Genomic DNA, 112,374 nt, shown 5'->3' on the forward strand with positions numbered 1-112,374 from the left:
TCAGAGGATAGTCCCCGCCGCCATATAGCTGGAATGTTGCTGAACTCAACCCGCTCACTCACTCGCTCATTCCTGCGGATCCTACATGTAAGTCCCCATGGTCCCTAGTATGGTGATCTACCTTCGGTTGTTGGCGATCTATAGAGCCTGTTTTTATGGTATTGTGTGAATAGTGATGTTAGTTTTAACTTTCCAAGCTAGTTTTATTTATTATTGTGATACTCTAGTTGTTTTACTGTCCTTCGTTGACAGGTTGTTTACTATATATATAAATTCCTCTTTTCAAGACTGTTCTCGTCACGATATGGCTGCAAGATTGCCGATGTGACGTTAAATATTAACTCACTCACTCACTCGTTTCTTCGTAGGATCCAACACAATAAATTCTCTTCATATGGAACTCTCTTGTGATTTCCACTGAAAGGCGACCTACAGTAACAATAAGTCCTCCGGCTTCACGAGTCGATGAAGAGGCGCCAGTCGTAATAACGTCGTCGTCCTTCATCCACGTTATGTTTGACGGCGGTTTGGTCGGGTTTGTTTCACACACCAACAACATCGGGTCGTCCTCAGTCAGATTTAGAACACGTGTTGTCGAAGTCCGCAAGTTGGTCGTTTTCGGTGGCACTGTGATAGAATATAACATAAAATACCTTTACACGATCCTGAATGAAAGTTTTCGTTCGTCACAATGTAGGTGAATTCACCTACCAAACCTTTAAATGGGCATTGGCCTATCTGTAAGGATTGAGAACACAAACTTTGTGACAGTGTGTATTATAATACGTACAGATGCATGCTAGAGGGTGTCTGTCAATATGGCTCTCATGCCTGAACAAGCTTACAGAAATCACTCTGGATCACATTATCCGTTAACTGGATGACATTATTTGGAAATATCTCTGACGGTACCAGGCACATGACGTTTATGTGTCAGCTTACCACTGACGCCTGGGAATACTGTTGCTGCTCTTATGGAGCGATCCGTTGAAACATGCCCAGTTGAAGTTCTGATGTGTGCGGTAATCGCCGTCAAGAATTGTTATGGTGAATGGGCCGTCTCGTGGACAGGTGAAGTTGTAAATTTCCGACCGCTTGAAATATATTCTACATTCTTCCACACGGTATGATCCCACTACAAATGGGGACGTTTCGTCTGTTAATTACTCAATCCAGCATACGCAAGTATACCGTCCGTCATCATTATTGCAGGTGAAGGCGAAAGGCTGGACAGCAACTGTTGCAGGGGAGGGCTCTGTCAAGCTCACACGTCCTGTGAGAGAAAGTGTGTGTGTGTGATTGAAATCGTCGAGATAAGGCTGAACTACATGTGTCGATTGTTAAATAAATGCATTCATGGCTACCCAAACACAAAACAATACATATCACATCCGTAATCGCCCAGGTCCAGGTCTGTTGTGACTCATGTAACTCCTGTGGAGAATGTAATGAAACATGATAACTATGAAACAGTTACCGTCACACGTAACTGGGCGGGTTGCCAGCAGGAGAAGATATATCCCTGTCATGCTCTGCAGAGGAAATTATATGTAGCAATTATGATGTACGATATCAATATCAACATGTATTCTGGCTAAATGTGTGAAACAAGCCTGTCGTCATGAGGTGATTTGGTATGGTGGTGGTGGAATGGTGTTCAGGGTTATTGCACTCATACATCAAAGTGCACTTTTACAACAACAGCAAAAATCAATCAATAAATAAAAAGATCATTGTTAAAACTTCATTGTAATGGCACACCACACCCATGCTGATCATATGATATTTTGCAATAAAGGACTAATTTAGATTTGGATGGTTGGGTTGGCGTTCAACAGATATGGAAGATATTGGCGTCAGGAATACAAATCACACCATAAGCGAAACTAGCTGTGCATGATAAAGCGCTCTCATCAAACTGAACCAAGCTCCAGGTTGATAATCGCAAGAGAGATTTTAAGATTGCATTGAATTACCGATTTCATACAATTACATCGACATGCGCCTTCTAAGCTTACACACTGTCTCAGTTCGTGTAATGACAACCTAGAAACAGTTCCCATCTATGAATGTGAACTTCTAGAACTTACATACTCACCTACATGTGATATTCCCCGGTAATGTGCACTCGTACCCAGATAGCACGATCTGCTGAATCCAACAAGTACTATCCCTTGTACATGTGCTCCGACAGTTGATGTGCTCGCACACTCAGGTCATAATACGATACATATCTCGATATGGAGATCGCTGTGTGATATGTTCATCGATACTGGGGTCACGATGTGATATATATCTCGATACTGAGGTCTCGATACTTTTCGAGATGCTACATTTCTGACCTTTTGCGCATAACAAGCTTCCATTACTGGATAGCAGGCTCATACCTTTAGTTTGACAATCACCAAACATTTTGGTAGAGATTACTGGAGTAGGGATACTGAGTTATCCGCCAAGTCAACCACTCACGAAGTCTAGTCACTGAGGATGTAGACTTCACCAAGTTTCCCTCTGTGATCCAATTTTAGAAAGTAAAGTGCTTGTGGGCGAAACAAATAGGTGACGTTTTTCCTGTTTATCATTTTCAGAGAAATCAGCTATTGTTCTGTCACTTACAGAGAATCCAATGTGTACTCTTCCAAAAAAGTAGGGGAACTGTACTTTCAATGCACGATTGTCAAAACTGGGAGATATATGCGATTTAATCAATGTTGATACTATAATGATGGATGTTTTGAGAATGCTGTTAACCTTTGACTTGTGTCAGAGAAGGATGAATGACAATACTGACAATACCCAATACTGACTTTGGGGGGTATCTTAGTGGTATCATTTCTGGTGATTTTGTTTGTGTGAACTGTAAATATGATGAAGTGTTAGCCATAACTGTCAAGTATAAAAAAAATCAACCCTTCGTTTTGATTGGTAACTAGCATGATGTAGAGTGTGTGCTTTAAGAAACCGCTATCGGCGCGATATTTCTTTTGTGGTTCAGTATAAATGGCTGAACGGATGACATTAGCTAATTTCATGTTACAGACGCTGCTTTTCAAGATATGAGTGAGTAGCTTCATGTGGATGTTGGTTACGTTGCATCATACGCTTTGAGACTGAAACATTTTTCCAGTACCTCACATACGCTATTAAACAATGGAGTTATTCGCATATCATCATTTATACACACAGCTTCAACACTGAGATGAAATATATTAGAGGAGCTCATACAGGTTGTGGAATGCCGGCATGTCATTCAGGCCTGTTGCAAGACATGTTGGCTGTCAGTCATAGGCTATCGGGTGATTGGCCTGCAAACATGAGAAAATTAATGAAGAGTAACAAGGGACGATAAACAGTTCACACACTCACAAGACCTCTTCCGTTGAAGTGGGTTCCACATCGTCGTTTGTCCAACAGAATGGACCGGAACTGCTTAAATCACCGTCTATGAAGCAGGGCGGACTATCAGGCGTCCGTTGTTGTCCCGAACAGAAAGCAGCACAAGAATTTGACATCATGAGATGGGTCCACCGGTCTGTGGAAAGTTTATTTCATGGTCAAGCCCGTGTTTAGCGCCACAGTATCACTGCATATGTGCGCAGCGGAATATCTTGGAGCAAGTACTGTTTGGCGATGGTTCAGTGATGGTGTGAATGTTCTTCAAAAACGACTGTAACCTTGACCTAGTAACGACCAAATAATGTTTGAAAGGACAACGGTACTTCACAGACATGCGACACAGAGTTGTGTCACAATTCGATGACCATCCCCTGAACACAATGTTGCTGGAAAAGAGCTAAAACAAGGCCAGTCTTCATGGACAATACTGGTCCACATCGTGCATGTGGTGTTAGTGATGTCTTTAAACAAGGCATGATCAAGAGACGGACTCTACTTTCGCACGTCAGGGGGTGCAGATGTCAACACCACAGACCATGTTTGTGATATGACGGGTCGTAGAATTCGCCGGAAAGATATTCCAGTATGCATTTATGGCGTGCTGGAATATCCTCTTCGCCAAAAAAAACGGAATGAAGTACGGCAACGTCAATACGACGTCTGAAGGTCAGTGATGAGGAAGATCAAGGATGTTGTAGGTGGCGGTTATTACACCACATATTGGCATTGTCCTCATCTATTGATACTTGTCTGATTTCTTGAGGGCTGTGTGTCAGATGCTTGAAAATGAACACGCCTATTAAAATAGTCTAACTCACAGTCCCTAAAACATTTTATATTCCCTACTACTCGGTCTCACCGCACTGCTAAAACCCTTAATTTCCAGGTTCAGCAACCTTCCAGCTCAGTGGGGCTGCTTTTCTATAGTACTTGGCTTGTTTGTTACTATCAAAATTATATAATTTCATGGGATTGTTAAAATCTAAAATCACACGACCAAAGTTAAGAGCACAACAAAACAGGTCAAAATGGGGCTGCATGTTTATAGCTGTTAGATGTTGGCACGTGATTGTCACCTGGTGGCTTTGCAGGAGCAGCATGGGTAATTCTTCAAAACGTTTCCATTTCAAGAATGTTTTCCACAGACCAAGGAAGAACAATGGTAAAAAACGAGACAGAAAATATATGACAAAGTATTTTACTTTTCAAAGACTCTGGACATGCATGTAGCCCTCTTAGCATTCCAAGACAAGTTGTATGTAATCTGGCATAAAAAATGGAGAAAATATTGAACAGAAACCTCAGGAGTGAGTGCTACCACATCACAACATAGAAACCTGGGGCCTCAAATACACAGAAATGTAACTTGGAAACATTAATTAATGTCATCATCAATGTGGATGATGTTGCTTTGATTTGCAGTTACATATATTGAATGCTACCCAAGTACATCATTCACAGATTGTTGAACATTTGGTCCTAGTGCTGCATCAGCTGTGGCTTCATTACTGACAGAAGTCTGCAAGTATCAGACATTCTGTGCTGGGGGTGACTGTTATTTCATCTGATATTTTCACAAAATTGTAGATGAGCACTGTCAATATTTCATGACAAGCACTGATAAGTCACAACACACTACTATTTCTTCCTGAACAACTACTCTGCATCTGGCCAGTAATAACAAAATGTATACAAACATAACAACTAAATTTGAGATTGCAGGAAAATAAAATCAGAGAAAACTGCATGTTGTTCCCAGCATTTAAATTTCAGGTGCTCTCCTTTTGATGAAATGACTTCAGCAATTCTAACTGCCCATTATAATTTTGACCTTCTGCTGATTGGTGAATTCATTCCCACTGTTACTTCACCCTCATTACTGGACAAGAGGCCCGATGAGACAGAAAATATAAGATGATGTCACAGACTGTTCCTGATAAGTACCATTTAAAAAAGTAGGGGATATTCCAGTTTGCAAGCACACCACTAGCTAATGCCACTACATATGAGAAAAAGTAATAGATATCCATTCATATGAAATATTTCCAAAGGAATGGATTAAATTGTCACATTTCTCCTTAATTTCCCTTCATCTCCTTCCTCCTTGGCTTCATCATTTGCATTTTATTATTCTTGTAAATCCAATATCCCCTACTTTTTTTCAATGGTATATAAGTTAGCTATAGTCACATTGAGACATAATTCCTGTTGTGTCTCACCTTGTGATAACAGCACATTTTCTACATTTTCTAAAGATAAATACATTGCTTAATACAATTATTATTAATCTATTATCAAGTTGAAATCGCATACCATCAGATCTTCCAAAATATCAACTGAGACGATATTCTCTAATTGACATACACCTGTCCTGCATCTCAGAATACTAATCAACCTAAAGAAAGACAAATATAAAATCCATGCATGCATGGTTCTTAATACCATGAAGTTCACATAAGTCCTGCCACCATGTGGGTAAAAAAAACTGACAGTTAACTTTATGCATAACAAATACATATATTTTGTTGGTGTGATATTTGATACAAATTTTTGTACCTTTGCCAACTGCGAATGACAACAGGCCCACAACTGCATCGAAATATCTTAAAAAGTTGTTATCCATAAAATTTGACAGTTTTTGTCAAGGACATCTCCAAATGGTTAAATGTATTGGAATGTGTGAGTGACTAATTCTCTACTGAACCTAATCTCCTAAGCCTTTGGTTTGTTATCCCTCAAATGTATACCCTGGGCTCTTGAGGCCCTTACGTCCACCACACACAGTGCCCATATATTCACCACACACAATACACTTACAATCACCACACTGATCCACCACACACAATACACTTACAATCACCACACTGATCCACCACACACAATACACTTACAATCACCACACTGATCCACCACACACAATACACTTACAATCACCACACTGATCCACCACACACAATACACTTACAATCACCACACTGATCCACCACACACAATACACTTACAATCACCACACTGATCCACCACACACAATACACTTACAATCACCACACTGATCCACCACACACAATACACTTACAATCACCACACTGATCCACCACACACAATACACTTACAATCACCACACTGATCCACCACACACAATACACTTACAATCACACACACCACACATCCATCATACACATACTACACACTCCACCATACACAATAAACTTTGAACACGCACACACACAGTCACTTTTACAAAGTAAGCTAAGCTAAGTGTGAACATGACACTGAACCATGACAAATAATTTATCTTTTCATGGAATTGTTTTTGTTGCTTTTAAAAAATATCTGAAAAAAAACAAAAAATTTGCTAAACTTATGAATGAATGACTAACCTAAATTGAACACTGAATGGAAGCCCAAAATATAAAGCAAGAACCCAAAATATTTTACGAGTAATTTATATAGAACTAGCAACATTTTTCACAGTAAAATTTTCACCTTTCATGTATATCATTAAACATTAAGTTCTGAGAAACAAATTGACACAGATCCAGAAAAACACCAGACAACGGAATCCAGTTTCATAAAGTTGCATTTACTGTGAAAGCAGACAGATATATCTGACCCTACTCAGACACTAATATTAGTCTAGAGTCTGCAAAAAAGTCCAGTACAAATCCTAAATGAAATTTAATCACGTCCCCATAATAAAGTTATATCTGACATCTGAATGATTTGTTTTAATTTATTATTGAAAATGTAAGACATGCCTTTGATAAATAAACAAGAACATATAGATTTTGCAACTAAAAAACAATAACTGATCTGTTTACCTGCCAAAGCCAAATCTGAAGGTTTCTTGAAGTTTACAAAAAAAAGCTGAGCAAATTTGCACAAATCTAACACGGATATATACTCTTAAAAAAAGTAGGGGAACCTGAACTTTGAAGTCTGTCAGAAAGAAAACCCATTAAGGAACTTTACAATGACATTCAGTTTGTGCATGCAGCATCATTTCATATTATCACCACATGCAAACACAATGCATGGGAAGCATGTGCACAACGTGGGAGCCTCCTACACGTACATGGGGTGTCTTTATGAATCTTGACGCTTTTCAGGCAGGTTGATAACTCACTGAAGACCAATGTTTCCAATAATTTTCTTGCATCTGTGCATTGTCAGGGTTTTCAGGGTCAAATCACACACTACTGATTGAAAATTGTAAACCTAAAATTTTCATGTTCTACACCAGTCACCTAACAAGTACTGAATGAACAGCTTTGATCTGAATGAAATCCATGTGATAATACATTCTCAAAACATCCATTATTGCATCAACACTGATTAAATCGCATATATCTCCCAATTTTGACAATCGTACATTGAAAGTACAGTTCCCCTACTTTTTTTTAAGAGTATATATTGGATTCTCTGTGAGTGACTTAACAGTAGCTGACTTCTCTGAAAATGATAAACATGTAAAAACTCAACTATTTGTCTTGCCCACAACCACTTTATTTTCTAACATTGGATCACAGAGGGAAACTTGGTGAAGTCTACATCCTCAGTGACTAGACTTTGTGAGTGGTTGACTCGGCGGATAACTCATTCTCCCTTCTCTAGTAATCTCTACCAAAATGTTTGGTGATTGTCAAGCTAAGGTATGAGCCTGCTATCCAGTAATGGAAGCTTGTTATGCGCAAAAAGTCGGAAATGTAGCATCTCAAAAAGTATCATGACACCAGCATCGAGATACATATCACATAGCGACCTCCATATCAAGATATATATTGTATTATGACCTGAGTATCACTCTATATATATACCATGACCTCAGTATTGAGATATATATCGTATCATATCGTATCTGTATCATGACATCCCTATAAACAACTATCAACCATATTGTTACAAATGAACACTTCTTGAGTTAAATAAATGAGTATTACACACAGAAAAAAAGGACTTTAAACTGTTAAATAGTGACAATATTATGATAAAAGAATACATGAAAAAGTTGATGTAGTTAATCAATTCAAAGAAGATATATTTTCATCACAATATATACAGATTGTATACAAGACAATAATTATTTTCTTATTTGATCACACTGTTACAATGTTAACTTATCTGTTCTAAGCATGACTAGAAAACATGATATAAGTGTCTGAATTTGATTATACAGGATTTCAGAAAAAATCACCAGAAATTATTATAGAAGATGAAATGAAATGAAATCTTGGGGCATTGTTTCATCTAATGTCTAAATCAGGGCCATCTCAACACATGAGCACCATGGGAGTTGCTAGGGACCCCACACCACAGGGCTCCCATGCTATCAATGTGTGTTGTGACTTGCTGTCAAAAAATACATAGTCACTGCACTAAGTTACTGACCTAACTTTATCACCCATTTACAGTTTTGTCCAAGTGGTTGAGCATACGAAGTCCAAATGCATTTCTTTGCCCAGACTCAAGTAACGCTTCTGAGATGGCCTTTTGATGTTTTGCACAATGCCATTTTTGATATTATATATACAATGAGTTTTGTGAACAATATCATCAGCCAGCTGCATACAGTGTTGCTTCAATTCCAACACTTCTTGCAAATGTAGCAGGATTTCAGAGGTACAAAAGGGAAATGAATCATATCATATGTACATGTAAAAAAATAAATGAGATGGCATAACAAAATAAGCTTTCATGCATGTTTTAAATATAAAAACTATTCTTCTATGGGGAGTTTTTTTTAGCAAATGTGGATATATATTACAGCAATATGTACATTATTATCTTATCAGAGCATTGTCCAGTGATACACTTATTTGGCAACATACATTGCACATCGCTATTCCCAATAAAAGACCCATGAAGGTTTGGGGTAGAATAGGCCTTCAGCAATCCCTGCTTGCCACAAAAGGTGACTCTTGCTTGTCATAAGAGGCAGCTAACGGGATCAGGTGGTCAGGCTCGCGGACTCGGTTGACAAGTCATCAGTTCAGCGAGTGCAGATTGATGCTTATGCTGTTGATCACTGGATTGTCCGGTCCAGACTCAATTATTTACAGACTGCCTCCATATAGCTGGAATATTGCCGAGTGCAGCATTAAACTCACTCACTCACCCCTAACAAAAGTCCTAAATGGAAATAAATGGCAATTTAACTTTCGAGACTCTTTTCGACAATCAGCACCCCTGTGACCTGCATCCCATCCAGCCTCAGAGTCCATGCCTACAGTTTGAAAAACAAACAGCAAAAAATAGATTCCTAGAAAACAGGAAAGATATCATCTCTGACATCCTCCTTAGTCAGAAATAGTCAGAACAATGACAAACAGAATTCTAGTCATCTAAAGCCATGTGTCACAAAGGTCAAATGAAATTCCTGTCACATTGTGCTTCACTTCCTGTTGTGAACTTGTTGGTGTGAGCAGCCTGGAATAACAGTAAAATATAATTATCAAATGTCTGAATAACTGATATGGTTGTCAGTTATCACAGTCAGGGATGAACTACTCACTACATCATTCTAACTAAACCTAACCATGTCAAAAACTGTTACCATGGGAACTATTTTCAGTTTTCATTTCAGTGGAAAACAGTGGTTAGAAGAAGATAAGTTGTATAAATTTTGGTAAAAGAAATACCCTCAGGATCTAAACTACCAACTCTGTTATTTTGTAAAACATGACTTGATATCCTAATTCCTTGATTGACATCATTTACATAAAATGCCACTCTTTCTGCAGATCACTGGATTGTCTGGTTAATACTCAATTATTTACAGACTGCCACCATATACCTGAAATATTGTGTGGCGAAATACATCAACCAGTCATCCAGCTATAAAACTGAGCCCAAGTAACTAGGTAACATGGTAATTTAGTCATGTTGTGTCCTAAAGTATCATGTCATGCAGGACCGTTGATTTCCTGGAATAGTAAACGAAGTATATTCAGATGATGTAAGGATTTCAAACATTACCCTGCTTTAATCTGGTAGGACTACAAAATAATGGATACCTTCTGCCATCTTTGAAAGTACATGTTTACTTTGAGGTAAAGTGTGACGTTTAGGTTTAGGCTAAGGTTTAGTGTTAGGGTTAACATTGCGTGACACTAAATAATATGGCTGGTAGGTATCCAGTATTCTGTAGGTTTGACATTAATCTAAATAACAAAGAGCTTTTCATTTCCAGAAAAAGATAGGTTGACTACATATAATCATTAGACCAGATCAATTGTATTTCTTGTTTTACAGATCTGCCAGTCACATTTGTTTCAATAATAAGAAACAAGAGTCATCAGAAGATGACATATCCCCCCGGCCCCCACATATTTGAAAGGACAAATCATATGACAGTTACTTATTGTGTTTTTAGACAAAGTCTGAATTGCTTCCATGGAATTCATGAAAAATGTAAATGCTATCTATCTGAAATCAGAGAACGTCACCATTTCAAGATCTGTCTCCTATAGCTGCCAAAATCTTCTGAAAGATATGAAATGGTTTTCGAGTTGTGCTCCCAAAACAAAGTCTGAAATGTTTCCATGGAAACCGAGAAAATAATAAATCACAAAAACCTGTAAATAGCAAAAGGCACCACTTTGGGGTCTGTCACACATATCTACCAAGTTTTGCAGTAAAATATTGAATGGTTTTTGAGTTCTGCTCTGGAAACGAAGCCCACCCCACCATTAGACTAACACCAAAATGTTCCATGGAAAAACATAAAAAAATAAAAATGCCCAAACTCTGTAAATAGCAAAAGGCATAACTATAGGTTGAGATTATCATATCTATCATGTTTGGTCGAAAAATATTGAACGGTTTCTGGGTTATGCTCCGGAAACAAAATGATTACGGACAGATGAGGCGTCGACTATAACCCCCCGCATTACATGCCAGGGGGATAAAAAAAAGCAAAACTGATTTTCTCTGCTAAAAATTATAATCTTAACATTTTAATTAGCCAAAAATGTAAACTGTTTTGAAGATTCATTCCCTATAAATTTCAAATAGTTAACACTTTGAGTCTTTAAAAGGAAAATTAATTTGATTGGTGATTTCTATCTTTTTTTTTTCCTCCTGCCTTTAGGTCTTCTGAGGACAGAAATCCATAAAACAGGAAATAAAATTGGTCTGACTTTAGCATAATTCTTCTTTTCCAGATCTTAGAAACAAAACCAGCTGTTTCTACTCTGTTGTATGCAGTGTGTATATGTGTCACACCATGACACAAGGGTGTACCACCCAAGAATATTTAGTGGTCAATATCTAGAGATCAGAACACAGTCTTGAATCATAGGACCGTCCGGATTTGAGGGCGCACAGCAGATCTCTGCGACATTTGTCATCACATGTGTCAGTGGGATGAGATTTGTAGTACAGACTGAAACGAGAAAAATCATACCAGTGAATATTCTTCATTTTGACCATATCCATATTACTGATATGAAGGAGTTACTAAATCAGTAAGTGAGTGAGTGAGTGAGTGAGTGAGTGAGTGAGTGAGTGTGAGAATACTTTTTTCATTACATTTTTTAATTAGCTTGACCTATAAATATATGAGCTAATGAGATGTAGGTATTTATATTGAATGTGTCTCCAGTTCTACTATCATTATTGCTCGAGTGATGTACACACAGATGCCAGTTATCTCCCCTACCTGTAATAAGTCTGGAACAGTGTGGAGTTGTCTCTCATTCGGTAGATAAGATTACTCCAATCTTTGGGATACAGTGACTCCATGTTGTATGTGCTCTGCAAAATAGTAAACATGATACACTTGTGGAGCTCCTAATATCCAAATCAAAGATGCTCAGTAGCGCTGAGGACAGTAATATGCAAAACACAAACAGTTCTACCCTGTCTGACCCAAGCTGACTGTGAGTGAGTGAGTGAGTTTAGTTTTATGCTGCACTCAGCAATATTCCAGCTATATGGCGGCAGTCTGTAAATAATCAAGTCTGGACCAGACAATCCAGTTATCAACAACAGGAGCATCGATCTCTACAATTGGGAACTGATGACATGTGTCAGCCAAGTAGATGAGTTGGACCACCCGATCCTGCTAGTCGCCTCGTACGATAAACATAGTCACCTTTTACTGCAGCCATGGGGTGCTGAAGGCCTTTTCTATCCCGGATCTTCACAGGTCCAAGTTGACTGTGAGGTGTTAGAAGGTAAACAGTAATATGACCATCTTATCCCATTGGTTACCTATTCACTGCTGGGTGAACAGAGGTAATTATAAAGAAATCACATGTGTCTCTCATGTGCTTCCTTGTGGGGTAAAAGTCGAGCTGTCAACCAGTGTCCCTCTCTAGCGAATGTTGCCTCACTTCAACTGACTGACTTAAACTCACACCTGGCAAAAGCCCGGACCGCCCTATTATAAGTGGCAATACTCCCAGTAGCAGTCAGTAGCTTTGTGGACAAACACATAAGAGAGTTCGTCTCGCAATATCCCAGCTACGGCCGGGACACCACTCACTTTATACAAAGATTGGAGTCACTGTCTATTTCGGTTGACCAGGACGTCCTCCTAGTCACACTAGACGTCATATCTCTCTACACCAACATCCCTAACAAAGAGGGACTGTTAGCTGTCGCTAGAGCAATTCGTAGACACATGTCCAACTGGCAAATCAGTGCTGCCGGCATTCTGGGCCTTCTAAAAACTGTACTTCACAAAAACAATTTCGTTTTTAATGGCCAACACTACCTGCAGGCAAGAGGCACAGCTATGGGCACCAACCTAGTACCATCATATGCCGGTATATTTATGGGGTAAATAGAAACTAAACTCCTCTCACTACACGCTGACCAACCGCTCATCTACATGCGCTTCATTGTACTGCCTACAAGCCTTCATTGAATTCCTTAATGAAGCTCATCCCATTATAAAATTCACAGCTGAATTTTCACCTAATAAGGTAGCTTTTCTAGACACATGGGTTAGTCTAGACAAAGAGAACAACAGGTTATGCTTTTCTTTGTATTGCAAGCCAACTGACACACACTCTTACCTGTTGTAGACGTCATGTCACCCTAGACATGTCAAAACTAAGGGCCCATACAGTCAGTTCCTTAGACTAAAACATATCTGCTCTTCCACTGAGGAGTACGAAAAACACAGCCTCAACCTCATAAATGTCTACCTCAAGCAAGGATACCCCAAAAGATTGATACAACAGAACAAACATAAGGCTGACAGCAAGGACAGGAAGACCCTCCTGGCACCCCCTATAAGACCGTCTAAGACCAAACAAAAAGCCATGGTCTTTCTTTGCGATTTCAACCCTGTGAACATGGAGCTCAACGCCATCATCCAGAAGCGATGGCATCTAGTATCTGGATCAGAAATATACCAAAAAGTGTTAAACTCACTCCACATTGCAGCCTACAGGAGAAACAAAACCCTTAAGGATCTTCTGGTACAAGCCTCACTAGAATACCCAAAACTTTGCCACAGATCAGCAGCTGGGTAGTCTCATTCATCGACGACCTGTGTAATAAACACAACTGCAAAATCTGCATCATAATAAACCGATCAGAGACCTTCCACAGTACCGTGTCTGCTGTCTAATACCGCAAACGACAATATAGATGCTCCAACAAAAATGTGAGTTATCTGTTCACCTGCAAAAGGTGCAAAAAACAATATGTAGGGAAAACAAACGATGCTTCAAAACGAGGCTGAATGAACACTTCACTGACATCAAAAACAACAGAGACAAACCTGTTGCGATTCACTTCAATTCAGAAGAACATGGCAAATCAGATCTCATCTATGAGATCATCGCACAACTCAGACAAGACCCTGAGCTTGTTAGCACCACCCAAAAGAGGAGATCACTCGAACTCGAAGAGGTGGATATATAGACTCCACACGTTCGCCCCACAAGGCCTCAGTGATAAAATAGTTGGCTAAGTAAGGTATGCCCTAAGTAAGGTAGTTAATGGCTAATTCTAGGTGTTGCATGCAATATAGTGTAAAAAGACAAAACTTCAGTTGAGATAAAGCTTCATAACTATTAGAGGTACACTGAGCAAATTTCAAGCAACATGATAATCTGTAAATAATGATCTTGTTCAGATATTGCAGTGACTGACGTCATGAGCATCAATATTCCCAAGTAGGACATGATGACATGCACCAGCCAAGTCAGCTTGCCTGACCATCATATCCTTTTTTAACTTTGTACAACCAGCAGAGGCTGCTGAAGACCGATTCTAACAGAGATCATCAAGGGCCAGACATACATACCATGGAAACATGGTCAAATTCATACTCTGATCCAGGATTGCAAAGGTGGTGTTGCAAAATGTAGTAAGGCCTTAAAATGGCTGAAAGTACTTTGTGTACAAGGCTGATCTAGACAGAGTGCAGGTGGTATGGTATGTATAGCGTACCTTGGCTGTGTACTCCAGCTGCCACTGGGGAGGACTGCTTGCACTGTTGGCCTGGGTCAGGTTCAGGATATAGGTCTCATGATCCAACACACTCTGGAATAAGACGCAACTAAAACATGTAACAATCTTTAAAAACCAAAAATTCAAACATTATGCAAGTGTGTCAAACATTATGCTCTCGTGTCAAACATGATGCTATAGTGTCAAATGTGGGGGCTCAGTGGCCGAGCTGTCTAATGTGCCAGGCTAGTAATCCAGTGAGCTTGGAGGTGCTGGGATTGAGCCCACCAGTGACCAGGTGTAGAAAACCTTTGAGTCAACATTGTGTGCAGCTTCTTTCAGTGTTGTCACAACCCCTAGTGGGCAGTACACAACCCTGTGCACTTAAAAGAACCCACAAATTCATTGGTAGATGACCAGATGGAGGCCACATGAACATGTGCAAACACCTAGTTGTGGGTACAGCAACGTGCAGTAAACTTGGACAAAGTACTGTGACTATGTCTCCCAGTCCACCCAGCTGAGAATGGGTACCTCGTAAGGATGGGAGAGCCACATTAATTCGATGCACCTAGATGGCAGCAAGAGTTGTATACTCCCCAGGGAGTTGAGATTGAAATATGATGTGCCATTGTGATGGACATCCAATGATCATGGAAAAACAAAGCAGTTGAACTGGCAAACTGGATATTGGTGCTGTACAAATGTCTAGGATAATATAATTATGCTCTTGTTTAAAAGATTATGGCCATATGTTAAAGATTATTCACATATGTCAAAGATTATGCACTGGTGTCAAACAATAACATGTTTTCTGTGGGATCATCAAAAGGAACTATTCCCAGTATAACCTTGCTGCCCATACATAGTCATCATGTTTGGACCAGGCAAGTCAGTGACTCTATGAGCATAAGGAATGATTGTCACTGTTACAGGACGACCGACAAATCAGCCAGGTCAGATCCTAATCAACTGATCATCAACTATCAGGTATTTGAAAGGGTCAACACAAGATATGACTAGTAGGGTTTGCAGTAATAAATGTCAAAGATTTATGTGCCAACAAAAAACTATCGTTGTGAGGTATCTCAAGGGGCATGTGGTAAGATGTACATGTAAGCAAACCCACATACCCCATGTAGGGCACATAAAGTATCAATATTTTGACCTATATTATATATATTGAGGCATATGCACTCACTTTAGGTACCTACTGATGCATTAAAAGACTTATTATCTTTACAACTTGCCTGAAATCAATAACTGAAACTTATAGGCGGACAGCTTCCAAATAGAGAACACTCATTTGGTACTTACGTACAGTAATTCTTTATCTCAAATAACATTAAATCACATATGATGTACAGAAATTACAGATGTTTTCCAAATGCAAATCAATGGAAGGGAGATAACTCTAAATCTGGTTTTATTGTAGTCTGCAAAATCTACCAATGGCAACAAACAAATGTTGTACCCACGCTTAAATTACTCATAATTAACATTGAGGTGTTTTGTAAGATAAATACATTGTTCACTGGTCCCACAAGGCCCAAGGGTTGATGTACTTTGATGTTTGTTTACAGAACAAGAACATGAACAAATATCAAGGATACACCAAGGAAAGGTAACTCTTACCCAAGAACATCCAGAGCGGTTGGCATCCAGCTCATAGATCCTGTATCCAAGGTTCAAGTTTGGGTAAGGTGTGATGCTTGGCACAATGTACGCCATGCTTACTGGGCGGCTGAAGTTCACATTGTCATAAAACACTTCAAACTCATCTCGGTGAGTGTGTCCAAAAAACTGGGCGGCTATGGTACTTTCAAATCTGAAATGAAAAAGGCCATGAAATCGACAGTTAATCTATTTATTTCTAACAAACAAAATTTCACAAAAGCCTATTCAAAGTAGAAAGAATGAACACCTCTTCTCTGGAATATGAGACAAAAATGAAAATTAAACACATGATGAAATTCTTCAAAGGCATTTAGAAGTTTGTGTAGTAATACCTAACAAGTATCACAGATAACAAGTTCTGTACTTGTTTCTCACAGTGATTCTGGGCTAGGTCTTGAAGTAGGAGGAAGAGTGAGGAGTGACTATAGTTTTATGCCGCACTCAACAGTATTCCAGCTATATGGCGGTCGTCCGTAAATTATCAAGTCTGGACCACACAATCCAGTGATCAAAAGCATGAACATCGATCTGTGCAACTGGGAACCAATAACATGTGTTAACCAAGTCAGTAATGTTCCAGTCAGAAAGAAAATAAAGAAGTTGTTATCTGGAAGATCTGCCTTGTTTCATCAAGTGATATTTCACTGAAAATGTGTGCTAAGTATTTATACTGTGTACTTCTTATCATGCACTGAGATATCACTTATTGCACTACACTATCTAGATATAACAGTACTGATGCAGTAAAGGTGCTCTGCTTTACTTCTCCTCTGTTGACTGTAAAGTGTAGGTGAATAGCTGAAAAATTATTGAGTGCAGTTTTAAACAACAAAATACTGATGCTGAAATTTTTCCTTATATATCATGTGTTTCTTAAAGTGACAACCTGTGCCTCTTAATGTGAAGCTCATGTGTTTCATTATGTGGTATCATGTGTTTCTTAATGTGATGCTCAAGTGTGTCTTAATGTGATGCTTGAGTGCATCTTAATGTGTTGCTCAAGTGTTTCTGAATGTAATGCCCAAGCACTTCTTTACTTACATCATGTGATGCTCATGCACCTCTGAACATTGTATGTGTCTCTCAATATGATGCCCAGTGTTTTTTGATGTGATATCATGTGCTTCTCGATGATGTTCAAGTACTCAACATATGTGCTTTTCAATGTGATGCTGCATGTGTACTGATAGAAGGCAGTGAATCTAACAACCCTGTCAATGAACTTTGATTATCACCTGTTCACAATGTTATAGTAGTTCCAGCTCCACGCCTTCAGACAATCACTGATCCCAGGGGGCATATGACCCAGAATATGCACCTACAATCACACAATACAATCATACAATAATACAATCATACAACCATAGAGCAGAGTAACAACCATTAATATAATGTTTCCAGAAGGGATCCCCGAAGCTGCGAGTGCTCCATATCTGACATCCACTTTGACTCCTTCTTCCAACCTGGAGCCAAGGCAGAGTGTAACGAACCACTCTGTTGCCGTACCAATGATGAACAACCAGGTAAGTGACATATGGTATGATATACTAATTACTGTTGACAGAGTATGGAACTCTCAAAAATTTCAGTTAGATTTAAACCTTGCCAGCCCTGACAAAACAACTCACCTGCCCACAAAATATTTTTGATATATATATATGTGTCTAAATTTTAACCTGACCGTTGGGCAGATGAATTTGAGAATCTGTCTGTCTGTATTGAAACTGAGTTTGGAACTCCCAAAAATTTCAGCTAGACCACACAGCCATCCCTGACCAAAAATTTACACATATACTTTATATTTAAGAGCAAATTGATAATGATTTATTATCCTGAAATATGGTGAATATCATCATATATATGTTTAAAATTTAGCCCAACCTTTTGGGCAGGTGGATATCAGGATCTGGGAGTCCAGGTCGAAAATAACCCATCGCAGGTGGTGGAGTAGGCAAGTATCTCAAATGCTACATAGATTCTTACAGCAGTACCCATATCACAGTGAGTGAGTGAGTGAGTGAGTGGGTTTAGCTTTACACCACACACAGCAACATTCCAGTAATATGGGGGCAGTGTGTAAATAATCAAGTCTGGACCAAGAAACAGAGTGATCAACAGCATGAGCATAGGTCTGTGTAATTGGGAACCTGACCACTCGATCCCATTAGTCGCCTCTAAGACAAGCATAGTCGCCTTTCATGCCTATTATACCCTGGACCTTCATCGGCATAGGTCATATCACAATATAATCATACAGCAATAAAATCATAATCTGTATTCACATATCACAGCTAGGTACACCAGATTTGGGCTTCACGCATTGTACCCATGTGGGGATTTGAACCTGAGTCTTTTGCATGATGAACAAAAGCATCAACCACAAGGCCACTAAACAGTCCCTTTCCCTGAAGGGCTTGATTCCCAGTACTAACCTTCTCCTTCTTCATCTCAGCATCCTGGAGAACATCCACCAGCCACTGTAACTGGCCGGCCGGGTCAGTCGTGTTAAGCAGCAGCCACCTAGAGGTTGAAGGATCAGGTTTTATGTTAAGACTAGAGCGTGGGGGACCACGGCCTCCTTTCACAAAGCACTAACGTAATCTTTGTGCAGTGATAACGAATGGGAATTAAGGTTCATCTCAGTAATGGTCGCTAGGAAAGCAGTCCCTGATGTCTTCTCACAGCTATGGGAATACTTTCAAACTATTTTAACGATTAAACACTAGGATTCTCTGCATACAAGGGCAAGTATATCTCACATATGACCAACCACAGCATATTCATCGAGCGTATTCATCGAGCAACTGAACATCAATTGTGTTCTGTGTAATAACCCGTGATTAATGTAGATAATTACAAACACACATTAACTATTAATCATTTGGCTGTTATGTTAGTCAATATTTAATCAAACATTCAAAATCATTTATTATTATGTGTGACATATTTCCATCACATTTTTCCAAACTTTGTTCCAAATAAGAAAACAGAAGGTGTAGAATTGACAATTTGACAGGAATTACGAATTGTAAATACATGCGTTATGTCCTCATAGACCGGTTGATCCTTACCCAGGGGATTCAAAAATATGTTGAAAAGCCACTTGCCATGGGGCAAGTGACTTCGAGAAAGTAGCTTGTCCTGACTAATTATCCACTTGCCTTGATTTTCTGACACAATGCATGACGTTAATGTTTACTGGACTATTTATCAAAGAGTGACAATTTCACTCTCTACTAGCTCTACTTTATGATTACTGCAAACTTTAATAGCTTCATTATGACCAGATATGAAATTAAATCAAGGATTATTTGCAGTTTGAAACCATAAGTGGAAATTATCCAGTAGTCCACGGACAAGTAAGATACCATTATCTGACTGCCCAAAATGAAAACTGACTTATCCCGGGTGTTGGGCGATGAGATTTCTCAAACCCCTGCTTACCAGTTCTGGTTATTGCAGTAGTTGGTATTGATGGACACAAGACGTAAGCCTGGGTAAGGAGACACCTGATAAAAGCTGCCTCTGTGAAAAAAAAAATAAACATCAATCTCAGATAGTCGAGCCAGTTCAAAGTTTGTTTTCTTTCTTTGTTGTTTTACGCTGTGCTCAGCAATATTCCAACCATGTGGCACTGGTCTGTAAATAACCAAGTCTGGACAAGACAATCCGGTGATCAACAGCATGATCTATGTAATTAGGATATGATGACATATATCAACACGCCTGACCACCAGATACTGTTAGTCACCTCCTACAACAAGACTGGGTTGCTCAAGATCAATTCTAAACCCGATCTTCATCTTCAGCTCATAGAAACAGTGGGAGTATGTTCTGCATCACTTGAGCCATCACGTTCGCAACATTAGTGAAGAGGTCACAAGAAACAGAATTCACTTATTGTCCATACAAGTGGAATCAACCTAAGGTCTTTGGATGACTTGAGCATCTTGGACACAATCCTCCCTCAAGCCAGCATCCTTGTAAACAGGAGTGGCTATGTCTAATTTGCAGGACTAAACATAGTAATCATCTGAATTTTCCTTAAACATGTTGAAGATAAGCAGTTATGAACATTTATTGATGTGCATTATACACTTCCCAAAATAAGTAAAAGATCATTGAGTGGGTGAATGAGTGAGTAATGTATTACATCACACTTTCCACCTATATTACAGCATGGGACACATTGGGAATCAAACTCAAACCCTGACATAACAATAAAATGCTTTAACCACTTAGCTTCCCTAAAAGATCATTGAGTGGGTGAATGAGTGAGTAATGTATTACATCACACTTTCCAACTATATTACAACATGGGACACATCGGGAATCAAACTCAAACCCTGACATAACAATAAAACGCTTTAACCACTTAGCTTCCCTAAAAGATCATTGAGTGGGTGAATGAGTGAGTAATGTATTACATCACACTTTCCAACTATATTACAACATGGGACACATTGGGAATCAAACTCCGACCCTGACATAACAATAAAACGCTTTAACCACTTAGCTTCCCTAAAAGATCATTGAGTGGGTGAATGAGTGAGTAATGTATTACATCACACTTTCCAACTATATTACAGCATGGGACACACTGGGAATCAAACTCAAACCCTGACATAACAATAAAACGCTTTAACCACTTAGCTTCCCTAAAAGATCATTGAGTGGGTGAATGAGTGAGTAATGTATTACATCACACTTTCCACCTATATTACAACACGGGACACATTGGGAATCAAACTCCGACCCTGACATAACAATAAAACGCTTTAACCACTTAGCTTCCCTAAAAGATCATTGAGTGGGTGAATGAGTGAGTAATGTATTACATCACACTTTCCACCTATATTACAACATGGGACACATTGGGAATCAAACTCCAACCCTGACATAACAATAAAACGCTTTAACCACTTAGCTTCCCTAAAAGATCATTGAGTGGGTGAATGAGTGAGTAATGTATTACATCACACTTTCCACCTATATTACAACATGGGACACACTGGGAATCAAACTCCGACCCTGACATAACAATAAAACGCTTTAACCACTTAGCTTCCCTAAAAGATCATTGAGTGGGTGAATGAGTGAGTAATGTATTACATCACACTTTCCAACTATATTACAGCATGGGACACATTGGGAATCAAACTCAAACCCTGACATAACAATAAAACGCTTTAACCACTTAGCTTCCCTAAAAGATCATTGAGTGGGTGAATGAGTGAGTAATGTATTACATCACACTTTCCAACTATATTACAGCATGGGACACATCGGGAATCAAACTCAGACCCTGACATAACAATAAAACGCTTTAACCACTTAGCTTCCCTAAAAGATCATTGAGTGGGTGAATGAGTGAGTAATGTATTACATCACACTTTCCACCTATATTACAACATGGGACACATTGGGAATCAAACTCCGACCCTGACATAACAATAAAACGCTTTAACCACTTAGCTTCCCTAAAAGATCATTGAGTGGGTGAATGAGTGAGTAATGTATTACATCACACTTTCCACCTATATTACAACATGGGACACATTGGGAATCAAACTCCAACCCTGACATAACAATAAAACGCTTTAACCACTTAGCTTCCCTAAAAGATCATTGAGTGGGTGAATGAGTGAGTAATGTATTACATCACACTTTCCAACTATATTACAGCATGGGACACATTGGGAATCAAAATCAAACCCTGACATAACAATAAAACGCTTTAACCACTTAGCTTCCCTAAAAGATCATTGAGTGGGTGAATGAGTGAGTAATGTATTACATCACACTTTCCACCAATATTACAACATGGGACACACTGGGAATCAAACTCCGACCCTGACATAACAATAAAACGCTTTAACCACTTAGCTTCCCTAAAAGATCATTGAGTGGGTGAATGAGTGAGTAATGTATTACATCACACTTTCCAACTATATTACAGCATGGGACACACTGGGAATCAAACTCCGACCCTGACATAACAATAAAACGCTTTAACCACTCAGCTTCCCTAAAAGATCATTGAGTGGGTGAATGAGTGAGTAATGTATTACATCACACTTTCCAACTATATTACAACATGGGACACACTGGGAATCAAACTCCGACCCTGACATAACAATAAAACGCTTTAACCACTTAGCTTCCCTAAAAGATCATTGAGTGGGTGAATGAGTGAGTAATGTATTACATCACACTTTCCACCTATATTACAACATGGGACACACTGGGAATCAAACTCAAACCCTGACATAACAATAAAACGCTTTAACCACTTAGCTTCCCTAAAAGATCATTGAGTGGGTGAATGAGTGAGTAATGTATTACATCACACTTTCCACCTATATTACAGCATGGGACACATTGGGAATCAAACTCAAACCCTGACATAACAATAAAACGCTTTAACCACTTAGCTTCCCTAAAAGATCATTGAGTGGGTGAATGAGTGAGTAATGTATTACATCACACTTTCCACCTATATTACAACATGGGACACACTGGGAATCAAACTCAAACCCTGACATAACAATAAAACGCTTTAACCACTTAGCTTCCCTAAAAGATCATTGAGTGGGTGAATGAGTGAGTAATGTATTACATCACACTTTCCACCTATATTACAACATGGGACACACTGGGAATCAAACTCCAACCCTGACATAACAATAAAACGCTTTAACCACTTAGCTTCCCTAAAAGATCATTGAGTGGGTGAATGAGTGAGTAATGTATTACATCACACTTTCCAACTATATTACAGCATGGGACACACTGGGAATCAAACTCCGACCCTGACATAACAATAAAACGCTTTAACCACTTAGCTTCCCTAAAAGATCATTGAGTGGGTGAATGAGTGAGTAATGTATTACATCACACTTTCCAACTATATTACAACATGGGACACACTGGGAATCAAACTCCGACCCTGACATAACAATAAAACGCTTTAACCACTTAGCTTCCCTAAAAGATCATTGAGTGGGTGAATGAGTGAGTAATGTATTACATCACACTTTCCACCTATATTACAACATGAGACACACTGGGAATCAAACTCCGACCCTGACATAACAATAAAACGCTTTAACCACTTAGCTTCCCTAAAAGATCATTGAGTGGGTGAATGAGTGAGTAATGTATTACATCACACTTTCCAACTATATTACAGCATGGGACACATTGGGAGTCAAACTCAAACCCTGACATAACAATAAAACGCTTTAACCACTTAGCTTCCCTAAAAGATCATTGAGTGGGTGAATGAGTGAGTAATGTACTACATCACACTTTCCAACTATATTACAGCATGGGACACATCGGGAATCAAACTCCGACCCTGACATAACAATAAAACGCTTTAACCACTTAGCTTCCCTAAAAGATCATTGAGTGGGTGAATGAGTGAGTAATGTATTACATCACACTTTCCACCTATATTACAACATGGGACACATTGGGAATCAAACTCCGACCCTGACATAACAATAAAACGCTTTAACCACTTAGCTTCCCTAAAAGATCATTGAGTGGGTGAATGAGTGAGTAATGTATTACATCACACTTTCCAACTATATTACAACATGGGACACATTGGGAACCAAACTCAAACCCTGACATAACAATAAAACGCTTTAACCACTTAGCTTCCCTAAAAGATCATTGAGTGGGTGAATGAGTGAGTAATGTATTACATCACACTTTCCAACTATATTACAGCATGGGACACATGGGGAATCAAAATCAAACCCTGACATAACAATAAAACGCTTTAACCACTTAGCTTCCCTAAAAGATCACTGAGTGGGTGAATGAGTGAGTAATGTATTACATCACACTTTCCACCTATATTACAACATGGGACACACTGGGAATCAAACTCCGACCCTGACATAACAATAAAACGCTTTAACCACTTAGCTTCCCTAAAAGATCATTGAGTGGGTGAATGAGTGAGTAATGTATTACATCACACTTTCCAACTATATTACAGCATGGGACACACTGGGAATCAAACTCCGACCCTGACATAACAATAAAACGCTTTAACCACTTAGCTTCCCTAAAAGATCATTGAGTGGGTGAATGAGTGAGTAATGTATTACATCACACTTTCCAACTATATTACAACATGGGACACACTGGGAATCAAACTCCGACCCTGACATAACAATAAAACGCTTTAACCACTTAGCTTCCCTAAAAGATCATTGAGTGGGTGAATGAGTGAGTAATGTATTACATCACACTTTCCACCTATATTACAACATGGGACACACTGGGAATCAAACTCAAACCCTGACATAACAATAAAACGCTTTAACCACTTAGCTTCCCTAAAAGATCATTGAGTGGGTGAATGAGTGAGTAATGTATTACATCACACTTTCCACCTATATTACAGCATGGGACACATTGGGAATCAAACTCAAACCCTGACATAACAATAAAACGCTTTAACCACTTAGCTTCCCTAAAAGATCATTGAGTGGGTGAATGAGTGAGTAATGTATTACATCACACTTTCCACCTATATTACAACATGGGACACACTGGGAATCAAACTCCGACCCTGACATAACAATAAAACGCTTTAACCACTTAGCTTCCCTAAAAGATCATTGAGTGGGTGAATGAGTGAGTAATGTATTACATCACACTTTCCACCTATATTACAACATGGGACACACTGGGAATCAAACTCCAACCCTGACATAACAATAAAACGCTTTAACCACTTAGCTTCCCTAAAAGATCATTGAGTGGGTGAATGAGTGAGTAATGTATTACATCACACTTTCCAACTATATTACAACATGGGACACATTGGGAACCAAACTCAAACCCTGACATAACAATAAAACGCTTTAACCACTTAGCTTCCCTAAAAGATCATTGAGTGGGTGAATGAGTGAGTAATGTATTACATCACACTTTCCAACTATATTACAGCATGGGACACATGGGGAATCAAAATCAAACCCTGACATAACAATAAAACGCTTTAACCACTTAGCTTCCCTAAAAGATCATTGAGTGGGTGAATGAGTGAGTAATGTATTACATCACACTTTCCACCTATATTACAACATGGGACACACTGGGAATCAAACTCCGACCCTGACATAACAATAAAACGCTTTAACCACTTAGCTTCCCTAAAAGATCATTGAGTGGGTGAATGAGTGAGTAATGTATTACATCACACTTTCCACCTATATTACAACATGGGACACACTGGGAATCAAACTCAAACCCTGACATAACAATAAAACGCTTTAACCACTTAGCTTCCCTAAAAGATCATTGAGTGGGTGAATGAGTGAGTAATGTATTACATCACACTTTCCAACTATATTACAACATGGGACACACTGGGAATCAAACTCAAACCCTGACATAACAATAAAACGCTTTAACCACTTAGCTTCCCTAAAAGATCATTGAGTGGGTGAATGAGTGAGTAATGTATTACATCACACTTTCCAACTATATTACAACATGGGACACATTGGGAACCAAACTCAAACCCTGACATAACAATAAAACGCTTTAACCACTTAGCTTCCCTAAAAGATCATTGAGTGGGTGAATGAGTGAGTAATGTATTACATCACACTTTCCAACTATATTACAGCATGGGACACATGGGGAATCAAAATCAAACCCTGACATAACAATAAAACGCTTTAACCACTTAGCTTCCCTAAAAGATCATTGAGTGGGTGAATGAGTGAGTAATGTATTACATCACACTTTCCACCTATATTACAACATGGGACACACTGGGAATCAAACTCCGACCCTGACATAACAATAAAACGCTTTAACCACTTAGCTTCCCTAAAAGATCATTGAGTGGGTGAATGAGTGAGTAATGTATTACATCACACTTTCCACCTATATTACAACATGGGACACACTGGGAATCAAACTCAAACCCTGACATAACAATAAAACGCTTTAACCACTTAGCTTCCCTAAAAGATCATTGAGTGGGTGAATGAGTGAGTAATGTATTACATCACACTTTCCAACTATATTACAACATGGGACACACTGGGAATCAAACTCAAACCCTGACATAACAATAAAACGCTTTAACCACTTAGCTTCCCTAAAAGATCATTGAGTGGGTGAATGAGTGAGTAATGTATTACATCACACTTTCCAACTATATTACAGCATGGGACACATTGGGAATCAAAATCAAACCCTGACATAACAATAAAACGCTTTAACCACTTAGCTTCCCTAAAAGATCATTGAGTGGGTGAATGAGTGAGTAATGTATTACATCACACTTTCCACCTATATTACAACACGGGAAACATTGGGAATCAAACTCCGACCCTGACATAACAATAAAACGCTTTAACCACTTAGCTTCCCTAAAAGATCATTGAGTGGGTGAATGAGTGAGTAATGTATTACATCACACTTTCCACCTATATTACAACATGGGACACACTGGGAATCAAACTCCGACCCTGACATAACAATAAAACGCTTTAACCACTTAGCTTCCCTAAAAGATCATTGAGTGGGTGAATGAGTGAGTAATGTATTACATCACACTTTCCAACTATATTACAGCATGGGACACATTGGGAATCAAACTCCGACCCTGACATAACAATAAAACGCTTTAACCACTTAGCTTCCCTAAAAGATCATTGAGTGGGTGAATGAGTGAGTAATGTATTACATCACACTTTCCAACTATATTACAACATGGGACACACTGGGAATCAAACTCCGACCCTGACATAACAATAAAACGCTTTAACCACTTAGCTTCCCTAAAAGATCATTGAGTGGGTGAATGAGTGAGTAATGTATTACATCACACTTTCCACCTATATTACAACATGGGACACACTGGGAATCAAACTCAAACCCTGACATAACAATAAAACGCTTTAACCACTTAGCTTCCCTAAAAGATCATTGAGTGGGTGAATGAGTGAGTAATGTATTACATCACACTTTCCACCTATATTACAGCATGGGACACATTGGGAATCAAACTCAAACCCTGACATAACAATAAAACGCTTTAACCACTTAGCTTCCCTAAAAGATCATTGAGTGGGTGAATGAGTGAGTAATGTATTACATCACACTTTCCACCTATATTACAACATGGGACACACTGGGAATCAAACTCCGACCCTGACATAACAATAAAACGCTTTAACCACTTAGCTTCCCTAAAAGATCATTGAGTGGGTGAATGAGTGAGTAATGTATTACATCACACTTTCCACCTATATTACAACATGGGACACACTGGGAATCAAACTCCAACCCTGACATAACAATAAAACGCTTTAACCACTTAGCTTCCCTAAAAGATCATTGAGTGGGTGAATGAGTGAGTAATGTATTACATCACACTTTCCAACTATATTACAACATGGGACACATTGGGAACCAAACTCAAACCCTGACATAACAATAAAACGCTTTAACCACTTAGCTTCCCTAAAAGATCATTGAGTGGGTGAATGAGTGAGTAATGTATTACATCACACTTTCCAACTATATTACAGCATGGGACACATGGGGAATCAAAATCAAACCCTGACATAACAATAAAACGCTTTAACCACTTAGCTTCCCTAAAAGATCATTGAGTGGGTGAATGAGTGAGTAATGTATTACATCACACTTTCCACCTATATTACAACATGGGACACACTGGGAATCAAACTCCGACCCTGACATAACAATAAAACGCTTTAACCACTTAGCTTCCCTAAAAGATCATTGAGTGGGTGAATGAGTGAGTAATGTATTACATCACACTTTCCACCTATATTACAACATGGGACACACTGGGAATCAAACTCAAACCCTGACATAACAATAAAACGCTTTAACCACTTAGCTTCCCTAAAAGATCATTGAGTGGGTGAATGAGTGAGTAATGTATTACATCACACTTTCCAACTATATTACAACATGGGACACACTGGGAATCAAACTCAAACCCTGACATAACAATAAAACGCTTTAACCACTTAGCTTCCCTAAAAGATCATTGAGTGGGTGAATGAGTGAGTAATGTATTACATCACACTTTCCAACTATATTACAGCATGGGACACATTGGGAATCAAAATCAAACCCTGACATAACAATAAAACGCTTTAACCACTTAGCTTCCCTAAAAGATCATTGAGTGGGTGAATGAGTGAGTAATGTATTACATCACACTTTCCACCTATATTACAACACGGGAAACATTGGGAATCAAACTCCGACCCTGACATAACAATAAAACGCTTTAACCACTTAGCTTCCCTAAAAGATCATTGAGTGGGTGAATGAGTGAGTAATGTATTACATCACACTTTCCACCTATATTACAACATGGGACACACTGGGAATCAAACTCCGACCCTGACATAACAATAAAACGCTTTAACCACTTAGCTTCCCTAAAAGATCATTGAGTGGGTGAATGAGTGAGTAATGTATTACATCACACTTTCCAACTATATTACAGCATGGGACACATTGGGAATCAAACTCAAACCCTGACATAACAATAAAACGCTTTAACCACTTAGCTTCCCTAAAAGATCATTGAGTGGGTGAATGAGTGAGTAATGTATTACATCACACTTTCCAACTATATTACAGCATGGGACACATCGGGAATCAAACTCAGACCCTGACATAACAATAAAACGCTTTAACCACTTAGCTTCCCTAAAAGATCATTGAGTGGGTGAATGAGTGAGTAATGTATTACATCACACTTTCCACCTATATTACAACATGGGACACATTGGGAATCAAACTCCGACCCTGACATAACAATAAAACGCTTTAACCACTTAGCTTCCCTAAAAGATCATTGAGTGGGTGAATGAGTGAGTAATGTATTACATCACACTTTCCAACTATATTACAACATGGGACACATTGGGAACCAAACTCAAACCCTGACATAACAATAAAACGCTTTAACCACTTAGCTTCCCTAAAAGATCATTGAGTGGGTGAATGAGTGAGTAATGTATTACATCACACTTTCCAACTATATTACAGCATGGGACACATGGGGAATCAAAATCAAACCCTGACATAACAATAAAACGCTTTAACCACTTAGCTTCCCTAAAAGATCACTGAGTGGGTGAATGAGTGAGTAATGTATTACATCACACTTTCCACCTATATTACAACATGGGACACACTGGGAATCAAACTCCGACCCTGACATAACAATAAAACGCTTTAACCACTTAGCTTCCCTAAAAGATCATTGAGTGGGTGAATGAGTGAGTAATGTATTACATCACACTTTCCAACTATATTACAGCATGGGACACACTGGGAATCAAACTCCGACCCTGACATAACAATAAAACGCTTTAACCACTTAGCTTCCCTAAAAGATCATTGAGTGGGTGAATGAGTGAGTAATGTATTACATCACACTTTCCAACTATATTACAACATGGGACACACTGGGAATCAAACTCCGACCCTGACATAACAATAAAACGCTTTAACCACTTAGCTTCCCTAAAAGATCATTGAGTGGGTGAATGAGTGAGTAATGTATTACATCACACTTTCCACCTATATTACAACATGGGACACACTGGGAATCAAACTCCAACCCTGACATAACAATAAAACGCTTTAACCACTTAGCTTCCCTAAAAGATCATTGAGTGGGTGAATGAGTGAGTAATGTATTACATCACACTTTCCACCTATATTACAGCATGGGACACATTGGGAATCAAACTCAAACCCTGACATAACAATAAAACGCTTTAACCACTTAGCTTCCCTAAAAGATCATTGAGTGGGTGAATGAGTGAGTAATGTATTACATCACACTTTCCACCTATATTACAACATGGGACACACTGGGAATCAAACTCCGACCCTGACATAACAATAAAACGCTTTAACCACTTAGCTTCCCTAAAAGATCATTGAGTGGGTGAATGAGTGAGTAATGTATTACATCACACTTTCCACCTATATTACAACATGGGACACACTGGGAATCAAACTCCAACCCTGACATAACAATAAAACGCTTTAACCACTTAGCTTCCCTAAAAGATCATTGAGTGGGTGAATGAGTGAGTAATGTATTACATCACACTTTCCAACTATATTACAACATGGGACACATTGGGAACCAAACTCAAACCCTGACATAACAATAAAACGCTTTAACCACTTAGCTTCCCTAAAAGATCATTGAGTGGGTGAATGAGTGAGTAATGTATTACATCACACTTTCCAACTATATTACAGCATGGGACACATGGGGAATCAAAATCAAACCCTGACATAACAATAAAACGCTTTAACCACTTAGCTTCCCTAAAAGATCATTGAGTGGGTGAATGAGTGAGTAATGTATTACATCACACTTTCCACCTATATTACAACATGGGACACACTGGGAATCAAACTCCGACCCTGACATAACAATAAAACGCTTTAACCACTTAGCTTCCCTAAAAGATCATTGAGTGGGTGAATGAGTGAGTAATGTATTACATCACACTTTCCAACTATATTACAGCATGGGACACACTGGGAATCAAACTCCGACCCTGACATAACAATAAAACGCTTTAACCACTTAGCTTCCCTAAAAGATCATTGAGTGGGTGAATGAGTGAGTAATGTATTACATCACACTTTCCACCTATATTACAACATGGGACACACTGGGAATCAAACTCAAACCCTGACATAACAATAAAACGCTTTAACCACTTAGCTTCCCTAAAAGATCATTGAGTGGGTGAATGAGTGAGTAATGTATTACATCACACTTTCCACCTATATTACAGCATGGGACACATTGGGAATCAAACTCAAACCCTGACATAACAATAAAACGCTTTAACCACTTAGCTTCCCTAAAAGATCATTGAGTGGGTGAATGAGTGAGTAATGTATTACATCACACTTTCCACCTATATTACAACATGGGACACACTGGGAATCAAACTCCGACCCTGACATAACAATAAAACGCTTTAACCACTTAGCTTCCCTAAAAGATCATTGAGTGGGTGAATGAGTGAGTAATGTATTACATCACACTTTCCACCTATATTACAACATGGGACACACTGGGAATCAAACTCCAACCCTGACATAACAATAAAACGCTTTAACCACTTAGCTTCCCTAAAAGATCATTGAGTGGGTGAATGAGTGAGTAATGTATTACATCACACTTTCCAACTATATTACAGCATGGGACACACTGGGAATCAAACTCCGACCCTGACATAACAATAAAACGCTTTAACCACTTAGCTTCCCTAAAAGATCATTGAGTGGGTGAATGAGTGAGTAATGTATTACATCACACTTTCCAACTATATTACAACATGGGACACACTGGGAATCAAACTCCGACCCTGACATAACAATAAAACGCTTTAACCACTTAGCTTCCCTAAAAGATCATTGAGTGGGTGAATGAGTGAGTAATGTATTACATCACACTTTCCACCTATATTACAACATGGGACACACTGGGAATCAAACTCCAACCCTGACATAACAATAAAACGCTTTAACCACTTAGCTTCCCTAAAAGATCATTGAGTGGGTGAATGAGTGAGTAATGTATTACATCACACTTTCCAACTATATTACAACATGGGACACACTGGGAATCAAACTCCGACCCTGACATAACAATAAAACGCTTTAACCACTTAGCTTCCCTAAAAGATCATTGAGTGGGTGAATGAGTGAGTAATGTATTACATCACACTTTCCACCTATATTACAACATGGGACACACTGGGAATCAAACTCCAACCCTGACATAACAATAAAACGCTTTAACCACTTAGCTTCCCTAAAAGATCATTGAGTGGGTGAATGAGTGAGTAATGTATTACATCACACTTTCCACCTATATTACAGCATGGGACACATTGGGAATCAAACTCAAACCCTGACATAACAATAAAACGCTTTAACCACTTAGCTTCCCTAAAAGATCATTGAGTGGGTGAATGAGTGAGTAATGTATTACATCACACTTTCCACCTATATTACAACATGGGACACACTGGGAATCAAACTCCGACCCTGACATAACAATAAAACGCTTTAACCACTTAGCTTCCCTAAAAGATCATTGAGTGGGTGAATGAGTGAGTAATGTATTACATCACACTTTCCACCTATATTACAACATGGGACACACTGGGAATCAAACTCCAACCCTGACATAACAATAAAACGCTTTAACCACTTAGCTTCCCTAAAAGATCATTGAGTGGGTGAATGAGTGAGTAATGTATTACATCACACTTTCCAACTATATTACAACATGGGACACATTGGGAATCAAACTCAAACCCTGACATAACAATAAAACGCTTTAACCACTTAGCTTCCCTAAAAGATCATTGAGTGGGTGAATGAGTGAGTAATGTATTACATCACACTTTCCAACTATATTACAGCATGGGACACATGGGGAATCAAAATCAAACCCTGACATAACAATAAAACGCTTTAACCACTTAGCTTCCCTAAAAGATCATTGAGTGGGTGAATGAGTGAGTAATGTATTACATCACACTTTCCACCTATATTACAACATGGGACACACTGGGAATCAAACTCCGACCCTGACATAACAATAAAACGCTTTAACCACTTAGCTTCCCTAAAAGATCATTGAGTGGGTGAATGAGTGAGTAATGTATTACATCACACTTTCCAACTATATTACAGCATGGGACACACTGGGAATCAAACTCCGACCCTGACATAACAATAAAACGCTTTAACCACTTAGCTTCCCTAAAAGATCATTGAGTGGGTGAATGAGTGAGTAATGTATTACATCACACTTTCCAACTATATTACAACATGGGACACACTGGGAATCAAACTCCGACCCTGACATAACAATAAAACGCTTTAACCACTTAGCTTCCCTAAAAGATCATTGAGTGGGTGAATGAGTGAGTAATGTATTACATCACACTTTCCACCTATATTACAACATGGGACACACTGGGAATCAAACTCAAACCCTGACATAACAATAAAACGCTTTAACCACTTAGCTTCCCTAAAAGATCATTGAGTGGGTGAATGAGTGAGTAATGTATTACATCACACTTTCCACCTATATTACAGCATGGGACACATTGGGAATCAAACTCAAACCCTGACATAACAATAAAACGCTTTAACCACTTAGCTTCCCTAAAAGATCATTGAGTGGGTGAATGAGTGAGTAATGTATTACATCACACTTTCCACCTATATTACAACATGGGACACACTGGGAATCAAACTCCGACCCTGACATAACAATAAAACGCTTTAACCACTTAGCTTCCCTAAAAGATCATTGAGTGGGTGAATGAGTGAGTAATGTATTACATCACACTTTCCAACTATATTACAGCATGGGACACACTGGGAATCAAACTCCGACCCTGACATAACAATAAAACGCTTTAACCACTTAGCTTCCCTAAAAGATCATTGAGTGGGTGAATGAGTGAGTAATGTATTACATCACACTTTCCAACTATATTACAACATGGGACACACTGGGAATCAAACTCCGACCCTGACATAACAATAAAACGCTTTAACCACTTAGCTTCCCTAAAAGATCATTGAGTGGGTGAATGAGTGAGTAATGTATTACATCACACTTTCCACCTATATTACAACATGGGACACACTGGGAATCAAACTCAAACCCTGACATAACAATAAAACGCTTTAACCACTTAGCTTCCCTAAAAGATCATTGAGTGGGTGAATGAGTGAGTAATGTATTACATCACACTTTCCACCTATATTACAGCATGGGACACATTGGGAATCAAACTCAAACCCTGACATAACAATAAAACGCTTTAACCACTTAGCTTCCCTAAAAGATCATTGAGTGGGTGAATGAGTGAGTAATGTATTACATCACACTTTCCACCTATATTACAACATGGGACACACTGGGAATCAAACTCCGACCCTGACATAACAATAAAACGCTTTAACCACTTAGCTTCCCTAAAAGATCATTGAGTGGGTGAATGAGTGAGTAATGTATTACATCACACTTTCCACCTATATTACAACATGGGACACACTGGGAATCAAACTCCAACCCTGACATAACAATAAAACGCTTTAACCACTTAGCTTCCCTAAAAGATCATTGAGTGGGTGAATGAGTGAGTAATGTATTACATCACACTTTCCAACTATATTACAGCATGGGACACACTGGGAATCAAACTCCGACCCTGACATAACAATAAAACGCTTTAACCACTTAGCTTCCCTAAAAGATCATTGAGTGGGTGAATGAGTGAGTAATGTATTACATCACACTTTCCAACTATATTACAACATGGGACACACTGGGAATCAAACTCCGACCCTGACATAACAATAAAACGCTTTAACCACTTAGCTTCCCTAAAAGATCATTGAGTGGGTGAATGAGTGAGTAATGTATTACATCACACTTTCCACCTATATTACAACATGGGACACACTGGGAATCAAACTCCAACCCTGACATAACAATAAAACGCTTTAACCACTTAGCTTCCCTAAAAGATCATTGAGTGGGTGAATGAGTGAGTAATGTATTACATCACACTTTCCACCTATATTACAGCATGGGACACATTGGGAATCAAACTCAAACCCTGACATAACAATAAAACGCTTTAACCACTTAGCTTCCCTAAAAGATCATTGAGTGGGTGAATGAGTGAGTAATGTATTACATCACACTTTCCACCTATATTACAACATGGGACACACTGGGAATCAAACTCCGACCCTGACATAACAATAAAACGCTTTAACCACTTAGCTTCCCTAAAAGATCATTGAGTGGGTGAATGAGTGAGTAATGTATTACATCACACTTTCCACCTATATTACAACATGGGACACACTGGGAATCAAACTCCAACCCTGACATAACAATAAAACGCTTTAACCACTTAGCTTCCCTAAAAGATCATTGAGTGGGTGAATGAGTGAGTAATGTATTACATCACACTTTCCAACTATATTACAACATGGGACACATTGGGAACCAAACTCAAACCCTGACATAACAATAAAACGCTTTAACCACTTAGCTTCCCTAAAAGATCATTGAGTGGGTGAATGAGTGAGTAATGTATTACATCACACTTTCCAACTATATTACAGCATGGGACACATGGGGAATCAAAATCAAACCCTGACATAACAATAAAACGCTTTAACCACTTAGCTTCCCTAAAAGATCATTGAGTGGGTGAATGAGTGAGTAATGTATTACATCACACTTTCCACCTATATTACAACATGGGACACACTGGGAATCAAACTCCGACCCTGACATAACAATAAAACGCTTTAACCACTTAGCTTCCCTAAAAGATCATTGAGTGGGTGAATGAGTGAGTAATGTATTACATCACACTTTCCAACTATATTACAGCATGGGACACACTGGGAATCAAACTCCGACCCTGACATAACAATAAAACGCTTTAACCACTTAGCTTCCCTAAAAGATCATTGAGTGGGTGAATGAGTGAGTAATGTATTACATCACACTTTCCAACTATATTACAACATGGGACACACTGGGAATCAAACTCCGACCCTGACATAACAATAAAACGCTTTAACCACTTAGCTTCCCTAAAAGATCATTGAGTGGGTGAATGAGTGAGTAATGTATTACATCACACTTTCCACCTATATTACAACATGGGACACACTGGGAATCAAACTCAAACCCTGACATAACAATAAAACGCTTTAACCACTTAGCTTCCCTAAAAGATCATTGAGTGGGTGAATGAGTGAGTAATGTATTACATCACACTTTCCACCTATATTACAACATGGGACACACTGGGAATCAAACTCCGACCCTGACATAACAATAAAACGCTTTAACCACTTAGCTTCCCTAAAAGATCATTGAGTGGGTGAATGAGTGAGTAATGTATTACATCACACTTTCCAACTATATTACAGCATGGGACACACTGGGAATCAAACTCCGACCCTGACATAACAATAAAACGCTTTAACCACTTAGCTTCCCTAAAAGATCATTGAGTGGGTGAATGAGTGAGTAATGTATTACATCACACTTTCCACCTATATTACAACATGGGACACACTGGGAATCAAACTCCGACCCTGACATAACAATAAAACGCTTTAACCACTTAGCTTCCCTAAAAGATCATTGAGTGGGTGAATGAGTGAGTAATGTATTACATCACACTTTCCACCTATATTACAACATGGGACACACTGGGAATCAAACTCCAACCCTGACATAACAATAAAACGCTTTAACCACTTAGCTTCCCTAAAAGATCATTGAGTGGGTGAATGAGTGAGTAATGTATTACATCACACTTTCCAACTATATTACAGCATGGGAAAAACTGGGAATCAAACTCCGACCCTGACATAGCAATAAAACGCTTTAACCACTTAGCTTCCCTAAAAGATCATTGAGTGGGTGAATGAGTGAGTAATGTATTACATCACACTTTCCAACTATATTACAACATGGGACACACTGGGAATCAAACTCCGACCCTGACATAACAATAAAACGCTTTAACCACTTAGCTTCCCTAAAAGATCATTGAGTGGGTGAATGAGTGAGTAATGTATTACATCACACTTTCCAACTATATTACAACATGGGACACACTGGGAATCAAACTCCGACCCTGACATAACAATAAAACGCTTTAACCACTTAGCTTCCCTAAAAGATCATTGAGTGGGTGAATGAGTGAGTAATGTATTACATCACACTTTCCACCTATATTACAACATGGGACACACTGGGAATCAAACTCAAACCCTGACATAACAATAAAACGCTTTAACCACTTAGCTTCCCTAAAAGATCATTGAGTGGGTGAATGAGTGAGTAATGTATTACATCACACTTTCCACCTATATTACAGCATGGGACACATTGGGAATCAAACTCAAACCCTGACATAACAATAAAACGCTTTAACCACTTAGCTTCCCTAAAAGATCATTGAGTGGGTGAATGAGTGAGTAATGTATTACATCACACTTTCCACCTATATTACAACATGGGACACACTGGGAATCAAACTCCGACCCTGACATAACAATAAAACGCTTTAACCACTTAGCTTCCCTAAAAGATCATTGAGTGGGTGAATGAGTGAGTAATGTATTACATCACACTTTCCACCTATATTACAACATGGGACACACTGGGAATCAAACTCCAACCCTGACATAACAATAAAACGCTTTAACCACTTAGCTTCCCTAAAAGATCATTGAGTGGGTGAATGAGTGAGTAATGTATTACATCACACTTTCCAACTATATTACAGCATGGGACACACTGGGAATCAAACTCCGACCCTGACATAACAATAAAACGCTTTAACCACTTAGCTTCCCTAAAAGATCATTGAGTGGGTGAATGAGTGAGTAATGTATTACATCACACTTTCCAACTATATTACAACATGGGACACACTGGGAATCAAACTCCGACCCTGACATAACAATAAAACGCTTTAACCACTTAGCTTCCCTAAAAGATCATTGAGTGGGTGAATGAGTGAGTAATGTATTACATCACACTTTCCACCTATATTACAACATGGGACACACTGGGAATCAAACTCCAACCCTGACATAACAATAAAACGCTTTAACCACTTAGCTTCCCTAAAAGATCATTGAGTGGGTGAATGAGTGAGTAATGTATTACATCACACTTTCCACCTATATTACAGCATGGGACACATTGGGAATCAAACTCAAACCCTGACATAACAATAAAACGCTTTAACCACTTAGCTTCCCTAAAAGATCATTGAGTGGGTGAATGAGTGAGTAATGTATTACATCACACTTTCCACCTATATTACAACATGGGACACACTGGGAATCAAACTCCGACCCTGACATAACAATAAAACGCTTTAACCACTTAGCTTCCCTAAAAGATCATTGAGTGGGTGAATGAGTGAGTAATGTATTACATCACACTTTCCACCTATATTACAACATGGGACACACTGGGAATCAAACTCCAACCCTGACATAACAATAAAACGCTTTAACCACTTAGCTTCCCTAAAAGATCATTGAGTGGGTGAATGAGTGAGTAATGTATTACATCACACTTTCCAACTATATTACAACATGGGACACATTGGGAACCAAACTCAAACCCTGACATAACAATAAAACGCTTTAACCACTTAGCTTCCCTAAAAGATCATTGAGTGGGTGAATGAGTGAGTAATGTATTACATCACACTTTCCAACTATATTACAGCATGGGACACATGGGGAATCAAAATCAAACCCTGACATAACAATAAAACGCTTTAACCACTTAGCTTCCCTAAAAGATCATTGAGTGGGTGAATGAGTGAGTAATGTATTACATCACACTTTCCACCTATATTACAACATGGGACACACTGGGAATCAAACTCCGACCCTGACATAACAATAAAACGCTTTAACCACTTAGCTTCCCTAAAAGATCATTGAGTGGGTGAATGAGTGAGTAATGTATTACATCACACTTTCCAACTATATTACAGCATGGGACACACTGGGAATCAAACTCCGACCCTGACATAACAATAAAACGCTTTAACCACTTAGCTTCCCTAAAAGATCATTGAGTGGGTGAATGAGTGAGTAATGTATTACATCACACTTTCCAACTATATTACAACATGGGACACACTGGGAATCAAACTCCGACCCTGACATAACAATAAAACGCTTTAACCACTTAGCTTCCCTAAAAGATCATTGAGTGGGTGAATGAGTGAGTAATGTATTACATCACACTTTCCACCTATATTACAACATGGGACACACTGGGAATCAAACTCAAACCCTGACATAACAATAAAACGCTTTAACCACTTAGCTTCCCTAAAAGATCATTGAGTGGGTGAATGAGTGAGTAATGTATTACATCACACTTTCCACCTATATTACAACATGGGACACACTGGGAATCAAACTCCGACCCTGACATAACAATAAAACGCTTTAACCACTTAGCTTCCCTAAAAGATCATTGAGTGGGTGAATGAGTGAGTAATGTATTACATCACACTTTCCAACTATATTACAGCATGGGACACACTGGGAATCAAACTCCGACCCTGACATAACAATAAAACGCTTTAACCACTTAGCTTCCCTAAAAGATCATTGAGTGGGTGAATGAGTGAGTAATGTATTACATCACACTTTCCACCTATATTACAACATGGGACACACTGGGAATCAAACTCCGACCCTGACATAACAATAAAACGCTTTAACCACTTAGCTTCCCTAAAAGATCATTGAGTGGGTGAATGAGTGAGTAATGTATTACATCACACTTTCCACCTATATTACAACATGGGACACACTGGGAATCAAACTCCAACCCTGACATAACAATAAAACGCTTTAACCACTTAGCTTCCCTAAAAGATCATTGAGTGGGTGAATGAGTGAGTAATGTATTACATCACACTTTCCAACTATATTACAGCATGGGAAAAACTGGGAATCAAACTCCGACCCTGACATAGCAATAAAACGCTTTAACCACTTAGCTTCCCTAAAAGATCATTGAGTGGGTGAATGAGTGAGTAATGTATTACATCACACTTTCCAACTATATTACAACATGGGACACACTGGGAATCAAACTCCGACCCTGACATAACAATAAAACGCTTTAACCACTTAGCTTCCCTAAAAGATCATTGAGTGGGTGAATGAGTGAGTAATGTATTACATCACACTTTCCACCTATATTACAACATGGGACACACTGGGAATCAAACTCAAACCCTGACATAACAATAAAACGCTTTAACCACTTAGCTTCCCTAAAAGATCATTGAGTGGGTGAATGAGTGAGTAATGTATTACATCACACTTTCCACCTATATTACAACATGGGACACACTGGGAATCAAACTCCAACCCTGACATAACAATAAAACGCTTTAACCACTTAGCTTCCCTAAAAGATCATTGAGTGGGTGAATGAGTGAGTAATGTATTACATCACACTTTCCACCTATATTACAACAAGGGACACATTGGGAATCAAACTCCGACCCTGACATAACAATAAAACGCTTTAACCACTTAGCTTCCCTAAAAGATCATTGAGTGGGTGAATGAGTGAGTAATGTATTACATCACACTTTCCAACTATATTACAGCATGGGACACATCGGGAATCAAACTCCGACCCTGACATAACAATAAAACGCTTTAACCACTTAGCTTCCCTAAAAGATCATTGAGTGGGTGAATGAGTGAGTAATGTATTACATCACACTTTCCACCTATATTACAACATGGGACACATCGGGAATCAAACTCCGACCCTGACATAACAATAAAACGCTTTAACCACTTAGCTTCCCTAAAAGATCATTGAGTGGGTGAATGAGTGAGTAATGTATTACATCACACTTTCCACCTATATTACAGCATGGGACACATCGGGAATCAAACTCCGACCCTGACATAACAATAAAACGCTTTAACCACTTAGCTTCCCTAAAAGATCATTGAGTGGGTGAATGAGTGAGTAATGTATTACATCACACTTTCCACCTATATTACAACATGGGACACACTGGGAATCAAACTCAAACCCTGACATAACAATAAAACGCTTTAACCACTTAGCTTCCCTAAAAGATCATTGAGTGGGTGAATGAGTGAGTAATGTATTACATCACACTTTCCACCTATATTACAGCATGGGACACATTGGGAATTAAACTCAAACCCTGACATAACAATAAAACGCTTTAACCACTTAGCTTCCCTAAAAGATCATTGAGTGGGTGAATGAGTGAGTAATGTATTACATCACACTTTCCACCTATATTACAACATGGGACACACTGGGAATCAAACTCCGACCCTGACATAACAATAAAACGCTTTAACCACTTAGCTTCCCTAAAAGATCATTGAGTGGGTGAATGAGTGAGTAATGTATTACATCACACTTTCCACCTATATTACAACATGGGACACACTGGGAATCAAACTCCAACCCTGACATAACAATAAAACGCTTTAACCACTTAGCTTCCCTAAAAGATCATTGAGTGGGTGAATGAGTGAGTAATGTATTACATCACACTTTCCACCTATATTACAACATGGGAAAAACTGGGAATCAAACTCCAACCCTGACATAACAATAAAACGCTTTAACCACTTAGCTTCCCTAAAAGATCATTGAGTGGGTGAATGAGTGAGTAATGTATTACATCACACTTTCCAACTATATTACAGCATGGGACACATCGGGAATCAAACTCCGACCCTGACATAACAATAAAACGCTTTAACCACTTAGCTTCCCTAAAAGATCATTGAGTGGGTGAATGAGTGAGTAATGTATTACATCACACTTTCCACCTATATTACAACATGGGACACACTGGGAATCAAACTCCGACCCTGACATAACAATAAAACGCTTTAACCACTTAGCTTCCCTAAAAGATCATTGAGTGGGTGAATGAGTGAGTAATGTATTACATCACACTTTCCACCTATATTACAACATGGGACACACTGGGAATCAAACTCCAACCCTGACATAACAATAAAACGCTTTAACCACTTAGCTTCCCTAAAAGATCATTGAGTGGGTGAATGAGTGAGTAATGTATTACATCACACTTTCCAACTATATTACAGCATGGGAAAAACTGGGAATCAAACTCCGACCCTGACATAGCAATAAAACGCTTTAACCACTTAGCTTCCCTAAAAGATCATTGAGTGGGTGAATGAGTGAGTAATGTATTACATCACACTTTCCAACTATATTACAACATGGGACACACTGGGAATCAAACTCCGACCCTGACATAACAATAAAACGCTTTAACCACTTAGCTTCCCTAAAAGATCATTGAGTGGGTGAATGAGTGAGTAATGTATTACATCACACTTTCCACCTATATTACAACATGGGACACACTGGGAATCAAACTCCAACCCTGACATAACAATAAAACGCTTTAACCACTTAGCTTCCCTAAAAGATCATTGAGTGGGTGAATGAGTGAGTAATGTATTACATCACACTTTCCACCTATATTACAACATGGGAAAAACTGGGAATCAAACTCCAACCCTGACATAACAATAAAACGCTTTAACCACTTAGCTTCCCTAAAAGATCATTGAGTGGGTGAATGAGTGAGTAATGTATTACATCACACTTTCCAACTATATTACAGCATGGGACACATCGGGAATCAAACTCCGACCCTGACATAACAATAAAACGCTTTAACCACTTAGCTTCCCTAAAAGATCATTGAGTGGGTGAATGAGTGAGTAATGTATTACATCACACTTTCCACCTATATTACAACATGGGACACACTGGGAATCAAACTCCGACCCTGACATAACAATAAAACGCTTTAACCACTTAGCTTCCCTAAAAGATCATTGAGTGGGTGAATGAGTGAGTAATGTATTACATCACACTTTCCACCTATATTACAACATGGGACACACTGGGAATCAAACTCCAACCCTGACATAACAATAAAACGCTTTAACCACTTAGCTTCCCTAAAAGATCATTGAGTGGGTGAATGAGTGAGTAATGTATTACATCACACTTTCCAACTATATTACAGCATGGGAAAAACTGGGAATCAAACTCCGACCCTGACATAGCAATAAAACGCTTTAACCACTTAGCTTCCCTAAAAGATCATTGAGTGGGTGAATGAGTGAGTAATGTATTACATCACACTTTCCAACTATATTACAACATGGGACACACTGGGAATCAAACTCCGACCCTGACATAACAATAAAACGCTTTAACCACTTAGCTTCCCTAAAAGATCATTGAGTGGGTGAATGAGTGAGTAATGTATTACATCACACTTTCCACCTATATTACAACATGGGACACACTGGGAATCAAACTCAAACCCTGACATAACAATAAAACGCTTTAACCACTTAGCTTCCCTAAAAGATCATTGAGTGGGTGAATGAGTGAGTAATGTATTACATCACACTTTCCACCTATATTACAACATGGGACACACTGGGAATCAAACTCCAACCCTGACATAACAATAAAACGCTTTAACCACTTAGCTTCCCTAAAAGATCATTGAGTGGGTGAATGAGTGAGTAATGTATTACATCACACTTTCCACCTATATTACAACAAGGGACACATTGGGAATCAAACTCCGACCCTGACATAACAATAAAACGCTTTAACCACTTAGCTTCCCTAAAAGATCATTGAGTGGGTGAATGAGTGAGTAATGTATTACATCACACTTTCCAACTATATTACAGCATGGGACACATCGGGAATCAAACTCCGACCCTGACATAACAATAAAACGCTTTAACCACTTAGCTTCCCTAAAAGATCATTGAGTGGGTGAATGAGTGAGTAATGTATTACATCACACTTTCCACCTATATTACAACATGGGACACATCGGGAATCAAACTCCGACCCTGACATAACAATAAAACGCTTTAACCACTTAGCTTCCCTAAAAGATCATTGAGTGGGTGAATGAGTGAGTAATGTATTACATCACACTTTCCACCTATATTACAGCATGGGACACATCGGGAATCAAACTCCGACCCTGACATAACAATAAAACGCTTTAACCACTTAGCTTCCCTAAAAGATCATTGAGTGGGTGAATGAGTGAGTAATGTATTACATCACACTTTCCACCTATATTACAACAAGGGACACATTGGGAATCAAACTCCGACCCTGACATAACAATAAAACGCTTTAACCACTTAGCTTCCCTAAAAGATCATTGAGTGGGTGAATGAGTGAGTAATGTATTACATCACACTTTCCAACTATATTACAGCATGGGACACATCGGGAATCAAACTCAGACCCTGACATAACAATAAAACGCTTTAACCACTTAGCTTCCCTAAAAGATCATTGAGTGGGTGAATGAGTGAGTAATGTATTACATCACACTTTCCACCTATATTACAACATGGGACACATCGGGAATCAAACTCCGACCCTGACATAACAATAAAACGCTTTAACCACTTAGCTTCCCTAAAAGATCATTGAGTGGGTGAATGAGTGAGTAATGTATTACATCACACTTTCCACCTATATTACAACATGGGACACATCGGGAATCAAACTCCGACCCTGACATAACAATAAAACGCTTTAACCACTTAGCTTCCCTAAAAGATCATTGAGTGGGTGAATGAGTGAGTAATGTATTACATCACACTTTCCACCTATATTACAGCATGGGACACATTGGGAATCAAACTCCGACGCTGACATAACAATAAAACGCTTTAACCACTTAGCTTCCCTAAAAGATCATTGAGTGGGTGAATGAGTGAGTAATGTATTACATCACACTTTCCACCTATATTACAACAAGGGACACATTGGGAATCAAACTCCGACCCTGACATAACAATAAAACGCTTTAACCACTTAGCTTCCCTAAAAGATCATTGAGTGGGTGAATGAGTGAGTAATGTATTACATCACACTTTCCAACTATATTACAGCATGGGACACATCGGGAATCAAACTCAGACCCTGACATAACAATAAAACGCTTTAACCACTTAGCTTCCCTAAAAGATCATTGAGTGGGTGAATGAGTGAGTAATGTATTACATCACACTTTCCACCTATATTACAACATGGGACACATCGGGAATCAAACTCCGACCCTGACATAACAATAAAACGCTTTAACCACTTAGCTTCCCTAAAAGATCATTGAGTGGGTGAATGAGTGAGTAATGTATTACATCACACTTTCCACCTATATTACAACATGGGACACATCGGGAATCAAAATCAAACCCTGACATAACAATAAAACGCTTTAACCACTTAGCTTCCCTAAAAGATCATTGAGTGGGTGAATGAGTGAGTAATGTATTACATCACACTTTCCACCTATATTACAACATGGGACACACTGGGAATCAAACTCCGACCCTGACATAACAATAAAACGCTTTAACCACTTAGCTTCCCTAAAAGATCATTGAGTGGGTGAATGAGTGAGTAATGTATTACATCACACTTTCCAACTATATTACAACATGGGACACACTGAGAATCAAACTCCGACCCTGACATAACAATAAAACGCTTTAACCACTTAGCTTCCCTAAAAGATCATTGAGTGGGTGAATGAGTGAGTAATGTATTACATCACACTTTCCAACTATATTACAGCATGGGACACATTGGGAATCAAACTCAAACCCTGACATAGCAATAAAACGCTTTAACCACTTAGCTTCCCTAAAAGATCATTGAGTGGGTGAATGAGTGAGTAATGTATTACATCACACTTTCCACCTATATTACAACATGGGACACACTGGGAATCAAACTCCGACCCTGACATAACAATAAAACGCTTTAACCACTTAGCTTCCCTAAAAGATCATTGAGTGGGTGAATGAGTGAGTAATGTATTACATCACACTTTCCACCTATATTACAACATGGGACACATTGGGAATCAAACTCCGACCCTGACATAACAATAAAACGCTTTAACCACTTAGCTTCCCTAAAAGATCATTGAGTGGGTGAATGAGTGAGTAATGTATTACATCACACTTTCCACCTATATTACAACATGGGACACACTGGGAATCAAACTCAAACCCTGACATAACAATAAAACGCTTTAACCACTTAGCTTCCCTAAAAGATCATTGAGTGGGTGAATGAGTGAGTAATGTATTACATCACACTTTCCACCTATATTACAACATGGGACACACTGGGAATCAAACTCAAACCCTGACATAACAATAAAACGCTTTAACCACTTAGCTTCCCTAAAAGATCATTGAGTGGGTGAATGAGTGAGTAATGTATTACATCACACTTTCCACCTATATTACAACATGGGACACATCGGGAATCAAACTCCGACCCTGACATAACAATAAAACGCTTTAACCACTTAGCTTCCCTAAAAGATCATTGAGTGGGTGAATGAGTGAGTAATGTATTACATCACACTTTCCACCTATATTACAACATGGGACACACTGGGAATCAAACTCAAACCCTGACATAACAATAAAACGCTTTAACCACTTAGCTTCCCTAAAAGATCATTGAGTGGGTGAATGAGTGAGTAATGTATTACATCACACTTTCCAACTATATTACAGCATGGGACACATTGGGAATCAAACTCCGACGCTGACATAACAATAAAACGCTTTAACCACTTAGCTTCCCTAAAAGATCATTGAGTGGGTGAATGAGTGAGTAATGTATTACATCACACTTTCCACCTATATTACAACAAGGGACACATTGGGAATCAAACTCCGACCCTGACATAACAATAAAACGCTTTAACCACTTAGCTTCCCTAAAAGATCATTGAGTGGGTGAATGAGTGAGTAATGTATTACATCACACTTTCCAACTATATTACAGCATGGGACACATCGGGAATCAAACTCAGACCCTGACATAACAATAAAACGCTTTAACCACTTAGCTTCCCTAAAAGATCATTGAGTGGGTGAATGAGTGAGTAATGTATTACATCACACTTTCCACCTATATTACAACATGGGACACATCGGGAATCAAACTCCGACCCTGACATAACAATAAAACGCTTTAACCACTTAGCTTCCCTAAAAGATCATTGAGTGGGTGAATGAGTGAGTAATGTATTACATCACACTTTCCACCTATATTACAACATGGGACACATCGGGAATCAAACTCCGACCCTGACATAACAATAAAACGCTTTAACCACTTAGCTTCCCTAAAAGATCATTGAGTGGGTGAATGAGTGAGTAATGTATTACATCACACTTTCCACCTATATTACAACATGGGACACACTGGGAATCAAACTCCGACCCTGACATAACAATAAAACGCTTTAACCACTTAGCTTCCCTAAAAGATCATTGAGTGGGTGAATGAGTGAGTAATGTATTACATCACACTTTCCAACTATATTACAACATGGGACACACTGAGAATCAAACTCCGACCCTGACATAACAATAAAACGCTTTAACCACTTAGCTTCCCTAAAAGATCATTGAGTGGGTGAATGAGTGAGTAATGTATTACATCACACTTTCCAACTATATTACAGCATGGGACACATTGGGAATCAAACTCAAACCCTGACATAGCAATAAAACGCTTTAACCACTTAGCTTCCCTAAAAGATCATTGAGTGGGTGAATGAGTGAGTAATGTATTACATCACACTTTCCACCTATATTACAACATGGGACACACTGGGAATCAAACTCCGACCCTGACATAACAATAAAACGCTTTAACCACTTAGCTTCCCTAAAAGATCATTGAGTGGGTGAATGAGTGAGTAATGTATTACATCACACTTTCCACCTATATTACAACATGGGACACATTGGGAATCAAACTCCGACCCTGACATAACAATAAAACGCTTTAACCACTTAGCTTCCCTAAAAGATCATTGAGTGGGTGAATGAGTGAGTAATGTATTACATCACACTTTCCACCTATATTACAACATGGGACACACTGGGAATCAAACTCAAACCCTGACATAACAATAAAACGCTTTAACCACTTAGCTTCCCTAAAAGATCATTGAGTGGGTGAATGAGTGAGTAATGTATTACATCACACTTTCCACCTATATTACAACATGGGACACACTGGGAATCAAACTCAAACCCTGACATAACAATAAAACGCTTTAACCACTTAGCTTCCCTAAAAGATCATTGAGTGGGTGAATGAGTGAGTAATGTATTACATCACACTTTCCACCTATATTACAACATGGGACACATCGGGAATCAAACTCCGACCCTGACATAACAATAAAACGCTTTAACCACTTAGCTTCCCTAAAAGATCATTGAGTGGGTGAATGAGTGAGTAATGTATTACATCACACTTTCCACCTATATTACAACATGGGACACATCGGGAATCAAACTCCGACCCTGACATAACAATAAAACGCTTTAACCACTTAGCTTCCCTAAAAGATCATTGAGTGGGTGAATGAGTGAGTAATGTATTACATCACACTTTCCACCTATATTACAGCATGGGACACATCGGGAATCAAACTCCGACCCTGACATAACAATAAAACGCTTTAACCACTTAGCTTCCCTAAAAGATCATTGAGTGGGTGAATGAGTGAGTAATGTATTACATCACACTTTCCACCTATATTACAACATGGGACACATCGGGAATCAAACTCCGACCCTGACATAACAATAAAACGCTTTAACCACTTAGCTTCCCTAAAAGATCATTGAGTGGGTGAATGAGTGAGTAATGTATTACATCACACTTTCCACCTACATTACAACATGGGACACACTGGGAATCAAACTCAAACCCTGACATAACAATAAAACGCTTTAACCACTTAGCTTCCCTAAAAGATCATTGAGTGGGTGAATGAGTGAGTAATGTATTACATCACACTTTCCACCTATATTACAGCATGGGACACATTGGGAATCAAACTCAAACCCTGACATAACAATAAAACGCTTTAACCACTTAGCTTCCCTAAAAGATCATTGAGTGGGTGAATGAGTGAGTAATGTATTACATCACACTTTCCACCTATATTACAACATGGGACACACTGGGAATCAAACTCCAACCCTGACATAACAATAAAACGCTTCAACCACTTAGCTTCCCTAAAAGATCATTGAGTGGGTGAATGAGTGAGTAATGTATTACATCACACTTTCCAACTATATTACAGCATGGGACACACTGGGAATCAAACTCCGACCCTGACATAACAATAAAACGCTTTAACCACTTAGCTTCCCTAAAAGATCATTGAGTGGGTGAATGAGTGAGTAATGTATTACATCACACTTTCCAACTATATTACAACATGGGACACACTGGGAATCAAACTCAAACCCTGACATAACAATAAAACGCTTTAACCACTTAGCTTCCCTAAAAGATCATTGAGTGGGTGAATGAGTGAGTAATGTATTACATCACACTTTCCACCTATATTACAACATGGGACACATCGGGAATCAAACTCCGACCCTGACATAACAATAAAACGCTTTAACCACTTAGCTTCCCTAAAAGATCATTGAGTGGGTGAATGAGTGAGTAATGTATTACATCACACTTTCCACCTATATTACAACATGGGACACACTGGGAATCAAACTCAAACCCTGACATAACAATAAAACGCTTTAACCACTTAGCTTCCCTAAAAGATCATTGAGTGGGTGAATGAGTGAGTAATGTATTACATCACACTTTCCAACTATATTACAGCATGGGACACATTGGGAATCAAACTCCGACGCTGACATAACAATAAAACGCTTTAACCACTTAGCTTCCCTAAAAGATCATTGAGTGGGTGAATGAGTGAGTAATGTATTACATCACACTTTCCACCTATATTACAACAAGGGACACATTGGGAATCAAACTCCGACCCTGACATAACAATAAAACGCTTTAACCACTTAGCTTCCCTAAAAGATCATTGAGTGGGTGAATGAGTGAGTAATGTATTACATCACACTTTCCAACTATATTACAGCATGGGACACATCGGGAATCAAACTCAGACCCTGACATAACAATAAAACGCTTTAACCACTTAGCTTCCCTAAAAGATCATTGAGTGGGTGAATGAGTGAGTAATGTATTACATCACACTTTCCACCTATATTACAACATGGGACACATCGGGAATCAAACTCCGACCCTGACATAACAATAAAACGCTTTAACCACTTAGCTTCCCTAAAAGATCATTGAGTGGGTGAATGAGTGAGTAATGTATTACATCACACTTTCCACCTATATTACAACATGGGACACATCGGGAATCAAACTCCGACCCTGACATAACAATAAAACGCTTTAACCACTTAGCTTCCCTAAAAGATCATTGAGTGGGTGAATGAGTGAGTAATGTATTACATCACACTTTCCACCTATATTACAACATGGGACACACTGGGAATCAAACTCCGACCCTGACATAACAATAAAACGCTTTAACCACTTAGCTTCCCTAAAAGATCATTGAGTGGGTGAATGAGTGAGTAATGTATTACATCACACTTTCCAACTATATTACAACATGGGACACACTGAGAATCAAACTCCGACCCTGACATAACAATAAAACGCTTTAACCACTTAGCTTCCCTAAAAGATCATTGAGTGGGTGAATGAGTGAGTAATGTATTACATCACACTTTCCAACTATATTACAGCATGGGACACATTGGGAATCAAACTCAAACCCTGACATAGCAATAAAACGCTTTAACCACTTAGCTTCCCTAAAAGATCATTGAGTGGGTGAATGAGTGAGTAATGTATTACATCACACTTTCCACCTATATTACAACATGGGACACACTGGGAATCAAACTCCGACCCTGACATAACAATAAAACGCTTTAACCACTTAGCTTCCCTAAAAGATCATTGAGTGGGTGAATGAGTGAGTAATGTATTACATCACACTTTCCACCTATATTACAACATGGGACACATTGGGAATCAAACTCCGACCCTGACATAACAATAAAACGCTTTAACCACTTAGCTTCCCTAAAAGATCATTGAGTGGGTGAATGAGTGAGTAATGTATTACATCACACTTTCCACCTATATTACAACATGGGACACACTGGGAATCAAACTCAAACCCTGACATAACAATAAAACGCTTTAACCACTTAGCTTCCCTAAAAGATCATTGAGTGGGTGAATGAGTGAGTAATGTATTACATCACACTTTCCACCTATATTACAACATGGGACACACTGGGAATCAAACTCAAACCCTGACATAACAATAAAACGCTTTAACCACTTAGCTTCCCTAAAAGATCATTGAGTGGGTGAATGAGTGAGTAATGTATTACATCACACTTTCCACCTATATTACAACATGGGACACATCGGGAATCAAACTCCGACCCTGACATAACAATAAAACGCTTTAACCACTTAGCTTCCCTAAAAGATCATTGAGTGGGTGAATGAGTGAGTAATGTATTACATCACACTTTCCACCTATATTACAACATGGGACACATCGGGAATCAAACTCCGACCCTGACATAACAATAAAACGCTTTAACCACTTAGCTTCCCTAAAAGATCATTGAGTGGGTGAATGAGTGAGTAATGTATTACATCACACTTTCCACCTATATTACAGCATGGGACACATCGGGAATCAAACTCCGACCCTGACATAACAATAAAACGCTTTAACCACTTAGCTTCCCTAAAAGATCATTGAGTGGGTGAATGAGTGAGTAATGTATTACATCACACTTTCCACCTATATTACAACATGGGACACATCGGGAATCAAACTCCGACCCTGACATAACAATAAAACGCTTTAACCACTTAGCTTCCCTAAAAGATCATTGAGTGGGTGAATGAGTGAGTAATGTATTACATCACACTTTCCACCTATATTACAACATGGGACACACTGGGAATCAAACTCAAACCCTGACATAACAATAAAACGCTTTAACCACTTAGCTTCCCTAAAAGATCATTGAGTGGGTGAATGAGTGAGTAATGTATTACATCACACTTTCCACCTATATTACAGCATGGGACACATTGGGAATCAAACTCAAACCCTGACATAACAATAAAACGCTTTAACCACTTAGCTTCCCTAAAAGATCATTGAGTGGGTGAATGAGTGAGTAATGTATTACATCACACTTTCCACCTATATTACAACATGGGACACACTGGGAATCAAACTCCAACCCTGACATAACAATAAAACGCTTCAACCACTTAGCTTCCCTAAAAGATCATTGAGTGGGTGAATGAGTGAGTAATGTATTACATCACACTTTCCAACTATATTACAGCATGGGACACACTGGGAATCAAACTCCGACCCTGACATAACAATAAAACGCTTTAACCACTTAGCTTCCCTAAAAGATCATTGAGTGGGTGAATGAGTGAGTAATGTATTACATCACACTTTCCAACTATATTACAACATGGGACACACTGGGAATCAAACTCAAACCCTGACATAACAATAAAACGCTTTAACCACTTAGCTTCCCTAAAAGATCATTGAGTGGGTGAATGAGTGAGTAATGTATTACATCACACTTTCCAACTATATTACAGCATGGGACACATTGGGAATCAAACTCCGACCCTGACATAACAATAAAACGCTTTAACCACTTAGCTTCCCTAAAAGATCATTGAGTGGGTGAATGAGTGAGTAATGTATTACATCACACTTTCCACCTATATTACAACAAGGGACACATTGGGAATCAAACTCCGACCCTGACATAACAATAAAACGCTTTAACCACTTAGCTTCCCTAAAAGATCATTGAGTGGGTGAATGAGTGAGTAATGTATTACATCACACTTTCCAACTATATTACAGCATGGGACACATCGGGAATCAAACTCAGACCCTGACATAACAATAAAACGCTTTAACCACTTAGCTTCCCTAAAAGATCATTGAGTGGGTGAATGAGTGAGTAATGTATTACATCACACTTTCCACCTATATTACAACATGGGACACATCGGGAATCAAACTCCGACCCTGACATAACAATAAAACGCTTTAACCACTTAGCTTCCCTAAAAGATCATTGAGTGGGTGAATGAGTGAGTAATGTATTACATCACACTTTCCACCTATATTACAACATGGGACACATCGGGAATCAAACTCCGACCCTGACATAACAATAAAACGCTTTAACCACTTAGCTTCCCTAAAAGATCATTGAGTGGGTGAATGAGTGAGTAATGTATTACATCACACTTTCCACCTATATTACAACATGGGACACACTGGGAATCAAACTCCGACCCTGACATAACAATAAAACGCTTTAACCACTTAGCTTCCCTAAAAGATCATTGAGTGGGTGAATGAGTGAGTAATGTATTACATCACACTTTCCAACTATATTACAACATGGGACACACTGAGAATCAAACTCCGACCCTGACATAACAATAAAACGCTTTAACCACTTAGCTTCCCTAAAAGATCATTGAGTGGGTGAATGAGTGAGTAATGTATTACATCACACTTTCCAACTATATTACAGCATGGGACACATTGGGAATCAAACTCAAACCCTGACATAGCAATAAAACGCTTTAACCACTTAGCTTCCCTAAAAGATCATTGAGTGGGTGAATGAGTGAGTAATGTATTACATCACACTTTCCACCTATATTACAACATGGGACACACTGGGAATCAAACTCCGACCCTGACATAACAATAAAACGCTTTAACCACTTAGCTTCCCTAAAAGATCATTGAGTGGGTGAATGAGTGAGTAATGTATTACATCACACTTTCCACCTATATTACAACATGGGACACATTGGGAATCAAACTCCGACCCTGACATAACAATAAAACGCTTTAACCACTTAGCTTCCCTAAAAGATCATTGAGTGGGTGAATGAGTGAGTAATGTATTACATCACACTTTCCACCTATATTACAACATGGGACACACTGGGAATCAAACTCAAACCCTGACATAACAATAAAACGCTTTAACCACTTAGCTTCCCTAAAAGATCATTGAGTGGGTGAATGAGTGAGTAATGTATTACATCACACTTTCCACCTATATTACAACATGGGACACATCGGGAATCAAACTCCGACCCTGACATAACAATAAAACGCTTTAACCACTTAGCTTCCCTAAAAGATCATTGAGTGGGTGAATGAGTGAGTAATGTATTACATCACACTTTCCAACTATATTACAGCATGGGACACATCGGGAATCAAACTCAAACCCTGACATAGCAATAAAACGCTTTAACCACTTAGCTTCCCTAAAAGATCATTGAGTGGGTGAATGAGTGAGTAATGTATTACATCACACTTTCCACCTATATTACAACATGGGACACACTGGGAATCAAACTCCGACCCTGACATAACAATAAAACGCTTTAACCACTTAGCTTCCCTAAAAGATCATTGAGTGGGTGAATGAGTGAGTAATGTATTACATCACACTTTCCAACTATATTACAGCATGGGACACATTGGGAATCAAACTCAAACCCTGACATAGCAATAAAACGCTTTAACCACTTAGCTTCCCTAAAAGATCATTGAGTGGGTGAATGAGTGAGTAATGTATTACATCACACTTTCCACCTATATTACAACATGGGACACACTGGGAATCAAACTCCGACCCTGACATAACAATAAAACGCTTTAACCACTTAGCTTCCCTAAAAGATCATTGAGTGGGTGAATGAGTGAGTAATGTATTACATCACACTTTCCACCTATATTACAACATGGGACACATTGGGAATCAAACTCCGACCCTGACATAACAATAAAACGCTTTAACCACTTAGCTTCCCTAAAAGATCATTGAGTGGGTGAATGAGTGAGTAATGTATTACATCACACTTTCCACCTATATTACAACATGGGACACACTGGGAATCAAACTCAAACCCTGACATAACAATAAAACGCTTTAACCACTTAGCTTCCCTAAAAGATCATTGAGTGGGTGAATGAGTGAGTAATGTATTACATCACACTTTCCACCTATATTACAACATGGGACACATCGGGAATCAAACTCCGACCCTGACATAACAATAAAACGCTTTAACCACTTAGCTTCCCTAAAAGATCATTGAGTGGGTGAATGAGTGAGTAATGTATTACATCACACTTTCCAACTATATTACAGCATGGGACACATCGGGAATCAAACTCAAACCCTGACATAGCAATAAAACGCTTTAACCACTTAGCTTCCCTAAAAGATCATTGAGTGGGTGAATGAGTGAGTAATGTATTACATCACACTTTCCACCTATATTACAACATGGGACACACTGGGAATCAAACTCCGACCCTGACATAACAATAAAACGCTTTAACCACTTAGCTTCCCTAAAAGATCATTGAGTGGGTGAATGAGTGAGTAATGTATTACATCACACTTTCCACCTATATTACAACATGGGACACATTGGGAATCAAACTCAAACCCTGACATAACAATAAAACGCTTTAACCACTTAGCTTCCCTAAAAGATCATTGAGTGGGTGAATGAGTGAGTAATGTATTACATCACACTTTCCACCTATATTACAACATGGGACACACTGGGAATCAAACTCAAACCCTGACATAACAATAAAACGCTTTAACCACTTAGCTTCCCTAAAAGATCATTGAGTGGGTGAATGAGTGAGTAATGTATTACATCACACTTTCCACCTATATTACAACATGGGACACACTGGGAATCAAACTCAAACCCTGACATAACAATAAAACGCTTTAACCACTTAGCTTCCCTAAAAGATCATTGAGTGGGTGAATGAGTGAGTAATGTATTACATCACACTTTCCACCTATATTACAGCATGGGACACATCGGGAATCAAACTCCGACCCTGACATAACAATAAAACGCTTTAACCACTTAGCTTCCCTAAAAGATCATTGAGTGGGTGAATGAGTGAGTAATGTATTACATCACACTTTCCACCTATATTACAACATGGGACACATCGGGAATCAAACTCCGACCCTGACATAACAATAAAACGCTTTAACCACTTAGCTTCCCTAAAAGATCATTGAGTGGGTGAATGAGTGAGTAATGTATTACATCACACTTTCCACCTATATTACAACATGGGACACACTGGGAATCAAACTCAAACCCTGACATAACAATAAAACGCTTTAACCACTTAGCTTCCCTAAAAGATCATTGAGTGGGTGAATGAGTGAGTAATGTATTACATCACACTTTCCACCTATATTACAGCATGGGACACATTGGGAATCAAACTCAAACCCTGACATAACAATAAAACGCTTTAACCACTTAGCTTCCCTAAAAGATCATTGAGTGGGTGAATGAGTGAGTAATGTATTACATCACACTTTCCACCTATATTACAACATGGGACACACTGGGAATCAAACTCCGACCCTGACATAACAATAAAACGCTTTAACCACTTAGCTTCCCTAAAAGATCATTGAGTGGGTGAATGAGTGAGTAATGTATTACATCACACTTTCCACCTATATTACAACATGGGACACATTGGGAATCAAACTCCGACCCTGACATAACAATAAAACGCTTTAACCACTTAGCTTCCCTAAAAGATCATTGAGTGGGTGAATGAGTGAGTAATGTATTACATCACACTTTCCACCTATATTACAACATGGGACACACTGGGAATCAAACTCAAACCCTGACATAACAATAAAACGCTTTAACCACTTAGCTTCCCTAAAAGATCATTGAGTGGGTGAATGAGTGAGTAATGTATTACACCACACTTTCCACCTATATTACAACATGGGACACACTGGGAATCAAACTCAAACCCTGACATAACAATAAAACGCTTTAACCACTTAGCTTCCCTAAAAGATCATTGAGTGGGTGAATGAGTGAGTAATGTATTACATCACACTTTCCACCTATATTACAGCATGGGACACATCGGGAATCAAACTCCGACCCTGACATAACAATAAAACGCTTTAACCACTTAGCTTCCCTAAAAGATCATTGAGTGGGTGAATGAGTGAGTAATGTATTACATCACACTTTCCACCTATATTACAACATGGGACACATCGGGAATCAAACTCCGACCCTGACATAACAATAAAACGCTTTAACCACTTAGCTTCCCTAAAAGATCATTGAGTGGGTGAATGAGTGAGTAATGTATTACATCACACTTTCCACCTATATTACAACATGGGACACACTGGGAATCAAACTCAAACCCTGACATAACAATAAAACGCTTTAACCACTTAGCTTCCCTAAAAGATCATTGAGTGGGTGAATGAGTGAGTAATGTATTACATCACACTTTCCACCTATATTACAGCATGGGACACATTGGGAATCAAACTCAAACCCTGACATAACAATAAAACGCTTTAACCACTTAGCTTCCCTAAAAGATCATTGAGTGGGTGAATGAGTGAGTAATGTATTACATCACACTTTCCACCTATATTACAACATGGGACACACTGGGAATCAAACTCCGACCCTGACATAACAATAAAACGCTTTAACCACTTAGCTTCCCTAAAAGATCATTGAGTGGGTGAATGAGTGAGTAATGTATTACATCACACTTTCCACCTATATTACAACATGGGACACATTGGGAATCAAACTCCGACCCTGACATAACAATAAAACGCTTTAACCACTTAGCTTCCCTAAAAGATCATTGAGTGGGTGAATGAGTGAGTAATGTATTACATCACACTTTCCACCTATATTACAACATGGGACACACTGGGAATCAAACTCAAACCCTGACATAACAATAAAACGCTTTAACCACTTAGCTTCCCTAAAAGATCATTGAGTGGGTGAATGAGTGAGTAATGTATTACATCACACTTTCCACCTATATTACAACATGGGACACACTGGGAATCAAACTCAAACCCTGACATAACAATAAAACGCTTTAACCACTTAGCTTCCCTAAAAGATCATTGAGTGGGTGAATGAGTGAGTAATGTATTACATCACACTTTCCACCTATATTACAGCATGGGACACATCGGGAATCAAACTCCGACCCTGACATAACAATAAAACGCTTTAACCACTTAGCTTCCCTAAAAGATCATTGAGTGGGTGAATGAGTGAGTAATGTATTACATCACACTTTCCACCTATATTACAACATGGGACACATCGGGAATCAAACTCCGACCCTGACATAACAATAAAACGCTTTAACCACTTAGCTACCCTAAAAGATCATTGAGTGGGTGAATGAGTGAGTAATGTATTACATCACACTTTCCACCTATATTACAACATGGGACACACTGGGAATCAAACTCAAACCCTGACATAACAATAAAACGCTTTAACCACTTAGCTTCCCTAAAAGATCATTGAGTGGGTGAATGAGTGAGTAATGTATTACATCACACTTTCCACCTATATTACAGCATGGGACACATTGGGAATCAAACTCCGACCCTGACATAACAATAAAACGCTTTAACCACTTAGCTTCCCTAAAAGATCATTGAGTGGGTGAATGAGTGAGTAATGTATTACATCACACTTTCCAACTATATTACAACATGGGACACACTGGGAATCAAACTCCGACCCTGACATAACAATAAAACGCTTTAACCACTTAGCTTCCCTAAAAGATCATTGAGTGGGTGAATGAGTGAGTAATGTATTACATCACACTTTCCAACTATATTACAACATGGGACACACCGGGAATCAAACTCCAACCCTGACATAACAATAAAACGCTTTAACCACTTAGCTTCCCTAAAAGATCATTGAGTGGGTGAATGAGTGAGTAATGTATTACATCACACTTTCCACCTATATTACAACATGGGACACACTGGGAATCAAACTCCAACTCTGACATAACAATAAAACGCTTTAACCACTTAGCTTCCCTAAAAGATCATTGAGTGGGTGAATGAGTGAGTAATGTATTACATCACACTTTCCACCTATATTACAACAAGGGACACATTGGGAATCAAACTCCGATCCTGACATAACAATAAAACGCTTTAACCACTTAGCTACCCTAAAAGATCATTGAGTGGGTGAATGAGTGAGTAATGTATTACATCACACTTTCCACCTATATTACAACATGGGACACACTGGGAATCAAACTCCAACCCTGACATAACAATAAAACGCTTTAACCACTTAGCTTCCCTAAAAGATCATTGAGTGGGTGAATGAGTGAGTAATGTATTACATCACACTTTCCACCTATATTACAGCATGGGACACATTGGGAATCAAACTCAAACCCTGACATAACAATAAAACGCTTTAACCACTTAGCTTCCCTAAAAGATCATTGAGTGGGTGAATGAGTGAGTAATGTATTACATCACACTTTCCAACTATATTACAACATGGGACACACTGGGAATCAAACTCCGACCCTGACATAACAATAAAACGCTTTAACCACTTAGCTTCCCTAAAAGATCATTGAGTGGGTGAATGAGTGAGTAATGTATTACATCACACTTTCCACCTATATTACAACATGGGACACACTGGGAATCAAACTCCAACCCTGACATAACAATAAAACGCTTTAACCACTTAGCTTCCCTAAAAGATCATTGAGTGGGTGAACGAGTGAGTAATGTATTACATCACACTTTCCACCTATATTACAACATGGGACACATCGGGAATCAAACTCCGACCCTGACATAACAATAAAACGCTTTAACCACTTAGCTTCCCTAAAAGTTCATTGAGTGGGTGAATGAGTGAGTAATGTATTACATCACACTTTCCACCTATATTACAGCATGGGACACATCGGGAATCAAACTCCGACCCTGACATAACAATAAAACGCTTTAACCACTTAGCTTCCCTAAAAGATCATTGAGTGGGTGAATGAGTGAGTAATGTATTACATCACACCTTCCACCTATATTACAACATGGGACACATCGGGAATCAAACTCCGACCCTGACATAACAATAAAACGCTTTAACCACTTAGCTTCCCTAAAAGATCATTGAGTGGGTGAATGAGTGAGTAATGTATTACATCACACTTTCCACCTATATTACAACATGGGACACATTGGGAATCAAACTCCGACCCTGACATAACAATAAAACGCTTTAACCACTTAGCTTCCCTAAAAGATCATTGAGTGGGTGAATGAGTGAGTAATGTATTACATCACACTTTCCAACTATATTACAACATGGGACACACTGAGAATCAAACTCCGACCCTGACATAACAATAAAACGCTTTAACCACTTAGCTTCCCTAAAAGATCATTGAGTGGGTGAATGAGTGAGTAATGTATTACATCACACTTTCCAACTATATTACAGCATGGGACACATTGGGAATCAAACTCCAACCCTGACATAACAATAAAACGCTTTAACCACTTAGCTTCCCTAAAAGATCATTGAGTGGGTGAATGAGTGAGTAATGTATTACATCACACTTTCCAACTATATTACAACATGGGACACACTGGGAATCAAACTCCGACCCTGACATAACAATAAAACGCTTTAACCACTTAGCTTCCCTAAAAGATCATTGAGTGGGTGAATGAGTGAGTAATGTATTACATCACACTTTCCACCTATATTACAACATGGGACACACTGGGAATCAAACTCCGACCCTGACATAACAATAAAACGCTTTAACCACTTAGCTTCCCTAAAAGATCATTGAGTGGGTGAATGAGAGAGTAATGTATTACATCACACTTTCCACCTATATTACAACATGGGACACACTGGGAATCAAACTCAAACCCTGACATAACAATAAAACGCTTTAACCACTTAGCTTCCCTAAAAGATCATTGAGTGGGTGAATGAGTGAGTAATGTATTACATCACACTTTCCAACTATATTACAACATGGGACACATTGGGAATCAAACTCCGACCCTGACATAACAATAAAACGCTTTAACCACTTAGCTTCCCTAAAAGATCATTGAGTGGGTGAATGAGTGAGTAATGTATTACATCACACTTTCCACCTATATTACAACATGGGACACACTGGGAATCAAACTCCGACCCTGACATAACAATAAAACGCTTTAACCACTTAGCTTCCCTAAAAGATCATTGAGTGGGTGAATGAGTGAGTAATGTATTACATCACACTTTCCACCTATAATACAACATGGGACACATTGGGAATCAAACTCCGACCCTGACAAAACAATAAAACGCTTTAACCACTTAGCTTCCCTAAAAGATCATTGAGTGGGTGAATGAGTGAGTAATGTATTACATCACACTTTCCACCTATACTACAACATGGGACACACTGGGAATCAAACTCAAACCCTGACATAACAATAAAACGCTTTAACCACTTAGCTTCCCTAAAAGATCATTGAGTGGGTGAATGAGTGAGTAATGTATTACATCACACTTTCCAACTATATTACAGCATGGGACACATTGGGAATCAAACTCCGACCCTGACATAACAATAAAACGCTTTAACCACTTAGCTTCCCTAAAAGATCATTGAGTGGGTGAATGAGTGAGTAATGTATTACATCACACTTTCCAACTATATTACAGCATGGGACACACTAGGAATCAAACTCCGACCCTGACATAACAATAAAACGCTTTAACCACTTAGCTTCCCTAAAAGATCATTGAGTGGGTGAATGAGTGAGTAATGTATTACATCACACTTTCCAACTATATTACAACATGGGACACACTGGGAATCAAACTCCGACCCTGACATAACAATAAAACGCTTTAACCACTTAGCTTCCCTAAAAGATCATTGAGTGGGTGAATGAGTGAGTAATGTATTACATCACACTTTCCACCTATATTACAACATGGGACACATCGGGAATCAAACTCCAACCCTGACATAACAATAAAACGCTTTAACCACTTAGCTTCCCTAAAAGATCATTGAGTGGGTGAATGAGTGAGTAATGTATTACATCACACTTTCCACCTATATTACAACATGGGACACACTGGGAATCAAACTCAAACCCTGACATAACAATAAAACGCTTTAACCACTTAGCTTCCCTAAAAGATCATTGAGTGGGTGAATGAGTGAGTAATGTATTACATCACACTTTCCACCTATATTACAGCATGGGACACATTGGGAATCAAACTCAAACCCTGACATAACAATAAAACGCTTTAACCACTTAGCTTCCCTAAAAGATCATTGAGTGGGTGAATGAGTGAGTAATGTATTACATCACACTTTCCACCTATATTACAACATGGGACACACTGGGAATCAAACTCCAACCCTGACATAACAATAAAACGCTTTAACCACTTAGCTTCCCTAAAAGATCATTGAGTGGGTGAATGAGTGAGTAATGTATTACATCACACTTTCCAACTATATTACAGCATGGGACACACTAGGAATCAAACTCCGACCCTGACATAACAATAAAACGCTTTAACCACTTAGCTTCCCTAAAAGATCATTGAGTGGGTGAATGAGTGAGTAATGTATTACATCACACTTTCCAACTATATTACAACATGGGACACACTGGGAATCAAACTCCGACCCTGACATAACAATAAAACGCTTTAACCACTTACCTTCCCTAAAAGATCATTGAGTGGGTGAATGAGTGAGTAATGTATTACATCACACTTTCCACCTATATTACAACATGGGACACACTGGGAATCAAACTCCAACCCTGACATAACAATAAAACGCTTTAACCACTTAGCTTCCCTAAAAGATCATTGAGTGGGTGAATGAGTGAGTAATGTATTACATCACACTTTCCACCTATATTACAACATGGGACACACTGGGAATCAAACTCAAACCCTGACATAACAATAAAACGCTTTAACCACTTAGCTTCCCTAAAAGATCATTGAGTGGGTGAATGAGTGAGTAATGTATTACATCACACTTTCCACCTATATTACAGCATGGGACACATTGGGAATCAAACTCAAACCCTGACATAACAATAAAACGCTTTAACCACTTAGCTTCCCTAAAAGATCATTGAGTGGGTGAATGAGTGAGTAATGTATTACATCACACTTTCCACCTATATTACAACATGGGACACATCGGGAATCAAACTCCGACCCTGACATAACAATAAAACGCTTTAACCACTTAGCTTCCCTAAAAGATCATTGAGTGGGTGAATGAGTGAGTAATGTATTACATCACACTTTCCACCTATATTACAACATGGGACACACTGGGAATCAAACTCCAACCCTGACATAACAATAAAACGCTTTAACCACTTAGCTTCCCTAAAAGATCATTGAGTGGGTGAATGAGTGAGTAATGTATTACATCACACTTTCCAACTATATTACAGCATGGGACACACTAGGAATCAAACTCCGACCCTGACATAACAATAAAACGCTTTAACCACTTAGCTTCCCTAAAAGATCATTGAGTGGGTGAATGAGTGAGTAATGTATTACATCACACTTTCCAACTATATTACAACATGGGACACACTGGGAATCAAACTCCGACCCTGACATAACAATAAAACGCTTTAACCACTTAGCTTCCCTAAAAGATCATTGAGTGGGTGAATGAGTGAGTAATGTATTACATCACACTTTCCACCTATATTACAACATGGGACACACTGGGAATCAAACTCCAACCCTGACATAACAATAAAACGCTTTAACCACTTAGCTTCCCTAAAAGATCATTGAGTGGGTGAATGAGTGAGTAATGTATTACATCACACTTTCCACCTATATTACAACATGGGACACACTGGGAATCAAACTCAAACCCTGACATAACAATAAAACGCTTTAACCACTTAGCTTCCCTAAAAGATCATTGAGTGGGTGAATGAGTGAGTAATGTATTACATCACACTTTCCACCTATATTACAACATGGGACACATTGGGAATCAAACTCCGACCCTGACATAACAATAAAACGCTTTAACCACTTAGCTTCCCTAAAAGATCATTGAGTGGGTGAATGAGTGAGTAATGTATTACATCACACTTTCCACCTATATTACAACATGGGACACACTGGGAATCAAACTCAAACCCTCACATAACAATAAAACGCTTTAACCACTTAGCTTCCCTAAAAGATCATTGAGTGGGTGAATGAGTGAGTAATGTATTACATCACACTTTCCACCTATATTACAGCATGGGACACACTAGGAATCAAACTCCGACCCTGACATAACAATAAAACGCTTTAACCACTTAGCTTCCCTAAAAGATCATTGAGTGGGTGAATGAGTGAGTAATGTATTACATCACACTTTCCAACTATATTACAACATGGGACACACTGGGAATCAAACTCCGACCCTGACATAACAATAAAACGCTTTAACCACTTAGCTTCCCTAAAAGATCATTGAGTGGGTGAATGAGTGAGTAATGTATTACATCACACTTTCCACCTATATTACAACATGGGACACACTGGGAATCAAACTCCAACCCTGACATAACAATAAAACGCTTTAACCACTTAGCTTCCCTAAAAGATCATTGAGTGGGTGAATGAGTGAGTAATGTATTACATCACACTTTCCACCTATATTACAACATGGGACACACTGGGAATCAAACTCCAACCCTGACATAACAATAAAACGCTTTAACCACTTAGCTTCCCTAAAAGATCATTGAGTGGGTGAATGAGTGAGTAATGTATTACATCACACTTTCCACCTATATTACAACATGGGACACATTGGGAATCAAACTCCGACCCTGACATAACAATAAAACGCTTTAACCACTTAGCTTCCCTAAAAGATCATTGAGTGGGTGAATGAGTGAGTAATGTATTACATCACACTTTCCAACTATATTACAGCATGGGACACATTGGGAATCAAACTCCGACCCTGACATAACAATAAAACGCTTTAACCACTTAGCTTCCCTAAAAGATCATTGAGTGGGTGAATGAGTGAGTAATGTATTACATCACACTTTCCACCTATATTACAACATGGGACACATTGGGAATCAAACTCCGACCCTGACATAACAATAAAACGCTTTAACCACTTAGCTTCCCTAAAAGATCATTGAGTGGGTGAATGAGTGAGTAATGTATTACATCACACTTTCCACCTATATTACAACATGGGACACATTGGGAATCAAACTCCAACCCTGACATAACAATAAAACGCTTTAACCACTTAGCTTCCCTAAAAGATCATTGAGTGGGTGAATGAGTGAGTAATGTATTACATCACACTTTCCACCTATATTACAACATGGGACACATTGGGAATCAAACTCCGACCCTGACATAACAATAAAACGCTTTAACCACTTAGCTTCCCTAAAAGATCATTGAGTGGGTGAATGAGTGAGTAATGTATTACATCACACTTTCCACCTATATTACAACATGGGACACATTGGGAATCAAACTCCGACCCTGACATAACAATAAAACGCTTTAACCACTTAGCTTCCCTAAAAGATCATTGAGTGGGTGAATGACTGAGTAATGTATTACATCACACTTTCCACCTATATTACAACATGGGACACACTGGGAATCAAACTCAAACCCTGACATAACAATAAAACGCTTTAACCACTTAGCTTCCCTAAAAGATCATTGAGTGGGTGAATGAGTGAGTAATGTATTACATCACACTTTCCACCTATATTACAACATGGGACACATTGGGAATCAAACTCCGACCCTGACATAACAATAAAACGCTTTAACCACTTAGCTTCCCTAAAAGATCATTGAGTGGGTGAATGAGTGAGTAATGTATTACATCACACTTTCCACCTATATTACAACATGGGACACACTGGGAATCAAACTCCAACCCTGACATAACAATAAAACGCTTTAACCACTTAGCTTCCCTAAAAGATCATTGAGTGGGTGAATGAGTGAGTAATGTATTACATCACACTTTCCACCTATATTACAACATGGGACACATTGGGAATCAAACTCCGACCCTGACATAACAATAAAACGCTTTAACCACTTAGCTTCCCTAAAAGATCATTGAGTGGGTGAATGAGTGAGTAATGTATTACATCACACTTTCCAACTATATTACAGCATGGGACACATTGGGAATCAAACTCAAACCCTGACATAACAATAAAACGCTTTAACCACTTAGCTTCCCTAAAAGATCATTGAGTGGGTGAATGAGTGAGTAATGTATTACATCACACTTTCCACCTATATTACAACATGGGACACACTGGGAATCAAACTCAAACCCTGACATAACAATAAAACGCTTTAACCACTTAGCTTCCCTAAAAGATCATTGAGTGGGTGAATGAGTGAGTAATGTATTACATCACACTTTCCACCTATATTACAACATGGGACACATTGGGAATCAAACTCCGACCCTGACATAACAATAAAACGCTTTAACCACTTAGCTTCCCTAAAAGATCATTGAGTGGGTGAATGAGTGAGTAATGTATTACATCACACTTTCCACCTATATTACAACATGGGACACACTGGGAATCAAACTCCAACCCTGACATAACAATAAAACGCTTTAACCACTTAGCTTCCCTAAAAGATCATTGAGTGGGTGAATGAGTGAGTAATGTATTACATCACACTTTCCACCTATATTACAACATGGGACACATTGGGAATCAAACTCCGACCCTGACATAACAATAAAACGCTTTAACCACTTAGCTTCCCTAAAAGATCATTGAGTGGGTGAATGAGTGAGTAATGTATTACATCACACTTTCCACCTATATTACAACATGGGACACATTGGGAATCAAACTCAAACCCTGACATAACAATAAAACGCTTTAACCACTTAGCTTCCCTAAAAGATCATTGAGTGGGTGAATGAGTGAGTAATGTATTACATCACACTTTCCACCTATATTACAACATGGGACACACTGGGAATCAAACTCAAACCCTGACAAAACAATAAAACGCTTTAACCACTTAGCTACCCTAAAAGATCATTGAGTGGGTGAATGAGTGAGTAATGTATTACATCACACTTTCCACCTATATTACAACATGGGACACATTGGGAATCAAACTCCGACCCTGACATAACAATAAAACGCTTTAACCACTTAGCTTCCCTAAAAGATCATTGAGTGGGTGAATGAGTGAGTAATGTATTACATCACACTTTCCACCTATATTACAACATGGGACACACTGGGAATCAAACTCCAACCCTGACATAACAATAAAACGCTTTAACCACTTAGCTTCCCTAAAAGATCATTGAGTGGGTGAATGAGTGAGTAATGTATTACATCACACTTTCCACCTATATTACAACATGGGACACATTGGGAATCAAACTCCGACCCTGACATAACAATAAAACGCTTTAACCACTTAGCTTCCCTAAAAGATCATTGAGTGGGTGAATGAGTGAGTAATGTATTACATCACACTTTCCAACTATATTACAGCATGGGACACACTGGGAATCAAACTCCGACCCTGACATAACAATAAAACGCTTTAACCACTTAGCTTCCCTAAAAGATCATTGAGTGGGTGAATGAGTGAGTAATGTATTACATCACACTTTCCACCTATATTACAACATGGGACACATTGGGAATCAAACTCCGACCCTGACATAACAATAAAACGCTTTAACCACTTAGCTTCCCTAAAAGATCATTGAGTGGGTGAATGAGTGAGTAATGTATTACATCACACTTTCCACCTATATTACAACATGGGACACACTGGGAATCAAACTCAAACCCTGACATAACAATAAAACGCTTTAACCACTTAGCTTCCCTAAAAGATCATTGAGTGGGTGAATGAGTGAGTAATGTATTACATCACACTTTCCACCTATATTACAACATGGGACACATTAGGAATCAAACTCCGACCCTGACATAACAATAAAACGCTTTAACCACTTAGCTTCCCTAAAAGATCATTGAGTGGGTGAATGAGTGAGTAATGTATTACATCACACTTTCCACCTATATTACAACATGGGACACATTGGGAATCAAACTCCGACCCTGACATAACAATAAAACGCTTTAACCACTTAGCTTCCCTAAAAGATCATTGAGTGGGTGAATGAGTGAGTAATGTATTACATCACACTTTCCACCTATATTACAACATGGGACACACTGGGAATCAAACTCAAACCCTGACATAACAATAAAACGCTTTAACCACTTAGCTTCCCTAAAAGATCATTGAGTGGGTGAATGAGTGAGTAATGTATTACATCACACTTTCCACCTATATTACAACATGGGACACATTAGGAATCAAACTCCGACCCTGACATAACAATAAAACGCTTTAACCACTTAGCTTCCCTAAAAGATCATTGAGTGGGTGAATGAGTGAGTAATGTATTACATCACACTTTCCACCTATATTACAACATGGGACACATTGGGAATCAAACTCCGACCCTGACATAACAATAAAACGCTTTAACCACTTAGCTTCCCTAAAAGATCATTGAGTGGGTGAATGAGTGAGTAATGTATTACATCACACTTTCCACCTATATTACAACATGGGACACACTGGGAATCAAACTCCAACCCTGACATAACAATAAAACGCTTTAACCACTTAGCTTCCCTAAAAGATCATTGAGTGGGTGAATGAGTGAGTAATGTATTACATCACACTTTCCACCTATATTACAACATGGGACACATTGGGAATCAAACTCCGACCCTGACATAACAATAAAACGCTTTAACCACTTAGCTTCCCTAAAAGATCATTGAGTGGGTGAATGAGTGAGTAATGTATTACATCACACTTTCCAACTATATTACAGCATGGGACACATTGGGAATTAAACTCAAACCCTGACATAACAATAAAACGCTTTAACCACTTAGCTTCCCTAAAAGATCATTGAGTGGGTGAATGAGTGAGTAATGTATTACATCACACTTTCCACCTATATTACAACATGGGACACACTGGGAATCAAACTCAAACCCTGACATAACAATAAAACGCTTTAACCACTTAGCTTCCCTAAAAGATCATTGAGTGGGTGAATGAGTGAGTAATGTATTACATCACACTTTCCACCTATATTACAACATGGGACACATTGGGAATCAAACTCCCACCCTGACATAACAATAAAACGCTTTAACCACTTAGCTTCCCTAAAAGATCATTGAGTGGGTGAATGAGTGAGTAATGTATTACATCACACTTTCCACCTATATTACAACATGGGACACACTGGGAATCAAACTCCAACCCTGACATAACAATAAAACGCTTTAACCACTTAGCTTCCCTAAAAGATCATTGAGTGGGTGAATGAGTGAGTAATGTATTACATCACACTTTCCACCTATATTACAACATGGGACACATTGGGAATCAAACTCCGACCCTGACATAACAATAAAACGCTTTAACCACTTAGCTTCCCTAAAAGATCATTGAGTGGGTGAATGAGTGAGTAATGTATTACATCACACTTTCCAACTATATTACAGCATGGGACACATTGGGAATCAAACTCAAACCCTGACATAACAATAAAACGCTTTAACCACTTAGCTTCCCTAAAAGATCATTGAGTGGGTGAATGAGTGAGTAATGTATTACATCACACTTTCCACCTATATTACAACATGGGACACACTGGGAATCAAACTCAAACCCTGACATAACAATAAAACGCTTTAACCACTTAGCTTCCCTAAAAGATCATTGAGTGGGTGAATGAGTGAGTAATGTATTACATCACACTTTCCAACTATATTACAGCATGGGACACATTGGGAATCAAACTCAAACCCTGACATAACAATAAAACGCTTTAACCACTTAGCTTCCCTAAAAGATCATTGAGTGGGTGAATGAGTGAGTAATGTATTACATCACACTTTCCACCTATATTACAACATGGGACACACTGGGAATCAAACTCAAACCCTGACATAACAATAAAACGCTTTAACCACTTAGCTTCCCTAAAAGATCATTGAGTGGGTGAATGAGTGAGTAATGTATTACATCACACTTTCCACCTATATTACAACATGGGACACATTGGGAATCAAACTCCGACCCTGACATAACAATAAAACGCTTTAACCACTTAGCTTCCCTAAAAGATCATTGAGTGGGTGAATGAGTGAGTAATGTATTACATCACACTTTCCACCTATATTACAACATGGGACACACTGGGAATCAAACTCCAACCCTGACATAACAATAAAACGCTTTAACCACTTAGCTTCCCTAAAAGATCATTGAGTGGGTGAATGAGTGAGTAATGTATTACATCACACTTTCCACCTATATTACAACATGGGACACATTGGGAATCAAACTCCGACCCTGACATAACAATAAAACGCTTTAACCACTTAGCTTCCCTAAAAGATCATTGAGTGGGTGAATGAGTGAGTAATGTATTACATCACACTTTCCACCTATATTACAACATGGGACACATTGGGAATCAAACTCAAACCCTGACATAACAATAAAACGCTTTAACCACTTAGCTTCCCTAAAAGATCATTGAGTGGGTGAATGAGTGAGTAATGTATTACATCACACTTTCCACCTATATTACAACATGGGACACACTGGGAATCAAACTCAAACCCTGACATAACAATAAAACGCTTTAACCACTTAGCTACCCTAAAAGATCATTGAGTGGGTGAATGAGTGAGTAATGTATTACATCACACTTTCCACCTATATTACAACATGGGACACATTGGGAATCAAACTCCGACCCTGACATAACAATAAAACGCTTTAACCACTTAGCTTCCCTAAAAGATCATTGAGTGGGTGAATGAGTGAGTAATGTATTACATCACACTTTCCACCTATATTACAACATGGGACACACTGGGAATCAAACTCCAACCCTGACATAACAATAAAACGCTTTAACCACTTAGCTTCCCTAAAAGATCATTGAGTGGGTGAATGAGTGAGTAATGTATTACATCACACTTTCCACCTATATTACAACATGGGACACATTGGGAATCAAACTCCGACCCTGACATAACAATAAAACGCTTTAACCACTTAGCTTCCCTAAAAGATCATTGAGTGGGTGAATGAGTGAGTAATGTATTACATCACACTTTCCAACTATATTACAGCATGGGACACACTGGGAATCAAACTCCGACCCTGACATAACAATAAAACGCTTTAACCACTTAGCTTCCCTAAAAGATCATTGAGTGGGTGAATGAGTGAGTAATGTATTACATCACACTTTCCACCTATATTACAACATGGGACACATTGGGAATCAAACTCCGACCCTGACATAACAATAAAACGCTTTAACCACTTAGCTTCCCTAAAAGATCATTGAGTGGGTGAATGAGTGAGTAATGTATTACATCACACTTTCCACCTATATTACAACATGGGACACACTGGGAATCAAACTCAAACCCTGACATAACAATAAAACGCTTTAACCACTTAGCTTCCCTAAAAGATCATTGAGTGGGTGAATGAGTGAGTAATGTATTACATCACACTTTCCACCTATATTACAACATGGGACACATTAGGAATCAAACTCCGACCCTGACATAACAATAAAACGCTTTAACCACTTAGCTTCCCTAAAAGATCATTGAGTGGGTGAATGAGTGAGTAATGTATTACATCACACTTTCCACCTATATTACAACATGGGACACATTGGGAATCAAACTCCGACCCTGACATAACAATAAAACGCTTTAACCACTTAGCTTCCCTAAAAGATCATTGAGTGGGTGAATGAGTGAGTAATGTATTACATCACACTTTCCACCTATATTACAACATGGGACACACTGGGAATCAAACTCAAACCCTGACATAACAATAAAACGCTTTAACCACTTAGCTTCCCTAAAAGATCATTGAGTGGGTGAATGAGTGAGTAATGTATTACATCACACTTTCCACCTATATTACAACATGGGACACATTGGGAATCAAACTCCGACCCTGACATAACAATAAAACGCTTTAACCACTTAGGTTCCCTAAAAGATCATTGAGTGGGTGAATGAGTGAGTAATGTATTACATCACACTTTCCACCTATATTACAACATGGGACACACTGGGAATCAAACTCCAACCCTGACATAACAATAAAACGCTTTAACCACTTAGCTTCCCTAAAAGATCATTGAGTGGGTGAATGAGTGAGTAATGTATTACATCACACTTTCCACCTATATTACAACATGGGACACATTGGGAATCAAACTCCGACCCTGACATAACAATAAAACGCTTTAACCACTTAGCTTCCCTAAAAGATCATTGAGTGGGTGAATGAGTGAGTAATGTATTACATCACACTTTCCAACTATATTACAGCATGGGACACATTGGGAATTAAACTCAAACCCTGACATAACAATAAAACGCTTTAACCACTTAGCTTCCCTAAAAGATCATTGAGTGGGTGAATGAGTGAGTAATGTATTACATCACACTTTCCACCTATATTACAACATGGGACACACTGGGAATCAAACTCAAACCCTGACATAACAATAAAACGCTTTAACCACTTAGCTTCCCTAAAAGATCATTGAGTGGGTGAATGAGTGAGTAATGTATTACATCACACTTTCCACCTATATTACAACATGGGACACATTGGGAATCAAACTCCCACCCTGACATAACAATAAAACGCTTTAACCACTTAGCTTCCCTAAAAGATCATTGAGTGGGTGAATGAGTGAGTAATGTATTACATCACACTTTCCACCTATATTACAACATGGGACACACTGGGAATCAAACTCCAACCCTGACATAACAATAAAACGCTTTAACCACTTAGCTTCCCTAAAAGATCATTGAGTGGGTGAATGAGTGAGTAATGTATTACATCACACTTTCCACCTATATTACAACATGGGACACATTGGGAATCAAACTCCGACCCTGACATAACAATAAAACGCTTTAACCACTTAGCTTCCCTAAAAGATCATTGAGTGGGTGAATGAGTGAGTAATGTATTACATCACACTTTCCAACTATATTACAGCATGGGACACATTGGGAATCAAACTCAAACCCTGACATAACAATAAAACGCTTTAACCACTTAGCTTCCCTAAAAGATCATTGAGTGGGTGAATGAGTGAGTAATGTATTACATCACACTTTCCACCTATATTACAACATGGGACACACTGGGAATCAAACTCAAACCCTGACATAACAATAAAACGCTTTAACCACTTAGCTTCCCTAAAAGATCATTGAGTGGGTGAATGAGTGAGTAATGTATTACATCACACTTTCCACCTATATTACAACATGGGACACATTGGGAATCAAACTCCGACCCTGACATAACAATAAAACGCTTTAACCACTTAGCTTCCCTAAAAGATCATTGAGTGGGTGAATGAGTGAGTAATGTATTACATCACACTTTCCAACTATATTACAGCATGGGACACATTGGGAATCAAACTCCAACCCTGACATAACAATAAAACGCTTTAACCACTTAGCTTCCCTAAAAGATCATTGAGTGGGTGAATGAGTGAGTAATGTATTACATCACACTTTCCAACTATATTACAACATGGGACACATTGGGAATCAAACTCAAACCCTGACATAACAATAAAACGCTTTAACCACTTAGCTTCCCTAAAAGATCATTGAGTGGGTGAATGAGTGAGTAATGTATTACATCACACTTTCCACCTATATTACAACATGGGACACATTGGGAATCAAACTCCGACCCTGACATAACAATAAAACGCTTTAACCACTTAGCTTCCCTAAAAGATCATTGAGTGGGTGAATGAGTGAGTAATGTATTACATCACACTTTCCACCTATATTACAACATGGGACACACTGGGAATCAAGCTCCAACCCTGACATAACAATAAAACGCTTTAACCACTTAGCTTCCCTAAAAGATCATTGAGTGGGTGAATGAGTGAGTAATGTATTACATCACACTTTCCACCTATATTACAACATGGGACACACTGGGAATCAAACTCCGACCCTGACATAACAATAAAACGCTTTAACCACTTAGCTTCCCTAAAAGATCATTGAGTGGGTGAATGAGTGAGTAGTGTATTACATCACACTTTCCACCTATATTACAACATGGGACACATTGGGAATCAAACTCCGACCCTGACATAACAATAAAACGCTTTAACCACTTAGCTTCCCTAAAAGATCATTGAGTGGGTGAATGAGTGAGTAATGTATTACATCACACTTTCCAACTATATTACAGCATGGGACACATCGGGAATCAAACTCAGACCCTGACATAACAATAAAACGCTTTAACCACTTAGCTTCCCTAAAAGATCATTGAGTGGGTGAATGAGTGAGTAATGTATTACATCACACTTTCCACCTATATTACAACATGGGACACATTGGGAATCAAGCTCCAACCCTGACATAACAATAAAACGCTTTAACCACTTAGCTTCCCTAAAAGATCATTGAGTGGGTGAATGAGTGAGTAATGTATTACATCACACTTTCCACCTATATTACAACATGGGACACATTGGGAATCAAACTCCGACCCTGACATAACAATAAAACGCTTTAACCACTTAGCTTCCCTAAAAGATCATTGAGTGGGTGAATGAGTGAGTAATGTATTACATCACACTTTCCACCTATATTACAACATGGGACACATTGGGAATCAAACTCCGACCCTGACATAACAATAAAACGCTTTAACCACTTAGCTTCCCTAAAAGATCATTGAGTGGGTGAATGAGTGAGTAATGTATTACATCACACTTTCCAACTATATTACAGCATGGGACACATTGGGAATCAAACTCCGACCCTGACATAACAATAAAACGCTTTAACCACTTAGCTTCCCTAAAAGATCATTGAGTGGGTGAATGAGTGAGTAATGTATTACATCACACTTTCCACCTATATTACAACATGGGACACACTGGGAATCAAACTCAAACCCTGACATAACAATAAAACGCTTTAACCACTTGGCTTCCCTAAAAGATCATTGAGTGGGTGAATGAGTGAGTAATGTATTACATCACACTTTCCACCTATATTACAACATGGGACACATTGGGAATCAAACTCCGACCCTGACATAACAATAAAACGCTTTAACCACTTAGCTTCCCTAAAAGATCATTGAGTGGGTGAATGAGTGAGTAATGTATTACATCACACTTTCCACCTATATTACAACATGGGACACACTGGGAATCAAACTCCGACCCTGACATAACAATAAAACGCTTTAACCACTTAGCTTCCCTAAAAGATCATTGAGTGGGTGAATGAGTGAGTAATGTATTACATCACACTTTCCACCTATATTACAACATGGGACACACTGGGAATCAAACTCAAACCCTGACATAACAATAAAACGCTTTAACCACTTAGCTTCCCTAAAAGATCATTGAGTGGGTGAATGAGTGAGTAATGTATTACATCACACTTTCCAACTATATTACAGCATGGGACACATCGGGAATCAAACTCCGACCCTGACATAACAATAAAACGCTTTAACCACTTAGCTTCCCTAAAAGATCATTGAGTGGGTGAATGAGTGAGTAATGTATTACATCACACTTTCCACCTATATTACAACATGGGACACACTGGGAATCAAGCTCCAACCCTGACATAACAATAAAACGCTTTAACCACTTAGCTTCCCTAAAAGATCATTGAGTGGGTGAATGAGTGAGTAATGTATTACATCACACTTTCCACCTATATTACAACATGGGACACACTGGGAATCAAACTCCGACCCTGACATAACAATAAAACGCTTTAACCACTTAGCTTCCCTAAAAGATCATTGAGTGGGTGAATGAGTGAGTAGTGTATTACATCACACTTTCCACCTATATTACAACATGGGACACATTGGGAATCAAACTCCGACCCTGACATAACAATAAAACGCTTTAACCACTTAGCTTCCCTAAAAGATCATTGAGTGGGTGAATGAGTGAGTAATGTATTACATCACACTTTCCAACTATATTACAGCATGGGACACATCGGGAATCAAACTCAGACCCTGACATAACAATAAAACGCTTTAACCACTTAGCTTCCCTAAAAGATCATTGAGTGGGTGAATGAGTGAGTAATGTATTACATCACACTTTCCACCTATATTACAACATGGGACACATTGGGAATCAAGCTCCAACCCTGACATAACAATAAAACGCTTTAACCACTTAGCTTCCCTAAAAGATCATTGAGTGGGTGAATGAGTGAGTAATGTATTACATCACACTTTCCACCTATATTACAACATGGGACACATTGGGAATCAAACTCCGACCCTGACATAACAATAAAACGCTTTAACCACTTAGCTTCCCTAAAAGATCATTGAGTGGGTGAATGAGTGAGTAATGTATTACATCACACTTTCCACCTATATTACAACATGGGACACACTGGGAATCAAACTCCGACCCTGACATAACAATAAAACGCTTTAACCACTTAGCTTCCCTAAAAGATCATTGAGTGGGTGAATGAGTGAGTAGTGTATTACATCACACTTTCCACCTATATTACAACATGGGACACATTGGGAATCAAACTCCGACCCTGACATAACAATAAAACGCTTTAACCACTTAGCTTCCCTAAAAGATCATTGAGTGGGTGAATGAGTGAGTAATGTATTACATCACACTTTCCAACTATATTACAGCATGGGACACATCGGGAATCAAACTCAGACCCTGACATAACAATAAAACGCTTTAACCACTTAGCTTCCCTAAAAGATCATTGAGTGGGTGAATGAGTGAGTAATGTATTACATCACACTTTCCACCTATATTACAACATGGGACACATTGGGAATCAAGCTCCAACCCTGACATAACAATAAAACGCTTTAACCACTTAGCTTCCCTAAAAGATCATTGAGTGGGTGAATGAGTGAGTAATGTATTACATCACACTTTCCACCTATATTACAACATGGGACACATTGGGAATCAAACTCCGACCCTGACATAACAATAAAACGCTTTAACCACTTAGCTTCCCTAAAAGATCATTGAGTGGGTGAATGAGTGAGTAATGTATTACATCACACTTTCCACCTATATTACAACATGGGACACATTGGGAATCAAACTCCGACCCTGACATAACAATAAAACGCTTTAACCACTTAGCTTCCCTAAAAGATCATTGAGTGGGTGAATAAGTGAGTAATGTATTACATCACACTTTCCAACTATATTACAGCATGGGACACATTGGGAATCAAACTCCGACCCTGACATAACAATAAAACGCTTTAACCACTTAGCTTCCCTAAAAGATCATTGAGTGGGTGAATGAGTGAGTAATGTATTACATCACACTTTCCACCTATATTACAACATGGGACACACTGGGAATCAAACTCAAACCCTGACATAACAATAAAACGCTTTAACCACTTGGCTTCCCTAAAAGATCATTGAGTGGGTGAATGAGTGAGTAATGTATTACATCACACTTTCCACCTATATTACAACATGGGACACATTGGGAATCAAACTCCGACCCTGACATAACAATAAAACGCTTTAACCACTTAGCTTCCCTAAAAGATCATTGAGTGGGTGAATGAGTGAGTAATGTATTACATCACACTTTCCACCTATATTACAACATGGGACACACTGGGAATCAAACTCCGACCCTGACATAACAATAAAACGCTTTAACCACTTAGCTTCCCTAAAAGATCATTGAGTGGGTGAATGAGTGAGTAATGTATTACATCACACTTTCCACCTATATTACAACATGGGACACACTGGGAATCAAACTCAAACCCTGACATAACAATAAAACGCTTTAACCACTTAGCTTCCCTAAAAGATCATTGAGTGGGTGAATGAGTGAGTAATGTATTACATCACACTTTCCAACTATATTACAGCATGGGACACATCGGGAATCAAACTCCGACCCTGACATAACAATAAAACGCTTTAACCACTTAGCTTCCCTAAAAGATCATTGAGTGGGTGAATGAGTGAGTAATGTATTACATCACACTTTCCACCTATATTACAACATGGGACACATCGGGAATCAAACTCCGACCCTGACATAACAATAAAACGCTTTAACCACTTAGCTACCCTAAAAGATCATTGAGTGGGTGAATGAGTGAGTAATGTATTACATCACACTTTCCACCTATATTACAACATGGGACACACTGGGAATCAAACTCAAACCCTGACATAACAATAAAACGCTTTAACCACTTAGCTTCCCTAAAAGATCATTGAGTGGGTGAATGAGTGAGTAATGTATTACATCACACTTTCCAACTATATTACAGCATGGGACACATTGGGAATCAAACTCAAACCCTGACATAACAATAAAACGCTTTAACCACTTAGCTTCCCTAAAAGATCATTGAGTGGGTGAATGAGTGAGTAATGTATTACATCACACTTTCCACCTATATTACAACATGGGACACACTGGGAATCAAACTCCGACCCTGACATAACAATAAAACGCTTTAACCACTTAGCTTCCCTAAAAGATCATTGAGTGGGTGAATGAGTGAGTAATGTATTACATCACACTTTCCACCTATATTACAACATGGGACACACTGGGAATCAAACTCAAACCCTGACATAACAATAAAACGCTTTAACCACTTAGCTTCCCTAAAAGATCATTGAGTGGGTGAATGAGTGAGTAATGTATTACATCACACTTTCCAACTATATTACAGCATGGGACACATCGGGAATCAAACTCCGACCCTGACATAACAATAAAACGCTTTAACCACTTAGCTTCCCTAAAAGATCATTGAGTGGGTGAATGAGTGAGTAATGTATTACATCACACTTTCCACCTATATTACAACATGGGACACATCGGGAATCAAACTCCGACCCTGACATAACAATAAAACGCTTTAACCACTTAGCTACCCTAAAAGATCATTGAGTGGGTGAATGAGTGAGTAATGTATTACATCACACTTTCCACCTATATTACAACATGGGACACACTGGGAATCAAACTCAAACCCTGACATAACAATAAAACGCTTTAACCACTTAGCTTCCCTAAAAGATCATTGAGTGGGTGAATGAGTGAGTAATGTATTACATCACACTTTCCACCTATATTACAGCATGGGACACATTGGGAATCAAACTCAAACCCTGACATAACAATAAAACGCTTTAACCACTTAGCTTCCCTAAAAGATCATTGAGTGGGTGAATGAGTGAGTAATGTATTACATCACACTTTCCAACTATATTACAACATGGGACACACTGGGAATCAAACTCCGACCCTGACATAACAATAAAACGCTTTAACCACTTAGCTTCCCTAAAAGATCATTGAGTGGGTGAATGAGTGAGTAATGTATTACATCACACTTTCCACCTATATTACAACATGGGACACACTGGGAATCAAACTCCAACCCTGACATAACAATAAAACGCTTTAACCACTTAGCTTCCCTAAAAGATCATTGAGTGGGTGAATGAGTGAGTAATGTATTACATCACACTGTCCAACTATATTACAGCATGGGACACACTGGGAATCAAACTCCGACCCTGACATAACAATAAAACGCTTTAACCACTTAGCTTCCCTAAAAGATCATTGAGTGGGTGAATGAGTGAGTAATGTATTACATCACACTTTCCAACTATATTACAACATGGGACACACTGGGAATCAAACTCCGACCCTGACATAACAATAAAACGCTTTAACCACTTAGCTTCCCTAAAAGATCATTGAGTGGGTGAATGAGTGAGTAATGTATTACATCACACTTTCCACCTATATTACAACATGGGACACACTGGGAATCAAACTCCAACCCTGACATAACAATAAAACGCTTTAACCACTTAGCTTCCCTAAAAGATCATTGAGTGGGTGAATGAGTGAGTAATGTATTACATCACACTTTCCACCTACATTACAACAAGGGACACATTGGGAATCAAACTCCGACCCTGACATAACAATAAAACGCTTTAACCACTTGGCTTCCCTAAAAGATCATTGAGTGGGTGAATGAGTGAGTAATGTATTACATCACACTTTCCAACTATATTACAGCATGGGACACATCGGGAATCAAACTCAGACCCTGACATAACAATAAAACGCTTTAACCACTTAGCTTCCCTAAAAGATCATTGAGTGGGTGAATGAGTGAGTAATGTACTACATCACACTTTCCACCTATATTACAACATGGGACACATCGGGAATCAAACTCCGACCCTGACATAACAATAAAACGCTTTAACCACTTAGCTTCCCTAAAACATCATTGAGTGGGTGAATGAGTGAGTAATGTATTACATCACACTTTCCAACTATATTACAGCATGGGACACATCGGGACTCAAACTCCGACCCTGACATAACAATAAAACGCTTTAACCACTTAGCTTCCCTAAAAGATCATTGAGTGGGTGAATGAGTGAGTAATGTATTACATCACACTTTCCACCTATATTACAACATGGGACACATCGGGAATCAAACTCCGACCCTGACATAACAATAAAACGCTTTAACCACTTAGCTTCCCTAAAAGATCATTGAGTGGGTGAATGAGTGAGTAATGTATTACATCACACTTTCCACCTACATTACAACAAGGGACACATTGGGAATCAAACTCAAACCCTGACATAACAATAAAACGCTTTAACCACTTAGCTTCCCTAAAAGATCATTGAGTGGGTGAATGAGTGAGTAATGTATTACATCACACTTTCCAACTATATTACAGCATGGGACACATCGGGAATCAAACTCCGACCCTGACATAACAATAAAACGCTTTAACCACTTAGCTTCCCTAAAAGATCATTGAGTGGGTGAATGAGTGAGTAATGTATTACATCACACTTTCCACCTATATTACAACATGGGACACATCGGGAATCAAACTCCGACCCTGACATAACAATAAAACGCTTTAACCACTTAGCTTCCCTAAAAGATCATTGAGTGGGTGAATGAGTGAGTAATGTATTACATCACACTTTCCAACTATATTACAGCATGGGACACATTGGGAATCAAACTCCAACCCTGACATAACAATAAAACGCTTTAACCACTTAGCTTCCCTAAAAGATCATTGAGTGGGTGAATGAGTGAGTAATGTATTACATCACACTTTCCACCTATATTACAACATGGGACACACTGGGAATCAAACTCCGACCCTGACATAACAATAAAACGCTTTAACCACTTAGCTTCCCTAAAAGATCATTGAGTGGGTGAATGAGTGAGTAATGTATTACATCACACTTTCCACCTATATTACAACATGGGACACATTGGGAATCAAACTCCGACCCTGACATAACAATAAAACGCTTTAACCACTTAGCTTCCCTAAAAGATCATTGAGTGGGTGAATGAGTGAGTAATGTATTACATCACACTTTCCACCTATATTACAACAAGGGACACATTGGGAATCAAACTCCGACCCTGACATAACAATAAAACGCTTTAACCACTTAGCTTCCCTAAAAGATCATTGAGTGGGTGAATGAGTGAGTAATGTATTACATCACACTTTCCACCTATATTACAACATGGGACACATCGGGAATCAAACTCCGACCCTGACATAACAATAAAACGCTTTAACCACTTAGCTTCCCTAAAAGATCATTGAGTGGGTGAATGAGTGAGTAATGTATTACATCACACTTTCCAACTATATTACAGCATGGGACACATTGGGAATCAAACTCCAACCCTGACATAACAATAAAACGCTTTAACCACTTAGCTTCCCTAAAAGATCATTGAGTGGGTGAGTGAGTGAGTAATGTATTACATCACACTTTCCACCTATATTACAACATGGGACACACTGGGAATCAAACTCCGACCCTGACATAACAATAAAACGCTTTAACCACTTAGCTTCCCTAAAAGATCATTGAGTGGGTGAATGAGTGAGTAATGTATTACATCACACTTTCCACCTATATTACAACATGGGACACATTGGGAATCAAACTCCGACCCTGACATAACAATAAAACGCTTTAACCACTTAGCTTCCCTAAAAGATCATTGAGTGGGTGAATGAGTGAGTAATGTATTACATCACACTTTCCACCTATATTACAACAAGGGACACATTGGGAATCAAACTCCGACCCTGACATAACAATAAAACGCTTTAACCACTTAGCTTCCCTAAAAGATCATTCAGTGGGTGAATGAGTGAGTAATGTATTACATCACACTTTCCACCTATATTACAACAAGGGACACATTGGGAATCAAACTCCGACCCTGACATAACAATAAAACGCTTTAACCACTTAGCTTCCCTAAAAGATCATTGAGTGGGTGAATGAGTGAGTAATGTATTACATCACACTTTCCACCTATATTACAACATGGGACACATTGGGAATCAAACTCCGACCCTGACATAACAATAAAACGCTTTAACCACTTAGCTTCCCTAAAAGATCATTCAGTGGGTGAATGAGTGAGTAATGTATTACATCACACTTTCCACCTATATTACAACAAGGGACACATTGGGAATCAAACTCCGACCCTGACATAACAATAAAACGCTTTAACCACTTAGCTTCCCTAAAAGATCATTGAGTGGGTGAATGAATGAGTAATGTATTACATCACACTTTCCAACTATATTACAGCATGGGACACATCGGGAATCAAACTCCGACCCTGACATAACAATAAAACGCTTTAACCACTTAGCTTCCCTAAAAGATCATTGAGTGGGTGAATGAGTGAGTAATGTATTACATCACACTTTCCACCTATATTACAACATGGGACACATCGGGAATCAAACTCAGACCCTGACATAACAATAAAACGCTTTAACCACTTAGCTTCCCTAAAAGATCATTGAGTGGGTGAATGAGTGAGTAATGTATTACATCACACTTTCCACCTATATTACAGCATGGGACACATCGGGAATCAAACTCCGACCCTGACATAACAATAAAACGCTTTAACCACTTAGCTTCCCTAAAAGATCATTGAGTGGGTGAATGAGTGAGTAATGTATTACATCACACTTTCCACCTATATTACAACATGGGACACATCGGGAATCAAACTCCGACCCTGACATAACAATAAAACGCTTTAACCACTTAGCTTCCCTAAAAGATCATTGAGTGGGTGAATGAGTGAGTAATGTATTACATCACACTTTCCACCTATATTACAACATGGGACACATTGGGAATCAAACTCCGACCCTGACATAACAATAAAACGCTTTAACCACTTAGCTTCCCTAAAAGATCATTGAGTGGGTGAATGAGTGAGTAATGTATTACATCACACTTTCCAACTATATTACAACATGGGACACACTGAGAATCAAACTCCGACCCTGACATAACAATAAAACGCTTTAACCACTTAGCTTCCCTAAAAGATCATTGAGTGGGTGAATGAGTGAGTAATGTATTACATCACACTTTCCAACTATATTACAGCATGGGACACATTGGGAATCAAACTCCAACCCTGACATAACAATAAAACGCTTTAACCACTTAGCTTCCCAAAAAGATCATTGAGTGGGTGAATGAGTGAGTAATGTATTACATCACACTTTCCACCTATATTACAACATGGGACACACTGGGAATCAAACTCCGACCCTGACATAACAATAAAACGCTTTAACCACTTAGCTTCCCTAAAAGATCATTGAGTGGGTGAATGAGTGAGTAATGTATTACATCACACTTTCCACCTATATTACAACATGGGACACATTGGGAATCAAACTCCGACCCTGACATAACAATAAAACGCTTTAACCACTTAGCTTCCCTAAAAGATCATTGAGTGGGTGAATGAGTGAGTAATGTATTACATCACACTTTCCACCTATATTACAACATGGGACACACTGGGAATCAAACTCAAACCCTGACATAACAATAAAACGCTTTAACCACTTAGCTTCCCTAAAAGATCATTGAGTGGGTGAATGAGTGAGTAATGTATTACATCACACTTTCCAACTATATTACAACATGGGACACATTGGGAATCAAACTCAGACCCTGACATAACAATAAAACGCTTTAACCACTTAGCTTCCCTAAAAGATCATTGAGTGGGTGAATGAGTGAGTAATGTATTACATCACACTTTCCACCTATAATACAACATGGGACACATTGGGAATCAAACTCCGACCCTGACAAAACAATAAAACGCTTTAACCACTTAGCTTCCCTAAAAGATCATTGAGTGGGTGAATGAGTGAGTAATGTATTACATCACACTTTCCAACTATACTACAGCATGGGACACATCGGGAATCAAACTCAGACCCTGACATAACAATAAAACGCTTTAACCACTTAGCTTCCCTAAAAGATCATTGAGTGGGTGAATGAGTGAGTAATGTATTACATCACACTTTCCACCTATATTACAACATGGGACACATTGGGAATCAAACTCCGACCCTGACATAACAATAAAACGCTTTAACCACTTAGCTTCCCTAAAAGATCATTGAGTGGGTGAATGAGTGAGTAATGTATTACATCACACTTTCCAACTATATTACAGCATGGGACACACTGGGAATCAAACTCCGACCCTGACATAACAATAAAACGCTTTAACCACTTAGCTTCCCTAAAAGATCATTGAGTGGGTGAATGAGTGAGTAATGTATTACATCACACTTTCCACCTATATTACAACATGGGACACATTGGGAATCAAACTCCGACCCTGACATAACAATAAAACGCTTTAACCACTTAGCTTCCCTAAAAGATCATTGAGTGGGTGAATGAGTGAGTAATGTATCACATCACACTTTCCACCTATATTACAACATGGGACACACTGGGAATCAAACTCAAACCCTGACATAACAATAAAACGCTTTAACCACTTAGCTTCCCTAAAAGATCATTGAGTGGGTGAATGAGTGAGTAATGTATTACATCACACTTTCCACCTATATTACAACATGGGACAGATTGGGAATCAAACTCCGACCCTGACATAACAATAAAACGCTTTAACCACTTAGCTTCCCTAAAAGATCATTGAGTGGGTGAATGAGTGAGTAATGTATTACATCACACTTTCCACCTATATTACAACATGGGACACATTGGGAATCAAACTCCGACCCTGACATAACAATAAAACGCTTTAACCACTTAGCTTCCCTAAAAGATCATTGAGTGGGTGAATGAGTGAGTAATGTATTACATCACACTTTCCACCTATATTACAACATGGGACACACTGGGAATCAAACTCAAACCCTGACATAACAATAAAACGCTTTAACCACTTAGCTTCCCTAAAAGATCATTGAGTGGGTGAATGAGTGAGTAATGTATTACATCACACTTTCCACCTATATTACAACATGGGACACATTGGGAATCAAACTCCGACCCTGACATAACAATAAAACGCTTTAACCACTTAGCTTCCCTAAAAGATCATTGAGTGGGTGAATGAGTGAGTAATGTATTACATCACACTTTCCACCTATATTACAACATGGGACACACTGGGAATCAAACTCAAACCCTGACATAACAATAAAACGCTTTAACCACTTAGCTTTCCTAAAAGATCATTGAGTGGGTGAATGAGTGAGTAATGTATTACATCACACTTTCCACCTATATTACAACATGGGACACATTGGGAATCAAACTCCGACCCTGACATAACAATAAAACGCTTTAACCACTTAGCTTCCCTAAAAGATCATTGAGTGGGTGAATGAGTGAGTAATGTATTACATCACACTTTCCAACTATATTACAGCATGGGACACATTGGGAATCAAACTCAAACCCTGACATAACAATAAAACGCTTTAACCACTTAGCTTCCCTAAAAGATCATTGAGTGGGTGAATGAGTGAGTAATGTATTACATCACACTTTCCACCTATATTACAACATGGGACACACTGGGAATCAAACTCCAACCCTGACATAACAATAAAACGCTTTAACCACTTAGCTTCCCTAAAAGATCATTGAGTGGGTGAATGAGTGAGTAATGTATTACATCACACTTTCCACCTATATTACAACATGGGACACATTGGGAATCAAACTCCGACCCTGACATAACAATAAAACGCTTTAACCACTTAGCTTCCCTAAAAGATCATTGAGTGGGTGAATGAGTGAGTAATGTATTACATCACACTTTCCACCTATATTACAACATGGGACACACTGGGAATCTAACTCCAACCCTGACATAACAATAAAACGCTTTAACCACTTAGCTTCCCTAAAAGATCATTGAGTGGGTGAATGAGTGAGTAATGTATTACATCACACTTTCCACCTATATTACAACATGGGACACATTGGGAATCAAACTCCGACCCTGACATAACAATAAAACGCTTTAACCACTTAGCTTCCCTAAAAGATCATTGAGTGGGTGAATGAGTGAGTAATGTATTACATCACACTTTCCAACTATATTACAGCATGGGACACATTGGGAATCAAACTCAAACCCTGACATAACAATAAAACGCTTTAACCACTTAGCTTCCCTAAAAGATCATTGAGTGGGTGAATGAGTGAGTAATGTATTACATCACACTTTCCACCTATATTACAACATGGGACACACTGGGAATCAAACTCAAACCCTGACATAACAATAAAACGCTTTAACCACTTAGCTTCCCTAAAAGATCATTGAGTGGGTGAATGAGTGAGTAATGTATTACATCACACTTTCCACCTATATTACAACATGGGACACATTGGGAATCAAACTCAAACCCTGACATAACAATAAAACGCTTTAACCACTTAGCTTCCCTAAAAGATCATTGAGTGGGTGAATGAGTGAGTAATGTATTACATCACACTTTCCACCTATATTACAACATGGGACACACTGGGAATCAAACTCAAACCCTGACATAACAATAAAACGCTTTAACCACTTAGCTTCCCTAAAAGATCATTGAGTGGGTGAATGAGTGAGTAATGTATTACATCACACTTTCCACCTATATTACAACATGGGACACACTGGGAATCAAACTCCGACCCTGACATAACAATAAAACGCTTTAACCACTTAGCTTCCCTAAAAGATCATTGAGTGGGTGAATGAGTGAGTAATGTATTACATCACACTTTCCACCTATATTACAACATGGGACACATTGGGAATCAAACTCCGACCCTGACATAACAATAAAACGCTTTAACCACTTAGCTTCCCTAAAAGATCATTGAGTGGGTGAATGAGTGAGTAATGTATTACATCACACTTTCCACCTATATTACAACATGGGACACACTGGGAATCAAACTCAAACCCTGACATAACAATAAAACGCTTTAACCACTTAGCTTCCCTAAAAGATCATTGAGTGGGTGAATGAGTGAGTAATGTATTACATCACACTTTCCACCTATATTACAACATGGGACACATTGGGAATCAAACTCCGACCCTGACATAACAATAAAACGCTTTAACCACTTAGCTTCCCTAAAAGATCATTGAGTGGGTGAATGAGTGAGTAATGTATTACATCACACTTTCCACCTATATTACAACATGGGACACACTGGGAATCAAACTCCAACCCTGACATAACAATAAAACGCTTTAACCACTTAGCTTCCCTAAAAGATCATTGAGTGGGTGAATGAGTGAGTAATGTATTACATCACACTTTCCACCTATATTACAACATGGGACACATTGGGAATCAAACTCCGACCCTGACATAACAATAAAACGCTTTAACCACTTAGCTTCCCTAAAAGATCATTGAGTGGGTGAATGAGTGAGTAATGTATTACATCACACTTTCCAACTATATTACAGCATGGGACACATTGGGAATGAAACTCAAACCCTGACATAACAATAAAACGCTTTAACCACTTAGCTTCCCTAAAAGATCATTGAGTGGGTGAATGAGTGAGTAATGTATTACATCACACTTTCCACCTATATTACAACATGGGACACACTGGGAATCAAACTCCAACCCTGACATAACAATAAAACGCTTTAACCACTTAGCTTCCCTAAAAGATCATTGAGTGGGTGAATGAGTGAGTAATGTATTACATCACACTTTCCACCTATATTACAACATGGGACACATTGGGAATCAAACTCCGACCCTGACATAACAATAAAACGCTTTAACCACTTAGCTTCCCTAAAAGATCATTGAGTGGGTGAATGAGTGAGTAATGTATTACATCACACTTTCCACCTATATTACAACATGGGACACACTGGGAATCAAACTCCAACCCTGACATAACAATAAAACGCTTTAACCACTTAGCTTCCCTAAAAGATCATTGAGTGGGTGAATGACTGAGTAATGTATTACATCACACTTTCCACCTATATTACAACATGGGACACATTGGGAATCAAACTCCGACCCTGACATAACAATAAAACGCTTTAACCACTTAGCTTCCCTAAAAGATCATTGAGTGGGTGAATGAGTGAGTAATGTATTACATCACACTTTCCAACTATATTACAGCATGGGACACATTGGGAATCAAACTCAAACCCTGACATAACAATAAAACGCTTTAACCACTTAGCTTCCCTAAAAGATCATTGAGTGGGTGAATGAGTGAGTAATGTATTACATCACACTTTCCACCTATATTACAACATGGGACACACTGGGAATCAAACTCCAACCCTGACATAACAATAAAACGCTTTAACCACTTAGCTTCCCTAAAAGATCATTGAGTGGGTGAATGAGTGAGTAATGTATTACATCACACTTTCCACCTATATTACAACATGGGACACATTGGGAATCAAACTCCGACCCTGACATAACAATAAAACGCTTTAACCACTTAGCTTCCCTAAAAGATCATTGAGTGGGTGAATGAGTGAGTAATGTATTACATCACACTTTCCAACTATATTACAGCATGGGACACATTGGGAATCAAACTCAAACCCTGACATAACAATAAAACGCTTTAACCACTTAGCTTCCCTAAAAGATCATTGAGTGGGTGAATGAGTGAGTAATGTATTACATCACACTTTCCAACTATATTACAACATGGGACACATTGGGAATCAAACTCCGACCCTGACATAACAATAAAACGCTTTAACCACTTAGCTTCCCTAAAACATCATTGAGTGGGTGAATGAGTGAGTAATGTATTACATCACACTTTCCACCTATATTACAACATGGGACACATTGGGAATCAAACTCCGACCCTGACATAACAATAAAACGCTTTAACCACTTAGCTTCCCTAAAAGATCATTGAGTGGGTGAATGAGTGAGTAATGTATTACATCACACTTTCCACCTATATTACAACATGGGACACACTGGGAATCAAACTCAAACCCTGACATAACAATAAAACGCTTTAACCACTTAGCTTCCCTAAAAGATCATTGAGTGGGTGAATGAGTGAGTAATGTATTACATCACACTTTCCAACTATATTACAGCATGGGACACATCGGGAATCAAACTCAGACCCTGACATAACAATAAAACGCTTTAACCACTTAGCTTCCCTAAAAGATCATTGAGTGGGTGAATGAGTGAGTAATGTATTACATCACACTTTCCACCTATATTACAACATGGGACACATTGGGAATCAAGCTCCAACCCTGACATAACAATAAAACGCTTTAACCACTTAGCTTCCCTAAAAGATCATTGAGTGGGTGAATGAGTGAGTAATGTATTACATCACACTTTCCACCTATATTACAACATGGGACACATTGGGAATCAAACTCCGACCCTGACATAACAATAAAACGCTTTAACCACTTAGCTTCCCTAAAAGATCATTGAGTGGGTGAATGAGTGAGTAATGTATTACATCACACTTTCCACCTATATTACAACATGGGACACATTGGGAATCAAACTCCGACCCTGACATAACAATAAAACGCTTTAACCACTTAGCTTCCCTAAAAGATCATTGAGTGGGTGAATGAGTGAGTAATGTATTACATCACACTTTCCAACTATATTACAGCATGGGGCACATTGGGAATCAAACTCCGACCCTGACATAACAATAAAACGCTTTAACCACTTAGCTTCCCTAAAAGATCATTGAGTGGGTGAATGAGTGAGTAATGTATTACATCACACTTTCCAACTATATTACAACATGGGACACACTGGGAATCAAACTCCGACCCTGACATAACAATAAAACGCTTTAACCACTTAGCTTCCCTAAAAGATCATTGAGTGGGTGAATGAGTGAGTAATGTATTACATCACACTTTCCACCTATATTACAACATGGGACACACTGGGAATCAAACTCCGACCCTGACATAACAATAAAACGCTTTAACCACTTGGCTTCCCTAAAAGATCATTGAGTGGGTGAATGAGTGAGTAATGTATTACATCACACTTTCCACCTATATTACAACAAGGGACACATTGGGAATCAAACTCCGACCCTGACATAACAATAAAACGCTTTAACCACTTAGCTTCCCTAAAAGATCATTGAGTGGGTGAATGAGTGAGTAATGTATTACATCACACTTTCCACCTATATTACAACATGGGACACATTGGGAATCAAACTCCGACCCTGACATAACAATAAAACGCTTTAACCACTTAGCTTCCCTAAAAGATCATTGAGTGGGTGAATGAGTGAGTAATGTATTACATCACACTTTCCAACTATATTACAGCATGGGACACATTGGGAATCAAACTCCGACCCTGACATAACAATAAAACGCTTTAACCACTTAGCTTCCCTAAAAGATCATTGAGTGGGTGAATGAGTGAGTAATGTATTACATCACACTTTCCAACTATATTACAACATGGGACACACTGGGAATCAAACTCCGACCCTGACATAACAATAAAACGCTTTAACCACTTAGCTTCCCTAAAAGATCATTGAGTGGGTGAATGAGTGAGTAATGTATTACATCACACTTTCCACCTATATTACAACATGGGACACACTGGGAATCAAACTCCGACCCTGACATAACAATAAAACGCTTTAACCACTTGGCTTCCCTAAAAGATCATTGAGTGGGTGAATGAGTGAGTAATGTACTACATCACACTTTCCACCTATATTACAACAAGGGACACATTGGGAATCAAACTCCGACCCTGACATAACAATAAAACGCTTTAACCACTTAGCTTCCCTAAAAGATCATTGAGTGGGTGAATGAGTGAGTAATGTATTACATCACACTTTCCACCTATATTACAACATGGGACACATCGGGAATCAAACTCAGACCCTGACATAACAATAAAACGCTTTAACCACTTAGCTTCCCTAAAAGATCATTGAGTGGGTGAATGAGTGAGTAATGTATTACATCACACTTTCCACCTATATTACAACATGGGACACATCGGGAATCAAACTCCGACCCTGACATAACAATAAAACGCTTTAACCACTTAGCTTCCCTAAAAGATCATTGAGTGGGTGAATGAGTGAGTAATGTATTACATCACACTTTCCACCTATATTACAGCATGGGACACATCGGGAATCAAACTCCGACCCTGACATAACAATAAAACGCTTTAACCACTTAGCTTCCCTAAAAGATCACTGAGTGGGTGAATGAGTGAGTAATGTATTACATCACACTTTCCACCTATATTACAGCATGGGACACATCGGGAATCAAACTCCGACCCTGACATAACAATGAAACGCTTTAACCACTTAGCTTCCCTAAAAGATCATTGACAATTAGAAGGCTCTGTGTTACATACAAATAATCCACAACAAATTAACCAATTCCATGTTTCGTTTCTTTAGTACAAGTGAAAGAGTTCAAATTTTACATTGCACTGGCATTATTTGAGTCATTTAGCGACTGCTAGATAAAGATATAATGGTAATAAAACAAAAATTAAAATTTCAAATAACAATAATTAGTATGACTACTGTGTACCAAATGTTGCACTGACTACAACCGGTTTCTGGGAAACCTTCACAATGATCAATCATTAGTACCCATCATATAATCAGTTATGTTCTTACTGTAAGATGGTTCTCTTGGTGTCTTGTGGCAACCAGTTGAGCCAGCTGTCAGCAATGGCGGTGTACAACCAAGAGATTGAGTTGTTGTTGGTGATGAAGGGGGGAGGAAAACTGGAATGTGAAAAAAATTAAAATTGTCCACACTGAGATCATAAAACAGAATCATATATTTGTTATGGAATAAGAAGGTTGGTTGGTTGAAATCTTTGAATGGCATTTTGGAGTGGAAAGCATAAGAAAAGCCAGATCTATGGATGTCAACTTCTTTATTGTGGATAACAACATGTTTCGGAGAGTATGCTTGCTCCTTCATCAGGTATTGGTTGGTTTGTTGCTTAACACCTCAATTGGTGGCCAATCCCTGGTCAGTCGCTTTTTAACCAACACCAATCAAAACCAAAACCAACCAAAACCAGCACGTATGAGAATGAGTGAGTGTATGGTGTAAGTCTATAGATAATGGAGTCTTGACCAGACAATTCAGTGATCAATAGCATGAGCATCACACAATGGGGAAATAATAATGTGTCAACCAAGTCATGATCAATGGGCCCGACCAGCCAATCCCATTAGTTGGATCTTATGACCTGTACGGGTTATTGATGATCAAATCTAACATTGATTTTCATGGGTTCAATGAGAAGGAAAATGTTAGACACCAAAATAAAATATTTATCAAAACTGTTTCTGAAATAACTCAGATAAGGCTCTGGCAACTTTAGCTTCCATTTTGTGGAACTGTCACTGTAAATAGGAAATAATAATTGGTAACAGCCACTGAATATCCATACATGAAAATTTTATTTTGAAGTTTCACTGACATATCAATCCTCAGAAACTTAGAACTCTGATTCACCATGTGAGAAATAGTACACCAGTACTAAGGCTGGCTGAATTGCTCAATTATTGGAAGTATCATCAATGCTAAACATCATCATGATCATCAATATGAAAGTTGCATCAATAATATCAAATTTCAATGATTGTGATAAAAAAATTAATTTTCTCACACAATATATTTAGGAATTTAGTCATGGTCTACTTATAAATTAAGTTCAGGGTGTTGTTTTGTTATAGTCCATGCAAATAAAATGCAGAAACTCTGTGAGTGTCACCACTCACAAGTGATGTAAAACAAAATTCATTTAAGACATTTGTGGATATTTTTGCTCAAGGTTACAGCTCTGATATTTAATGATAATCATAGTGAACGAATATCAATCTCTATAATCTATATCGACAGAGAACACTAAACAGCACTGATGGTAATATCCCTTCCACCAACCTGTTGACAGGAGCACTCTCGTGGTTCCCCAGAGCAGAGTAAATGGTTTTATTGGGGAAGTACTTCTTGAAGAGCTTAGTGAGTGTGTCAAGGGCAGACAACTGATCAGCTCTGGACTGGTTCCATATGTTGTGAGCTGGGAGGTCGCCTGTCCACATGACATAGTCATACTGGAACACAAACAATCCAACCAAAAAACATGTTTATCTCAGCAGCATGTTTATCTGCAATCACATTAAACATGTAAAATTGATCTTCCCAGAGTACAATCAATACCTCAGTTCTAGTCAAGACCTGATAGATCCTCTGCAGTTAATTCCTTTTGAGTTAAAAAGAAGCCCCGGTGAGAGGGATGGACCTGAACTTGTCATTCTTTATCAAACAATAGATTATTTACTGCAAATAGTATACATTCCATATATGGCAAGGGATAATAAGTCTTTTATATAACAGAACTAAGACAGTTGTAAAGAGGGGAAAAAGGGCCCTTTTGTCTGGCACTGTTGCATCATTATTTGTCAAACAATCATAACCGTCCTATCTTCCTCAAACAATTTGTATGTCAAACATGGAGATATAAGAAAAAGATTATACCTCTGTAGACCTGTTCTGCAGATGCTCAAACAGGTTCTCAAGGGTGGTCAAGGGCGTGTCACAGTTCCTGTAGTCTCCCCATTGCCCTGCGCCAGACTCTCCTGGATCTAGGATATAAAGAGGTAACATATCACCCTACAGTCTCCCCATTGCCCTGCACCAGACTCTCCTGGATCTAGGATATAACGAGGTAAGATATCACCCTACAGTCTTTGTAGTCTCACCACAGCCCTGGGCCTGTCTCTCTCTCTGGTCTGATTGAAATTTTTGAGAGTTCCATACTCTGTCAACAGTAATTAGTATATCATGCCATATGTCACTTACCTGGTTGTCCATCATCAGCACGGCAACAGAGTGGTTCGTTACACTCTGCCTTGGCTCCAGGTTGGTAGAAGGAGTCAAAGTGGATGTCGGAGATATGTAGCACTCGCAGCCTCGGGGATCCCTTCTGATAATATTATGTTAATGGTTGTTATCCAAACAGATAAAATGGTTTGCTTAAAGCTGTGAGCCTAAAACAAATACATGAGATGTAAATGGTGTATATGTATTACAACAGGATTTTTTCTATAACATGACAACTGATTAGTAGGAACGGCTCTTTTCTGAAACCCATTAACAATACTGCCAATTATATTTCGTTGTATTTCAGCACTGGAAACTGCTGAAGTCAAACCTCTGGCTATGTGGAAATAATTTAAATAGGTATTTAAACATAGACTGAAATAGACAATGGTTATCAAAAATTGATAACACTAAGGTGTCAGATTCTTTATTCGATGAATCACACTGAATCGTACACATTACACACTTTGTCTTGCTCTTCTCCTGTCATGGATGACAGAACCTATCTTTCTACTTGTAATATGTGTAGCAAGGTTGGTCAGACTGCAATTCATCATGTGAGACAGGGTAGGTATCAGAAATATATCATCATAATTGTTTGATTAAATTTTCAAATTGTTAAGCATATCATATTTCATGTTAAATACTCATCATCATTAGAGAAGGGTCACATATAATTTAATCTGACCAATCACAAATGATAGAACACTAAACAAGGTATATCATGGATGAAAGTTTATTAACTAAGCACAACAGCTGATGTCAGAAAAAGAAATGCCACAGTGCTGATAACTGGTTGCATTCCTTATGACACACAAGAACCCTAAAAGTCAAAGTGCGCATGAAATGGTCAGCATCAATATTGGGTGTAACCAACATTTGCACACAAAGATGTGTCACAACGAGAATGCATACTACTTATTACTTATTAAACTGCTAATGTCACTATTTGATGTAACCACCATTAGCGCACAAAGATGTGTCACAACGAGAATGCATACTACTTATTACTAATGAAGCTGCTAATGTCAATATTGGGTGTAACCACCATTAGCACACAAAGATGTGTCACAACAAAAATGCACACTCCTTTTTAACATCATAAACAATACTTGGGGTATTGTCTGCCACTCCCTGAGTGGTCATGGAGGTCAGGAAGAATCTGTGGAATAGGGCGGTGTCTGTAAACCCTGCAACCTAACTCGTCCTAAGCACGCTCAACTTAGTTAAGATCAGGGCTACAAAGAGATCAGGTAACTCCATTCTCATGATACCCTGCTGCTGAAGGAAGTCATTCACAATCTGTCCTCTGTGTGGTCTGACAATGTCATCTTGAAACTGGTGAGACCCACAATACGTAGACACAAAAATGGTACCACAAATTGAAATGAATGTCTGCATCATTGAGCTGTGAGATTTCCTTCCACAACAAATAGAGGAGTCCTCCCAGCAGCAGTTATCCCATCCCATACCATCACCGAACCACCACTAAATCGGTCATGGGTTGCTACTATTGTATCACTAAAATGTTCATTTTGACATCAATAAACCCAACTACAGCCATCATGAAATGAAACTTTAAACCTGCTCTCATTGGGCCAAACACCAAATGACCATTGGCCTTGATTTAAAAAAATATGAGCATGCCAGAAAGTCATTTGTGGCTAACGATGACAAGGGGTCATTCCAGTTCTGACAGCTGGTCACGGAGCTCTAAGACCCACAGAGCATAAACACCAACATATAGTGGACACACTAATCCTGGTGTTATTGATGATAAAGTGTGCATGTCGAGGATCTGTTGCAGTTATGGACTGATTACGAAGAACATTTCTGAGGTGCCTGTCTGGATGTTGTGTGGTGACATGAGGTCGACCTGGCCTTGGAGCATGTGCCATACTTCCTGTCACCTGGAATCACTGCCACATTCTACCAATGACATTCTGGACCACATTAAATGTCTGACAAGTTGTCATGAACTTTGTCTAGTATTAAGCATTCCTATTTCTTGGCCTCATTCTTCAACTCTCACAAAACAACTCAGATTGAAAGATTGTGATTAAAGATACAGGATCTAAAGAGTAAAGACCTATATCATTTGAAAACTTTCATAAAACATTTTCTATGTGCATTGACACATCAATGGATGTGCTCACGTGATCTTTATTGAGCAATGTCAACAAGATACCAATTTGCAGGATTATCTTCATTCAAACATAATTCTTTTTATTGTGAACAAACGAACCCTGCAATGCTAATCAATGGCTCGGTGACTACAATACCATTATCAAAATTTATGAAAACTGCTCTTAATAAATCTTCAATATATATTAGTAACCCTTCACTAATGACATTTAGTATACATACATATTGCCAATGTCTGGATGGCAGGCCACAAATTTGAGCATCAATGTACACGATCAGGATACAATGACACATATCAACCAAATCATAATGCCTGATTGCTGGATCAAGTACGCGAACAGGGACAAGTCAATCAAGGATTAAAATTGTTTATTCTGCAATCTAAGATATGTTCTATCAGTTCCTATGGCAACCTTGGGCAGATAATAGTGCTGAATATTGCACTGATTCTCATATTGCGATAACTTTCAACAGTTTAAGAGATATTGCAGTATATATTTATGATATATTGACTGGAAGGTTTCTGCACAGGTGTGTGCATCAATAATTCATAACAACTCTCTGCATGCAACATCATCGCCTGAGCTGCTGTTGCACTATACTTGCAGGCTCACCAGCACCAATGGTGTACAGATAAATAAAATGCTATAGAGCCTTAATGTGGAATATTTAACAGAAAGCTTTGCGAAGATAACAATAAACATAACAGCATAACATCATGGTCAGTGTTGTCTATTTCAACAGAATCCAATTCAGTGCAGTAAGTAATTATATTTACTGTATATCAGTGATTTATTCAGACTCAGCTCTGACCCGTGAAGGTCCGGGGTAGAATTGGCCTTCAGCAACCCATGCTTGCCATAAAAGGCGACTATGCTTGTCGTAAGAAGTAATTGATGGAATCAGGTGGTCAGGCTTGCTGACATGGTTGACACATGTCAACACAGTTACCAGTTGCGCAGATCAATGCTCATGCTGTTGATCACTGGATTGTCTGGTCCTGACTTCATTAGTTACAGACCTCCACCACATAGCTGGAATATTGCTGAGTGTGGCATAAAACTAAACTCACTCACTCAGATTCAACTCTAACAGAAAAATGAAACAAACTTAAAATCCTTAACTTGGATCCTTGACTAAACGGTAATTATACAGACCTGCAAAATATATAAGACTTAGACCTTTAAGATAAATTAATAACATGTCTCATTATGAAACAACCAAGGATATTAAATGGTAACTCGGAGCCAGAGGCTCTACCAAATAAACAATTTATCTGTGAGGTCCCTCTTCATTCCTTCAAAATGTCACATGTGAAACCATTTGAACCCATAAATCTTAAAAGGTTTGATATAATATTTGGCACATGTGGATCAAGTTCTGTTGCTATGGAAATTCAACACTTTAAACACAAGGCTACACCACCGCCCTAATGACTACAGGGATACAAGCGAAGACATTACTAGTCCTTTTTCCTTATGCTCACATACATGTCACATGAATTGTAAACAAGAAATCTCTAATACTTCCTCAACGCTGCTTAAACACTGATTTTTATCCTTATATTATCATGGTTATTGAACTTGTCTGCCAAGAAGTGAAATCTTAAAACCATGCTGTTAAAGTTTCCGTGTAGAACCAGCACGCAACAAGCACTGGCAACATCCTTACCTCACGCATAAACTTAAATCTTTCCATGGTAACCCAAATGTGATGTTATCATTTTATGTAGCATTTATTCACACGATTTTAAGGTTTTCATTCCAGATGCTACAGGTTTCTCTCAGTTCATCTCAAATCTAAAATAGACAAAACTGTTAACACTGCAAGTAAAATCACTGGCGTCAAATTTGTATGTGTATTATCAATATATGAGCGACAAATCGTAAATCAAGTTGTCAATATTATATCTGACTCAACTCTTCCTCCCTTCAGGCCACTGCTACAAAGTTCCAATTACAAAAACTCAAGGAGCCTGTAATCCCATATTCCAAGTACCTTATCTTTTTCAAACAAGTGTGCAGATACTTAAATTCATGAATTTATGTGAATATGTTCGGTATTTGTATCTCTCCGTATGTGTCAGAAGCTCTGTTGATGTAATACAAACCCCTGAAAAGGCAATAAAGCAGTATTCTATTCTGTTCTGTTCTGTTCCTTCATTCCCCTTAACTGAAGCATTAATCATAACATACCAGTCTTGCTCATTAATATGAATCACAAAAATGATTCAAGAAATGTGACATGTAATTGTAATACAACATATTGCTTGCGTTCCGTCATTGTGTTTCACGCTTTCAGCTACATTCCAGTATGGTCAGAAGGGTGATTTGCAATAAACATAAACACAAACTAACCCCTAAATTAGATTTGCCCACATACTACTGATGACACAGCCATTTTGAGAAAGAGTAAGTATGTGAGTTTAGTTTTATGCTGCTTTTAGCAATATTCCGGCAACATCAAAACTGGTGACATCACAAAGGGACTTCACACTTTGAACCCAGGTGGGGAGGAGAACCTCTGTCTTCGGCATGATAAGTTAACAATGTAAACACTAGGTTACTGCCTCTTACAACAGAATTGAAACAGAGAGACTCAGATCAATTCTGCATTTCACAAGGTTCATAAAGTATAAATATTTTCAGATTTGCACATACCAAGTTCAATACTCAATTCAGTATTGAATACTCAATAAGCATGATAAAACCCAGTAAAATCAGATTTATTGACTTCATTTATCACCATTAGCAGCAACATCCAATAAAATTAATTCAGTTTTACCTGTGTGATTTCTATTGGAGAATCGTCTAAGAAGTAAAGACATAATATTACATAAAGCTTACTTACAGGCGGTGGTGAAGGAGGTACTACTGGTGGCTTAGGGGTTTTCGGTAGCGACACATTCCAGGACTCCAATGGATTGTAGGGTGTTCCACATGTTGAACCAAAGAGTGTTCCACAGATTTCATCAGGTTTCAACACCAGCTTATCAATGACTGTCAAAACTTCATTCTGAAATCATGTCATCCAAGTTTATGTTTATGTCACTCTACGCATTAACCTGTCAACAATGGCATTTTGACAATTACAAAATCCACATAATGACTACAGGATCAATATTATCATCATCATAAAATACATTCATCAAAGAATCAAGGATATGTATCAGGACACAATCACAATATAATCAAAGAATGGCTCATAGATTATGATACAGTCATCCCTTGCAATAAGGCCCTTTGCGATACCACATTTTTGGTTGAACTGTGAGGTATTCGTTGGCTCTTATACAAAAAGGTTTCCAAGCAATCGCGCACATTCCCATCACAAAGAAATAAGCCTATCAACAAATGCTGTTGAGCTCGGGTTAACCATGTGAACAAGCAAAATCCAATACAGACCACAAAAAGAAGTGTTCACTGTACATATCTTTGTTTTGTCGATTTTCAGATGCTTAAGAGCCATCTGTGGTTTTCTTAATCACATGAACAGCAGAACATCAGTCTAAGTAAACTTAGCCCCAGGGTCATTCATTGCACTCCCACACTGGGTCTAACAAAACATGGAAGGTCACATCTGGTAATCTTTGACACTTACCAATCAGAGCACAGTTTAATAAATCGCAAAAGTGGACATTTGCACATACCTTTTACCCACGCAAGGATTTGTAACTGAACAATTCCGACGAAATGCTAATTTCCATACCACCGCTTCCGGGTAGTGCACATGGAGCAAGAGTGAAAAAACAGTAGTTGGAAATAGTGTTTTTTGGCAATGTTCAAGGATGTTGGTTGGGAAAATATTGGCTAATGGTAACCATGTCAACAGAAACTAAAAAGCTTATATACTGCAGGTCAAATATCAGTGTCATATGCGGATTTTCGCTTGTTGATAAATCACTGTCAGTGACCAGTGTCCACCAAACCCTAAACAGTAGCCGTTGTCTAATTGGTTAAATCCGTTTAGCCGTCTCACATTTGAATGGGGCAGTCATAGATCGCTCAAAGGTTACCTGAAGCAACCTCCAATTAGGTTTTGTTAGACCCAGTGTAGGAGTGTAACAAATAACACTGGGGCTAAGTTTACTTAGACTGAGCAGAACATTGTACACTTGTACAATCTAACTCACCTCAAACTCTCTTACGATCGCAATACAGATTCTGTCATCCTGCAAACCTAGGTTGATGCATATTTTCACCAATAAATCCACAATTTCTGCCTTAGTGTGTCCCTCACTAAAGAGTACTTGTACAAAGCCAACTGCCAGTTTGCATACTTCACATTCAGTGTTATGTAGCCATGAGCCATGATCAGTTTGCACAGGCGACTTTTGAGTGAAGGTTTCAGTAAACTTTGGAAGAAATTCTCGCAAGAACCTTTCTGGTGCTATGTGTGGATCATGTCTTCTGTATAACAGAGGGCTGGCTTGTGAGTTTGACAGAAGTCGCAACGATATACATAGAAATAGAACAAATTTTCCTATATCTATCATTCTCAACGATCTTTATATGTTTCCTAGTTGAAGCTGATCTGAAAAACAAAACAAAGAAGAGTTACAAGATTTAGCAAGTACCAACTAGACTTCGAATCAGACAATAAATAAAGTACATTAAAAGCAACATCAAAATCAAGTTATTGATTTTTCTGATGAGTAAGTGAGAGTATATATTTTTTTTTGCATTCTCCACAATTTCCAGCAATATATGGCATGGACACTTCGTACCGATGTGGGGAGCTGAACCCAGGACTACAGCGTCACATGCAGACTACATCCACTCGGATACCCCACAACCTTTTTAGTAGTAATACTAATAGTATCAGCAGCAGTAGATGTGGTAGCAGTAGTGATATAAAACAACATGAATTTTGTGGTAAAATATCAGTAATTCAGGCACATTACTCAAATATAACTATATCTTTCAATAAATGAGGCAGCTGTATCCTGAAGCCCTGCAATAAAAATAATGGGTGAATAATGAAGACAATGTGTTCACATTTGTATTTCACCAGGTCATTATATGCTAGTAACCATGGGAACTGCTTAAACTGTATGCACAACAATACTTTCATCATGTTCAAAAGGGTTGTACTGTATGTACGAAACATACAATCAATAACATATGGGCCATAATTACACAATGCCATTCAGAACGTGGTCAAATGTGACATATGTTGCATTTGGGAATACACTTTCTTGGTAAAGCACTAATTCAGTACTTGTTTTGAGTTGAGTCCCATTCGGGATTCGAACACACACCCTCAGAGTCAGGCACCTAATCGCCAGCACACAAAGTTCCAGATGGGACTCAACTCAAAACAAGTACTAGAATTTGTACTTTACCAAGAAAGTGTATTCCAAAATATAACATATGTTACATATGGGCCATAGTTCTTCCACTGTTCAACAAAGGAACATTATAATACAGAATCTTTATGCAATTATTGAGCAAGACCAATTTCATTTCTTGTTTAACAGATTTCCTCAGAAAAGAGCTAAAGGTAGGAGGGGAAAAAATCACCAGCCAAAATTATATTCCTTTTAAATGCGAAAGTATTCTACATCTGGCAATTCATGACGTGTATATGAGACAAAAGTATAATCAAGTCTGGACAAGACAATCCAGTGATCAACAGCATGACATCTACACAGGATGGATACGATGACCCATGTCAACCAAGTCATCAAGTCTGACACCCTGATGCCGTTAGTCACCTCTTAGGATAAACACGAGTTGCTGAAGATAAATTCTAACCTGAATCTTCATGGGTTTGTTTGTGGTCTCTGTAGAAGTGAATGCATACATATTAAGGCTAGGAAAATTTTAAAATTTGCCTATCTGTGTTTACTGATCCTGTACAACCAACCTGACAAGGGCAGCGATTGTATACATGCCGTAGGAGCAAAATGTCTGATTAAAATCTATTTTAACACAGCCCCTGGAATAATCTGTTTTGATCATTTTCACTTTTTATAAAATGCGACCTGGTCATACACATGATAAATACACTAAAGTTTACAGAAGCTTCAAATAGTTGAGTTAGAATACAAGTGTGTATTGACATAAAGAAATGTAAACACAGTTGACGTGTGAACTTATATTATTCCTCTCACAAAACAGTGCATGAAATGATGGGCTAGATTTCTGATGGGCAATCTAAATCTGACGCCCCAATGATCAGGTAAAATTTTTACATAACATATATACTCTGAGTGAATACACTATATCTTAAAATCTATTCTCTGAAAATGACTGTTGTGAATAGACTGGTAAACAGAAAATATGTCTGAAGTTAAAAGAAAACCAAGTTCTATGGACAGTCAATTTCAATATTGCAATGGGTGGGATGTTTCAGTGTAGGTACTAACACTGATAGCGTCGTCTCATGCTTGATAACTGTGTTAGTACCTACACCAAAACATTACATTCATTGCAATAAAGAAGTTGACAACCATAGAACTTGGTTTTCCCTTACCTATTCAACTTCTAAAAAGCCCCTTAAACACAATTTTCATTAAATTATTCATTGTAACAAAAGGTATTTTCTTTGGATTGTTCAGTCTGGTTAAATCTATTTTCTCTAGGTAACATTTTGAAATTACCAGTCCTGATGTCTGCCTGGGTTTTGAGCTTATTTCACAAACAGAATACAATAATATTTCAATGACTTGACGAACCATGGGCCAGTGACATCCTCCGAATGTCCAGGTGCTGGTCAATTATACAAGTGTGAATCATTATCATGATTATGTATCATGATGCGTGTTACTCACAAACACAACAGTGACCTTCACATGATATAAAGTCTAGGTGTAGCTACAGAATATTCGCGTCCTGGTTTAATGTTATTGGCAAACATATTCTATGCGTCAATTTAAACCCAGGCTTGCGTGAAACCTGACCGAGTAGGCGAGTTATTAATATCTTGTGTAACAGGGTGGTTGAATAATAGCTAGCTGATCCTCACAGTATAACCAAACTCATTAGTATATCTAGATTACTATTTTCACATACAAAACAAACTTCATAATGTATTTCAAAACATGGCGTTGTCCCTTTTCACTCACTGACAGCTTTCTTCAAGGTAAACGCTTCCTGCTAATACTTCGTGCTTGCCGCCATATTGTTTTCATCACATGACAGTCACGAGGTTAGTTCCATCACATGTTTGTTGATTGTCCTGAACGTTGAGTTAAATCTCAAGTTGTGAATTGTGGTGCCAGTACTCATTAAGTGGTCTGTCCTGTGCTAGGTAGAGTTCAGTAGCAGAGCAAGAAGTCTGTCGTGTGCTTTGTCTTCCTTTTTAGCTATAAGCAGGGATACTCTACAACAGGGATAGGTCACTCGCTTGCTTTCTTTACCATTTGTTCTAATTAACGTGTGCCTCGTCATGCTCCAACGAACACAGTGACTTGGCTCGTTCCCAGTGCAACTTCACCTGTGTTTAACCAGGGACACTATATAGAGTATATACGTTGTAGATTATCCCTGGTTTAACAGAACTTCAGCCAGTTTATTGTATCAGTCGGAATTTTACAATGAATTAATTATAGTAAGAATTAAGAGCAAGAATTATGTGAATGAATGAACGAAGTAAAGAAAAGAAAGAAGTACACATGTGAATGAATAAAAGAATAAATTATACAACGCGACCTTCCCTCCCAAAACATGTTAAAGAACGCAAACGTACCGCGAGAACACGTGTTAACATTAGCTGTCCTTTTAAAAAATCTACTTTGAAACATTTTTGTTTACATTAATAAATAATTCGGATATCTTATTGCATGTGGGGAATGGAATGGACATTAACAAAATATTAAGTGACACTGTCACACTGCCCTCAAAAATATAATAAAGTGTAAACCTCTCACAAAGCGTTCTAAAACACCTTTCCAGTTTTGTCAAATAATAAGATCAACAAGAAAGAAAGAAATTATGGAACTATAACCCTCAAGCATCAATGGCGAATCAGATCAGATCGGTAATATGTCATATTTTTCACACACCTCATTTTTTTTAGATTGTGGAACTATCACTACTACTTGCAAACACATTTCACCTGATAGTATATGAATTAAAGGTGTATGTGAAAGGTGTTTTTTAGGAAGTAAGTAGGTACACTCAAACAGCGGCGTATAGCATTTCAATGGCGAAATGTCATATTTTTCACACACCTCAATTACACCCTAACAATTTTTTAAGTCATAAAACTGTCACTATTACTTGCAAACACCTTTCAACTAAAGGTATGTTCTCCTTCTAAAATTTAAACGAATGTGTGAAAGAAGTGTTTATCGGCACAATTTAGTTTATCTTCGCGGTGCATCGAGAATAGAAGCCAGTGAGCTATAAGTTGCCGACTTGAAACCTTACTACAAATCTACTGTCCTAATACGGACACTAATACCAATTATTCGGCTTAAACTGAAGAGACAAAATAGTTAACCTATCTTCTACATGTTGGATTTCAGTTGTTACAACACTCAGCGAACTTAATCAGCTGTTGAAAATAAACCGGGCTCAATCTTAAATACTACGCTGCCACCACACTGGCTACACTGATTACGTAACGACCTGAGACATACGTTCAGCGGCTTTTCGAGGAGTTTCTTCTCCCTCTCTATATAGACTCCCTGTATATAATGTAAATTTAGGTATGGTTGTTAGATGCACAGCAATTAAGTCGATTATTTCGTGTAAGTCCGATAGATCTAGGTTGTAAAGCTTTATATATAGATAGTATAGAGGGCTTGCACAACATTCATGGCGATCGTATGCAAAAACAACAACAAACGTGTAAGCAGAGGGTTTTTTAATAATGGTAGTTATGGTTTTAGATCGTTTTTCGCTGATGTTTACTGGACCTAGTACGTGCGAGTGGGTGCACGTGAGTTTCGTTTTATGCCCCTTTTTGCAATATTCCAGCAGAATCACTGCTGGTAAGGCGTACCAGGCACTGACTTCACACATCATGGACATGTGGGGATTCGAACCCAGGTCATCGGAGTACGTGTGTCGAGCGAAAGTTTCAACCACTGTAGCTAGCTAGGCTACCCCACCACCGCAATGGGACTTGTAAGGCTGAAGGAGTTGTTGTCGACACAGGTACTACAGATATATGTACCCCAGATGCGTTTCCGTATCGTGAAATCGGGCACTGTAACCTAATCAGGGGCCAAATTCGTATTCCGCAACGAAAGAACCGAAACCATATGTAGTTGTTCTGTTGACTGCGGGTTGTACTAATTTAGTTATAAGTGGGAACCACGTCGTCTGGAATTACGTTTTGGGAGTTATATCGTTTCAACACCAACAAATATAACTACCATGAACCATTGGAAATAGATACAAGTACATAAATATTAGTGGCGAGCTTCTTCATATTTAGTCAACCCGTTGATGATTTCCCTCTGCCCGGGATTGCTTAAGGTGACTTACTTGAATGATGTATCGATCACATCCCAAATGAGTACATCGCAGTCTAGGATATATGTCATCTGCAGGACTATCGGTTCAGTAAGAGCTGGGTTATTTGCTCGCCACTGTGTCCAACAAAACAAAACTAATGTTCGTTCAGCCAAGGAGAAGCCTTACATTAGAGCAACAGGGAACAAGGAACTTTTTAATCCTACGTTTCTTGGCTCTCAAGTTATGTCACGTTCTTGACCATGTGTTGCAGTACAGGGAAGGTCTGGTCGCATGTGACTGTGCTAAGATTCATAGTCCAGCCAGTCGAGAGTAGATTACAGCACCTGTCACATTTCTGCGTATATCAAGAGCTTAATTGTGAGTTCCTTTGAAAAACAATAATACGCACGTTTACGCTCAAAACTGCGAAGTCTTTCGATTTTCCTACACTTTTGTGTTCAACTCGCCTGACATTATAAAATAAGGACTGTCCTAGAACGTAACTGATTTACATTTCAAAGCATCCATTCACGGATGGGGGCAGTGGGGTGGCCTAGTGGTTAAACCGTTCGCTCGCCGAAAACCCGCGTTCGAATCCCCACATGGATACAATATGTGAAGCCCATTTCTAGTGTCCTCCGCTGTGATAGTACTGGGATAAAGCCAAACGCGACGTATATAGACTCGCTCACTAAGGCACGTGTACATTCTCTTATAATTGGTAATGCAGAAACTGAAAGGGTAGACCTGAGGTTTACAAACATCTGTTATTTAGATTCAAAACTCGTTTTCAAAACACATCGATCATCTTCACTAAAAAGGCCAACAACCACTTCACCGTTTACAATACTTTCGTGCTGACAAAACTGTTATGACCGTTTTTTATCAATCTGGACGCCGCTTTTGATTTTCTTCACTTAATTAAAACAGACTAAGCTCAGCAGCCCTTCGTGTCATCCAGTATTCGTATTATATCTTCCACAAATATTTTGGCATTGTCATCATGCATGTGACAATGATTAACTTAACCTCTATACCCATGTACTAATTATCGTCACCATTCATTTATCATCGATCATTTGTGAATGTAATATTTGTGTACATTTTATGAATGTTGTATATATTCATTTTGAGGCCGTTTTTTAAATTGATACAAAAAGAATTTCCTCCGGGGTAATAAAGTTATACCTTTTCTCATCTTATTCCCTTATGCATGTCGATACCTGTGGTCCAGCTGTCGATGATGCAATCGGAAGTGTCGAGTTCGTATCCCGGATAGCCCAGATCATATTTGCTGAGTTTGTCAGCTCCATGTACTTGTAGCTGGTCTCGTGGGTTTCATGAAAGTGATAAACCTCTGAGGCCTTGCTCACTTCAAGCTGTCATACTTCCTGCACCGTCCTCGACATCTCCAGGCTACACGTTCCGTTAACTCTCCACTAAAGTGGAACGTCTAGCCTGGAGATATCAAAGATGTCCCGGAAGTAGATGGAATGCCTAATGTTAGTGTGTGAGTGAGTTTAGTTTTACGCAACACTCAGAAATATTCAAGATATGGCGGCAGTCTGTAAATGATCGAGTCTGGACCAGACAGTCCAGTGATCAACAGCATGAACATCGATCTACGCAGCTGACATGTGTCAACCAAGTCAGCGAGCCTGACCACCCAATACCGTTAGTCGCCGCTTAGGACAAACATGGGGTACTGAAGATCAGTTCTAACCCGGATCTTCACGGGAAGAATAATGTCAATAGTGACGTTAAACCAAACTCACTCACTCACTCACTCACTCACTCACAAACTAACAGAATCAAGTGTTTAAGTGATTTATTCTTCCACGTCATGACAATGTTGCCAAACGTTGTCATGGTTTCGCCAATAACTACATTTCTCTTATGTATATGAATTATAACTAAGTTCCAGCTATATGAAGGCGGTCTGCAAGTAATCATGTCTGGACCAGACACTCCAGTGATTAACATCATCAGTCAGAATTTACATAATAACACATTATGATAATTCGTAATTTCAAGTAGTCACTTATTGTGACCGCACAATATGTGAAACATGCTCGGTTAGACATTTCGGCGTTATGATTTAATGTGAGATGTGACATATTGTGTGAATCCGACAATTGCTTCAAATAGAAGAAAAAACACGAGCAAAAGAAGACTGTACAGATATATGGAGACATGATGTTGACTCCGAAACTGGAATACTGCAACCGGTTGCTGTAACTTGTTTGCGTTTTCAAACGTCGTTAAGTTAAAACCGGATCTTTGAGACGGGGAGTTGTAATCCAGATCCAGAGTTCGTGGCCCTGACCACGGGAACAGGTAAAACTGATACCGGTGTATTCCCCTTGGTGGCGCTGGTGGATGATAATCTGAAAGCAGAGTGATAATAAGCATATGCACTGGAACATCATCTCACATTCAATGTCACGGCACAATAAGCTCATCTGCATCTGGTTACCTTATCGACAGTCGTTTGTGTGGGGAAAATAGTAGATAATAAATTGTGAAGTTTAGTAAATAGTTTGTGTTCCAGATATATGATACTTACGACGTCACAACACACACTGGTAGTAATCTACAGTCGAAGCTGTCGAAGCTGTCTTACCGGCACTCAAAGTGATTGAAGAAATTATCCGGTTTAAACAATGTGCCGTACTGAAGAACTGGTGATAAAAGTACAAACCATGGATGGGACTGCGATTTTATGCCAGTGTTGACAACTTGTCAGATTGGACAGATGCCGGTTTTGACAGCTTCCACTATATTTATCATGCAGTATGGGGAGGTAGGGAAGTCTAGTGCTGAAACCACCAAGCTACATCAAAGCCACTTGCCAGATTGATAGATGCCGGTTTTGACAGCTTCCATTGTATTTATCATGCAGTATGGGGAGGTAGGGAAGTCTAGTGCTGAAACCACCAAGCTACATCAAAGCCACTTGCCAGATTGATAGATGCCGGTTTTGACAGCTTCCACTGTATTTATCATGCAGTATGGGGAGGTAGGGAAGTCTAGTGCTGAAACCACCAAGCTACATCAAAGCCACTTGCCAGATTGATAGATGCCGGTTTTGACAGCTTCCATTGTATTTATCATGCAGTATGGGGAGGTAGGGAAGTCTAGTGCTGAAACCACCAAGCTACATCAAAGCCACTTGCCAGATTGATAGATGCCGGTTTTGACAGCTTCCACTGTATTTATCATGCAGTATGGGGAGGTAGGGTAGTCTAGTGCTGAAACCACCAAGTTACCTCCAAGCCACTTACCCATGCTGAGTTATATTTCCGTTTTACCCATTATGAAAATGGCAAATTGTTGTAAGATAAACTGTAATAACAGGTGAAAACTCCAATGCAAATTCACATCTTAATTTATAGCTACTGGGAAATTACACTGTTTTACACATCTAAGTACAATACAGTTCGAGAAGAACATGGAGAGGTTTGGTAGCCTAGTAATTAAAGCCTTCGATCGTCACGACCGCGTCCCACTCCCCACTATGAGATATTGTGGGAGGGTAGTTTCTGGTGTCCCTCACCCTGACAGTTTTCCATATTTCACTTGAACGAAAGGCCCACCCACTTTCTCACCACACCCAGGCAAAAACAGAACACATTGACCGTTACTTCACGAGACAGGCACACTCACTGAGCATATTTCTTTTCGGGAAGAGCACGCCTTTCATCTGCAAAATATTTTAAACAAATTATTGATATTTACGTGGTGAATTGTTTTATTTACATTTATTGACTTTTAAGACAAGAATAGCCTTAACGTCACCTTTCTAAGGTCCGATATGAATGACGTATGACTTGGCCAAGACGAGATTTGTACTCACTCCACCAGAAGGTATACTTGTATATGTGGTGTTTGTTATAGGTAAATATATCCCGTCAAAAAATATCCCGTAAATATATCCCGTCAATCTACACTTCCACGCCACTTCTCCTATCTCCTAGTTATTGATGACAGACATATTTTTGGTCACAATAAAATACTGAATAAATATGTTTAAGCCAAGATCATGTGAGAATGTACTGAGCCATGAGCCATTCAAACTGTTTGTTCTGCATGATTTGAATTTGCAGTCGAACAAATGATTGCAAAAGGAACTGAGATTTAAATTCCAGGACCTTGTGTAGGTCGGAGGTGTAAAAGATCGAGTCTGGATGAGATAAACCAGTGAAAGTTCCTGAGCAGTTATGTTAGCTGTCGGGAGGTACGATGACATACGTCAGTCAATTCAGCAATCCTAACCACCAGATGCCGTTAATCACCTCTTACTACGATGAGTCGCTGACCTTACAGTACGGTGAGTGAATGAGTTTTACTGCACACCCATCTGTATGGCGGCAGTCTTTAAATAATCGAGTCTGGAGCAGACAATCCAGTCATCAACGTTATGAGCATCGACCTGCGCGATTAGGAACCGATGCCATGTGTCAACCACGTAACCGACCCTGACCACTCGATCCCGTTATAGTCGCCTCTTACGACAAGCATAGGTTACTGAAGAACAACCCGGGTGTTAACCGGTTTTACGGATAAACGACACATAGATATGACATAAAGATATATAAGAATGCCGACACAAAGGCCTGTCTAAGGCCAGTCAGTCTAAGTAAACTTATCCTCTGTACTTTTCGTTACACTCCACCACTGAGTCTAACAAAACCTTATGGGAGGTCGCGTCAGATAACCTTTGTGATTGACCAATCAGAACACAGCTTACCAAATCGCGAAAGTGCACATTCGCACATCCCTTATGAACATTGTATCTCGAAGAAGTTCGTACCCGAACGATTCCGAATGCTATTTAGCGTACGATCGCTTCCGGGTGATACACACGGCGTACGTACTGCCATGACAACGGTGACTAAACAGTCGCTGAAAATAGTGTTTTGACAATATTCAAGGATGTCAATTTGCGGAAGTATTAGTAATTGGTAACCATGTCAACAGAAACCCCAAAGCATGTATACTGCAGGTCAAATAACTGTGTTATATGCTGATTTTTGTTTGTGGAGAGATCTGTGTCGGTAACCTGAATATTTTGAAAGTCCCTCCAATCCCTAAATAGTAGCCGTTGTCTGATTGGTTAAATCTATTTAACCGTTTCGCATTTGATTGGACCGTCATTGGTAGCTCAAAGGTTACCTGACGCGACCTTCTACTAGGTTTTGTTAGACTCAGTGGTGGAGTGTAACGAAACACACTGAGACGAAGTTCACAATATGCGTATCACTATAGTTAGGAGATACGAAAGAAACTTACGCCAGTCACGATGACAACGTAGTGTAGGATGTGCTCCATGGTGACGTCAGGTGGAGCGCATGGGAAAGGTGCATCGGGGTCAATCATGATCAACAGATAAAGCTGGTTCTAGAAATGAAAACCCCCAAACAAACATGACTGATCTTTTATAAAGTAAATTTTCACATTTGGCAGCTTACAAAGCTTGGTGTTTTTTCACAAAACATTAGATGAAAGTCTTTGTTATTATTGCGTGCGGTGTCTTTGTCTTGTTTTGTTAAAATAAAATATAATTTTTGCAAAAGCAAAAAAACATTTTTACCTGAAATCATGGACGAAACTGTGATTCTGTGGTGCTAAAGATAAGATGGTTAAGATAACAATCCCCGGATTTTCTGGCCCATACTCAATTTTTTTACCGACCGCCCTCGTGTAGGTAGAATAATGTTGATTGTGGTGTAAAACAACAAACAAACGCAACATTCCAGCAGACTATAAACAGATAATGATTGTTTACTGCGTTTGACCAGTAAGATGCGTCATGATATTTTTGCGAACCCAAGACATTCGCAATTATATACTACTCAAAAAGAAACGCATAGCTGAAATTTGTTACCAATTTATACACTAACTGTTCAGTAATACAAGGCAGTCAAGAAGAATATGAACATTAACGGTCCAATAATGCATGAAAATGACAAGTGTTCCAAGGTCAAGGTCGCAGAGCAATCAGCATCTTGTGTGGCCACCATTAGCATCAATGGTTGCT

General features: G+C 38.7%; 1 protein-coding gene across 1 annotated transcript; it reads right to left on the reverse strand.

Annotated features, from left to right (window-relative positions):
* Nucleotides 1-10,756: 10,756 nt before the first annotated feature.
* On the reverse strand, nucleotides 10,757-104,066 carry LOC137277971 (sphingomyelin phosphodiesterase-like). Its single transcript, XM_067809990.1, has 14 exons — nucleotides 103,994-104,066; nucleotides 101,057-101,457; nucleotides 99,775-99,939; nucleotides 94,759-94,882; nucleotides 94,435-94,541; nucleotides 93,841-94,010; nucleotides 92,556-92,666; nucleotides 19,927-20,007; nucleotides 18,915-19,002; nucleotides 17,718-17,800; nucleotides 16,441-16,633; nucleotides 14,806-14,898; nucleotides 12,056-12,150; nucleotides 10,757-11,779 (listed from the first exon to the last, which is right to left on the reverse strand). Exons 2-14 carry the CDS (start codon nucleotides 101,417-101,419, stop codon nucleotides 11,665-11,667), a joined length of 1,788 nt encoding a protein of 595 aa, XP_067666091.1. The 5' UTR covers nucleotides 101,420-101,457; nucleotides 103,994-104,066; the 3' UTR covers nucleotides 10,757-11,664.
* Nucleotides 104,067-112,374: the final 8,308 nt, after the last annotated feature.

This window comes from Haliotis asinina, chromosome 3, assembly GCF_037392515.1.
Source record: "Haliotis asinina isolate JCU_RB_2024 chromosome 3, JCU_Hal_asi_v2, whole genome shotgun sequence".
Taxonomy (NCBI): Eukaryota; Metazoa; Mollusca; class Gastropoda; order Lepetellida; family Haliotidae; genus Haliotis; species Haliotis asinina.

Excerpts from the sequence above, each read along its gene's own strand:
- LOC137277971 (XM_067809990.1), bottom strand. The coding sequence starts at position 101,419 with ATGATAGATATAGGAAAATTTGTTCTATTTCTATGTATATCGTTGCGA. Across the intron at positions 94,542-94,758 it reads TGCTGATGATGGACAACCAG|ATCCAGGAGAGTCTGGCGCA; the intron begins GTAAGTGACATA and ends TTTATATCCTAG. Across the intron at positions 14,899-16,440 it reads ACCGCTCTGGATGTTCTTGG|AGTGTGTTGGATCATGAGAC; the intron begins GTAAGAGTTACC and ends GTCTTATTCCAG.